Source organism: Accipiter gentilis, chromosome 3 (genome assembly GCF_929443795.1).
Source record: "Accipiter gentilis chromosome 3, bAccGen1.1, whole genome shotgun sequence".
NCBI lineage: Eukaryota > Metazoa > Chordata > Aves > Accipitriformes > Accipitridae > Astur > Astur gentilis.
Window position 1 is genome coordinate 39336097 of NC_064882.1, and position 129821 is coordinate 39465917.

The window sequence follows — 129821 nt, forward strand, 5'->3', positions numbered from 1 at the left end:
TAATGTTTGTGTATCATGATAGTAATACTTGTTTCTTTCATCTTGTGTTGGCACTATTTTGGTAGTTACTTGAAAGGGTTTTTTCTTGATAAAATCTGAGCACCAATAACAGTAAATGTATGCATATACTAGATATAGCCTAGTTTAAAGATGTTGAGGGAGGAGGTCTTTCAGACATAAAGGATAATTCTTGTTTTATTTGTCCATTTTTTTATTAGAAGTCAGCTTTACTTAGGACTGCTTGATTTTTTATTAGTGTATTAAAACACTATTTCAAAGAAGTTTCACTTAGTGGTTTTTGTAAATTACTACAGTTCGCTAATTTTTATTTACAATACTTTGATAGGCATGTCAGGAAGGAAATGTAATTTTCTGTCCAGAATGAATGGCTCAACATGTTCACTATATTTTGTCTTTAATTTCAACAGAATCTAAGTGCCAATTGTTCTGTGGCTCTGATATGCACAATTTGTGTGTGTTCTTTGTTTAGATTTAATCTTAAAAATGGAACAGTACACATCACACATAGGATGTGAGGCTTCTAAAGTACCTTTATCTGATATCGCTCAGAGGATTATGACAGCTTTGCAGTCTATTCCTGTAGAAGTTCAGACTAGCAGAAAGAATTACCAGAGTGAGTAAATCTTAGCATATTTAAGTGTTTCTATTTTCAGTTGAAAAACTGAAACCCAAACAAACAAAACAATATCAAACCTCTAGTCCCTCTTTAAAAAGAAAAAAAAGATGAGAGTTTAGGTTTCCAGGTTTAGAAAAGGAATTAAGCTTAACTCTGACATTTGCTGGGACTTTTCAGATTAAATAATGCTATGTGAGTGCAAGGAACTAGGATATTACCAGTACCCTCGATTTCATTGTGTTTTGTTGTTTTTTTTAATTTCTTGTTCCTGCTATGTAGTATAGAAGTAGATGAGAATTTCAAACTAATTAAGCAATACTGTAAATTAAATGTATATGTTAACTTGACTCTGGACTGGTTATTTAAAGATCACTAGAGATACTGGGAATTTGCCAGAAGGCCTGTGAACTCTCCAGACTCAAGCATGTCCTTTAAACACATGTTCATTAGCAACTCACTCCTTGTGATATTCTAGGGGGAAAAGTGAAAAGTCCCAGTGGCAGAGCAAATTATGTAATGTTAAAAGTGCCTCAGCAGATCTTGACTGTTGAGCAAATCTTAACTCAGAATGTTGTGGATACCAGGGAGGTTTTGCAAGATGGACTTTTTATTATTAATTCTGTGCATTTCATAGTTTGCCAGTCTTGTAGCTCTGTAAAGAAGCAGATAACTGAGTTTTGTTCAATTTCAGTTGTCTGTTTTTTTCCCTGAGAACTAGATCCTGGAACATTATCTGGTTGATGGGATTGAAATCTAGCATTTGTTCTTGTGTGTGTGGTGTTTGTTGCAGCTTCAGTATTGTGTAAATAACAGTTCAGGCTCTTCTTTCAGTAGTAATGTATTGGATCAGTGGAGCCTTATGGTGTAGCTGTGAAAAGGATAGTAGTTCATTGCTGTGTAAATCAGTGATTCACGTTTGAAGAAATATGGGATGGGTTCATTCTAAAATGGTACATTTGGACCAAAACCCGGATTATTTTAAAGAAAATCATATCTCTTTTCTGCCTCAGTTTAATTGCCATTCTACTTCTCTTGCTACCTTGTCATTTTCCTTTTCTTAATTTTCCTGTGTAATGTCTTTTGTCTTAGACTGGGGAACTCTGTACTGTGCAGTATATGTATTGCTGTCCACTCTTGATCCATTCACTCTGTCAAGCTGTAAAATTACAGATTCTCTTTTTTTAAAAAACACCATGAAGTTACCTGGTATCTTTAGCCAAATGACCTTGCTGTCGTCTTTGTAGTGCTGCTAAATCCTTATTCACTGGGGAGTGAAAGAGCAGTATAAGCATTAGTGGTGGCAGGTCACATGAGTCGCTTTTCTTGCTATTGTTTTCCATGTAGTAATTACTCACAATTGTTTCTAATGTACAGGCTTAAGAACAAATTTATTTGAATTGCTTTTAGGAAATTGCTGGTATGTATAGCCTTAGCTGGTTAGGGTGGATCTGCAGAGAAGAAAAAGTTTGCCTCCCTTAAAAAAACCAAACCCCAAACCTGTCATGTTAGTTGATCAGTTTCAAACTGTATTGAACTGTACTTTAGTGATAGAACTCTAAAGATTAAATTGTACTTAATGGAAAAACTGGTTGTCTTTAGAAGGTAAATACTGGGTTCAAATAGGACGAATATCTGCAATGTTGAATTAGTAGGTGAAATTCTGTGGTTATCCTGGCAGCAGAAATTGTAATGGTTCTTTCTAGCCTTAAGGAGCTTGAAGGCAAGGATGGTTTTCTACTGCCATCTGGTGATACTTTTTCATAAACCAGCAATTTGAGGTTGCATAGCTCTTTACATAGCTGTCATACTGAATACTGTGTGTTGAAGGAGAGAAATGTAATCCTCATCATCATCTCTGAAGGGTGAATTTGTCAAGAAAAAGTATCTAGCTGTGAAACAATTAAAAGCACTAAATGTAAACTCAGAAACTCGTTCTTAAATTATAATTCTACTGTTGTAGGAACGGTCAAGCAAATAAAACCTAAAATGTTTGAAGCTACGAATACAGCTATGTCCTATTTGCTATTGTAACAGCTCGGGTTAGAAGTCTGAGCTGGAGATAAGTAACTGATTATAGACATACATCAACATGAATCTGCATGTGATACTGTGAAGTAATAAGCTTAGTTTCTTCTGGAGACTAAGCTAGTTAGTCTTTGAAAATGCATTTTTAGTATTTTAAGTACAGGGTCCTGGTTTGCCTAGACAAAACTTTTTTAAAACAGTTTCAGTAAATAGAAATAGATCATCTTATGCTTTGTTTGACATTGGTCATCAGCACATTAGATTCAGAAAGTGTCCTGCTGCTGGTAATGCAAATTTCATAGTTAAATAACAGCAACGTAGTGTTGTACTTGGTATAGACCAGGAGTTAGAAGGGGACAAAATACATATTTGGCTCATGAGGTGTCTTTTGGCTGGTCAGTAAAAGAATCTAGAGATAAAGGAATACTAACTAATTGCAAACTCTGGAGAGACCTGTGCTTCAGTGGAGTTCTCTTTTTCCCTGTTCCTCTTCCTGTTTCCCTGCAAACCTACTGAGTTTTTAATTATTGCTAGCCTGTTGCCCCTTGTTCTTTTATTCCAGTCTTCTCTTACTTCTCCTGTTGGGGCTACTGGGCAGTATAGAGGGCAGAAAAGAGAAGGTATGTATGTCCTAACTGTTTCATTTAGCATGGTGCAGAGTCTTGAGGTGCATTTACAAAACCTTCCTTAAACTGCAGCATCTGTTTGCTTTCAGAGCTGTAGGCAAATACCACTGGTAGGTAAGTGGTGGGCCCCAGCTAATGGCTCTGGGCCTGGCTAGTGGTACAGAGCTCTGTCTTAGACCCAGCACTGACAGCCATCCTGCTTCTTGTGGTGCTTCTCATTATCTTACCTTTCTGTCAGTTTGATAGGTCTGACTTCTTGCTATCTCTTCTTGTCTGGTCTTACAATACCTGTTCTATCATGAGGATGAACAATGTGAAAAAACCTCTGCAGATCAAGCATGGTCAGTTCTCTTTAGGGCATGATATGCTAAAGCTGTATATGCAAATAGTGTTTTACTGAAGAAAATGATTGTGGAATAATACTGCCTAATTCCAAAGAAACAGTTAAACTGTGTGAAGTGTGTAGAGTTTGAGGGTTTCTTTGTTTTTTTTTTTTTTTTTTTAATTCTCGCCCATGCCCCCAGCTTTATTTTGACCAAGATGGGATGTGTTTTCATGAAAGAAGGAAATATGCATATTTATGGTATTATAGTAATGCCTCTTCTGAATACCATGCAAAATGTTTGTCTGCTTTTTAGCAAATTTAAATTAATTTTTTCTTAATGCGGATAGAGCATGCTTTTGCATATGCGTATTTAGGAATCTGCAGGGGCCTTTTAAGCATGAATGATATTAATTTGAGAAAAATGGTTGTCATGGAAAATTTTATTGCAGTTGTTTTAGGTTTGGTAAAAGTGTCAGTATTGTAACACTGTATGTAACCTAAGTTATGTGTACTGTTCTCAGAGTCATTTTTATTGTAAAATGTTTCCCATTCTTTTTTTAAAGGTATAGAGAAGACAAAGGAAAATAAACTAGGTGATAAGGATGCACATCTGAAAAATGAAAAGGCAAGCATATTGTAAGATTGAAGATCACTAAAAGCAGTCTTTTTATAGCAGGTTTGAAGTTGTTATAGACTGGCTATTTCATAACAAGCTTTATCACAATATATTGCATACACTTATAGTTCAGATAACTTTCCTTTGTCTTATTTTGCACTTGGCATCTATTCACCTATGAGAGTCTTGGCTCCACTTTTATAGAAAGTTAGACTTTTGTGACAGATTGATCAGAAATAAATGAGGTTGCCACGTTTAGATAGTTACTAGGTTTAAAAATGTTCTCAAACTTCTGTCACTGAACAATCACTAGCACATAATCAGAAAGTGAGCTGATTCCTATGAAAAATTACTTTGTATTAGGAATTTTAATTTTTGATTTAATCATCTCTCTGAATTTGGTGTAATGTGCATGTGAGTGAGTGCCAGTGCAAGGCTGGGAATGGATAACTGCAGCAGCCCCAACTCAGTCTGTGGTTATAAGATCCATTAAGTTGGTCAATGAGTTGTGGATACTGCAAGTGTACTCCTGTCCTAGCTGCATATTTTACAGCCTTCCTTACTCTGACTCTGGTGCATGTTGCAGACTTCAGCAAGTCCATTCAGGTTGCTCAGGATTCAGTAAACTGGTTTCTTTTGTGGGGTGGGATAGTTTCCTACAAATTAAATTGGCTCATAGGCATGCAGCTGTGGGTGCACATGGATAGTAATGGAACCCCTTTTTGTGATGATGAAGTGCTAATTTTGACTCTCTGCATCTGGTGAAATTTTCCTATGTCCATGTAAATTATGAAACTACATCCTGGGAGTTGTTTTCTCTACTTCCAGCCATGTCATGACTTCTAGTAGAAGATCAGTTCTTCCTGGAAGCTGCTGCTACTCTCTGTGGTTAGTTGTAGTTCTAGCTGTATTATTCTGAGTTGATAATTAAATTGCTTTGTTCTTATATTTGAACCTTTAAAAGAGAATTGCTTATTCCTGATTCTATAATTACTTGACTGTCCTAATTCAAATTCCACTGTATTAAACAAATTATTTGCAGTTTGACTGGAGAATACACTTGAGTGAATTAGTTGTCTTCCTATGGCTCTTAAACATTTGGGCCTTCTGTGATACTATTTTTCCACTTATGGTAACTTTTTATAGTGTTCATTTTTTGATTAGCATTGCCTAAGTACAATTATTTTGTCTTCGTTCAGAACAACCATCATTCATTTTGGTAGTAGCAAAAGCTTAATTAGCTCCCTTTTTCTATTTACTTAGAAACCTGTTAATTGTACTTTTGCTGTAGAGTTGATTCTGTGAAGTATGATCTCAAGCAGTCTAAGCCTTTTTCATCTTTTGACTCCATAGATCTGAGGTTTGGGAATACAGGAACTGCACTGAGGAATATTGCAAAACCAGGGAGAAAAAAAAATTCATTAGCTTTGTCATTCTGGCTTGCTCAATCAATACAGATTGAGAAGAGATGGATAATATCCTTTGATCAATGAAAATTGTTGTCTTGGGGAATGGATGGGAGCCCTGCACAGCAGTAACTTGTGGTTCTTTTGAAGTGCGAAGGCCTTAGTTTTTGGAATGGTAGTGACTGCAGAGGTATTGAAGGAGCCTGGCTGTGTTACAAGAGCAGAAAATGTAGTAATTATGAGACTTCAGTTACTTTATCAATGGAGTGGGTGAATATTACACTTATGCATGATGCTAAGACTAAAAATTAGGAGACAGCTGCGTTGTGGAATAGTTAGAGAACTCGCAAGAGAAACTGGTTTTTATTTGATTCTGTGTGAGATCAGATTCAAAATCTTTCTGCTGGAAGATGCTCTGACAGGGACTGTAATCTTTCCAAGGCGTTAAAAGATAGATTAGTCACTACAGGAATGCTTTATTTCAAAAATGGAAATTACATAAAAAGGAAGGAGTTCTTAAAAGAAAATATATGGAATTTCCCCTCCAAAACTGAAACTTTTGTAGGTAGTGTAGGGATTTATTCAAATCAGAATATTGGAGACTTAAAATGAATACTAAAATCTGCCTCGGAAAAAGAAATATGGCTAAACAACAGTATGAAGGAGACTACTAAAAACTGTCATCATGCAAAAAGCTGAACTTACCAGAGTGTATTCTTTTATAGTTGCCTCATTTGAGTAAGTTAAATGTAAATATACACTAGCATAGTCCAAATAAACTTTGAGAAACAGCTTGCAAATGCATCGCTAATAATACATAATTTTTTTTAAGTGCCTCAGGATTCAAAAGCTTGCCAGCTCCTGTAAGACCTGTTGCTGATCAAGGCATAAGAGGAGTATTGAGGGAAGATACAACTCTGTATATCTGTAAATAGTTAAACACACATTTGCCTTGGGGAATCTTGGAAAGGTTGCTGGTTGCCATTACAGAGTCCTTGTTTATGAAATCAAGACAGAGGATCTATCTTGGCTGAAGAGGTTGTAGAAGAAACTAGCAAAATAAACAGTAAGGAAATACTAGGGCCAGTAGCATACCAAGGAAATTTCTGAAGGAAATCAAGGATGAAGGAGTAGAATCATAACATTACCATGCAACTTCTTGTTTGATCCTGGGACTATCTGAAGTAGGAAAGCTGTTCTGGGATTAGTGGATTAAACAGAATAGAATATAATACATATTAATACACCTGATAATACTTCTTCAGTGCAACTTTCATATATATTTTTGTTATGTCTTACAATCTTGTAGGTTGTTTGAAGAAAATGGAGAGATCCAGTTAACTTGGTGTACTTTTTTTTTCCAAAGCAGTCATGGTCCCTTGCCAGAAGTTCTTTAATAAACTAAGCTGTCATAAAAAAGCTCTGAATATTGAAGCTAAAGAGGGAAATGAATGGTCTTTTCTCTCTTCAGACAAAGGTCACTAATAACCTAGTCACTATGGAAGACAGGCTATTGGACTAGATGCATCTTACAGTTGTTAACGTGCCATTTTTAGTGTTGGACAAAGACTAAAAAAACCGGTGGTTTTGTATGTAAGCAATATAAACCAACATAATAATGTTTATTGATAAATACTTGAATTTTGCGTTATGTAATATTGTTCCCCTAAACTGACTCTTTGTTTTGTTAGCATCAACATTTTTTTCATAGAATATCACTTCCTTCAAAGCTTATCTAAATTAACTCATGTAATTTTTTTTTATTTCTCCTAATAAGTTGAACAATTGGTTCACTAAAAAATTTCGAATTTTTCCAGGAGATCCATGATTCCACAATTGCCTTATTAAAAACATCTGCCAGCCCTGAAAAAGGTACTGCTGGTGAGATAGTCAGGACAGTACATACCGATGAAATACTTTGCTGTCAAGATGCCAAAATAGCGAGCGATTACCAGGATTTAGGCTTGCCAACATGGGGATATAGAGAAAGAAATCTTTCAGTAGAGGCAAAAAATCTGAAGGATGGTGAAAAGAATATAGCTACTCCCCTTAAAAGAAAGCAAGATGTGCCTACATGTTGTTCAAAGAAAACAAGATTACCTGTAAAGACCTATGCTTCTTCACATGAAAGAAGATACAACTGTGCTTCTGGACAAACAGAGTCTTCTAAAAATTATCCTTGTGATATCAGGAGTCTGGGATGTGAAGAAAAAAGAGGATTGCTTGCAACTATAGAACAGGCAAAGGCTTTTGTAACTACTATGATATTTCAAGATGGTTCTTCACAGCTCAACTCGGAGCAGGTTAGTGAATGATGGGTTTTGCTTAGAGTCAGTTTTGTAGAACCATTTGAACTGTGCATATGACTGATAAACACAAAACCATGTTCATTGGGAGCCTAGAACCTGGACCAGTTTTGTGGTAAACCTTAATGCTTCTGACTACATTTTATTTTTAGTTGCCAAGTAAAACTTAAAAAAATGAAACCACTTGGGCTAAACAGGCATTTGTATACTTAAAGTGAGACTGTTTGAATTAGAATATCTTTTCCTGTGTCTGTCACTGTGGATTTTTGTTTCAAGGCTGAAACACTTGCATGCTCCTCTACTTTGTTAATGGTGTATGCAATAACTCTAGCGTACATAATAGGTTTCATATTGTAAAATATTTGGGACATTTTCTTTATGAGATTGCATAAAATCTGTCAGAAGAAACACTTGTAATTAATACTTAACAGGTCTTAACCTCATTAGTAAAAGGAGTTGTTGTGTTAGTGAAGAATGGGACTGATCACCCTTGCCCTCCCAGTTACTCTTCAACTGACTATACTTGGAATGCTGCTAATGAAGATGATAGATTAATTTATGTAAAAACTGAATGGTCATCTCTTTGGGAACAAGAACAACAGGACCACAAGAAATTTGCTTGGTGAGAGCATGTAGGAAAAAATACAGTTTTGCTTTACGTATGCTTTTAGCAACAGTGACGGTTATGTGCCATAGCCTTAATCTCCTTACACATCAAGCTCATTGAATTTCGTATTAGCTGTATTAGTTCTGTGTCAAGCCTGGGCTGGTATAAACCAAATAAGTATAGTCTATTCCTTTGGGCTCAGCAGATCACTAACTGCAGCCCTGCAGAACTAGGTTGGGATTCTGGTATGAGCTGTTTACATTTACCTAGAAATCCTTTATGAATAGCTTACAGCTATATGGCACCAAAAAATATGATTCATCCAGGCTTATCTTTTTTTATATCTTAACTTCCATTTCCTGAACTGCATTTCTTATCTAGTACGTTTTTGATGGATGTTATTACGGTGAACATCCTTTTTTTGAGCTCTGCTAATATTTTTTGAGCACAATAGGCTTTTTTTAGTGGCTTTTGAGATCCTGAATGAAGTTTTCCTAATATTCAGTAATAATGTTACATCAAAATTACAAGATAATTTTTTAAGTAAATGCTTTATGTATCTGTCTAATAGTTGGACTAAATCTAAGAAAAAGTTGGATTATGTTTTAAACTTCCAGTTAATATAACCAAGATCCTTTTTATTCCTTACTATTAACTTTGAAATAGTATCCCATTCAGGGAGAAATGAGAACTGAATCTGATTCTTAGATATTAATAGTCGCATGTTAAAACTTCATAAGGATGTAATAACTGCTTTATTGTAAACTGCTGAGTTTGGGTTATTACATCACAAAGAATTCATTTTAAAGTTGTTGGACTTGGTTGTTAGTTGTATCTCTGCCACTGCTCCACTGTGACCTGAAACAAATCACTTCACTTACCTGTACTTCTCCAGCTGTAATATCAGTTATATGACAGCTAGCTTAATAACTAGCTGTTGGTTTGAATACAGGTTGTTCTGAATTGAGAATAGCACATCAATAAAGCATGTACATATTAACAGTAAAAATTAAATAATAAACAAGTTGAATAAGTCTATTAGCATTTAGATGAAACCTATAGGTAATTATTTGTTGTAAGAGCGGTGCACTTGTTTAGTAGTGGATCTATGCTGTATACTATGATACCTTATGATCTGCACAACTTCTAGTATGTCCAAAAACTTGGTACTGTGGTTTCACACTACCAGAGATAAATATGAAAGCTCTATAAAAAATTACTATTTTTCTATATTGCCCAAAATAGAGCTTATAAATAAAAGGTCACAAATAATTAGTAAAATCTATATACTAATATATATAATTGGTAAAATCTATTTAAAATAGTATGGATGTGGGAAGTATAGACATTTTCAAAAAGCATGGAAAAATGTGTCAAAGATAAAGCATTCTAGATTTAAATAGCATATTAACACTAGGCGATTATGGCAATTTAGATTGTCTAGTAACTTTTAAATCATGATTTTTACAATACTATATTAACTCAGAAGCCTCTGTGATCTTACTTGGGTATATTAAGGTATTACAAGGATGCCAGTTGCTGTTTTGGATTAAGATTGCATTTAATTTTGAGTGTCACCTAAGAATTTTTCTTTATGAATGCATGATAAGGTATATCTGCTAGGATGTTCAGTTTGTTACAGAATGAAGCTTCAGGTATTACTGAATTGAGAATTTAATATTCAAATACGGTATTCTGTTCTTACAGGAATAAAGAAATGTTAACTGTTTAGTATTAGGTGCTAATTAAATGTGTAAAGTAAATAGATTTACTAAATCTAGTAGCAATATATTGTGTGTTAACGAACTACTTTTGTGCAGGCGAGTGTTGTTTCAAATGCTACATTGCAAAGTTCCGATTATTTGCTTCAACGCAAAAGATTTCCTGAGGACTTTACTTCAAGTTTATGGTAATGAAATAAGCTGGAAACAAGGTGACTATCTAATCTAATCTGTGATCTAATCCTAAAATATCTGTGCTCGTGATGTTTCTGTTAAAATCACTAGGTGTAGAAGTAACTAGATTGGTGGTTAAATAACATATTGGAAAACAGAGTTTTAGTACCATGCAAAAGAACACCATTCATGGGGAAGGTTGTGACCAGAGGCTTGGCCTGTCAAGATGATGTATTTCTTCTCAGAATAGAAACCAAATCATTGAATAATTTAAGGAAAGCTTTCAGTGGGAACAAAAGCTTTCAACACAGTCCTGACTATAGCTGGAAAGGTCAAACTACTTCATGTTTCATGTTCCCTAGAAAAACTTTCTCTGCTCAAGAGAAAAGGCTAAAATAAATTCCAGTGGTGCTCATAGTTGTCAGAATTAGGAATCACTTGAATGGGTCCTTGTTTTTTTTGACAGGAACAAATAAGACTTTTGTATGGATTTAAAAGCAACTACAAATGGAAGATATAAGATGTAAATATAATGTTGGGTTTTTTCTTGGTTTTGGATTATTGCTGAGTGAATTACAAAAATAAGTGTTGACCTTTCAGAAAGGACCTCATCTATGGAGAGTCGTCAGCTTGTGTTCAGCATCTGAAAAGTTTCATGAGTAAATCACAGTAAACTGATTTAGAACCTGGTGGGAAGATCTACACAAAAGACACTTAGCCCTGGGAATGGGAAGGGGGGGGCAGGGAGAAACATCATGATGGTACTGGCACTAGTGACAGTTTTATAACCTGTACACACAGGAAATACTAGATCTAGGTTAGATCCTATCTGATGCATAGGACTTGAATCTGAAGTTGCTAGTATCCAAAAGCATTCTTGTCTAGGTTTTTTTAAACTTTGGAAGTTGAAGCTTCCTCACCCATTATTTCTGCTATGGTAAAAACCAAAACAAAACCCCTGCCTTTTTTAATGTAAAAAAATCACATCATGGTAAATCAAGCAAACACTGAAATTTCTGTCTAAGTCATATTGACTGCAATCTCTTGAATGATAGCACTTGTTCTCAAAATAGTGTACTAACCAATAGAATACATACAGATAAAATAGCCCTGACTAGTAAAATATGGCATGCTTTGCCATTGGGATCCAGTAATGTTTCAGAGTAGAAGGACAGGACTTGAGTACAATTTCACAATCTTGAGGAAAGTATGCTTTTATCAGCACAGATTCTTCACTTCATCCCAGCTTGACCCTGGATTTGCTTTACTCCTTTCAGCTTCGTTCTGTCTTGGTTCTGTATGTACCGCCTCCTCGGCTTGAAGGTGCCATCCTTGTTCCAAGACTGAATTGGTGGCTATAACTCATTACTGCTACCCTCACCTTTGGTGAAGATTGTAGTTGGGAAGGAAGGGAGGGATGGATGGATGGGGATTTGATTCTTTATCCTTTTTCAGCTAGAGACTGTCTCATGCTCATTGTAAATACAGATAGGAGAAAAGGATCTTTGAGGCATCTCAGAGACTATTTGGTAACAGGATTCTCTTCCGTGTATCCTTGGTAAGATGTAGTTGTTATTACTAGAAAAATGATTGCTCATTTCATGCAGTCTTCACATGAGCTTGTGAATGTCCAGCATCTCACTAGGCAGAGCCTTCCTGTAGCCTCTGAGCATTTTCCAACAGCCATCGGCTGCCAAGTGTTACTGCCCATCATTGAGGCTGAGTTGCTTAGTCTGCCTCTTCACAATGCATCATTTGAGTTCATGGCAAATATGTCCATTACAGTTGTCAAAATTTCATTTAATTCCTGTAGGGATTACTTCCTGCTGCAAGAGCAGTGGAAATCCCATGGACGCATCCAAAGTGTAGTTTTGGAGTGGATGCCATTTGACATACTTAAGCTGCACAATTCCAAAGCTAAGACTGTCCTTCCAGTCACAGAAAGACTCTCTTAGTAGTACTATCAGGAGGGTATACTTGAGACAATTTCCGAGGCTGCTCCTTAGCATCTGTTAATTTTTGAGGTGAATAGCTGTTTGCATTCAGAGAAAAGGATGGCAAGCTACGTAAAATCCTGGTATGAGACAATGCAGAGGAAGTATCCTTCAGTTATCTGGCCACTCCAGCGGAGCTCAAGCTGATTCAGGGACAAGATGTGTCCTTCCCTAACATCTGTTGAGCAGACACATGAAGCTCTTTTCAGCAACAGTTACATCAGTGGAAGTTAACAAGCCTGGTTCTCTTTAGAATAGTCCTGCAGCTGTAATTTGCGTTAGGGACATTAAAGTTTGCTTGCAGGTAACTGAGCCTGTAAGGTTGCATAGCATGGAGTTCTCTATAAATGTACCTGTGGGTTGTCATTTGAACTTACTTGGGGGTTACTGAAGAGGATACTTAGATCTATCTTTGAATATATCACAAAGCATTCTAGTTACTAGTTTCTCTCTCCTATTCTTTGTAGTGCTACAGTACATATGTTAAGACTGTAGAAAGGGAAAAAAAACCAGCACTACGCTTGCTCCATCCTATGTATCTATGTGAACGTGAGAGAAAGTGCAGTATAAGCACATATGATCCCATAGGACAAAAGGTTCTGATTTTGGGGAACAGTGCATTGTGTACCCATATGTGAATTCATATATACATTAAAGATCTCAGAAGTCTGATTGTGAGGAAGTAAATCTTCTCTCCCCTGACCCCCAATAGCAATCTTGTGGATATCAATCAAGTTAACAGCAACAACAAAACTGTACCAGAGGGAGACACTCACAAGAAAAACTTCAGTTTGAAATTTTCCAGTGATGAGAGAGAGGCCTTTACAGTCGATCTTAAGAATCAAAGGTTTACTTACATTTTGAAACTTGGGGAAAAAAACCCCACAAACAAACCCAAAAAACCAAACCCACAAAAAAAACCCTGTTCAAAAATATTCAGTATTGCATTTACTCCTATGTAGTCATGATACTGACCATTTGTTATAGCTGTGTATTCAATGTTTAACATTTTCATAGGGTAAATGCTTGCCTATTTATGATGTGCATCTACAGGAAAGATGGGCAAAACTTTAGAGGTTTTCTCAGCATGGGAGAATTTAAATATTTTGATTGTCAGAAATACCTTATTTTTGTAGTTGCTGATAGTGTTGTGTTAGATCCAAGGATTGCAGCGTGGCTGATAAACCCCAGCGACACAGTTCCCTCTTTTGAATGTTTAATACAGAAGTATTTTGAAAAGCCTTTTTCTGTGGGAAAAATAAATACAGATACAGACACTTCGAGAAATGCATCAGTAAGTAGTTTGTTTTAAATTGTTTCTGGTTGGGTTAAAAGGGGAAGGAAATGATGAAGGAATTGCTTTTGCTTACAAAATATTGCAAAAAAAAAAGACAGATAATGCTTTTCTGATGGAAGAAAATTATTATATTAATACTACTTGTTGGAAATTGAATTTTAAAGAAAGGGGAGAAGGGAAGGGTTCACTGCATTCTACCAAGATGGGATCATATTCTCCAGGAACAGTTGAAAAATTGTGCTTCAAAACTGTAAAGTTCAGTAACAATATTAATTAATGTATAATCTTTGTGTAGAATCTAATGTATGATGTGATCTTTTTTCTTTCCACCTCCCTGCAAACTGATTTCCAGCTTTCCTTTCCAAAATATTTAGTGCCTTGTTCTCTAATTGCTGTGAACTTGTAGCCTGTATTTAGTTAGTTATTATAAACAATTTTCCTGAATTTCACAGCTGGTAAGGATACCACGTCATAGGCTGAGGAACATTAGGGAGTCAAATGTGAATCTTCAAGCATGTGTATTTAAAAAAAATGTGAATTTGTATTCTAAGTAAGAGAGAATGTCTGATGAACTTCTTGAGATGGTATTCCCAGCACTATAGAAATGTCTTACTGTCTGTTGAAACTTATTTACTGAATGATACAAAATTTTGATATTTGTATTTTGGGGCATGGTGATCTACTCTGGACACAGCCTTCAGAAGTTGTTTGAATGGTAAAAATAGCTGTGCAGCAACCTAAATGATGGCTTTTTTGGAAACCTTTAACTTTTCAGAGGCCTTGCTTGTTCAGACAGAAATATTGTAGCGTGATTGTAATAGGGCTTCTAGGATACAAATCCACAGATGTCAAGTGGGCTTAGAGCATGGGCAGAGGTCAGTAGTATCAGCACATACCTGTCAGCGTAGACATTTCTGAGAAAACCAGAGTCGGTTTCCTTTAAAACACTAGCTGTAAACTGCAGTTGTTCAGAAGCTACTTCATGAATTAAGCTGTTAGTGTAGGGAATGGACAGGCAAACAGGCAGAAGCTATAAACTTGTTGGTTATTTCTATATGCGATATCCCCTCCAGTAAGACAGCATCCTTAATCTTCTCTCTTTCCTTAGCTTGACTCTCTTTTGTTCTTCATATATCCTATTTATTCTTAGTTACCATTTCTCAATTTTGTCATCCTGATTCCCAGCTCAGAGTTAAACATTGAAGTCTTACTTCCTTCCTGCCCTACTTCAGATCTAGTTTGCTTCCTTGCCCAAACCATCTCCAGTGCCTTTATGCTGACTTGTTCACCCAAGTCCTGGTTAATGGCTCCCTCTAAGATCCTGTGATTATTCCCCTCCATTCCTTATGCAATTAATTTGTTCCCTGGACTCCTCTACTTTCCTTTTGGCTTCTATGTTTGCTCAGTGAGTCCCAGTTCTTCCTAAGAGTCCTAGCTCTTTGCCAGATTTCTCTCTTCAGCCTTCTTTCTCTGACTTTACTGGTAGGTTTCTAACAGTTGTCTGTACTCCCAGAGGGATCCATGCCAGGTGATCTATCATGTCTTGTGCCCCACTACTTCAGCTCCCTCTGTATCATACTAGTCTTGTCCACCTGGCCTAGTACTTAGAAGAATGATTACTATTTTATTCTGTAGCCGTCCTCTCACCCACACACCTCTCTAGCACAGAATATACACTACTTGCTGCTTGTCTGCATATTTGATGCTGTGCCAAAAGGCTCAGTAAAAGGGGTCATAGTCCATATACCTTGAAACCTTTGCTGAAAGAAACAGGTGCTAAACATCGTACTGCCTTGTCATTGCTGCATTTGCTGATGAGAAATCTTGGTGTCGTTGGGCTTACTTCCACCTCCAGAGTGGGATCAAGTAAGCTGTCTGTTGCTGAAAGTGTAGTATTTCACAGACAGCTCATTTGTTCCAGAACCAGTGGCTATGGACGAGGTTTCTTGGAGACAGGTTGATGGATTTTCACTGAAGTATGGGCCTGCTTAAATTAATTTGTCTGGGGTAGAGGGAAGTCCTCACTGATAGGACTAGACTGTTATAAAAGAAGGATGACTACCAGTGGATCTACAGCTTTGAATAGAGCCCTCTGCATCCTACCTTCAAGGGCCTACTGTTTCTCAGTCTTGCAGTCTTCAGGTCTGCTGTAGGGCAAGGGGAAGCCTGTACAGTAGGTGTCCATATTGTCTACTCACAAATGACCAACACAAACAACACTGAAGTTGTATAGGCTAATAGCCCTTAAGCAGATGGGGAATCTACATGGGCTGTCAGTGGAATTGATTACCCCTTTTAACTCTTCTCTGATGCTGGGGCTTTGCCAGGACATGCTTCTCACTAACAGACATCTGATTACCTAGAATCTGTTCAGTTTTATCTGCTGTTATCTTGAGTCATATGGTCATTTCAAGATTAAAAGAACTATGATACAGGCTTAAGCATGTTCTGAATGACTGCAACACTAGTGCCCCTTTGTTTTATGATATGTGGTAGGAAAATATGTCTGCAGCAAAGATTATTGCAAAACTTGGGTAATTCTGTTTTTAGCATGAAACATAACTTCTTGTAACTAATAGGTGTCTCCCACGCTTCTGTTATGCTCAGCAATTCTCTTATCTTAAAATTAGTTGGACCAATATGATAAAGTTCCCATGATGGTTCTTTCCCAGCTGTGTACCAGAATGCATGCCTCTGTAGCAATAATGTGTTACAATTTGTCCTAATATAAACTAATTTTCAGTCAGTTCTGGTTCTGTTGTGTTTGTACAGCAACAAGTAATTTGGATTCCTTCTGCATTCTGTTTGGATCAAATAATGGATGAAGCATTGCTTTTGTCAGTCTGCATCTGCTGTAATGCTTTGGTTCCAGACTTCCGTTTTTCTTCAAATAATGGGGCTGTTTGCAAACAGTAGGCCAAAATTATGAGTTTTGTGTACAAGGCAGATTTTTATACACTGTTTGGAGGATGGGTTATGTTTACCTGTTGATTTACAGCTGACTTTCACTGTCAGGACATGGGATCAAGAGTTTGGATGTATTGGTGTCTCACTCTGTGCCTACCCTCACTCCCTAGAAACACAGGTAGGTGGTTCTGAGAGTCATCATGAAGACAAGGAGGAGATAATGGCATCTAGCTCAGGGAGCAATTCCTGCAAAAGACCCTGTTCAGCTGGAAAAAGGTGTCCAGAGATACCTTTTCACAAACTCAGAAGGGTCCTTACCTCCCTGAAGAGAGAGGAAGATCCTCCTCTGTCTATTAATTTTAATATGAATTTATTCTTTTTTCTTTGAGAAGAATCCTTAATTTGGAGATCTATTTAGACTATATAGACCCTTCTTTAGGAAGGATTTTGAAGATTTCCCAACCACTTTGATTATTCTTACCTGCTTTTTCTTCAAAAGAGCTACCGTTCTGGCTGGACATATTAAAAGCCCCAGAGGAATATATTTCTTTTGGAGCAGATTTTTTCTCCCAACTGTAGGTATTCTGTGAGAGCAGTAAGGTAAGAAACCTGTAGAATAGCGGCAGGTCTGTAGCAGAAAGAGGGACTTCTGCAGCTCATAACATGAGAGTCCCTCTTGGTGTTCCATCAGCTCCAAGATAGGAATGCAAATAATAAAGTGAGTGTAGAATAATTAGGATTCCTTTAAAATACACATAGGGTGTATGATAAACCTGAAGATAGATTGCCTACAAGATGCCTAAGAAACCTTCTCAGTGCTTTTTCAATTGAGAAGCTTTCCATGTGATTTCACGGCCATTTGGTTTCCTGTCAATATATTCTCTTTTAAAAAAACTTTTCTACTGTTCTTGACAGAAAGATGTAATTCACTTGGGAAGCAGATTTTAAATTTCTTTCAGCACTGCCTATGCGTATTAACTTAGTAGAAATTATCTCAGAATACCCTGTTCACCAAGAGTTTAGACAAATGTAGGTCAGTCTCCAGCAAGGTGGCTATTGAGAAAAAATGAGTGTTAACAGATTATCTTTTAAAGTGGTTAGGGTTCTGTTGCCTCAAAACTGATCTCTGCTGTGATGAGTCCTCCATGTAAAGTACATTACAGTCACGTTGTCAAACATAAAATAGTAAGCTTAGGCATCCTGCAGTTCTTGCTATTGTTGTTTTGGGTTTTTTTTGTAGTTTTTTTTGTTTGGTTCCCCCCCCTCAATTGCAGGAATCTGCAATCTGTACTGCACTCTGTCTGGGATATTTATCTTCCATTCTGGGTTTCTGTGCTTGCTCAAAATTCCATAGTCTTCTGGAGTTTAATGAAGGTTTTCCCTGTCAGACTTCTTTCATCAGTCTTTCCTGTCAGGGTTTTTTTTTCTTCTTTTTTCCTTCCCATTTATTATATAAAACCAGAACTATACTAGAATCTTTCTTCGAAATCTTAATTACCCTTTAAAATAATGCCTTATGTCAAATGAATCTCATCTACCTTTTTGGATAGTCAGATGCTGAGCTCAGGGTATGGAACTCTAGAGGATCTCACTAAATTGAGCGAGCATAAATTGAAAGTAATGCATGCAGAGTATTTCAATTTAAGAAGAGATCTTGGAATCATTGTTGCCAGTTTTATGTTGAATCAATGTGTAGTAGCTGCCAAAAAGCCAACAAAATATAGGCACATAAGGAAAGGTATTGATAACAAGAAAAGGAACATGCTTTTTTGCCATAAAAAAACCTTGGTGCACCCACTTCTTGAAGACTGTTCAGTTTTGGTCTCTGCATTTCAAGAAAGGCACAGTGGGCTTCTAAAAGGTCAGAGGATGGAACAGCTACTTTATAAAGAGGTTGTGGAAATATTTGTTGTTATTTAAGATGTCGACGGAAAGACTGAAGGGCACTGTACTAGCAGTTATCTAAATTATTATGAAGACAGTGGATAAAGTGAATGCAGTGGTACTATTTGGCAAATCCTGCAGTACTAGAACTGTGAGTCATTTGATGAAACTAGGAGGAGATGGGGAGATGGTGTTAAAAATTGATAATTTTTTTTATGTGGTTAGCTATGAAATCTGCAATCTAGAGATAAACAAGAAAATGTTAAACATATTTTTAAAGCAGTCAAAACCTGGACTGTCCCTTAGAGATGCTAGTCTTAACTTCATGAAAAAATTTTGTAGTGTGCAGATTAAGCAGGTTCCATTAAGCTAATTGTTCTACAACTAGTGCACATGAAAATAATTGATATAAGATTCTCTTTATAGAAACTTTTATGTTCTCCTCCTGCAACTTATTCTTCTAAACTAAATAAACCTGATTAATCTCTTTCTCTGTAGGTCACGTTTTCTAAACTTACTATTATTTTTGGTTCTCCTCTTTAGCCTATCTGACATTTCTTAATGTCTGTCTTGAAGTATTGTGGCCAAGTTCAGAAGTATTTATCAACACAGAGTAAATGCCTCTTTTTACACAAATAACCCTTAGTTTAATTTCACTGGTTTATGTAAAAAAACTAAAAACAATCATAACATGTCATACTTAATTCCATGTAACCTGATTCCCTACCTTCAACACAGACTAGTATGTGATTATCAGGGAAGAGTACATGGACAGGCAAGCGCATAACTTTAGTCCTCTGGAATGCCGTCCAAGGTTCTATAGTTTGTGGTCCAGGAATTTTATGGGACAGTGCTAGTGTTTTTGCGCTTAATGGCTTGGATGTAAATTTCTTTCATAATTTTTATTTTTCAGCCATCATTGAAGATACAGGGTGCAAGAAAAAAATCTACGTCTGCAGCATTTTTCACATTCCCATCTTTCCTCACAGGAATTTAATAATGAAAACCAGCATTTTATTGTTTACATTTTGTGTATTAGCCTGATAAACAAATTTAATAATAGGTTGACATTCAGTTTATTTTTAGTGACCATGTTCTTTGAGCTAAGGATTATATTCTCAGTGTCTGTATGCATTTCAAAATGGTCTTCTAGCCAACTGAATGAGGTGGCATGGCTCTGTGCAGAACACCGCTGGAACAGAAGGGAAGGAACTGAATAGTTCAGGCACAGAAGAATGGCAGTACTGATAGGAGAAAAAAAATCCTTCCAATTTTCTCCTCATTTTACAAGTAGTAGTAGAATTCTGACTTCAAGTCAAAGACAGTGTAGTGATACTATTTCTCCATACTCGGTCTGTGGAAAATGTAAATAAAGGAACAGATAAAATCTTGAATATTCATGACCTGTACTGCTCTGTTCATGAATCTGCTTGTCAGAGGTCTAAGAACATTACTCAAATGTTAAATATAATAGGAGACATACAGAAAAATATCATGATATAGCTTAATCCCTTTTAAAATAGATAGTATTCTGACTATTTTTATGTTAGCATTAAAACTTGTTTGGTTTTTTTTAAATTTATTTATATCAGTATCAAAATGTAGGTGTGAGCTTGGAGAAGCTTTATAATGTAATGATGGACCTTGCTCGTGACTTACAGGTAAGATATAAAAAACAGTTACTCAGATGTAACTTTGGAAGTATTGTCATGAATTTAAGTGAATGATGTGCTTCTCATTCAAATCAGAATCTCTACTTGAGTTAAATACAAGGCTTCAATCCTTACTGATTTACAGTGCTGGTCAACATTTAAAATAAAGTTGCCTACCACATATGCCATTTTTTCCAGAAGGAGGAAATGGTTAGTCTCAAGGTTAATCTTTAGAAGAAGCTTTTCCTCTGCAACAGTTAACCAAATATTTAAATGAAGATTCTTAGAACAGGAAATGTTCAGAATATTATGACTTTTCTTTTGGTATTTTAAAGTTATATGAAACAGTCTAAAAAGTGTTAACAGAGTTAAAACAGAGTGTCACTGGGTTTTTTCAATGTATTCCTTGGGTACAAAAACTCTCAGCATGTCTTTTGCTCAAACCTTGGAACAGGCTTCCTAGAGAGGTGGTTGATGCCGCAAGCCTGTCAGTGTTTAAGAGGCATTTGGACAATGCCCTTAATAACATGCTTTAACTTTTGGTCAGCCTTGAAGTAGTCGGGCAGTTGGACTAGATGATTGTTGTAGGTCCCTTCCAAGTGATCTAATTTATTCTATTTTAGCCCTTATTGCAGTTCAGAATGCATCTTAAGAAGTCTTTTAGTGGTTTTTTTGTGTGTGTTTGTTTTCTCCCTGTAATCATATACCTGGAAAAGTGTCAAATTTAGGGGTATGCTCAGGTTCTGGTGAAAGGTACGTCATAGAATCCTAGGGGTTTTCCTTGAAATTGATGGTAGGAAGTGTAGGGCTTAGACCATTAGTTGATGGAGCTGTATTGATCTGGATATCTAAGTGGCCCAGCAGTATGATGAAACAATCTGTGAAGGAAGGCAACAGTGAAACACCAAAGGCACAGAAATACCAAATGCACGGAAGCACTGAGAGCCAGCCTACTAGAGGAGTTTTAAGACAAGTGTTGCTGACCAGTTGCTTCAGTGGTTAGAGAAAAAACAGGCTTCCTGTTTGTTGTAACTAAATTGGGTACATACCTGTATCATCTTTTATTTTCTTCCTAATGAAAACAAAGTTTTGAATTCTGAATGGTTGCGTAATTGTTCAAGTGAATAAAGAAAAAGGGATAACTGTACATTCTGTTATAACGGATATTGCTCTAAAAAGAAACCATTTAGAAAAGTGAGGTATGTATATTTCTTTATTACTATTCCTGTACAAAATGATTACTGTTACAAAATGTGTTACTATTCCCCACAAAATGGAGTGATAATGGGCTACAGTATTTAGATACTGTAATTCACACTAAGTAGTATTTCATTCCACAAACAGTGTTGCCATATGAAAAGGGATTATACAGAAAGTGAAATACTGCTTACTGGAAAATAGATCCACATAGTGACACTACTATATGTTTTAAGATTAAAATTGGCTGATACTGAAGAATTTATTTATATCTTGCTTTACAGGTTCAAGGTTTGTGGAAATTATTTTGCACATTAGAGCTTCCACTTATCAAAGTTCTGGCAGGTATGAAAGTTCAGTTCAAAATAAGAATCTTCACTATTTTCACACAGCTGCTGACTATGCTCAAGTAGAATGTTATACCTCAGAATAATAAATGTTATCTTAGCCTTGTAACAGCTGTGTGAGTCTAAGTTTCCATTTTACAGTCTATGAAGCATGTAAGATTGAAATTGTTAACTGTGAGTGTTCTCAGTACATAACTGTATTTACAGTGATGGAAACACACAAAATACATGTGAACAAAGAAGAACTGAAAAAAACATCAGAGATTCTGGGGGTAAATTTTCTTTATTTTTTATTTTGGAAATTTTATAGCATCATCTTTCTGCTTTTACTGAGGATAAGTGATTAAATAGAGGAGGAATCTTTTTGTTTTGTCACGTTTTACATAACAATTTGGTGTTTCTAGTATTTTTATTATAAATATAACTAGTGATATTTACATATTAGGATACTTCCATGTTTATTTAGGCAAGCAAAAAAAGAGATATTTGCTTCATTAGCCTTGCCACAGAAATGAGATTGCTTTGCAAAATGCACAGGTCCTTTTGGGTTATGTGTTGTAGAGTAAAAATTGTAATGACTCTTTCTGAATGTACAGTTATCGGTAACTATCCTCCTGAGAAGTGATAGATATTTCTATCTCTCTTTAAAAATAAAACAGTCTTTAAGACTTACGTGTTCTGAGAGTTCTAAGTTTGCCATTTCCCCATTGATAAAAATAGCTACAAGAGAATCCTATTTTGCAGCATAAAATGTGACTAGATAATCATAGTGGTCTGACAAATTATTAATTTACCAGAATAATTTGCACAGCTGTCTTTCTCACAGATCTCTAGTCTTCAGTAACCTAAATTATTTTCCCACAAATTTTGGTACTTTTTAGTATAGTAAATCCCCTTCCCACATCATGAAGAGATATAGATTAAAGAGTATATAAGCAGTCTGCTAAGCCAGATGTTGATAGCCAGCAATGATTGCACATTATCAAGTACCATATTTTTAAATAGAAGTCCAATATACTCATTAACCTAGGAAGTAGCAGATACTTAAGAAAACGATGATGTAAACAGAATAATTCTGATGTACTAATTTATAGTTGCGACTCAAAGAGCTTGAACAGGAAGCTCATCAAGTTGCTGGGGAACGATTCCTTTTGACCAGCAGTAGTCAGCTCAGAGAGGTAGTATTTATACTAGTATTATTATGTAAGTTCTGTAAATTGTTATTGATACAGAAGTATTATGAATCATAAAATTGTCCTTACAACTTCAGAATTCTTTTTCTTTGATATTAATTATCTTATTTTCTGATTTTAATGGAGGACATCTGGCAATGTTGGATAATCTGTATTTGAATGTATTTATATAAATTATGCATTTGATTTTAGTAAAAATACTACTTAATAGCTCAAAAATAAAGATTTGATCTTTTCAATTCTGTGTTAGTTCTCTTTACTACGGTATGCTCTATTTTCCTTGAAATCTATTTCTTGACTTAAGTTCAGGCACCAAATAACTTTCTTTTCTGTTTTCAGCACTTGAAATACTGAAACATTTCTCTCTTGTGTTTTTTCTTACTGTAGGTACTATTTGAAAAGTTAAAACTGCATGCACTGTGTGAGAAAGTTCACAGAACTGAAATACAACAACTTGTGTCCACCTCAGAAGTTGTGGTGAGATGGGGAGGGGTTTAAAAACATCTGCATGATTTAGCAAAACTTCTAAAATATATTCCAGTGAAATTGTCATTTATTTTTGTGTTGTACTAATCACACTTCATTTTCTTATGGCAGAAATGAAAGTTGCACTCTATGATGGGGAGAAACTAACTAGCTACTGAAGCTAAACTTTAGCTATAAACCAGGATTAAAAACTTTAATACCAGCACACATGTATGGCCATCTTCCTCAAAGGAGGGAGACTTTCTTACTGGTCAGATTTTGATAGCTCAGTATGACTGACTGGTTGGGTGAAAGAGACCACTGGTGAAAGAAAAGAACATTAATGCAAAATCTGCTGGTGAAGGAAATAGCAACCCAGACTTTCTCTTTGCCATCAGGAGATTTGGGGTAAAACCATGTTGTCATCTTTTTATGGACCATTAACTCATTCATTCATGCTAGTTAAACGGGTCTGAAAGAAATTATTTGATACCTGTGGTTTGAATTGGGAGTTGTCACTTTCTTTGTATGGTCCAGTGTTTTACTTGTGTGTGCATGAATTTTCCTCAGGCTCCTTATTTTTCCCTCTGTGGAGATGCTTTTTTCAGTAAGAGCAGTTGCATTTGGAGTCAGATCTGCAAGATCTTGATAGAATCTTGTTCCCTTAGAGCCATAATGACCAAAGAGTTTCAATACTTTGATACATCTGTACAAGAGATGAAACGTATCTTCAGATTCAGTGTAATAAATACTGCACATATGAAGCTTCTCCAGTTCTTCTGTTAGTGTTGGAGCAGATAATTTTCAGCAATGCAAACGTTCATGTGTGATCCCACACAAGTGCAGAAACCTGCCACAAACATTTTCCACATTTTCCACAAACATTTGTCTAAAAATGACGAAGTCGAGACCAAACAGCAGGCTTCTTGGTAACTTGAGGCAGATACGGATGCCCCTTCCTTTTCATAGAATAATAGAATAATTTAGGTTAGAAAAGTCATTTAAGGTCATCAAGTCCAACTGTTAACACTGCCAAGCCCACCACTAAACCATGTCCCTAAGCACCACATCTACACGTCTTTTAAATACCTCCAGGGATGGTGACTCAACTACTTGCCTGAGCAGCCTGTTCCAATGCTTGACAATAATTTTGGTGACGATTTTTTTCCTAATATCCAATCTAAACCTCCCCTGGCACAACCTGAGGCCGTTTTCTCTCATCCTGTCACTTGTTACTTGGGAAAAGAGACCAGCACCCACCTCCCTACAACCTCCTTTCAGGTAGTTGTAGAGAACCATCAGGTCTCCCCTCAGCCTCCTTTTTCTCCAGAATAAACAACCCCAGTTCCCTCAGCCGCTCCTCATAGGACTTGTGCTCCAGACCCTTCACCAGCTCTGTTACTCTTCTTTGGACACGCTCCAGCACCTCAGTGTCTTTCTTGTTGTGAGGGGCCCAAAACTGAACATGGTATTCAAGGTGCGGCCTCACCAGTGCCGAGTACAAAGGGACAATCACTCCCCTAGTCCTGCTGGCCACGTGATTTCTGATGCAGGTGAGGATGCTGTTGGCCTTCTTGGCCACCTGGGTGTGCTGCTGGCTGTTGACCAACACTCCCAGGTCATTTTCTGCTGGGCAGCTTTCCAGCCACTCTTCCCCAAGCCTGTGGTGTGGCATGGGGTTGCTGTGACCCAAGTGCAGGACCTGGTGCTTGGCCTTGTTGACTCTCATATGACTGGCCTTGGCCCATTGATCCAGCCACCCAGATCCCTCTGTAGATCCTTTCTGCCCTCAAGCAGATCAACACTCCCACCCAACTTGGTGTCTTCTACAAGCTTACAGGGGGTGCACTTGATCCCCTTGTCCAGATCATCAGTAGATCATTTTAAGATAATAATAGTAATGGAATTCCCTCTTAGAAGAGAAAGCCTCTGTGTAGCTGCACCAGTTTCTGATTTGGTTCCACGATGGTACTGCTCTAGTTTACATGGGAGTCAAATTAAAGTACACAACTCATTGCTGAGAATGAACACCTCTTGGGAAGACAGAAAGGTAGTATTTGTTTCTCATGTGTGGAAGAGGAAATTCAACTTTTGGGCCAAGTGCCTGAACTACCAGATACAGTCTCTGAGGTAATGTCAACAGTATAACCATAAAAAATCACACACTACTCAAGGAGAAGGGGGGTTCATAGATCAAATATGTAATCTTGGAGAGTGACAGAGAGCCTTGGGAGATTGAAGGGATCAGTGAAATAAGAGTGCATGTCATCTTTTTGTGGGAACATAAGATTTATTGCAAGTAATCAAAGCAATGCTTTTATCTAGTCCAATATTCTCTTTCCAACAACTGCTGAGACTTGGTTATTTAGAGAAAGGTAGGCTGAAACCTTCCAACAGATAATACTAGATCATTAATATATTGTCTCTCCCTGGTAGCAAGAAAATAAATTATGCTTTTAAATCTCCATTCTGGTACAGTTGTACCTGTTTTTTACCCTGAACTGTGGTAGTTCCAGATATTTTTGTTGTACTTATAAATATCCAATCTCTATTTTAATAATGTCATTCTTTTTTCTTAACAAAATATTATGGCAATTTACAATCAAAGTAATCAGAAACATGCTTTATTTTATTGCCTTTGGATTTGACAATTTCAATTTTTCTTAAAGGTGTCCTGGAACTTGTATTAGGGGATGAACAGGATAAATTTACCTGTTGGATTTTGTGTGTGTGTGTATAAATATGTATATATGTATTATTTTGTATGCTTTTTTCATGTTTTCTCTTGCATTGATGCTGTCTAGCACAAAAAAGTAAAAAGGACCATAAGTAAGCACCCCTCCCCCCCACCCCCATGCCCATGTTTTCAAAATTGTTGTGGAAAAGTTTTTATGTCTGCATGTCTTTTTGTCCCTGTCTGGGACAGGAAGGGAAATGAAACAGGAAGGGGTAATCTCCAGCCCTCCTGCTGAAAGCAGGAAAGAATGAAGGCTTCATTGGGCCCAGGGTGAGATTGCTTGAAAGACTTTATTCTTTAGCCAGTATTTTGTCCATTTAGCTTGGCAAGAAAATTTTTTCCTCCAAAACTTATTCTGATAAGATTGTTAAATAATATTACTTAACAGAAAAGGATACCAGTAATTCACATTCTTTATTTTGCAGCTAAATAAGTTGCAAGATCTTCATCCTTTGCCTAAGATAATTTTAGAATACCGTCAGGTGAGCTGATATTATTCACATAATGTAGTTGCACTGAAGCAAAGTTAGCAAGAAAGATAACCTATTCACAGCTAAATACATTTAAAAAAGTTGGCTCTAATGTAAGTTCATTCAAGTATTCATTTAAATTTTGAAGTTGTAGGTATTCTTAAGAGTTTTTAGATTTAATGTTCTTCTGTTTTGCAGTATGTTAGGTTATAGCTAGCAAACAACTCTTGCAAAAACAATGAAAAACTTCACTGTTAAATTTGTCTAGTGCTATAAAGCACAGTCTTAGGGCAAAACATTGTTTTTTTGAGTTCTGAAGAAATACTCTGCAGAAAGTGAAGGATATAACTAGTTATGGGGTTTTTTAGGTGACAAGGCTCCTGAAAATCCAAAATGACCTAGTTAGTCTGCTTTCACACTTAATGTTTGGGTTTTCAGTGGATGAGTTTCCAAGATTTAAAAAAAAAAAAAAAACCAAAAAAACCCAATTGTTGGGGGTTTTGTGTGTGTGGCTTTTTTGTGTAGTTTATTGACCTGGGGATAAGATGTAAAAGAATAAATTCCAGTAGTTCATTTACTAGTATCTGCAAAGACCTGGCTTTAGGGTATAACTGAACTCTTACCTAATTTATGCTAATAGGTCAAGCTATTTGTGAGTATACATCCATTATTTACTAAGATAAAAATGTCTTTTAAAAAAAGTCTACAAAACAAGTTAATATGCATTTGGAAATTAAGGTCTTTAATTTGAAAAGTCTCTTATGTTTATAAATAAGCATTTATTTAAACTTTTATGTAACTTAGGTTCGTAAGATGAAATCAACTTACGTGGATGGACTACAAATGTGCATGAGAAAGGTAGAAGTATAAAAAGCAGCCTGTTAAATGTGGTATGTCAAATAAATCATAAAAGAATTTTTACTTTACTTGACTACAGGGATTTATTTCCTCTACATGGAATCAGACAGGAACTGTGACTGGTAGACTTTCAGCCAAACATCCAGTAAGTGAGCCCATTAGAAGAATTATGTTTTAATTAGAATTAAAAATTAATATTGTTTATATAATATATGTAATATTTTTAACACACAAAATTTTGTTTTCATCTAAGTCTAGCAGTTGCTATATTGTATGTAAATGGTGGACACAAAAAGCTTATTAAATGGGTGGTTTACTCTAGAAGATTTAGTCTTATTAATATTTTCTGTTATCTGTGGATCAGAATTTAATATTATTACCTGAAGTTTACCTGAAGTAGAGGGGTAGAATTGTGAGCCATGCATGAACCCTCTAGACTTCCTGGTGTTCATGAATCACTCCTTGTAAAAGATTGGTGAGCCCTGGAAGGTACCCTGGGGATTATGGGGAAAAAAGGAAGCTCTTTTCTTCTAGAATTTGGCTTCAGGTCTCATAGCAGCGAAGGGCTAAGCTGGCTATGCTGTTGCTTGGAAGTCTTGCCAGATGCTTATATGGCTGTGACACTTGGGCAATTTGTGCTGCTTCTCTTTTCTTTGACTATAATGATCTCTGTGTACATCCTTGTGGCTGGAACGTGTTTTATTTTACTTTCTGGACTGCTAAAGACTTGGGGTTTTTTTGGCCAAAGTGGCATTTTTAAGGGCATATTTGAATGTATTTTATTATAACATTTTACTTGGGGTTTAGGAAACATACTGACCTTTGACTGTAGGGACTGGTGAGACCTTTTGCGTTCCACTTCTGTCACAGCCTGTAGCTGTGTGGATAAGTGTGCAGGACCTGGTATGGGAGGAGGCAGGGTTGCAGTCTGCTTCAGGGGCTCAAGTCAAGGCATAGGTGGGGGAATAGCAGTAGAAAAGTAGTGACTGCCTACCTGTGGAAATGTTCTGTTTGGTTTAATCATGGCCTTTCTTAGCAAAGACCTGACCTCTGGCCCTGTGGGAGAGGGGGGATAGATGCAGAAGTGAGACTTGGCTTATGAAGGCTAGAAGGAATCCATGAGGCTGTTGTCCTTTTAACTTGTGCCCAAAAGTATTGTCAGTTCTTATCCATGCAAACTTGAGTGCTGTTTATCTCTCCATGCCTCATACTAGCCTTAAGCTTCATGGGTACCAATGTCATTAGAAGCTTTCTGAAGTTTTGGGAGAAAGGCCATGGTCTTCTACAGCTCTATGTAGGAGTAGAGAGGTTAGACAACAGTTATGTTGTGACCACTTAGCATGGGTGGGCTCATGTGACACCTTGCAAGTCCTGACCAGTATGGTGACTTTTAGAGTTCTGGCAGAAACCTGTCCTGGGAGGTTTTCATCCTCACAATACTGGTGACTTCCTTAGCTCTTCTTTTACCAGTCTTCACAGTTCAGATTTCATTTATATCTTCCTACCCTCATGGTACATATTTCCATGCAATTTGTCATCAAACAATTTATAGGAAGTGTATGTGCTTTTTGCTGAGTGAAAAACAAGTATCTAGGATTCTGAATTAACAATGGGATGGAGGAGTGTTACTGCTGCTCCTGCTTCTCATGCACTCAGATGGGGGAAATTGATGGGAGAGAATGGAAAAGATGATCATGAAGGTCACAGTTTGCTAAATATTCTGATGGGATGCACAGGCCTTTACAAGTCAGAGCTGAACAGACAGCTGTCTTGAACAACCGCATACAACACAAGGTGACCTTTGGCCCATCATGCTAAAAATGACACATGAAATCTACTTTTCTTAAAGCTTGTTTTTCTCCAAAATAATGCTGCTAAAGTTAGCATCCAGGGTTGCCTAAGGCTGGCTTTTCCTCATAAGGAAAAACATTGACATTGCTTTTTTTGTGTGAAATGTTTATGGAACTTATACCATCTGTTTCTGAATCATTTATTGATATGGAATATATGCTGCAGTGCCCAATCACTTTACTAAATGTTAAAGGATTGGGAAGGTTCTTGCCAGAAATCACAAATATTGTAGATATTTTTGCAGTTATGTCCTGGTTTTGGCAGGGATAGAGTTAATTGTCTTCCTAGTAGGTGGTATAGTGCTATGTTTTGAGTTCAGTGTGAGAAGAATGTTGATAACACTGATGTTTTCAGTTGTTGCTAAGTAATGTTTAGTCTAAAGTCAAGGATTTTTCAGCTTCTCATGCCCAGCTACCCAGAAGGCTGGAGGGGCACAAGAAGTTGGGAGGGGACACAGCCAGGGCAGCTGACCTCGACTGGCCAAAGGGGTATTCCATACCATGGGATGTCATGCCCAGTATATAAACTGGGGGGAGTGGGGGGGACGGATTGCTGCTCAGGAACTAACTGGGCGTTGGTTGGTGGATGGTGAGCAATTGCACTGTGCATCACCTGCATATTCCAATCCTTTTATTATTATTGTCATTTTATTAGTGTTATTATTAGCATTGTTAGTTTCTTCCTTTCTGTTCTATTAAACTGTTCTTATCTCAACCTGCAAGTTTTACTTTATTTTTTTTCTCTGATTCTCTCCCCCATCCCACTGGGTGGAGGGGGAAGTGAGTGAGCAGCTGCATGGTGCTTAGTTGCTGGCTGATGTTTAAACCATGACAAGTTACTATGATGTTATATCAAATTTTAGCTGAATATTTGTTGAGGTAGTTTATTTTTAACTTTGTTTTAAAATGCTTCAAGGAGTGATTAAAGCAAAAGATAAGTGTAAACCAGATAAAGTGAGAATTCAAATAGGAGGGATTTACTCAGTTTTAAGGGGAAATGACATTAGGTCAAGAGCAGGATTTCTTTTTCAGATAAACTCTTCTGTGATCTTTCAGACAAATCCACATCTGATGTAATGATGATGTATTTTTTTGGCTTTATGTGGGTTTCTCTCAATAGATAAGCTTATTCACATGAATTTTTATGACTTCTGTGTTGCAGCAACTTAAAGGGGGTTTCTTGGTAGAACTTTATTTCAGTGTCTCTCCATGTATACATCTGTTTTAGTTTAACTGTGCACTCCCTTTCTTCTCATTTGGTTTCTTCTACAATATGTGTGCTGCATAATTAATGCATTTTTCCCAAAGTGTTATATAATAACATAATACATTGTTAAATAGGGACACATTTGATATTGTAGTCTCCTGCTATAGCATTGTAACTGTCTATTTGCTACTCCATGAGAATCTGCATGTCTGAAACCTAGAAGTAAATGTATAAACCCTAAAATTCTTCAAACTATTTTGTCATATATCCATAGGCTAGTTATTTTTTCCACTCTATGATGGATTGCTTCTGACTATTAGGGGAAGTTAATCAGGTTTATTATTTGAATATGTTATTTTTAATTAATTTTTGTAGAAATATATTCCTCTTGTCTAAGGATACTTTATTATATTGCATATAGATAACTTTCTTATTAAATATATTTATTACATTCATAAAGACTTGTTTATGTTCTCCAAACCTACCTTGAAATACCACTTTCAGCCTCTCACCTTGTAAAGCAAAAATAAGTCATGACAGAGGTAGAAAGGCATAAAGCCAATTAAGATCAAGCCTCTTTCAGAATGAGCAGAGAGAAATCCTAACTCGACATATAACGATTGCATATAATTGGATGTTATAATTTGGTTTAAGGTGCAAACTTCAGTGCTAGAATCAGATATTCTGTATTAAGGTCTCTTTCCTCCAGCCTTCTGCAGCAGAGGCAACTGAAATGCTACTAATGAGTATACACTTCTATACTTCAGAAGGTATTTGTATCATTAAACTAAAAGGCATAAAGTGGTGGGCTTCAGGGGGCATTTCCTTCCTTTTAGTAACAAAAAGTTATGCTGAAGTTAAGTGAAATTTTTTACCTTCTTAGACCAAGTGAAAAAAAAAAAAAGAAAGCATTCCTATTTCTCCCCAGGAAAAATGCTTTTACCAGCTTGTCCAAAAAGGCAAAGAAATAAAATAATTCAACCTGTCAGTCGAAGAAGCATGTTAGCCTTTAATTTAGAAAGCAAGAGTGTAATTTGAAAGAGAAGCTAATTAGGGTGTGTGGAATGTTAATGTGCTCAAAGAAGGACTATAAAAAAACCTGAAATATTGAATATACCTCAGTCTCTCCAACAGATGTAAGTAATATTTTCTGATAGTGAATGCATAATAGAGAATTGTATGCTTGTTTATTAGAAAATGTGTGTTACTAATAGTGTTTGGAGTATGAATAATAAATGACCCATCTGGTTTTCATTCTAATGGGAGAGACAATCTCTTGAAGCAGAGACCTCTCTGAACAATTGCCATCAAAAATGAGTCTTTTCTGTCAATTAACTTAGCAAACCACTTTTTCTGATTATCCACAGTGTATTACTTCCCTTCTGGGCTGTCTTCTGGAGTGAATGAACTAATTCTCTCTGAGATAAAACTCAAATGTACTTTTGGAATAGTTTTGGGATCATTTATGAACAGTATGGATGAGATGCTGCCTGTTTGTCTCCCTTTTGTAACACTATCCCAATAGGTTTTACATCCTCAACATACCCGCATGTGCACACCAAGCAGGGTGGACTGTCAGAATCATGCCATCAACACTATTGTGGCAGTTCTCCAATTTCAGGCATTTTTGTCCCTGGCCTCATTAAGGCTATGGGCTCATCTGTGATACTACCAATACTCTTTCTGAAAGTTTATAGTCACAATTGGATTCTAGCACAAACAGGATGTTCCACAAGGTATTGCAACAGTGGTGAACTGCTGTACAAATTTGAAGTGTACTGGTTTTCCCCTGTCCCTTTCCTTCACAGCTTTTAGAAGGCTTTGGCAGAGCTGATGCAATGTAAGGAACCAGACACCAAGTCTGGGAGCAGGGATGTGATCACATTGTCCCCCCCCCCTTTTTTTTTTCCCCTCCAGAAATGAACCAATGCCTTGGCTGCTTTTGAAACTGCACTATTAGGAATATAACTTTTGGAAACTAGTTTTCATACACTGTCCTACTGAAATGAATGTTGACTTAAAATGGACAGACAGTATGGATCTTACATTTGCATCGATCTTACTTGAGTGTGTTTTCTTTTTTTTTTTCTTTTTTTTTTTTTAAAGTATGTTTATTGGAAAGCACTGGGGATAGAGACAAGTCAGACATATCACAGGTTCATATAAAACATCTTGTCAAAAGTCTTCTATAACATCATCTAGGGTAACAAAATCATTTATAGGTAAGTATGCTCTGATGTGGGCTTTGCTAAAATAATGGTAGGTTGTCTTAACAGGGGTGAGAATGCCTATGCATTTTCTTGGACCTTTGCATCAAAGGAATTTAGTGTCATATTTTCTAGTCAGGGCAAACAACTATCACTCAGATGAGCTGATATGCTATTAGAGAAAGTCAGAGCATGCATGCCGTTTGTTATGGTTGTTCTGTGTTCTGAGACAAACTCTTGCATTCAGAATGTATTTTTGTGCCATGTTTCTTTTCAGTGTATTTATTCCAATACTCGAGTCATATGCTGATTATGACTGCACTAATAGCACTAAAATAGTATCTCATTTTATGAGTATTTAGAGTTTTGATGTTTTTACAATCTCTTTTGTTCTTGCTTTTTTAGAAGAATATTTCAGTGAAGGCTTTGGCATTTAAAGAAACTGTATTTACAACGTTGGAGACAGAAATTGTCTATGTCCTCTCTTTCTTCCTCACTCATCACAGTTCTTGTTTTATGATTTTTTACTTACAAATGAGTGAATGAGCATGTTGACAAGACTAGTACAGTTGCATCCATGATGAAAATTTATACTACGTTAACATTACAATAGGATTTTCTTAGTTATTGGTGTGACAACTACAGTATGAAGAGTCACTGTTAGTCAGTTGTATGAGTGTTAACTCATGCCTAATGCCTCAGAACATCACGTTGATTTAATATCCAAATGCATAAATAAGGTTTCTGCATCATGGAACTTTGTTCTCCTAGCATCTTGAGTACACATAGTGTCCTTTTCTCTGATATATGCATGTCTTTAGCATTCTCTGTAGTAATGCTCCTTATTTGTATAAATTCGTTATTCTCTTGGTGAGTGTGGTGTATCCAATACATGGACTACGTTTTATAGGATAGTGTTTTCCATTCGGCTCAGTAAAGCTTGAAGCATCATCTGAGCTGTAATTCTTTAGTAATAAGAGCAGTTCAATCACATATACGACTTCTATTTGGGATTATCTTTATATGTATAATTGTTCTGTGTGTTATTTAAAGAAAGATAATGTGTAGCCAGTATAAATCTGCTCCTATGCAGTAATCAACATACAAAATGCTTGCATTTTATTTATGCAAGATTATATAGGGAGTCTGTCATTATTTCTTCTACAAACTAAACATAAGCACAGAAATATAGAAAGCAATTAAAATTACAGCTCAAAAATGAAAGATTCTGTACAACTCAGAATAATATCGGCTAAAGTATTTTTAGCACATTATGAAATATTGACTGTGGAGGCTGAATTCCTCCTTCACGCTCCTTTAGTTTCTGGCAAAAAGCTCCTCAGAGAAGCTTAGACTTGTAGAAATGGGAGGGAAAAAGTTCCTGTAAAATTTTCCTTTGCTAGAAAGATGATGGCACTGCATACTTCCACTTGTTTCATTAAAATTCATAGATACTATGTATAAATTAAATTGTCAGCACTTGAGTGCCTACTGCTGTTGAGTGGGCTTTGTTAAGGTAGTTGGTTATATGCTGATGCATTTTATGCTTTGAATGGCCTTTGCTAGTTGCGTTTTGGGAATGATGCAGGTAGAAGCCAAAACTACGCACTGATCATGTTTTAGAAATCCATGTTGGAATATAGCTAGTGCTACTGCCAGGTTATTTTTCTCTAATATGAATGTGACTGGAACACATAACTAACAAGAAACAAAATTAGTGTCATCTTTGATCAAAACAAGTGGGGTTTTAGCTATGTAGCTTTCACTACCATAGAAATTAAATGGTGTTTTAAAATGAATTATAGTAATGTCTATTACTTAGAGTATTTTGTTACAGAAGTTAATCTATACAATATGTTGTGTCTCTTGGAATTGCATTAAGTCTGATTCCATGTAATTTTAGAATAGTTTAAGAGCAATGTTAGCATGGTATTTTGGTTACAAGAAACAAGTAGTGCTATTCACTTGTAGTCTGTCACCATCTTTGTTTTCCCCTGTTTATCCATATAAATTTCAACTCCTGGCTGAGCACTTTTCTTATACTTGAGATTGGCATATGCTAGCATCCCCTGAAGTCTCAATGTGGTCACAGTCATTGTACCTCTGTGCTGAGGCGTTTAACAGATCCCATGTCCTACTGAGTTCATTTTTACTGTTCTCATCTGTAAGACAGTTGCTCAGATTGAATCTTCAGCAATGTGCAGAAATGCATGATCTTTATATTAGTTTAAATATTTGTGTGCCTATTTGTTATGAAGTTATCTGTTCGTACCTCTTGTGAGTTAAGATTTTAGAAATTCTGCTTGAAGATTTTTTTTTTATTATTATTATTATTCATAATGAAGTATTCCATTAGTGGCATTTTTAGATATACAGTTTTAGAAAATACTCAAAGCTTGGAGACTTATGTTCTGAGAGGACAATTAAAAAATAAAATTACAGGCATACAAATTATGTCTTGTCTTTTATAAGCTCTCAAAAGTGAGAGGTGTTAGCATATTCCTCTAATGTCTGAATTCCTTTTTGCAAGGACAAAATATAGTTTAATTCTTATCTCAGCATGGGCTTCACTATGTTTTAACGTAACAAAAGTATTTAAATAGTTTAGTTTGCTATACAGCGTTCTTCTAGTGTACATAGTTCTTCTCCCATTCTGTATCTCAGCAAAAATTACTTCAAAAAATCTGGAGGAGATGGAAATGAAGAATGATAAAAAGAAAATGGATTATAGGGCAAGATCAAAACTTAGGTACAGCAAAAGAGACGTCTTGTATGGTCCAGTTTTCAGACAGTACTGATTTTCAAAAGCTTTTTCATTGGCATCCCAAAGAATTTCAGGAAAATTATCTCTGTAGTTCTACATCCCTGTTACATTTAGCTTTCTCTGCTGACAGTTGTTTTTTTCTGTGTCAATGAGTGGAAAATTTGCCCATTCTTTATTTCCGCAGAATCCTTTCATAAAACCTCAGGAAATTTCACCCAGGGTTTTGAAGATGGAAGCACCCTCTCAGGTTTGGAACAACAACAACAAAAATGAGTGGTTTGTATAAGGGGCACTGAAGATAGACAGAATAGGACAGAAGTCATCTTGCTGACTCCCACATGGCCTCATTGTCATTAGTTCTCCTGTACTAGCATGATCATCTGCTCGCTGTGTCTCTTAGGAACTTAAAATTAAGGACCACTTCTATCAAATCAAGAATTGTCCTTTCCTCACTGTGAGCAAAGAAAGAGACGTTGGTTATTTAGGTTTCCTTTAACTCCTTCAATGAGCCTCCTGTTCACAGTCTTTTGTAGCCTTTTAAGAGGAATTCCCTGCTAACATATGCTCAGTAAATTCCTCAGTATGTGAAACAATCTTGTTTGAGATGCTAAATTTTACCCTTAACTGTTACATCTTTTCTATAGAAAGTACATTCGTCAAGTCTGGAGAGCTTGTAATTTCTCATGTGTTTAAAGGTCTAGTATTTGTACCTTTGGGCAATATTCCCTTGACACTGTTTACTTGAAAGCTATAATATACAGCTAATATTCAATTAGTGCAATATTTACTAGCTCCAACGAAGTGTTGTTCTCTCTATGCCTTAGCACTGTTTTTTTACCAAAACTAAATCATATCTTCTTGGAGTTCATCCCAGACTTTAGTAGCCTCCTGTGTTAATGAACATTAGTTTAACAGAGCTTATGTTCTGAATGTAATTTTCTTTCAGGAAAATGAAATTAAATAAGTAATTGAATTTAGTCAGTTTATATATGGGAAACAAAAGCAGTCTTTGTCTCTTTGAAAGATGCGTACTCGCTTGCTGTGCAAAGTTTAGTAATCTGTCAGTATGTAACGAAGCATATGGGCTGAACACATGATTTGACAAAATAATTTGTCACAGAATATGTCAAATCAATAAGTTAGTAAAATTAAATATTTTTTTGTTATTTTAAAAATCACTTATCAAGTCCTTTCTCATGTGCTGCTACAACATTACTACTTGAGGTCATCGCCAGGTCTGAATTTCAAAGAATATGGCAGAAAAAGGATTGGTCGTGGGAAATCAAATACATGATTCCCATTTCCTTCTTATGGCCAACTCTCTAAAGTAAGAAGTCAGTGGTTTTGGTTGCCCTTTTCTTATCGTAGAATGGTTTGGGGTGGAAGGGACCTTAAAGATCATCTAGTTCCAACCCCCCACCATGGGCAGGGACACCTTCCACTATACCAGGTCGCTCAAAGCCCCATCCAACCTGGCCTTGAACACTGCCGGGGATGGGGCATCCACAGCCTCTCTGGGCTACCATTGCCAGTGTCTCGCCACCCTCCCAGTAAAGAATTTCTTCTTTATATCTAATCTAAATCCTCCCTCTTTCAGTGTAAAACAGTTACCCCTTGTCCTGTCACTACATGCCCTTGTAAAAAGTCCCTCTCCAGCTTTCCTGTAGGCCCCCTCTAGGTACTGCAAGGCTGCTGTAAGATCTTCCCAGAGCCTTCTCTTCTGCAGGCTGAACAACCCCAACTCTCTCAGCCTTTCCTCATAGGGGAGGTGCTCCGTCCCTCTGATCATCTTTGTGTCCCTCCTCTGGACCCGCTCCAACAGGTCCATATCTCTCCTGTGCTAAGGACTCCAGAGCTGGACACAGTACTGCAGGTGGGGTCTCATGAGAGCAGAGTAGAGGGGCAGAATCCCCTCCCTTTACCTACTGGTCATGCTTCTTTTGATGCAGCCCAGGATATGGTTGGCTTTCTGGGCTGTGAACGCACATTGCCAGGTCGTGTTGAGCTTCTTCTCAACCAATACCCCCATGTCCTTCTCCTCAGGGCTGCTCACAATCCATTCTTCTTCCCTTGTAATCACTTTGAAAGCTGCTTAAGCTTGTGGGAAGGTGATGAATTACTTCTAAGTCTCCCACTTGACTGACATCTAAAACCTTGATAATTCTGTGCTGCTGGGTAAGGCACGAGGGGAGTACATTACCTTTGAATGATTGTTCACTGCTGAAAAACAGTAACTTATACCAAAAATGAAGAAATCCTTTACCAGAAGTCTGTAATACCGTGATTTTTGACAAGGAAAATAAATGTGTCTAATTTTTAACCAGCCACTAGGTGGCAATTGCAGACAAGTCAAGATTTGCTTAGGAATGCATGTGCACACACATACCAGGCTGATATTGCTATGGTGACATTGTTCATTTTCTTACTTTCGTTATTTATGGAGCTACATGCTGTATTTTAAAAATTAGATCTTCAGACTGTCCTGAAATTGTGTCTCATATAGAAGCCACAGAAAATAACTGTTTATTCTTTTATAATAATAAATAGATGCTGCTATGGAGAATAATTAAATATGGCAATTTTCCAAAAGAGAAATCAGGAAGGGGTTGTTTTGTTGGGTTTTTTTTCCGCTGTGTAATTTCTCATGAGTTAGTTGCCACCAACTTTAGAGGTGCCAGACAAATTGAGTCAATCTGCTGATGTGAGTGCCCTCAGGACTGCATTGACTACTTTAGGCAGTGTGCAGTTTTCCTTGCTCTTTCTCCAGCAACTTTGGCCTTTAACAAAGGAGCAAGCAGAGTATTGATGGTTAAGGAAGTAGCTCACTGAACCTGTTCTTCCATTTCTTCTCAAATTGATTAACTGAGGTATGAGTGCACAATTTACCAATAGGTGCAGTCCCAAGTAAACCAAGAAAAGAAAACTGAAAAAGAAGGAAAAGGAGTGAGACAATTTTGAAGCAACAAATAAGCGGGGGGAAAAATCCACTACAAGAATAAAAAGAAAAAAGTAATTAGAGATATAGAATATAAAACTTAAAGGAGTTGTCATATACCTATCTGTTACCATTGTGATGAAGTCTGGTCTTACAGACCAAAGTATTAGTTCGGCTCCGGAAGTAATACAATGCTAGTCATCAAACAGATGCCATGAATTTAAAAGCTAACTTTGTGTTTCATTGTGTATAGCTGAGTTCTTGTTCAAGGACAACACTTGTGGCCTAATTACTTTCATAAACTTTCTGGAGCAGATACTAAGAGAAACTCCAGAACCTTTTGGACTTCTAATGCTTCAGTTTTTGCTGGAGTGCGACATTTCATGAGATAATCTAGAATTTCATTGCTCTGAACTTTTTTCGAACAGAACAGAAAAATCTGTGTTTTTCTCAAGTATTAGGAAAGAATTGATTTCGTGAAGCAACAGCTATTAACGTAATTAAATGTGACAGGATCACAGTCCCAGTAAATATTCTTGCTTATAAGAAATGCAACTGGTTTTTGCTATTTGCTGGTATTGGTAGTCGCTGTAAAACAATATTTAATTCCTCTATTGTCTTTATTTTGCTCTAGTGTTTGGCACTTTGCCTTGCTGTAACAGCAGGTGGATTAGTCGCCAAATCAAAGGAGATATAGATATATAGATATATATATATATAAAAAAAATAACTTTACCTGGTCTAACTGCTTCCTTATATCTGTTCAGTCTAACTCCTTGGCTGTTTTTGATCTTCCTTTGTGACACATCCATACTGTATATATTTATGAATGGATACTCTTATCTCAGTAGTAAGTTTTGTCTCTGTTCTATTTTTAAATAAGTCCTTAGATCAGTGTAGGAATTAATCAGAATCAAATGTCCAAAGACTAGTCTGCAGCCACCTCTGCACATTCCCATTTATTTCAGTAACTTACTCTTGGGTTTTTTTGGTTTTTTTTCTGTTCCCCTCCCTGCAGTTTGTAGGTCTTCAGACAGACATGTTCCATAGATATTTAAAAATGCACATTTGAGCAGTTAGTAGATTAATGAGCCATTTTCTAGTAAAAAAGAATATACATATGGCTGTAGATGCCTTTGTGTATGTGTGTGTGTGTATATATATATATACACACACATCTATTTCTAGGGAGTTACCAGGGTTGACTGAGGTTATTTGCTCAAAAAATAGCAATTTGTGCTACTGAAAATGTATATGAAGAGGAAGAGAAAGGTATGGGTTAGCTGAATCAATATAGATAACTGAAAGGGGAATTTAACATAGGAAATGTGATCAACAACCCTACTTGACATAGAGTAGGAAATAATTGAAATGCACCACCAGCCTCTGTGATTAGGTGAAGTCTAACTAGACTGACTTCAAAGGTAATCTATCTAATATATATCTGTATACTGTAATCCTTCGAAAGAACCAAAATAACGTACTGGTTTTTATCCTAGGAAGGAATAAAAAAATCAATTGTAAATGTAGATGTAGAATTTTGGATACCAAAAATGGAAAGCTCAACAGAAAGTGTAGCTGATTGAGAATAAGCTCATCAAACTGGGAACTGTATACTATTTGTTGGATTTTGTTTTCATTGGTAATTCTAGTCTTGTTTGATACAATGACTTTCCTTATGGATTAGAGCATCCTTTTTGCAAGGCTTGAATGCTTTATGAGAAAGCTGTGTTTGTGGGGCTCGAACAGAGATGTCAAGAGTCAATCAATTCCGAGTCTCCTTGCCAAAGTGAAGTCTGACATTGTTTCTGAATGGCTCTGTATACAGCAGTTAACAGCATAGGTGATAATCTACACTGTCTTCACCTGAAACAACAGACAAAAGTAGAACAACTTTTAATAGAGGTATTCAGAACCAAGAAAACAGATTTCTAACCTGTGCTAAAACACCACAGTAAGGAATGCATCAGGATCATCAGTCAGGATGCATTATAGTGGCAAAAAAATCAGATTATGGAGGTAAGAGGAAAGAAATCAGCAGTCTGTTTTTCAACATGTACAGTTTTAATCTAGTGTTCCTAGTGAGAATTTTTTTTTTCTGCCATGCCTATGCTCGCTTACCCAGCATGATGTTTTCTGACGAGTTTAACTAAAAAACAGTGATCCAAGAACCATCTCGATGCTGGGAAAATGTGTCAAGCAACTGAAATTGTAAAAGAGGTGATGAATTGATGGAGTGCTAGTTCTCTGTGTGGCAGGTCCATTGCCAAAGAAAGGTGTCAGCTTTGGACACCCAGGAAAAAGACGGTCAGTCTGTGCTTTTCATACCCAAAGTGACTTTAGTGCAGATAAGATTCAGTGCTTTTTTCTTTTAAGTGTGGTAACTATATTACAAAATTTAATCTTTAATGATTTAATGCATGTAGGGGGAGGGGTGGGTAGGAAAAGGGGTTTCACTGACAACAAAAAGGTGAAAAAGAAAAGGGTACAGCTGTAAGGTTGTACGTTTTTTTGGCTTTCTACCAGTCATGACCTGAGGTTCAACAAGGCCAAGCACCAGGTCCTGCACTTGGGTCACAGCAACCCCATGCCACACCACAGGCTTGGGGAAGAGTGGCTGGAAAGCTGCCCAGCAGAAAATGACCTGGGAGTGTTGGTCAACAGCCAGCAGCACACCCAGGTGGCCAAGAAGGCCAACAGCATCCTCACCTGCATCAGAAATCACGTGGCCAGCAGGACTAGGGGAGTGATTGTCCCTTTGTACTCGGCACTGGTGAGGCCGCACCTTGAATACCATGTTCAGTTTTGGGCCCCTCACAACAAGAAAGACACTGAGGTGCTGGAGCGTGTCCAAAGAAGAGTAACAGAGCTGGTGAAGGGTCTGGAGCACAAGTCCTATGAGGAGCGGCTGAGGGAACTGGGGTTGTTTATTCTGGAGAAAAAGGAGGCTGAGGGGAGACCTGATGGTTCTCTACAACTACCTGAAAGGAGGTTGTAGGGAGGTGGGTGCTGGTCTCTTTTCCCAAGTAACAAGTGACAGGACAAGAGCAAAGGGCCTCAGGTTGTGCCAGGGGAGGTTTAGATTGGATATTAGGAAAAAAACCTTCACCAAAAGGGTTGTCAAGCATTGGAACAGGCTGCTCAGGCAAGTAGTTGAGTCACCATCCCTGGAGGTATTTAAAAGACGTGTAGATGTGGTGCTTAGGGACATGGTTTAGCGGTGGGCTTGGCAGTGTTAGGTTAACAGTTGGACTTGATCTTAAATGTCTTTTCTAACCTTAATGATTCTATGAAACCATAAAAAATGGAAGTTTCCATTTATACAATCAAGTAGTTCTTATTAATTGTGTTGCAGGTTTACCAAAATTATTTATGAAGCTTGGCTCTACATTTTTGCATGCATTTTTCATAATCAAGACAATACAATTCTTTTTCTCAGCTTGCATTCTAAGACATGATACACCATCTGACTACAATTTCTGCAAAATATTTGTTTCTGTCTTTAATCTTTGAATTTTAATGTTATGCTACAAGTGTATTTTATATATTATTTATATTATATATATATATTTTAAAAAAAATGCTTGGGAATGAAACCAGAGTCTTTTCTATGGTTTTCCACTGCGTCATACCACTGAAGGCTTCAGTTCTAAGTCAGAAATCATGTGAAATAGAGAGAAGGCAATGGGTTGGCACTGGGATACATAGATTAATCGGTTACAGTAATGTTATAAAGACAGAATCATAGAATCAGAAGATAGTTGAGTTTGGACAGGACTGCTAGAGATTGTCTAGTCTAACCTCCCCTGCTCAAAGCAGGGTCCACTAGAGCAGGTTTTTTGGGACCATGTCTAGTCGGGGTTTGAATATCTGTGAGGATGGAGGCTTCACAACCTCTCTGTGTAACCTGTTCCAGTGTTTGACCACTGTCACAGTAGAAAAGTTTTTTCTTATGTTTAAATGGAATTTTCTGTAATTGTTTGTGACCACTGCCTCTCCTGTCCTGTCATCGGGCACCAGTGAGAAGAATCTGGCTCCCTCTTCTTTACACTCTCTCATCAGGCATTCTGAGCAGAGGGGAAGGATCACCTCTCTTGACCTGCTGGTGACACTCTTCATTTTGTAGCCCAGGATGCTGTTGGCCTTCCTTGGTACAAAAGCTCATTGCTGGTTCATGTTCAACTTGTTTTTCACCAGGATCCACAGGTCTTTTTTTTTTTTTTTTGCAAAAAAGCTGCTGTGAACTCTGACTCTTGAGGTGCCTCTGAATCGCAGAGCAGCCAACTCCTCCCGGTTTTGGATTGTCTGCCATCTTGCTGAGGTTACACTCAGTCCTGTTATCCAGGTCATTAATGGAGGTGTTGAGCAGTATTGGCCACTGGGGTACTTCACTCAGCGCCTGGCCTCCGGCTGCTCTTTGTGCCACTCATCAAAACCCTTTGAACCTGGCAGTTCAGCCACTTTTCAGTCCACCTCACTGTCCACTTATCTAGTGTGTACTTCGTCAACTTGTCTATGAGGCTTTTATGAGAGATTGTTTTGAAAGCCTTGCTAAAGTCAAGGTAAACAACATCTGCTGCTCTCCATACATCCACCGAGCTAGTCACTTCATCGCAGAAGGCTATCATTGGTTAAGCACGATTTCCCCTTTGTAAATCCATGCTGACTACCCCAGATCATCATCTTGACTTTAATATGTTTGCAAATGTTTTCCAGGATTATTTGCTCCATCACCTTCCCAGGAATTGAGAGGCTGATGGCCTGTGGTTTTCTGTATCTTCCTTGCCCTCCTGGAAGAAGGGAGTGACACTTGCTGTCTTGCAGCACTCAGGAACCTCCCCTGATCATCACAGCCTTTCAAACATAATTGAAATCGGGCCCTGGGCTTCATCTATCCCTCTATCCATTGGAACCTCTGGAAATGAATTTTGGATTATGGTGGTTTGTTATAAGTTTATTATTTTTTTTTTTATCCAATGCTAGGGTTTTCTTGTTAATTGTCCACTAGAATAGCTTGATTCCCTGACCCTGCCCCCTGCCCCAACCAATGAAGAGAAGTCCTAATAGTTAACTTTCACAACCAGCTTTTCCATCACACTATTTCAAGTATATTCCTTCTTGTCTGTTGGAGTGTAACTGTTCAGAGAGAGCAATTTTGTTTTTCTGTAACTTCTGACAAGATGTGGATGCCTTTTTCTAACAATAAGGGATAATAGTCATGTCTCAGATTGGATCTGTGAAGGTTTTGCAGAAATATACCTGGAATTAATACATAAAAGCAAAAATAGAGGCTGTATTATGTAGTCCAAGGTGGTAATAGTCATTTACCAAAACCACATCAATCTACTTTTGATACAATAAAGCTGTCACCTAATTTTCAACTCAAGCAGAGGAAAGCTTTCCATTTGGAAGACTTTTCTGAGATTGTCTCCTTATTTCTCCATCCTTTAAAATATCTAAAGTAAATTTATCTCATCAAATTTCATAATCTAAATCTTAGAAAACATCACCACCAGGGGAATCTTAGGTCAACTTGTTGTAAGTATGTTACATACAGATAGATTGAACTACCCACTGGAGATTCCTGTCTTCATCTACTGACTACAGAGGGATTCTAGTCAGCTAGTTTAGACCAGTGACTAGCCTAAAGATGTCTAAAATTAGATGAGAGGAATCTATTAAACTACTGCAATAGCTTAAAGATAAGCATTACCACTTTGATGTTTCTTGACTTCTTTTCTGAAGGTTTATTCAAATTATGAGTTGTTAACTAATTTACAAGTGAAAGTACATTTTGCATTTGCAATTATTTATTAGTTTTTCTCAGAATTATTAGTAACACTTCTAAAATTGCATTAAAAGCAGACTTTCTCCATATGCTGTCAGTGAAAACAAGATAGCAATATAGTGATTTATTTTTACCATTGTAGATAGATTTTGAAATAAATTCTTATTTATTTCACTTTGTTCAGGATTTTGAAGCTAATGAGTTAAGGAACAATAATCAGTTGTAATAACTATAAACAACTCTTTAACTTGTGCTGGAGGTTATCTTATTTACGTGTCAATACCAGTGTAGAGCCCATAAGAAGTCCATACAATGATCTCTACCATTAAAATTATTCAAGCCAGAATTAAAATGTTGTGATTTTGTTCTTTAAATGTGTAAAATTAGGCTCTCACATTCACGTCCAGGTGCATAATAAAGGACTTAATTTTCTAAATTTCTGAGGATCTACTAGCTTCCATGGCCACTTAAACTGCATATTATTCATACGAACAAGCATTGATCTTCCCCAACTTGTTATTGATAGAAATCAATACTTATTGATAGAAATCAATATTTATCAATAGAAATGTTAGTTTTGTGCACAGATTAAATAACCACTTATTTCAAAATATTGTTAGTAGCATTACAAATAAGCATTTCCATAACTGTTTTTTCAAATGTTTCTGGAAACTGAAGAATAAAATACTAAAGATGGCAAGTGTTTCTTCTAGCTCAATCTTTGTATTGATGGATTGAGAGGAGTGTTCCTAGTTTATCCATGCTGTGAAAATATTATGTATATTATGTATTAGTTTCCTATCTCTCTGTATGGTGCTGTGGTGGATGTTCAACTTCAATACATTTAATTGTAGATCTTTAAGGGTGATACTAAGACTAGAAATGATGCTGTTGTGTTTTGGGAGTTTTGTTCTTTTACTTCTGCTTTAAATTTCCATAGCTTTTGCAGTCTGATCACATCCCTCTTAAGTTTAAAATAACAAATTTGAGTTCAAAATTAAATAGAAAATGGTCATTCTGATTTGGAAATTATATAGCACTATTCCCATCTCCTGAATTCACAGTATTACATAATGTTAGTGTGTTCATCTAATTCCTGAACCAATTGCAAATTAATTGTGTGGAATTAGGAAAATTGAGTTTGATGCACATTATCTCATCATGTGTTACCTTTCTAGATGAAGAGGCATAATGACATAAAATAACAGCAGAAAGCTATCATGTGTCATCTTTCATGCTTTACTAGAGGTGTATGAACGCAGATCTTTAAAGAAAAATCTTCTATTGTTCCTAGTCCTGCATGTTTGTTGATAAACTTAGTTCTCACTTTTAACCTTGACTGATATGCTGTAGTTAATTAAGAGATCCTTCTTTATTTTATTATGCATTTCAAAAAAGTGGGAATAGACATTAGAAAAATTTCTAGAGGCTGAAGAAGAATCTGTTCTCTTAGCTTAAGGCAGGGTTCATATGTATTCTTTTCTTGAAAGTGATGCACCATATCTAAAAAATACAGGCTAAAATAAGAAGAAAATTATTTTTAATGGGTTATTAATCATGTTCTATGGTGCATCCAGAGCTCAGGATTTGGAAAGGCTGCCAGTGAGAAATTGTTCTTAAAAGCTTCCAAATTTCAAGGAAGAAGAAATACTCAAAAGTACCAATAGTTACTCTGAAGACTCCTTTGAAAGGCAAAGTGGTTAATCTTATTTTTATATGGGAAAAACTTGTTGGCTTTATTATCACTCATGATCTTATGCTGCTTATAAATTGTTCATAAACATGTTTTCATAAACTTTAACTTACTAAGCATTTTTATTCTCATTTGTAGAACATTCAAGGTGTCTCTAAACATCCAGTTAGAATTACAATGAAACAGTACATAAAAGGTAAACTATGTTTTTATTAACATGAAAAGGCAATTTTATCTAATTATTTTATTGAGTTATATTTTAAAGCAGACCAATAGCTCCAGCATTGAAGAACAGAATATACTATAGGGCTTAGTTATACATTATAATTTAAACCAATTACTTCTTGCTGGTTGTTCCTGCAAAAAAATTTGCTATTTCAGCACTAATCTAAATAGTCACAAACTTTTAGATTTGTTTGTTTCTCTCAGCTATCTTACTGTTCCGTTTCCCAGATGAAATTATGCTTCTTAACGCCATTAAATATCCTGGGCATGATTTTGTGTGCATTCAGCTCATAAGGCTTTTCCTGACGGAATGTTAAAGCTGGGTCATTTTGATCAAACTCACAACTAAACACCAATAGTCAGATGTGTTGTTTTTGATAACAGAAGCAGATTTAAGGCAGATGATTCGGAGAGAATCAAAGTAAAGTCTAGAAAAGCCTGACCCAAGTGATAAAGAGAGAAACCCACAATAGTAGACCCAAATATAAGAGAGAAATTTACCAACATAAACTCTCCTTCTTGAACGCCTACAGCTGTAGCTGGGAAATGCTGCTCATTTGTTGCACTTGGTTCTCAGATAAGGGCAGGCTTGCCTTTTCACAGCTGTTCACTCCCTGCATTTGAAATAATACAGATCATAAAACAGGAGTCTGTTGAAGACAATGTAAAACTTTGACAGCAGTTTTGTTTTATCTACCTGTTTCATTTTTATAAGTATTTTTTAAAGGTTATTATAAAAAAAATGTGTGAGCAGTGGCTGTGTAAACCTGAGCTACCATGCATAACTGTGGCACATAGGCCTTTCTGGAAACAGTCCAATCAATTTTGTTAATGATCTTATAATATGTGCTTCCCAAAAACATATTTCTAAGTTTTTCATTCCTGTATCAAGACACTTATTTTTTCCACTTTTATGCTGATCAGATTAATTCTGTTGTATTTCAAACCACCATCCCTTTGTATACCAAGACAAGTGGTATTCCCAGGATGCGCTGAGTTTCTAATACCTTGTTGATGTGTATTATTGCTTTGTGATATTATAGGGGATTTCTGTCATTAGAATTTGGATGCCTATATCAGCTGTATGTTCTCAATATTATATTCCCCTACCACCTGTAACTCAGAATTTGGTTATTAACACATTGCTGTGGTATGTTCGAAGATAAAAAAATACTTTTTTTTAGTTTATCTCTGTGGACCCTTCCTTATCTGAATGCCTCCTTTATTAAGTGATCTGTGAATAATGTTAGTTATTGTAGATATTTGTTAGCTAGTGTTTTGGGAAGGGTTTGGTTTTGATAAAGGAGAAGTACGCAGTACTGCAAAGATGGAAGAGATAAAGACGTTGTCCATGACTGATAGAGTAAAATAATGGTGGCACTGGCAGTTAGTGCTCTGCTAGGTTGCTTACATTGCCATTTGTGTGGTTTTGTGTGTTTGGTATGTCATTTACAACCTCCTATGGTTTGCAACATAATATTTTTGGACTGGGGTTTGGGACTTAAATGTCTAACTCCTCTCTAGGAAAAGAAGAGGAAATAGTAGCTATTTCCCCAAGAACATTGTTTGTTTCAAAAAAAGGATATACATTTTTAGCAGCAGGTAAGATACTATTTATTATTATTCTCATACATATTAATGTTCGCAGTTCTGTTATCTCTTTTTCCCCTCTCCTTTGGATGACATTATATTTTAGAAGGCTGTCAAAATCCCTTAGTATCAATTAATATTGTTATATGATGTATACTCCTTAGTGTGCTTTGGAAGTGGATGATATGTAAGCCTTGACAGTAGAAACAAAGAGCTAATAAGATTAATTGACACCTGAAGATAATGAAGGAATCGGACACCTTGTGATCTGTATCTGGAATATAACTTCTTTGGATGAGCTTTTTACAGGCATCTGGGTTTTTTTGCGTGCAAGGAAGTGACTGAACAGTCCAGGCTTACATTTCAATTTGTGATAGTTTGGCTAAAATGCAGGTATATTTTTATTTTAGAGCGATAGATTTATTTTAACACTGTTTACTAGATTTTTCCCATATTGAGTTAAGGATCCTTGCTGACTTATCATCTGAACCAGAACTTTTGAAACTATTCCAAGAACCTGAAGCCACCGATATCTTTTCCACACTGGCTTCTCAGTGGTAAGAGTAAATGTTGCATTTTTTTGATAGTAATTAGACAAAATAGTAAGACTAACTTAAACTATTGTACTACTGTGTAGTGATAACAAAAGACAGTATTTTGCTACAGTATCTATTGTTAATATTGTTTTAACACCGTGAATTATAATTCCTTTCTGTCTGTCTGAGGCTTTTCTTCTCCACTGTGGTAATTACTATATGTCAAAATGTTGCAATCCAACTGACCTGTATGAATGAGCCTTGTGACTAAAGCTGGTGCAATAATATATTGTGAACAGTGCATGCTGCTGTCTTACTGTATTACTGTTCACCAATTCTATTTAAAAATCCAGAGCAGCAGTTAAGTAGGTTATCCATCTGAAAAATTGCAGAACAACTTTCTGCAGTAAAAGTACAAGCATTTTTGAAACCTGCTTGGTTATCCAGTAGAAGTATTGGAATCAAATTATGTATGACAAGAAACAGATTGACTAGAGCTCATGGGATTCTTTTGAACTCATAGGGTTTAGTGCTTCCATCTTGTGATGGATGATTTGATACTCGAACAAAGTGGTGCTTCAGTAATAAAAAAACATATTTCTTATCTCTATTCCCAAATTATTATTTAATGATCTCTTCAGCATGCAGATAAAAATATTAACTATCAAAAAGAAGGAATATTAGTTACTTAGCTGTTTGAAGGCATTTCTTATTACTGTTTGTATCATCGTGATGCCTAAAAATCTTCCTTGAGACTGGGACTCCCCTCATACTCAGTGCATGAGCATTCGATAAGTGACAGGATAGATGTCAAGAAGCTTAGAGTTTGAACAGATAGGTCAGGAAAAGATTGAATAAAATGGTATAACATATAAGTAGATTGAACAGAATGATGTAATGTAAATGTCATGCAATTTTCATATTTTCTTCTTGTTCCTCTCTCTCTTTTTAAATTTTTTATCTCCATTTTTTGTTGGAAGATTGTTAGCTGAAAATGAAAGCAAAACCAAATATGATGAACTCATCAGTCCTGATCTAGCTCAATTCCTATCCTACAGTTTCTAAATTTTTGCAGGCATAGCGTTCCCAACCACAGTATTTCCTACTCACTGCAATATTTGCTAATATACTCTGAAGCAGTACAAAGAAACAAAATGGAGTTCAAATTATAATTATCCTGCTGCCAACAACTGAATCAGTGCTTGAGGCATGTGCATTCTAGGAGAACACAACTCAAGGTCACAAACATCCCAATGAATGTAGCTATGGAAAGATCGCCTTTCTCTTTAGAGTCACTTAGAAGCTTCTATTGATATTATAATCAACTCTTAGCTCTAACGTGATATCACTAGAACCTCGTGATGGAGTTAAATCCTTATTTTAGTTTGGAGGTATATTGCAAATGTATGCATGAAGATGAGTCAAATTTTGTCTCAACTCTGGGCAAGGCTCCAGAAATACCATTCTATTCAGCAACCTCACAGCTCTTGGCAGCCGTCAACCTCTTATAGTTGCTACACAGTAACTTTAAATTTAATGAAATATTACAGGCAAATATTTTTATCAGACAGAAGTGTCATGATGTGTCTACAAAATCATTACATAATGATTCTGCTGACTCTTCTTTTAAGCTTCAGGAAAGCTAATGCTTGGAATTAACTTTCTATTGAATCTATTATATGACTAATTACAGAAACATGAAAAGTATGTTTTAATCTCATCTAACCTTGGACATCTGTTATATACCTGGAGAGATGCATTTGACCTATTGTTGACATCCCCTGTGTAATAAGATCAATCACATTAAAAGTGTTGACTTCGCACTGTTGAGAACAAAGTAGGTCTGGGGTGACCAGCTCACATGTAGACATCTGTATTTGTTCTGACAAGTTCAGTTCCTCCTGTTGGATCAGTTCCTAGTGAACTCACCTTGGGTTTTGGAATTTTGTCCTTGATTTAATTAGTGCCAAAGAGAAGACATAAAATCACAAACTTCACAGATCCTTTCCTGTTCCAGATACTTATTTGTGTCTTGTAGTCCACTACTAATAAAAAAAAATCTTTAGGGCAAACAATTATTCATTCACTTTATTGTAGTTGATTCCACCGAATTGCTATTAAAAACGAGTTATGAGAAGGAAGAGCAAAATAAACAACAAACCTTTTATCTCCTCTTGGTCTCCTGATTTTCTCTGGGTCTTAATCCTTTAAAATCTGTGCAAGTTATATACGAAGTGACATACCAAATGTTTTATGCTGTTTGAAGGAATTGCACATTGTTGCTATTTGTAAATATTTTCTAATGCATTTTTGACAATTGGAAAACCTTGGCAAAAAAAGTTTTTTTTCTCTAAGGAATGAATTAGTTTCTGAAGCTCTGTCTCAGAAGAAAAAAATTAAGTTAGTGTCAGTGTCTGATAGCATTCCAGCTTCTGAATGTATGTCAGTTGGTATCTTTTAGCAGGTTTTCTGCATCTAAACATCCTCAGACTAATGAATATTAAATCATAAAGAGTAAAAAATATATTATTGGACAAAAATCTGACCCACACCCTAGAGTCCAGCCAATTTTTATACCAGTTTATTAACTTTTTTTTCTTTCCTAAGCTTCATGGCTTCTCCACTGAAATGTGGACCTTCGGGCTAAAGCCTGAATGTTTAGCCTTAAGGCTAAAGCCTTCTATCTGAAATCCAACCTTTTGAAAAATCTTTACAGGCTTCTTATAGCATTTGGCAACAAATACATGTGGTGGGTAGTTTCTGCAAAGAGGTTAGCTGTATGACTTTCTGATTGAATTAAGATCTCTTACGTATAAAAGCTTTCCTTTCATAATTTGGTTAGGCATGCTCTACAGTGATGCAGTCTATCTCTGGGACCTTAGAGATGCATCTCTCTTGGAAACCTGTTGGATCCATGTTTCTATTAAACATCATTTGTATGGAATCTTTATACTGGTCAACAGTGCAGTGTAGAGATGCATAAGTATGTGTCAACCCAAACTGTCTTATACATTACAGCAAAAGGCTTAATGGAGGTACTAACTTTCATGCTAAAATTCAGTGTCAGGTGCAACACCATATCCAACTCAATAAACATAGCTGAGAGGCAATCCTCTCTGCAAGACGAGTCTGTAATCTTGTACTCATGGCTAGCTTACAGAGATAGCTCATTTCAGAAGTAACACAGCTTCCACCAGGCTGGGCTTCCCTGCACTATGCTCAACTGTTTGCTGTAGATGCTGTAGATACTGCTTGCTGTAGGTAGTTTTTTAAGTATTGTGTGTTCTGTTTGACAAAACTGTCTTGAAATTGCTATTCAGAGAAAACTCTCAGAAGCTGGTGTTAACTAGTCACTTAATGTGAGTTTCTGGGTAATGTCATGCCTTGGTCTCATGTGTTTTATCCTTGAAGTTCTTTTTTCACACAGGAATAACGTTTGTGGAATTTTATTCCATGGAATTCATGGAATAAAATAAAAATGGCATCTGTTGGCCACTTTGCAATAGCTTTGCTTCTCTTGGCTGTTTTTGTCAGTGAAAAGTCCAGGCTCTTCTCTGCTTTATACATCCAGTATATTTTCTGGTCATCTAACATAGTTACCCCAGCTAAAACTGAGATGATATAAATGGATTTTAATCTTCGCTTGTATATGCTTAGTACTATTCCTACTCTTATCCTATCCTGTCTGTAATGATGTTCATATGCTATTACCAACATTATCTTACACCAAGTACTGTGTTATGGCCTATGAAGAGTAGGCCTTAAATGACAGGTCAACACCTGCTGTTACAAGAACACCAAGAATGCATTACATTAATGACCTACTTGCTACTGAACTCATAGTAAAGTTTCAAGGCTTGCCTAAACTTTTGAAAATTCATGATATAATGGATTCCAGCTACCTGCAAGTTCACCTTGTGTGATGATGTCCTATAACAGTTACAGTCCTTTGAAGGCCAAATCATCATTCCAGTGCTGAAGATGATGAGAGCTGTCTTGGCAGCTGTCTGATCAACCAAGTGACCTAACTGCCATAAGACATCCAAATGACAACAAATCTTAGAATGAAATTGCTCTCACTTCTTTAATCTAGCTTTTACACAATGAATGAAAAATAAGTAATTGTATTTAAAATGCTGTTGATGGGCATATCTTAAAATCACGTTCAAAGATAGAGGATGAAAAATAAGTTTAGTCTTTTAGGTTGTCTGCAATTTCTTTCTTAATTAGAGGCACAGTGATTACCAGTCTCTTTCAAACTGTTCACTTGTCACCCTTCTCGGTAGGCTGTTGTTCCTCTGTCACAGTTTATGCTCATATTGACCATATTGAGTCAAAATCCAGGAAAAGTATCTTGATTTAGCAAAGCACTTAAGCACACCGTAAACACGTGATTTTGTCCTACCTGACTGATGCCTACTGTCCTGCCTGAGTGCTTTTCTGAACTGGGGTAGTACTGCTTCAGAGTTCCTATGACTAAAGCATTAAGCTATACTTAAAATAATTGGATAAGTCCTTTCTCCTGCTTCTTTAGAATCTTCCTTAGAGAACTGGAGATCCCTAGTAGTGATGAGTTCAGCTGCATCCAGCAAAGCATAGTGGTATCCTCCATCAACGGTCCTGAGCGCAGCCTAGCCATACAAATGCAACTGTATTATTTATGGCTCTGGAACTAGCTTAGTCATTTTAATCTTGAAGATGTTATCACTGTGTTCCAATGTTTAATCCAGACATCTCTGATACCTGCAAATTGCATTTACTTCCTATGTTTTAGATTCCTGAACCTGAAATAGAATACACACCCCAACGTTGGGTTGCCAAGCTCCATGTACAGTGCCAAAGTGTGCACCTCAAAGGGTGAAAAAGGGCTATATGCTGACTGCAGAGCCATCTAGGAGAAGTTAATGAGAAAGTCTAATCACAGAAGTTTGCATTTGAACTCCTCTTAGAAAGCTGGAACAGAATCACAAGGACAGCCAGTGATCCAAAGGCTATACCTGAAGATATCTGCTAGATAGGTAGTGTTCTTTGGAAAAAAGTGGGCAGGATTCACTCTTTTCAAGTGGCTGTGGTGCCCAGCTTTTATATAAGAGCTAGCTGCTTGGAGACCTCAGTTCAACATTTTAAATCTTAGAGTGTTCAACCCTACATCTCTTTCCTCCCAGGAAAATACAAATCAAGGTTAGACTTTGTATGTTACAGCTGATTCTGTTCAGCAAATATTGTAACATTGAAATAATCGGATTTTTTCAGTTGAGAGACGATATGATTTAGGAAAAACGTGCTAAAAGTCTTCAAACATATAAAAGGTTATTGCAGAGAGTTGGGCAGAGAGTGAACTAAGCACAATGAATGGGCTTACACTGTTGTAAGAGATGTTTCAGTTAAAGAAATCTTTTGAATACTAAAGGTGTATAAATATGGAGATGGGTTGCCTATGAAGGCTGTGGGATTCCCATCACTAGAAGGAATGAGACAATTAGACAAATATTTCCAAAGATAGCTGAGGTGACTTCTTAGTCACCTATGACACTATGATTTTATTGCAGATTGCTTAGAGCATTCAGTTGGAAGAGGGATTTCTTTATTTCAGTCCCATTTGGGGGATTATTTGGTTTTTTACTTAGTGATGGTCTAATTCTGTTTATTACTAGTAGCTACAGGGACAAAAGTCAAAGATTTATGACTCTCACCTGAGTATTCTATATAGAATAGTGTGTACTTTCATGTTTGCTTTCCTTCTGAACTCATGAATTATGCTTTTTGTTGTTGTTGTTTTGGGGTGGCTTGGGGTTTTGGTTGGGGTTTTTTGTGGTTTGGTGTTGTTGGTTTTTTTTTTTTGCACAGTAGTCCCATTTCCATGTGATCTTGGAGGATGCCAAACCTAGCTTGAGGCCTTGCAATTACAGCATGCTTTAATTGCATGTCACCAGGAGGCAGAGTTGTGGATGTGAATCCCACCAGGTGAAGAGACAGCTTAGTTGCTGTCCCTTAGTAGCCAGGCAACTGTTCCAGGGTGGTACCTCCTCCACCTTATACTAAGAAAAAGCCAACAAATCCAAACCTGATAGCGAGAAGCTATAAGTGTGAATAATGACATAATCAGATTACATTTCCTAGATTGGGTCCTACAGGAATCACAGAGGAGGTCAGGTGGGCTCAGAGTGGGTCTATGATGAACATGTGCATAATGTAGCATTTTGGGAGCCTGTTGAACTGTCAGGAGGGAAGAGTTCCCTGAGGTATGCAGAGAATTCAAGGACATCCAGGATTAAGGAGCCACTTAGTGGAGTGAAAGGGGTCGGTCACAGTTTTGGATATAGGCATCCGCATTAATTTCCTGAATTTTCTCTAGGTCTCACAGTTCCTTATGGAATTGCCAGTATAGATTTGCGAGAGGTGGATTTCCACTGACACTGTGTAATAGAAAACAGGCCAAAAAATAAATGTAAGGTTACTGCTCTGAGGTGAGCATCATCCCAGTGGCCAATTCACTTAAACTAAGTGCGTAGATTGAGCTACAGGTGTCTGCTTTATATTTTAATGTGCAGAAAATTATTACTGGGTTATGCTTTTATCTAGTGAGTTGTTTCTAAGGCACACACTGGCAAGCACCAACAAGATATTGCAGGTATGTTTGCAGCCTCTAATCTTCTTAGTTTCTGTTTAGATATGTTTGTGTTATAAATGTCCTAGCAGATTTATGGAAACATTTTGCCCTTTCTAAATTATAACTATGAACTAGAGATGTTAAAACATATAGACTATATAACCTCATAAACCAAGAGGTTCAGAGGAAAAGACCCTGTAAGTAGATTACTTGCAAATGGATTGAAGTGAAAATCCAGTACTTCTATATTCAGAAATTTAGGTATGGGAATATCCAGGTGATTTACAGTCTCTAGGAACAATACTAGCATATGAAACAAAGAACATTCTCTTGACCACATTATCTCTATGAGATTAAATCAATGCAAACTTAATCTAGAAACGTTATTAAATGTTGTCTTTTCAAGGTAAATATACCTTTTCTGTAGATGATATTTACTATTTGAGAAGGGGAGAGATTCAGAAGGGTCTTCAGTAAATTGTTTACAGTATGGTCTAATTGCAAGCATAAATCTATTACTACTGTAAACTGTATTTTCATTTCTGTGAGAGCAGAAGGTAATTGTCCCTGTGCACAAACTTTTTCATGCAGTGATAAATTATCTAGGCATTTTCTGTCATACATTCTGTATCATAGGTTGTCTGTTGAGCCAGTGTAGATCCAGTGTAATGAAATCCATGTTGGTCTGTGCCTCAGAAAATTCCCTTTGTAGATAAGACTGTCGGACAGTTGTGACTTAGTATTTTAGCTTTTGTACACTGTAACTCCTTTCAGTTTGGAAATCATAATATGTGAATGAGAGAACACACAAAAGGTTTGCCCATATGCAATCAATTTTCCTTACATTCTGCAGCTAAAGAATAACAAAGTAGAGAAATTTTAATAATCTCTATTAAAAATATTTATGTAATATTTTGTAGTACTATGTAGTGGAGGAATAACTCTAATACTGATAGTACTATCTAGTAGAGGAATATCTGTAATACTGTTCAGTATGCAGATGTATTGTATATTAAAAGATAATTACCTGAATAATCTGATAACTGCTGCCATTCCAGTATGAAAACAGGCATTCTTTTTAAACTATTGATTTCTACCTCTGAACTATAATTTAACCTGTACACATTAACTGCTGATGGTGAATTAAAGTAACAAGATAATTAGTGGATACTGTTAAGGGTGATATTTACTCTGATTATACCAATGAAAGGAAAATTTGTGACAGTTGTGAACAATGCTTACACTCAAGGCTATGCTTGAAAGAAGGCTGGAGAATTTGATAGTGGTCTAGTTGTTCCTGTTTCACTTTGAGATCTGAGTTTTGTAAAATCCAAACCACAAAATATTCCCTTCTCTTTCATCTATCATCTACTTACTCATATTCATGCTGTTAGTGCCTTCTTTTGTGTGATGATGGAGAACAGCATAAATACATGTCCTGCTTCCAGGTACTGAATTTACCTTCAAGTAAGTACTGGACATAATAATTGTTCACCTGAGTCTATGTGGCTTTCAGAGTTAAAAAAAATGGCTGAAGAATAAGAGGACATATCTCGTTATCCTTTGTAGCAATGGCAGTTAATATCAAAAATAAGGAAGTGTGTAGCTATCATGAAATTCCAAGGGATTTATAAATTATTTACCACTCATCATTTTAAAAAACATTCCTTTCCATTTTTATAGAGTAGACTTGGTTGGCTGACGGTTTTAAGACATGGAAGTGTCTTTAGCTTACACTATCCTTGCCAGAATCAGAGGAACTTGAGCACTTGATTTCCAATAACCTTGGGAACTGCAGGCTGTTTATAAAATGTGCTGAACATAAAAGTCTGTGTTTTCTCAGCTGTTGTGTATGTGGGATCATGGTAATATCTGTTTTGGTAAGAGACAGACATGCTAATTTTGGAAATTACTTGAGCAAAAGCCTAGAAACGAAACACAGAACTGCTTGGGATTACCATATTGGAAGGACAAAAGTCTTTTTTCTTTTTTTTTTTCTTTTTTAAAGATAACATCAGCCATATTTGAATAAAAAGACCACAGTGCAGAAAGGTTTGTTTTGTTCTTTGCACACTGTCTTCCTCCAGGAAGTGGGGAAATTTTCTTTCTTTACCACCTGCCAAGCAGGGGACTCAAGGAACTGATTATATCTAATAATGGCAAGGTGAGCCAAACTGCAGCACACTAGCAGTTGGTACAGCAGGAACTATGGCAAAATAGGGACTCTTGTTTTTCCAGCCACTTGGCAATTCAGGATACTTCCTGACAATAGCTCTATCTGTTGATATCCTGCTGACTTCTGAAGAACACAGGAAATAAGCAGAAGTATTTTGGATATTCCTGAAATAAATCAAAATAAGTCCTCATGGGCTGAATTATACAAAAAGATAGCGTACTGGGTCTGTTTGAAAAAGATAAGGTCAAGTATGCACAAATGCTTTGTGGTAGCCTGACTAAATATATATACACTTGCCCATATCGGTTTTATACAACCTTGTTTCAAATACATTCTCTGTATCAAATAGATTAAAGATTCATCCTCAGCAAAATGCTGTCTTTTCTTAGGTTACTTCATATAAATGTATGGTATAGCAGACATTGAATTCAGTTAAGCTGCCTACTCCCTTAAATAGCAAGAGCAAAGGCCAGTAAATCAGGAATGAGATAAATACATTTTTGAGAAGTGAAAACTGCATCCATAGCTAAATGTTTTTTGAAGAGATATGAATATTTGTGCTTCTGTGTTAATTTTATGAAAATATCAACAAGCTCTTGAAAGAGTCATTATTAATCAAGGGATATCACCTGGGTGTTTGTTAGGTCATTAAGTAATAATGAAATAATCATGCTTATCCAGGTGGACTTCTTCTGAGGAGACAGGAAGAGCGTTTGCTCTCTTTCTGTCACTGTTAGCAGACATGTGGTTACACGATACAGCTACAGGGTTGCACAACTCCCTTTCCCCCGGTTAGAGTTCTCTCAGTTTTGTTCACTGTCTAAATAATGAGATATACTAGCTTAGGACTCTTAGAACTCCATCTAAAGAGTTTTTTAGGTAGCCCAGGCTATTTCATACACTTCTAATTAGATATTAGAACTTGTAGTCTCTTGGATTTATTTCTCCACTTTTTATGAGCTTAATGTCAAGTCTAAAATGCATTTGGGTTAATTCATTTCGCTTCATACATTGCAAAATAATGAAATCTCTTTTTTTGGAGTTGCAATGAAATAAGAGACATTCCGCGCCATTGAGCACATACAAGAATGTGAAAAACTGTGTTTTGCAGTATTAAGACAGATTACAAGCATACCTGCTTTTCACCATGGAGTACTTAAGGTTACTTCTAGAACCCTGCCTTTGAAGAGAGCGGAGAAAAGTTTTCATGTGTATTATATAGCACTCCCTTTAAATAACTGTAACTGAATATCCCTGCTGAAGTCTCCTTTTAGAAATATATGACTGTGTTGTCATCTTTCAGCTCTGAGGTTTGGCTGTGTAACTCAGCCAGTATTGATTCGCTGTAAATCTGGAGGTTCTAAACTCAGTGCTACTTGCTAGGAGTCTCACTAAGGGTTAATGTAACATTTCTTTCATTATCATTGGTTTACCTGGTTTTGTACTACTGTTACCATTTTTTATTAGTTTAAAGGCTTCTGATTATTTTTCTTTTGTGAAATAGATTCTAAGGAAACAATTTTTGCAGTATTTTTAGCTAAATATTTTTTAGTACTTATCCATTGTCTCATTGTTTATGTATCATTTCTATTCTGATCAATATCTAAAATATCTCTCATTTTGTATCTTGTATTTTTTTTTATTCAGAGTATTACTGATAAAAAGTGAGGAATCAAGTATTTGTTTAATATCTGCAGTTCAGAGAGAGAGACAATTTCAATTTGAATGAGAAGGCATGCTCTTCCAAATCAAGACCCATTCAGGGGCAGGTGTTCTGTGGCAGAACATCTAATTGTGGAGATACTACTTGTTATGAATCTGGTGTTTAATAATAACTTATTTGGTAAAGTACTTGTGAGTGAGGCTGTACCACTTGCAGCTCCTGCATCTGCACCACTGCAGATTTCTTAGGGTTGTTCTTGAGAAATTTTTTAAACCTATGAGGTACTATAGTATAAGGTTGAATTCCTGTGAGAATAAATGTGGTCCCTTATAGTAGGAAAAGGTGCTGACAAGGTGACAGCACTTATTAAGAAACAGAGAAACATTCAAAGGAGAAGCTTTCAGAAAAAATAAGGCAGAACCTCTCACACTGCTGGTTAGTGCTTTACGCTTGGTTAAGAGTATGCCTAGTCTTACACAGGAATATAAGACTAGGAGGACCTTTTTGGTCATAAAACTGTTGCAGGTGACAATGTCATAAACTCCCTTTCATACATTGATAGGGTCTCAACTTAGAACTAGTTTTAACCTACATAATGTTATTGAAGAGCTGTTGAATTCCCCATTCCTCTTCTGGCTAGAAAACTCCTTTTACTTTCTACCTTATATTTATTCCTAGAGTTCATATACCCAAATTATTCTTGCCAATGTTGTCCATTAGCTTCGTTGACTCTCCTGGCCCCCCAGTGTTTGCTTTGTGTAAATGCTTCAGGAAGGCAATCAACTGTGTTTTCAACCCTCATTCTTTAAGGAACAGGACAAGCTTTCTTAGGGTATTTGTCATAAAAATACCTTAATAAACTAGTGTTAGGAGCAGCTAGTTATGACTCCATGGAATTCCATATTTGTTAATCTGTATTTCTTCTTGGCAAGGAAAATAAGCCTCTGTGGCACTGACTGACTGTTTCGCTAAACTGCTTTAGTTACCAAAGCTAGCTTTTTTAGCTAGCTCCAAAAACTCTGCACCAGAGCACAGTCTCAGGAATACTTGTATCATGGTCCAGAAATATAACTTTATTTTTAAACAGCCATGAAACTGGGCTAGCAGAATGATGAATGAAACAAAGAAATAATGACTTGAGAGGCTACCTTTATTCTAATAAATTTAGCGGCAGGGATGTTCCTAGTTGCCGGCACTCAAAATCTGGGTTGGTAAATTGGTCCCTGTTGTGGTTGTGGCTCTGGACCAAACAGTTCCTGGGCATAGTTCCTGAATTATCATGGGCCAGGGATTACTTCCACTTGGCTGCTGGATGCAGCACCATGTTTGGATGGTAAGAGAGTTTTGAAGTATGGATTATGTGGTGTTGTTTTCCAGTTAGCCCTGAATATGTATGGGCAGGTTTAATTTCTTAATACTGACTTACTGTCTCTTTTCACATGGTTGTTTTATCTTTTTCTCTATTCAGTATTTATGGGCAGGTTTAATTTCTTAATACTGACTTAATGTCTCTTTTCACATGGTTAGGGTTGTTGGTTTTTTTTTTCCTATTCAATATTCTGGTAGCCTACCACTACCAAATTCATATTTCCTGAACATGATAACCAAATTATGTTAACTACCCCAGATAAAATCTCACCAGCATATTGTACAGCAGTACTAATATTGTCCTGTAATTGGAAATAGCTCACTTGACGCATCCTGAAATTGCATTTGTTTTTCCACAGCTAAACCACACTGTTTCCTAGTTGTTCCATGATAAATTATTAACATCTTTTCTGTTTCTAATTCCTCATCCCCTACTTTATACACAAATTCTATACTTTAATAATTCTTATTTGCAAAAAAAAAATAGCTTGCAGAAAAGCAATAGTCTCTATTATTCTTTAGACTCTGTGAAAGGGTTTCTTTCTCAAGCTGTGCAGCATGTGGGGATAGGTTCACAATTACTACAGTCTGGAGTGGGGAAATGGTGTCAGGGTGCTATCTGATTTTGTTGTTCTTTGCTGTTTCGGAGAAGAGTTTGTTACGAAATAGCTTGGAAGACAAGCTCTAAGATCTCTCTATATTGCCTTTCTGTTTCTCTTTTCTGTCCTGTCATTATACTCACTTTGGGATTAGGCAGTCTCTTATATCTGCTTGAAAACATTGTGGTATCAGTTGTAATTGCATCCTCAGGTTATGTCTCTAGTTTTGGCCTGGGAGTATTTAGCCTGGTATGTCATTAATGGTAAAGCTCATTACTATTACATTTCTGTAGGGCTAACAGATTAAATCATTGTTCTGAAAAAGCATCATTATTTAAATCAGGCTTGTTTACATTGAGCAAAAAGCACTGATTCTAGATTGAGATTTTCATCCCTCTCAATAAACATCACTTGTGAAATATGTCTGTTTCTTAATGAATGATTGTAGTAACTGTTATATTTTTGCATAATGAAAGGAACTGTACTAAAGGGTACTCAAAAGATTCTGACAGGAAACACTTGAAAATTGTGGCATTTACAAATATAATGTGCATGATAGCTGTAATAATTTTTGTTTTGCCTTTGGAATACTTTTGTTAGGTAGCTCTGCTTCCACAAATGAAGGTTTAAATATATATATATATGTATGTATGTATATATATTAGAACTTTTATGTTGAGCTATAGGAGACAGATGTAGGTTTTGGCTTGTGATGTTTAATTATTGCAGTATGTTTTTTCAAAGGGCATTCATGGAGTGGTTTAATTAGTTATTGCTTTCTCCGCTTACTCCCTTCTACCGCCTTGTCCCATTCCTCCTCCCAAAAAATAACTCTGTACATGCTGAAATTTAGCAAAAGGGAGGATGTTCACTTTGCCTTCTCAGAATCAGAGTTTTAAAACATTTTAAGCTCCGAGTTCAACACCTCATGGGTGTTGGTGTGGAATATTTTAACAGTTTTACTTTTGCAGCAAAGCAGTTGCTATCTGTTTTGCAGGCTCACTTGCAATAGTTGATATTAATGAAATTTAACACTTGTCTTGCTTTGCACTGTGACAGACTGTCTGTATGGTAGCTTATGGAAATTTCACCTTGTGGTTTACAGTCTCTTGGAGAAGTGCAGCTGTGACATTTGTTTAGACTAGCAGATAATAAGGCAGAGAGAATAAAGTCTTCAGGAAGCATAATGGCTTTTGTTTTTAGAAGAGCTAAACAATAACTTTAAATAAACCAGGTTGTTAACTACAAGTTTAACCAGACAGCTTAATTTTATGTCACGTTAGAAGCTTATTATTATTGCACATTAAATGCTTTCTTACCATTCTAGAATAAATGAAAAATAAAGTTTTGGAATTGTCACCACCACAACTAACACACAAACTAGTGAAAAAGCAAGCTCTGAGGAGGTTGGGCAGTCCTCAGTTGCTTCGTGGTGTCTGATAACATTTGGCTTTGCTAATTTCATGGAGAGGCTTTCTTGTGTATGAAAAGCTCTTTCTAAGTAGTCATCTCCTTCTAGAGTGACTTTGATAAAATGCAGCATTTTATGAGCACACTCCAGAGCCTCATAAAATGTTTCCGTTGATTTCATTTAACTCAACTTTAACTTCAGTGTCAAGCTAAATCTTGATGAAATCAAGAATGCAAAAGCAATTCATTCTTCACTTTTACTTTTGCTTTTAATTCAGTGTGATCGTGGGCATAATAGAAATTTAAGCTGCAAGAGGTGCTTTAAGTGAAGATTGAAAGAGATGGGATATGAAGTATCTCATCTGTCTCTGCAGAGCCCATTTGTTCAAGACTCTCATATATAGCATGACTGATTTCTTCCTATTTTGATTGTCCTGTCAAGATATTTAAAAGTTGGCTTATTTTTTTCTGAACTATGTAGGTGCAGTTTGATATAGTGTGACATCTCTCTTCTTCCCTGCTTGTTTTTCCTGAGCAAACCGTACATTGTTGTAACAATATTGTAGCTCCATGTTTTGTTCCACATAATATCTGAGATGGCAGTTGCATCATCTTTTGATTATATGTTAAGAATCTGTTTCCTTCTGTTTCACTTTTCTGTTATTTGTCTAAAGTCTGCTCTGAAGATCCATCTATTTTTTTTTTTTTACAAAGTTATGAGACTTCTAACAGGTCCAAGATGGGTAATTATTTGATACTCTGCTACAGCTACCTGTATCATCTCCCAAAATGGCTTTTGTTCCTTCTTAACTGTTTGAAGCCTCTTACAGAAAAGCTTGAATAATACATGTGATAAATGAAGAACTCTAAGAACGTTAATTTACATTTGATCCCTGACATTACTGTTTTATACAAATGGCCTCTGAACAAATATTATGTCATCCCAATTTGTATAGATCCCTTAATCTGTTTGTATAAACCCCTTAAACTGTTGATGTTCACATTGGCACCTGAAGCTGGGAGTTAGTTACCCTGACTTCCTTTTATTCTGTGCTCGCAGACCCAAAGACCCTTCAGTAATCACATGACTCAGAAATAAATATCATGTGTCTGTGTCATTCACTATGTAAGAGAGACTATGGCTGTGAGAAGAAAGCCCTTTTTTTTGTTCCTGCAGGAGTGAAGGAGAAAAAAGGTGAAGGTTGCAGGGTAGGATGTGCTCTTTCAAGCATCTTCATCAATGTCAGGGACTTTCTGTTCTAACTGACAGATGTCCAGAATTGTGCATTTTTAAAGAAAAATCTCTAAGTGACCTTTTTTGTCAAGAGCACTGAAAATAACTGCTATCTAATTTATCTCTTCAGTATCCAATATCTGGGACATCAACATGCAGGTAAATATCTTAATAAAGATAATGGATCACTTTACTCCCAAATGAATCTTTCAACAAATTGTTACTGATGATAGCTATAATTTATAACATGACCTTGTGCAATTCCTTTATCTGGTTTCCTGCTACTTTAAAATGTAGCAACAGAAGACTTCTGGACCACAGAGCAAGCTGCAAAGATATGTTTTTATCTTTTGTAAAATACATGAAAGATAGATATCGTGCTCTTTAAAAGAAGGTTGAGGACTAATGAAATAAATCTTCATGCAATGAACTGTAGAGGCTACTCAGACAAAATATTTTATGATTAACCATTGGAAGGACTTTTAAAATCCTGAAGTGCTTCTGGAGTCTTGCAAAAGAGTTTTACAGGGGTTATAAAGCTTTTCCTGGTGCTAAATAGGTATAAAACAAATTAAAATGCAGTTTGGTAGGGTGGCATACAAAAAGAGGAAAAGAGAGACAATGACAAAAATGTTCCAGAGCTGCCTGTAGTATAGGAAGGATGACATCAAGCTGACAGTGCTGCATTTTTTTCATTCAAAGTTGAACACAACTAAAAGCTTTTATAAAAACCTCTAAACTAAATAAAACATAAATTTAAACTCCGTGAGGGGGAGGTTGTGACCCCTCTGTGTTTAAGTAAGTGACCCCTATATTTACATGGGAGATCCATGCCAGACATTCTCCGTCATGTTGCAGTGGCCACTGGAAGACAGCTCTGCCTCTCCCAGTGCCAGGTGGGAATAAATATACATGAAATGGGGACCCTGTGTGGTATAACCCTTTAGATAAGGAGGAGATGTGAGGAATCTGATGTACTACTAACGATATCCCAATGCCCTAGTTTATTGATTAATTTATTGGTGCATATCCTTGGGTGAAGAGTTTCTTTGAGTTATTCTGTAACCTTATGTCTCACTTATGCAAACTGGGTTACAATAAAAATGGGAATACAAGCGTTTGAAGTGCTTAGAAGTGACATAGATAAAGAAATAAAATAAAAAACTTAATATATACTTAGGTTACATCAGAAAGGTCTATCTTTCTATCTTTGTTACCTATTTCACCTGCTGTTTCCCTTCTGACAAGTTGTTAGTCTGCTTTTCAGTCTTTGTAGGCGCTTCTTTCATTTTTTTAGAAAAGTATCTTAACTTTATTTCCACTATTCTGGGCAGTCTAGACAAATTTCATTTTTCGTCCTGATGTCTTTATGCTCTTCTTATGAGAAAGACAATCTAGCTACTTTTTGTTTAGAACATAGTTGTATAGATGCCTCATAGTTATAGAAGGCATATATATGTGGTTATAGATGTGGTTTTCACTGGACATTCTGTATCAAACTATACATTAAAACCGTGTATGATAAAAATATCTAGATGGACTAATTGTGTGTACCTTATGCCTGACTCTTGATTGACATGTGAGGCAAAAGTAGTGATCTATTTTGATATGACAGTGGCTTCAGAGAAACCATTTCCCAACGTCTTCATTTTCTATATTTTGTAACAGAGATTAACCAGGCAAAAGTTGTTCCAAGATTGCTTCCATGTGTTACTGTAAAAATGCCTGAGACAACGTATGCCTGAGCCTAGTCAGCATTTTCCATTAGTCATGGAATAGCAGCTTTCAAAAACATTGCTTATTCTTGTGAATTGCATTAACAGTGAGTAGACCAGGTTATGTGTAGCCAATCTTTTCCGTATGTTTAGGATGCTCACATACATTGTGGTATATATTCTGCTTGCCTTTAGGTATAATAAGGCCAGTGTAATTGGAAAAGTAAGCTTTCAGAATTTACCTCCTACGTGATCTATCCAGTGGCAATACCACTGTAAAACTGAGCTTTTCTAAAGCTTGCAGTTGTCACTAATTACATAAATTGTCTGTACCAGTTTCATATGCCAACACAAAGTTCCAGGCAGAAACTTACAAAATATACAGCCCTCATCTGCTATTAAATAGCAACAGGTGATTAAAAATGAGAGATATATATAGTTCACCGATGAAATGAAAAAAAGCTGTAAAAGCAGTCAGATGAACGAATGTGTATTCACTCATATATTCACTCATTTATTGGACATTAATGACCATGTATAAAATGAATTTAATGGCACTCCATCTCGTTTCCCACATCAACAACTCACAGCTAGCACTTGGATTAATTGGCAGATGCAGGAGAGTGGCCAAGAGCTTTGTGGCTATTATGACTGAGCTTAGCTTGGCTGGAATGTAGTGCAGATCAAGGCAATGCATGTCTGCCAGATATTGTGTTTGAGAAGTTTGTTCTGCCTTTTCCTGTACATAAACAGACGACTTCCGTCACCATAGAACATTTCCCAGAAATGCTGAAATGTCTTATCGCATTCTTTTAAGACTGATTTCCTTCTATTTCTACCTGTTCTCAAAGTTTTATTTTGGCATTGCTCAAACTTTATGCACTGTAGCCTCTCTGATTTTTTTAGTGTTCATATACTTCATGCTGTGTGTGCTCATTTCTGTATACTAAAATTTGCGTTACTTCTTTCCTTTTAATATTCAGTACAGGCTAAAACCAAATCCATCCAGATCTCTACTCTGTATTAAATGTGTTATTCTAGTTTATAGTTAAGGTTTTTTTTAAATTACAGATGATTGCTATATTTTTCTGGGGTTATAAAGAAACTTGGTATTAATATGTTTTAAAGACTTAAGACTTCATTAGCAGAAACTCCTTGAGATGTCCGTTAGACCCTATTCATATATGAAAACATATAGTGAATTTTGGAGAAATTATAGAAAATATTCAAAATATTATCTCTGAAAAGGTAATAAATTACCTATGCCCGTTTTTCAAGTTTCGTATCTGCACTGTTTGTTTCTTAAAATAATTTGATGTTATCCTTCTTCACTGTATTGCTGGAAAATTTTTCTCCTTTTTTTCACTCTAAGAATTAGGCAGCTATTCGCTTTTAGGCATACAGCCCAGTTCTTAGTAGAATCACCTTTTTAAAGAGTTTTTATATCTCTACTCTCACAATGTTTGTCAACTTTTCTACAGTTTTCAGCTGTAAGTTGTTTTGCTGTCCTCACAGACCTTTCCAGATTGTTTAGCTCTGCTAACTCCTTCCAAGAATTATAAGATTTGTTAACCTGAACATATCTTCCAGCACTGAAGTCCATTCTTTATTCTACCTAATATACATGTATCAAGTAAGGTACTATAAAGCACAGTACTTGCAAAACAATACTAAATGAAGAAAGGTAGAGGACAAACAAATCGGACATGTGGAAATAGACTGAGACAAGTATGCAGGCAAGGACAGGAATGTAGGACGTGAAATATTGCATATTTGGAGATGGCAAGTCAGGAGGAATTTGAAGATGATGGTAATATTGATTATGAACTTGAACAAATAGTGTATTTGAGAGAGAGAAATGAGAAGTATGTCATAAGATGGAAAAATATGTTTCATGCTAGAACTAATAACTGCATTTGTATTTCCTGTAGGGCTTCAGAAATTGTGCTATTTCCACAACAAAACCTGCAGCAAAGTCTTTCTTTTGAGCTTTTTTTCTGCATCAATTTCTATTACACTGCATTAACGTTCTTCCTGTTCTTCCTGATGTACATACAGCACTGGGTGAGCTGAAGTCTGCCTCCATGTCACTGTCTGGGCCTAGCTGCTACATCATACCACAATTCAGCGCCGAGTATTTTCATGCATTAGATAGCTTGCTTAGTGATAGTAGCTTAAAAATGTCTTACACAAGTAAGCAGATAACAATGTCTCTTTTTCAATATCATGGTATTCCATGATAAGTCCAAAGCCAAAATAAAAGTTTTACCTTTAAATAGGTTCTCACAATACCCATTAAAACAAATTAATTATCACAAATATAAAGTTGTTTGTAGAGGAAACAGGTTGAAAAAGGGGGCCCACTGGGGATTTCTAACATGGCTGCTGTGCTTCTGAGAAATTGCACCTCTACCTCACCCCAATTTTGTTATTCAATGGAATAATCTTCACCTCAAACTGCAGGAATGCCACTCTGTATTACAGAAGGAATCAAGCATCCTAGGTAGAAACCAACCATTGTCAATACAAACAGAAAAAAATGTTTTCATTATTAGAAAAAAAAGGAATAGTTTTGATTAATGACTTGTGTTTGCTCAAGCACTTGTGATTTATATGGCAATTTCATACTTTATTATTCCAGTGTCTTGAATGCGGTACATAAATTTACAGATATAGAGTGCTAGATGTAATGCCTCTCTGCCAAGTGCTCGCATTTCCCACTGTGACACACTAGGTGTTGACTGACCATTTTGGTTTTACCATTATATTAAAAGAAATATTTGACATAAAGCTCTGAAATTTTAATTGCTTCTCATGTATTTCATGGCTAACCAAAGATCAGGAAATGCTAAGTGACTGTTGTGATTGCCATGATCACATGGTGCATGTACAGCTGCACCAATAACTGTGTTAGGCAAGGTTTTATTGTGATCGCTTACAGTGGAAACACAGGATCTTCCTCCTGACACTGCCTATCATGATTACAGCAATAAGTCTATTTCTGTTTTTCTCAGTCAGCCCTGTCAAGTTGAAGCTTGGATAATGCAAAATCATCCTTGAAAAACTAGCAGTGGGTCTTGCTGTGCACATAATCAAGTTCTAGTGTCTTCTTTCACTGTTAAAGCTTCTCTAGAACCACCAGTCACCCCCAGCAAGACTCTTGCCTTGTGTCTTCCTCGGTACCATGATCTGATAAGTATGTGTGTTCCTCTACAGATCCCCATGACTTCTTACCCACTGTGTTTATTTCCATTATAGCCATTCTTTTTTAGAGTAGTCAGCAGCTAACATACCCCCTACTGGGAGCCCTTGGCTCTCAGTTGCCTCGAGCCCCAGACTTAAGTAAATCTGCAAGTCAACTCTGTTGCTCTACTCCTATGTCTTGCCTTCTTCAGGCCTCTAGTTCAAATTATGCAGTATTAGGAAAGCAGTATTACGTTTTGTATTGTTTCCCTAGTTTCAGCATTCTTCAGTCTTGGTTCTTCATCTCAGAAAAGTCCTCAGGTAAGATATACTCTCTTATCAGATTCTATTTTCCCTCCTGGTTCTGGATAGATGCTTTCTCAAGTGTATATGTAGCTTTATGCCAGGTTCTTCAGGAAATTCCTGCAGACTTTCTGCCAGAGGTTGCTTCAGGAAATCCTTAATGATGTCTGGTTTCCTAATTCTGCACTTATAAGCTCCAATTGCCACTTTGTCCTCTTATGCAGGTACATTTGGGAATCTCAACCTACTTCATTCGAAAGAGTCATGAACTTTTGACCTGGTATAACTAAGGTAGCAAACTATAAGTGTCTCCAACTACTGGAACGATTGACTTAAATGGGAATAGTCTTCATTACAGATGGAAGACACTATGTAATAGATTATCCAGTTCTTCGTGTTTCTCAGCCTTAAAACGAGCAGTGAAAAGTCTGTTTTATCTTTGAGCAATTAGTAGCATTCAAAGGAATAATGTGAGCTTCTACAAAACCAAAGGCTATTTGCCCAATGAAGGTTTGAAATCATATTCAATTTTATTTTTCCTCTTCAAAAAAATCTGTACTGCCGTAAGGACTTACTTAAATTTGATTGCACTCAAGGTCTACCTGTTTATCATTCAGAGACCCTAATTATACCAGCACTGTGCATAGGCTTGGCTAAAATCAGTGTATCAGCCAAGCAAGCAAAAATCTGTGGCTCTGCTGATTTTTCTAGGTGTTTGAATACCATAATAATGGTGAAAGACTCTTCTTCAAGAAGATACATAGAAATATATGCCATTTTCTCAAAGCTCGTCTGCCAAAACTTTCATGACAAAGCATCTTTCATGGCAAAAAACCTTCATAACAAAGCATAGCAAACTTAGCTTTTAAAAAATGCAACCAAATCATTATGAACAGACTCATGAGGAGACTTACTCACAAATTGTGCATATGTCATCAAGTATCTCTTATAGGAATTCACCTCTGTGTTCCAAATACAATTTGTGTAGGTATTTGTTTTCAGGGTGTGAGTAGGTGATCAAGATTTTCCCCAATGCACTTCCATTTAAACCAAATGATCAATATTCTTTGGTGTTTTCAATTGTCAATAATGTCAACATTCTTTCTGAAGCTACATTTCGATAAGGAAAAGTATAGGTGGCACATACTTGTCAGTTGCAGAGTCCTAGCTTTTTATTTGCAAATTGCTAAATCTATTAGCCTTTCTGTAGGGCTGTTGGTGAGTGAATGGGAACCAGGAAGGACCATACTGCTGGGAGTAAACTAGTTACACTCTCTAGTTAAGAAACAGCCAGTGCTTCTATTTTGTGAAGCATCTCTATTGTGGAGCCCTGTAAGATATATGGAGAGATTCAGTGCATGCTGTTATCAGTCATTATTCTTGATAAAAGGTTGGATATTCCTATTAGTGAACCTCTAATATAGCCTTTGTTTAAATAAGCTTTAGATCAGACTTAGGCTTTGAGTCTCTCTATTTAGCATGTCTTGAAGTAATGCTGTTGCTGGAAAGATTTAATTTTTCTCATGGTTCAATATTGAATCCTCTTCAACCTAAAGAACTACTAATATAGTAGTAGGACTTTTCCTAGCCAAGAATTTGATTAAAAATAAAAGGAAAGGAGAAGACGAAGATTAAAATTAAGGGTTTCTTTTACTATGGATTATCACCACTATAAAAAAGTTGTGCATTCCTGGCTGAAGACAAAAGCCCTTACGTGCTTCTGTTCATATCTTACAAGTATGTAGTTATTAAATGGTTATTGACTTTAATACACTTTCTGTGGGGACAACAACTTAAATTAGTTCTAACTGAAATTGTATGATTTGTTTGTTTGTTTAGGAAGGGGATTCCAAGTGAACAAGTGAAACACGCCGATAGAGAGCAAGCAAAGCGTGTAGTTTACTCAGTGGTTTATGGAGCAGGTAGGCATTTTTAGAAAAAAACCCAGCTACAGTAGATTCATACTTTATACATAATTTATACAAGTAGACTGAATTTCTAAAGGTGAATAAAAGTTTGTCAGAGTATTAAATTTTTATTTTTATCAAGGATTTTTAAATGATCTACCCAGTATCAAAATTACCAAATTAATACAGCCACACTGACGTGTACAAAGATTACTCTGATTTTGTATTTATTTGCTGCTGATGTAACTGAAGCATTTGTCTTTATCTAAAATGAGTTTACTTTTGAGTGGATTTTGCATTCTGTCAGTATATAGACAGAGATGAGAATAAACACAATGAAATTAAAAGATCTTCAATATTGTCTCAAAACACATTCATAGAACCACAGAATGGCTGAGGTTGGAAGGGACCTCTGGAGGTCACCAGATCCAGCCCCCCTGCTCAAGCAGAGACATCTAGAGCCCATTGAAGGGGAGAAAAGCACTTCAATTTTAGCTCTCCAGAATATCTATTTTATGCATAGGGGTGTAGATTATATACATATACATATAAGAATATATATAGACACACATGTATTTTTACATTCAGCTGTATTGCATTTTAAACATCTGTGTTTAAATTCTATATTAAAAAAGCCCAGGACTAGCTCCCTGCAATGTAAATTCAGACCTTCCCATGCTGAGACTGGAATCAAATCTCCTGTTTGCAGCCTGAATGTTTTCATCACTAGATTATTTTACAAAATGCAAGCATTAACACCCCTGCCCCTTGGTCCATGCAGGTGCTACACGTTTCCTATCTCTTCCCTTCGCTCTGGGTGGAACAGGCAGATACCTGACTTAATCAGACTGAATCACTACCAGCTGAATGGTCTGTAGTTCTGTACGTAGTCAGTGGGGAAAAGGAAATGCCTCAGTTACTGGGGCTAGAGTCTCCTTCAGTAGAGCCTATGTCTGTGCATGCTATAGAGAACTTAGGTGATTAGATTAGGCAGAGTATTGGCATTCCCTCACTTGCTTTGTACCAGGCACTACACGTTTCAGTGCAGCAGTGCTTGATTTAAGTATCTCCATTTACTTGTTTGTGCTTTGTCTCCCTCTCTCTCAAATGAGGGCAGCTGAAGCACCTGAAAGATAATAAGATGCTTCAGTTCATTGGTAGCGTGATCAGATCCTAATGAAGACATAACATGGAGTGATATCATTAAACTATTTAGATGGAAACTGGGCCGACAAAAAATAATTGTTAGCTACCTGAAATTGATGGACTGAATTCCACCCACAGTTTGTCTCCCTTCAAAAGATGGCTAACTTGTCATTAAGGAGACATTTTGATACAACTGAAGAGTGTGAATAATATTTATTTCACTTCTTTTGGGGCTGAAAAATACAGAGACATTCCCTGAGGAGCTTGCCTATATTATGCTTACAGGAGTTAATGAAAATCTTTCATGTAGTAAATAGTAATCTTTTTTTTCTTTTTGTTTTCTTAGCTTTAGGTTACATTTGGTTCATATTTTCAAGGTCTTTTCTATAATCCTGGAGGATAGAAAATAGTATAATAAAGAAAGAAGAGTCTCATTATGTCTAGGAGTTGGTACTTCAATAAATACACCAAATATTGAGAGGGATGACAGTATTATTGTCTTTTGCTTGGTTTGGAGCAATTCAATTCACCTGCTTCTGCCTCAGTCATCTTGTAAAACTAAAGTACAGACAACTTAAACATCTCTAAAATAAGGAGTAATTCCATTCAATGGCAGTATATTCAAGCCCTGAATTGGCACAGAGGGATGTCAAGGTATTTAAATGAAAAGCAGAGAAACTAATGATATTTTCAGTTTTGAAAGATGATATTACAGAATGGAAACACTAAAACTCGTAGGCTGCTGCTAACAATTCCCCTGGCACAGATAACTCAAGGAGAGCGCTCAGGGAAGCTTTAGTCCGCTCCCGAGCGCTGCTTCGCATGGCCTGTGCTCCAGCATTGTCGAACATGATCTGACACAATTATGAGGCTCTACATTCCTCTCTTTTTGCTTCCCAGGAACTGCATTTCCCTGGAACCTTTCAGACTTCCTTTCTGATGTTGTGGCTTATTTTTCCTACTATTTTATGCAATACTTTGTTCTGTATATCAGTAGTTCTTTTAAATGGATAACATGGACAAACGTAGACGTTACAGTTCTCTAAGGAAGCCACAGCAGTCTCCTAGCTGTTAACAGTATGTGCTTTAGCAGATAGATTTGTCATTTGCTGACTCAGGAAGAAAATGCAAATTAATTAGATGTCAAATAAAAGTACAGACCTATAGTAGCTAAGCAAGAGTCATCCTGGATGTCTTGTGAATTTCTTCTTCTAGCACCTTGTCCAGACTGGTATTCCTGCAGCTCAGTGCAGATCCTGGCATGACTGAGAACAAAATGCTACAGAATTGTTCTGAAATGCACATCAGACTGACAGTGATGGCATTTAGGTGGCTGAAATCTTCTCTCTTTCAAAAATGCTAGATAATTTTTCTTGACAGTATTACTGTGACAATAACTATTCTATGCCTTTGGTGCCTTGAGACATCGCCTCTCAGCTTATGTTATTTGCAGACACAGTGCTGGGTTTGTGTTGCTCTGCAGCTGACATAAATATATCTGTCTTTCAAACCTCATATGACTAATGTTGATGCATGTTTTATTTTTACTGGAACTGTTTGGTTTATAAATGTGTTTAAACTGTAGCTGTTAATTTATATTTTCACACTCTAGAAAACTGTCTTCAGCTTTTTTCCACCTTCTCTATAAATGCTCTTAGATCCAACGTTATATATATTGTGCACCTATATCCTATCCAAAAGCTATTATTCCTTCCTCTCTCTGTTGAAACACTTTTTCTGTTTTTTCTTTTTCCAACCCTTTTATCTCACAACTTGGACCCAGATTTTTACAGGCATTGAGGAGCCGAAGACTGACTGAAATCCATGGGACTCAGACTCCTAATGGCCTTTCTAAAATAAGGCTTTGTCTGATTGCTTCAGCAGTTAAGTTTTTCTGTGACTTCTACACCAAATCTAAAGAAACTCAAGCAGCCACATCGCCATCCTTTTTTAGATCTTCATTCACATTTGTGTGTGTTTGAAATTGATTTCAAAATCTTTATCTGCTCCTCAAAGTTTGCAGATTTCAAGACTGAGCTAGTAAAACGATACTTAAAGTAACAAAGTTATTCTGTGAACAAAAGAGATTTCAACCACATTATAGGTATAAATTATAACTAGGAATTTCTTGATTACATACTTCTTATATACGTCTTATTAAATATATTCTTAGTCCAGTAACTTCAGTAAAACATTCAAGCTCGAAGTTAAACATTTGCTTTGTTGAAATATGTTTGTAGTATTTCGTATTGTAGTATCCTCCACTAATTATGAATGTAACAGTGCTATTGTATGTAGTGGATTTATGTTCTGCTTTATTGCATAATAACGATAATTTCTTTACCACCAGGTAAAGAACGACTTGCTGGCTGCCTGGGAATTACTCCTCTTCAAGCCAGCCAATTTATAGAGAGTTTTATGCAAAAATACAAGAAAGTACATGAATTTACAAAGAAAACGATTGAACAATGCCGAAATAAAGGTAATCCAAAGTCTGTAAGCATATTTTTGTATACTGATCAGCACTGTGTGACAGTGGTGAAGACAAAGATTCAGCTTGACCCAAATTCAGATAGTTACAGGACAAGAAAAAAGACAGAATAGAATTTCTTGATGAATCAGGTTTTTTTCTTTTTTAAACCTAAGAGGAGCTGGTTAAACGTGTCTGCCTTTTCTCAGAAAGATGCTAACAGAATAAGACATCTGTTCTCAGAGTGAACCCTACTTAATGTCAAGTTACACTGCATCATTTTGACATATAATGTACTCCAACACAAAAAAGCCCAAGGAATCTTTTACTTAATAAATATGCTACATGGCTGCTGGACTGTGGAAGCTCAGCCATTTAGCCAAAGGACCAATTTACAGAGCCAATTTTTTTTAATGTATTTTTTTCTTTGCATCAGTCAGACTTTATGTTCCTGAAGTTCAGGTGGTATCTGTGATGACAGATGTGTGCAGAGTGCTTCCTGGAGCCAGCAGCTGCAAACTGTTCTTGCATCAAATTTGTTGCTAGCCTACATATTCATTTATATTTAGTGAATCCTAGGAGTGCAGTAATTTGAGGAGAGAAAATATAGCTGCTTGAAATATTGCCTTTTAAAAGCTAATTAGCAGAACTGTCAAAATTGATTTATTTTGTTTCTTAATAGGGTGTACAGTACTAAGACATTTTGTAGAAATAAATAGTAAATTTGCAATATAATATTACCCATCACTGTATGGGTGAGTGTCATGATAGAAACATGTAACTGACTTCCAGTCATGAAAATGGGTAGTATTCCTTTTTTGTACTTTGTAGGGCTTAAAAATCTACTTGAAGCATGAACTGTCATTGTGTCATGCAGTTGCATTCCTTTGTTCATTAATATTACTACAGAAAAGTGAAGTTACTGAAAATCTATTTTTAGCTATAATTAAGCCCAACATAACATATCTAGCAAAATATTACACATTTATTATATATTTTTGATCTATTTAAAATAACATAGCATGCTTTTCTTAAAGGTAAATTAATTTCAATAACCAGACTTCTGCGGTAAACAATCTGGTTTATGAGTTTAGTAGACAAGCGTGTCATAACTAATGTCCTTGATTGTTGTCGAAACATGCTTGTCTAATTAGTCCTTAGTCCTGCTCTCACTCCCATTTATCAACCATTTTTTTAACCATTAATAGTAGAAGAACAATCTGATTTGGTTGTACAAGCTCAAAAAGTCTGCAGCAGGTCAACATAATTTAATATTTTTCTTGTTAATCCACCTCAGATTCCAACTTTCCAACAAAAACATTCCAACCTAGTGAGCTCATTATAAGGTAACTTGTCCTTACTTATCTGCAGTTCAAAGGTGAACAGCACCCACCTGACTAATATTATTTAGGTCTTATGAACGTCTGATACTCTGTGTAGACATGATAAGCATATAAATAATACTAATTTGTGATGAAGATATATTTGTTAGTGTATTAGTATATGTATTATTATATTGCTGGTTTTTCATGAAATTATCAACATATTAAAAAGACTACATTAAGACCTCATTCAAATATGTATTTGCAGATTAATCTTTGACCACAAAAACATACTCTGCCACTATTATATGAAAGATGGTATTTGTTTGGGGATGCTAATCAGCTATGAGTACTGCAAGGGTGATTCTGTTGTGGAGACACACCACACAGGAATAAGGATATTACAGTAAATCTATTTTTCCCTGAGGATCCTATGTTTCAAGAATTCCATCTTGAGATACTGTTCTTCATGGAAAATCTTAGTTAAATTGAGAAGACTGATTTGCCAAAGAATATCCTAACCTCCAGATAATTCAGCTCCTTATTCCAAAACTAGTGCTTTTAGTATCAGCACTCCTGGAAATACACTAATTCACAGAAGGCTGTATTAACTCAGCAGAACCATCTTCATCCTCTGCACATAAGTCTGGGTATGCGTTGACCATGGTAAGGTCATAACTTTGTGTTTGAAGAGGTCTCCTTACCACATGGTTGCCAAAGAGGAGACAAAACTCTGGCAGTCTGAACTTCCATGGTATCTAATGACAATTCATGGCTAGTCAAGATGATCAGAAGTATAATGAAAGATTTTATAAAGTTATATTTTTTAACATGGATGCTTTTTCATTTTTCTTAAAATATGAAGTTTAGTTTTGAGGATAAGCTGAGGTAAGGTTTTGTGTGTGTTATTTTGACAAGAGGATCCTTACATTTCTTCCTCTTTCAACTCCTCTCACTTGCCCTCCAGAATAGTTGTTTTGGCAAAATACATCGTTAGGCGTAACATAAAGTATTAACTGTGTTTTCATGTGTTTCTTTTAAACCGACTCCCCAAACACACACACTAGAGTTAAGGAAGTTTGGCTGTGAAAGGGACACAAAAATACCACATAAAGAAAATGGGGAAAAAATATAACTTTGGGGTTTTTTTCCCCCAAAACTATTTGATAATTTTGAGAGATATTCATTAATCATTTAATTACTCTACAAATTGATTTTTCTTTGCTATTCCCAAGTAAACTATTCATTGCATGGAAAGCTCTAATTACGGCTGCTAATAGATAGCTAATTCTGCTAGGTATTTATAGTTTCATCTCCCACAGAGAGAGTTTGCTGGTATATCAGTAGACATTCCTAATAAAAGTACAGCTTTAATGAACAGAAGTTTTCCTTGTGTAACATGTACCAGTTCTCTGAATGAAATAATTCTTGGTCCAAAAATACAATAAGCATTTACGGTTTAAATGAGAGAAGCTCTGGCTATTTTCAGAGGGCAAAATATTAAATTGACTCAGGCAGCACATAATTGCAAAAATCTATATTATCTTCAGAAAGAATTTTTGACATTTAATTTTAATCACTCTAAGAATACTGCTTTGTATTTAAATCCTACAAGGTTATGTGGTTTCCATAATGGGACGTAAAAGACCACTGGCTAATATCAATGCACAGGATTACAAACTACGCACTCAAGCGGAGAGGCAGGCTGTCAATTTTGTTGTTCAAGGTAAAATACTGCATGCCTACCTTCCTACTTACCTACCTATCTCTTTATGTCTGTTTGGCTTTAGTGGACACAACTCTGATAATCTCAAAATGAATGAATATTCTAGTAGTCTACTAGAGTAGACTCCTGAGGCATGAGTTTTACTATAAAAGAGAAGTTTAAATGATGTATTCTATCTATCTTGGAAATTGCCAGTGAACAGTATCATACTAATACTAATAACAGTATCAATGTTCTTATACACTATAGTGCTCTGTGTAGTATAGATACAAACTATGTGTAGAGAGAATACCTAGAATTCAGTGCTTCAGATGTATTGTCTTAAAACATTTTCCTTTCTGTTTTCTGATACTTTCTTACTCCAAAAGTGTTTCTGTGATTATGCTGCTTACAGATTCTAGGTTTTATTTTTCCAGATAGCTTTAGTTTAAGAAATATACAACATTAAAAGAACCATGCATTGTTATTATTTGTTTTGAAACCCAACTCATTCTTTGTAAGGAAGATTCAAACTAAATTCTCTGGAGGGCAAAAAAAAGTGTTTTTTCACAGAAAAACATTGCAATTTGCCATATAGGCTGGAAATGTAAAAATCAGCATGAAGTACTCAAATGTTAATCTGATGCATTAACATAGTCTGTTTAAATCACGTGGGGCTCAGTCGTGTACAGAATTTAGCCACCTAAAGAAAAAAATAAAAACTGAGCTAGCAGTCCAAGACTGAGATCTCTCCTACCAAGCCACTCCTTCGAAGAATTATTTTTTTAATTGGATGATGCTGACAGGGTTTTTACTAAATTATATTGGAAGTGTACAATTTATAGGCAAGTAAAAAGTGCTTTCTAGACGTGGTGATGGCGTGCTTTTAATGAAGTGATTTTCCTTTTGAAAGGACCATGTGTTTTTTCTTTTTTTTTTTTCTCTCCAAATATTATTCATTTTAATGTTTCAATTTCAAAGTGACTTAAGTATTTATGTCATGTTTGACACTCCTTATAATCAGTAACTGAATTTAAGTATTGTCTCTACAAGGATATGTACAGAGCTAGAATTCTAATACCTACCCTGTTGCTTGAATAATAGTTGTGCTCAAGTGATGGCTGCCTTGCTTTAGTAGGCACTCAACTGTAGAATTTTAAAATATCCTTATAAAATCTCCAGCAAAGCCTGCACTTTCGTAACACTGGGCATGCCTGCACAACCTTCTCCAGATACTTGTGTTCGGTTTACCTGGGTTTCCATCCAGCTGGCCAGCAGCCCTCTCCAGTTGAAGGCACAATGCTTGAGCTAATACAGCGAGTCCTGCTGAGTGTACAGTGTAGCATTAATAAAGCTACACAGCCTTCTGATCAGCACTTGCTTATGTCCATCTGTCCAAAGAGCTTGGAGGTGAGGCAAAGCTATCAGAGGACTGTCTATGAAACCCTTACTTCTATGTAGCTACAATAAAAAGATTAGCATATTTCATTGTCTGTCCAAATAATACTGGAGGCCAAATCTGATGAAAAATAGTGTAACTGTTATTCAAAACATGTAAAATTAGAAGGTGTGATGAAGCATAGGTTAAAATGTCTAAAATACTCAGTATTCCCAAATTTTAAAAAAAATTTCATTCTAGACTACAACGATCTAGCTTCAGGATTTCAGCTATGAGATAATATTTTAAGACTGTAAAAACTTCCTAAATTATGCTAAAACAGTTTATCATAGTTAGCGTACTAAACTGCATTTAATGTATGTGTTTTATAATTATATCTAACAGTCTAATTAGACTATCAATAGCCATCTCAATAATCAGCTGTGGATCTGCACTTGGTATAGTTAATGAGTAAAACAGCCTCAGTATGGGATTCAAAGGAGGCAGTTTGTCATAGAAACCATGAAGGAGGAAGAGGTGTTAAGTCTAGCTTCTCGATCTCTTAGATATTCTCTCTTAGCCAAAAGGATCAACCATGTCCCAGGGTGCATCTGCTGGTCAAAGAGAGGTGACTGTCCCACCCGACACTGCAGTGGTGCAGCCCCACCTCGAGCACTGGGTGCAGTTTTGGGCGCCTCAGTATAAGATGGACATCAAACTATTAGACTGTGTCCGGAGGAGAGCGACCAAGATGGTGAAGGGTCTCAAGGGCAAGACTTGGGAGGAGCGGCTGAGGTCACTTGGTTTGTTCAGCTTGGAGAAGAGAAGGTTGAGGGGTGACTTCATCGCAGTCTACAGCTTCCTCAAGGGGGGCGGCAGAGGGGGAGGTGCTGATCTCCTCTCTGGTGACCAGCGATAGGATAGGAGGAGGTGGAATGAAGCTGCATCAGGGGAAGTTCAGATTGGACATTAGGAAAAGGTTCTCCACTGAGAAGGGTAGTCGGTCACGGGAAGAGGCTCCCCAGGGAAGCGGTCACAGCACCAAGCCTGTCAGAGTTCAAGGAGCGTCTGGATGAGGCTCTTAGTCATATGGTTTAGTTTTAGGTAGTGCTGCGAGGAGCAGGGAGTTGGACTTGAGGATCCTTATGGGTCCCTTCCAACTTGAGATATTCTGTGATTCTGTGATTCCATGATTCTGTGGTTTTGTCCCAGCAGAGTACCCTTACCATTTGCCTACCTGGCTGTTCTTTATCCCTCCTGTGGAAGTTGAGCCATTTGGAAGAAAGAATGGAAGTGCGAAAAGGAAGATGTCTACCCTCTAGTACATTTAGGATATCTGATGGGACAAGGAGAATTATGGCTTCCAATCCATACTTAAAGGATTGTTTCTGTATTTTATCTGATAAATCTTTATGTAAAATGTATTAAACCCCTGTTGCGTGGTTCAGAACAGACCCCTTCACCAAACTGCAGGCCTGGAGAATCATTCTGCCTCTTGATCAGCAGAAACACGTAATCTATTATGTAACATGACACTGTTTTATGCACCACTGCTCTTAACGCTGTAATGTAATGAATATACATTACAAACACATGGAAATATGAAAAAGCATAAAATTAAGTTTCCAGATGAAAATGTAGTGCTGAAACAATGTTCTAACCTTTTGTGACATTAAATTTTAATTGATTTATAGGTAAATTTTAATTTCAATTTAGAGTTAGATAATTTCAGACATTTTTTATAAAAAGCAATTTTTCAACTCATGGCCATGACTGACAAATTCACCTTTAATTAACACATAATTTCATATTAATATTTTCTGGTTTTAATTAACATGTAATTATTTAGTTTGTTATTTATTAGTCTTATGATCTGTTTCACATATTACGTGAATTGAATCTGTCAGTTTTGCAAATTCTTATAATTCAGAATCTTCAGATGTTTTCCATTCCTATGCTATAGTTCCAAGAAGAACATTTTCCTTTTGCATGCTTTAAATTAAAAGCAGATCACTTTCTTTCATAGGATCTGCAGCTGATCTTTGTAAAATGGCTATGGTGGAGATTTTTACCTCTGTTGTCGTTTCTCCGACTTTAACAGCCAGGTTAGTAATGAATGACTGCAAAACTGTTTGATTTTAAAACAAAAGTAGTTGAAATGGATGTGTTTCTGGCATTTTAAGCAGCTGTAGAAATATCATGTATGCCTCTGCATCTTTTAACAAGCAAGGACTTGTGGGATGGTTTTATACATTCAAAGTTATATCTTTGTGCTTAAATGGTTGGATCTGTAAATCCATCCCAAGGCGATGAAGTGCCCTGGGGCCATTTAAACTCAGTCAGATCTAGTTCAGTGGTAGTTCCGCATCTTTGAAATCAAGCCCACTGATCATATCCTTCCTGTATTTTGAGTGTATTGTACAATGGGAATTGAACATTCAATGGGCTGGGAAAAAAACAGGAATCAGGAAACCAGTGGTCAAGCAAAATAAATGAACATTTTTTATTCTTGTATAGATGGCTTTCCTTTACTAAAGAAAAGCTAGGTCATCATGATTCTCTTCTGTTGTGACTGCTCATAGTTGGTTAGGAGATCACAGAATGTCCTCAATATTTTTACACCACTAGCAGAAATAATGAAGTCTACTTCTCCCGTAATAAAGGATGGAGAGAATGGTGCAGAGAGTCAGTGAGCATTATTATTTGCTGCAACAGAAAGATACTTTGAAGGCAAACATGCAGAAAAAAACCCCAAACAAATGGAATCTCATCTTTTGTAATGCTGTAGTAAACAATCCAGTAGAACATGAGTTTTTGCAGTAGAAGTTCAGATAAAAGCAGAGATAGCAGGTAGTGCAGAACATCAGTGTTTCTGTTGTCATCCAGAAGGGGAAATCATAAAAACTTAGCTGTAGCAATCATGTATTAAGAACTTCAGTGGGAGTTTAGGTCAGTAAAAAGTAACAGGGTTTGGCCTTCCAAACATATTTTGCAATTATGTGTAATATCTAACTCTATAAATACTCTGTGTGTTTGTGTGTGTATCATTTACACACAGCAGTGTTATTTGATCAATGTTTCAAAATGTAATTTCTAATTACAAATATAAATTGCATGTGTTGAATTCAAAGGTAAAGTCACTCCTATGCCAAAAATAAAACTTGTTCTGAGTAACACTCTCAAGTGTTCTCGCAACTTTTTGAGCAAAGCACCATTGAACTATTACCAAAAAAGAAACAAGTAAGTGGCCTTCTAGTGTAAATCTGAAATGGGATATGGTTCTTTGGTGGAGATACTGCATGTGTCCAGACAATGATACATTTATGTATTAAATGTTGGATAATGGACTATAACATATTGCATTGTACATTTTGGGGCAGATTCTCTGTGCTGATTATAATTCTTTCTGCTGCCTGAGTTGTACAAAGGTACTAGAATCTGGCAGCTGTGGCCTGGTTGAAAATTTCTGTAGCAGGCGTAATTTTGAGTTAGATTTAGCAATAGATCAGCTGCCTTCTGGGACAAGCAGCCAACAGTCTTTAATGGAGGAGGCAAGTGGAGGTGGTGAGAGGGCAAAGGACATACTCCCTTCTGCAGTTCCTATGTAGCATGCAGATTTTTAGGTTCAATAACTACCTGTTTGTTGTAATTCTGAGTAAACCAAAGCTTCTTGTGACTAATGCTGTGTCTGATAAAACTTGTGAATATTTTCTTCTCTCAACAGAAAATTTTATTTGGGTTGTCCTTTCTCAAAACTATTTGTTTTAAAGAAGTAGTGTCACCAAATGGCTAAGAAGGTAACAGACGTGGGGAAATATTGATTTACATGTTGAATTCCCTTGTGCTGTGGAAGCATAGGGAAATGGCTACACCAGACAACAGAAAAGTATCACTGCCTATCCTTCTTATTCCTGTCATAAATGTCACAGCTGGGAGAGACCAAGACTGCAAGGGCATCTAAAAGAGACAGACTGTTTTAAATTGGAATTTTGAACTCCTGCCAGGCATTAACAACTGGATGGCTTTGCTAAAGGAGAGCCTTTTAATAGTCACTAATGGCTCCTTGCTGTAATATTTAGTAGGTACTTACAAGCCAGGCTTGTCCGAAAAGCACAATCAATGCCTTTATAAATTCTGTGAACGCTCACCTGGTCAGATGGTGGCATTTGAAAGCATCACTGTCGTCTCACCAAAAGAGTACAGGACTGAAACTTGAAAATTTGGGTTTCCGCTTGTCTGTCAGGTGACATTCAGTTAGTTGTTTTTTCAGTGGTCTGTTTCTTGATTTTCTTAGCAGTCAAATCAGGATAATGATCCTAACATCCTTTGTAAAGTGCTTCGAAAATATTGTTAAAAGGAAGTGTATACATAATTGGTGCTGTTGTAACAGTAGGAATGCACAGTAGCTCTTCCAAAATGAGAAATATAATCAATCTCCTGTTATCATCACATCAGATCATATTCATTCCAAACATAGCACACTACTATCTTTTCCTCTATCTCCACCCACTTGTAAGTATTTTTTTTTCTCTATTAGAACTTCTAACTTTGGAAATGAGGTTTTCACTTTGAACAGCATATCAAACAGAAGTATCTTTTATATATGCTTTAGAAGTGAATATGAACTCACATTTACATTGGGAAACAGTATCCTATTAGGCATAGCCAAGTAGTGGCTAACACTTAACATTTTGTCTTCCTTATCTTGGAAATTAAAAAAAAAAAAAAAAAGTTCTACATAAGGTCTTATATTTTTTAGTGTTAGTTTGCAGGTATGTTTGCAGACTTCTCCACTGACAGCACTGTATTCATTTTTCGCACGTTGTAAGCTGTTCAGCTGTAAGCAAACTCTGACCCAACAGTATGAAACTTCATTTTTGTAGGACTAGTAGTCAGTAGATTCTCAGTTATTGTTTGCACACATGATACTTCATTTGGAAGTCAGGGAAAGGTAATCAAGTTACATTTCATGATGCTTCATCAGAGAGGCCCTCTTGATGAAACAGTATATTCCACTGTGAATGATCAATGGCTGTTCTGTCAAGTAGCAGTCTCGTTTTTCTCTTTGTGTTTCTTCATCTTTTAATTCAAATGCCAGCCTAGCAAATTATGCTGTTGACAATAATAAGTCAATCAGTTACTGGGAAATAATTTTACAGAAATGGGGAAAAGTAGCATTAATTGCAATACATATGATAAAGAACTAATATTAGTATGGGTTAACTACTGGCATCAGTGTTAACATCTCTGCATTTTGTGTGGCACTGAGGGGTAATCAAAATGGTTTCTTCAGACTTCTTCCATATTACCTAGGTCTTTTTTAAGATGCTGTGCTGCTGCTGATGGCCAAGTTGCTTACTGAAAATGTGCTGCTGACATAAATTATTCAAGTGCCAGCTTTTACCTGTCTCATACAATTCACAGAACCTCCACACAATGCTTCCTGCAGGCAGATGATAGCAAAGAAACCTCTGAAGTGAGATCAAGGCATACAGTAGCAGCTGAAAGAAAGATTTATGGAATTCATGAGAGTAGAAAGGTACTCGGTGAACTCAGATGGACAGTTGTAGTTATTTTCAGTGTTTCAAATATCATTGCAGTGGCAAGACACATGGAAACTTGATAAGAAAGAAGGATGCTGGCAAATGGTGGAAGAATTGCTGCCTGTAGCAATTCTTGTGAAAATTATCACTTCTTAACCTGAAGATGCACTGATGTTACCCAAAGTCTACCTGGTGCTACATGGACTTCTCGGAAAGTCTTTAAAGATGATAATATCCCATCAACATGCAAATTAAATTTAACAAGTCTACAGAACTATTGAGTAATTTGGTGTGAGTCCAGCAATTCTGCTTTCTCACCAATTTATTGTTCCTTCAGCACTGGACCAGTGCCACAAACACACAGCTTTATTTCTCAGCATGTCCGGAACCCAGTTAAAGAGACAGGTTCAGCAACAGGCCAGATATAAATGAATGATCCGAAAAGGAGGAGCCACCAGCAAATAAAAGGAAAAGGCATGATCTTATTTTCTTGATCCCAGCTCCTTTTCATTAGCAGTGGATGTTCGAGGTTTTGTATGTCCTCCTCAAGGAACAAACATTTCAATCAACCTAATGATCTTCTGAGTTGTTGAACTGTAAATGCAGCTCGCTTCTACACAGATAGCTAAATTAGTTAGAAACAGCCCTAATCATCCCAGGAACAAGCATTGTGTTATGTGACCTGGATTTTTTTCAGATACAAATCATATGATAAATCACAAATGATTCATTTGTTGGAAGTGGTTTCAGTTTTAGTTAGACGCAAGAACCTAGAGGCATTTTCATAAGGTGTGTAGGGATTCAAGCATTAGTACTTTATTGACTGCTTATTGTTTCTCAGATTCATAAAAAAGGACATAGTAATAAAACCAATTTCTTGATTATGTCATAGCTTCAACCAAATACATTCAGTAAACTGCTTAGTGCTGCTGCCATGTGTGATGATTTTCTTTATTTCTGGACATAGAACTTAGGTCCCTTTATCTGTTTCCTGAGGAACTGAAGAACTGTTTTTAGTCATGTGTCTTCTGTAGCAGTTATCCAGAATTTTCATTCTGCATAAGCAATAAGTAAATGCTTATTGCTCCGGTACCCTGCCCACACTTTCCCAGTATATGGTCGCATATCTCCTCTAGAGGATTAACTCTAGCAAGTTTGTCAACTTTATCCTCAGCCTAATACTGGAGAAATAGAATCACAAGGAAAAGATAAAAGCTTTGGATTCTGCTTGGGAGGAAAATAAGATTTTTGTTTCGCAGACATATGCTTTTGTTTCAGTAGAAGGAAACATCCTAGATTATATTGCTATGTCAGAAATGACTGTGACCTCTCCATAGCTGCTGTCCCAATCCAGTATGTAGCAATTTGCTTCCCACAGTGGCCAAATAATTTTGTATTTCTAGGCATGCTGACTTAGAAAAATCATTACTTTCATCAAGTATTGAAAGCAGTATTTTGCATGTATCCACAAGATGGTGAACTATTACCTGAAAACTTCATGCATAGCGAGCCAGATCAAGTCAGAATGATAAATTCTGTATAGAAAGACCTAAATATATTTAATATGCTTAAATATCACAGCCAAAGAGGACATTCATGATGTAGCAGGTTTTTCAGGGTTCCTTTGTGTCAGTCGTTCAACACAAATAAATACTTTTCATTTATAAAAACCTTTGTAGGTCACCTTTTAGATTGGTATGTTTTAAAACACTTTGAGTACATGCAAAAATTCTACTCTCTTTAATTAACCATCTGTTGAGTTTCCTGCTCTTCATGATGTAGCTGCTGAGAAAACAAATTTCATAAGTTAGCTGAATTTTTATAGTTAAAATTTTAAAATGTCAAAATATCTTGGTCTTTATTATGGAAACACTGAAAGAGGTAACTTAAAGTTAATGCAGGTAACATCTATGCAGGCATGCTATATCTTAAGCTATAGCTTTTATACTACCACATTAGAAATTCTTATAGATGCAGCTTCAAAAGAAACTTGAAAAATCTACAAAATGTTACAAAATTATCATAGCCTTCTTCCTTAGTTATATGACAACTTAATAGGCATTCTTTCCACTGGAATCTGTGTACTTTTATGGGGAAACTGTGACGCAATTAAATAACAGGTAGTATTAGTAGTATCAGAAAAAAAAATAGAATACAGCTTTAGTGTAAGGAACATAATGATTTCTAAGAGGAATTGGATCCAACATCCATCTGGTCCATTATCACGGAGTGTGGCCAGTAGCAGATGCTTCGGGAAGAAGGTGTAAGATTTGTAGCAGGATAGCCTGTCTGTCTGCAGATTTTCATCTTGCTGTGATTGTGGGGATGAGTCTAAGTTCTGAAACAGAAGATTTAAGATTCTTCCCCCAAAATCATTGTATGTCATCATTTCTAAATGTTCTTGAAATCAAGTGTTTGTTACATGAGCAACCGTTCTGGCTTTTTCTGGCAATGTGTTCCATTACATGCCTTTTAAACCACTATTTTATTTTATTAACTATGAATTTATTAAGTATGAAAATTTATCAAATTTTCAAGTCATTAAGTTCTTGGTTTTTAGTTACAGAACATAAACCATCTTTCCTTTTTTTTTTTTTTTTCTCATATTTCCCCATTTATCTGATTTCAAAATACCTTATTCTTTTTACAATTTTTTTCTAACCACTTAACAGCTTTTATGCTCTTTTGGGAATTTTTTTAAACTTATCATTATATACAAAGCTTTTAACCATGTACTCTCCTATCTGCAATTTTGAAGTCTCCCATTATGCATTTAGAGGATTCAAATTCAAAATGAATAAATGTGATGTTACTAGTTGGAAGATTATTTTATTCATCAAAAAAGGGGATAACATAGGATGACAGACAAGGATATTAATATATTTGGGATACAAAATCTGATAGTGTTGTATCAGAAAATGGTATTAATTTCAATGATCAGGGAGATAGCGCTTTTTTAAATAAGAAGAAAACCATATGTGAATAGAAAATGATGGATTTTTTAAAGTATTTCTAGAGTGTTTATTGTGCTACCATGTGATCATTAATACCCTTTTAAAGTAGTGTGCTTTTAGTAACTTTTTTAATGTTTATATATTTTTTACTGTACCTGTATAAAAGGTAACTATTAACATTGTCTTTTGTTCTTAAGTAATGAATTATAGGGGTTTTTTTTAAGTTTAACTAGAACTTTTACTCAAACAAATAAGCTATGATGGATTTTAAATAACTTTTTTGCTCCTTCTCCAAAGAGAATCCTTTGGCTTTAGGAAATCTCTTGTTTAGTTATGATTTAATTCTCAGTGTGTCTTCAAATTAGAAATAAAACGTGTAATTTTCATGGAGGTTTTACATTTGAGTACTCTAGCTCAGAATCAGACAACCCGATGGTGCCACACCATTTTTTTTTCCTGAGATGTGGAGCTAACCAACAGGAAGTATCTTAAACTGTTTTAGTCTGGGCTCTCAGCCTGGTTCTTAGTCAGAATAAGGTGCCCTGAATTCCTTATAGAATCACAGAATCAATTAGGTTGGAAAAGACCCTTAAGATCATAGATCTGTATTATGCATGACAGTCGTACCCTCTTATTTAAAGTTCTCCCAGTTACCCAGTTTTAAACCTTACTTTAATTTATTTTCTGTTCAAACTCCTGAACCAGCTAGCTCGATGTAGTATGTGAGCTCCTCTCAGATATTCTTTGAGCAATACACTTAGCACCTTACAGGTATGGCTTCGCCTGTCTCGTTCCCTTCCTTTGCGCTGCCTGTGCTTAGTTAGACCTCCCGTGGGAGTGTCAGGGGCTGTGGCGAGGGAAGCGAGCAGAGACAGCAGTTGAGATTGAGGTGAGTTTTGAGGGGTCTGGAACAGGCATGTGGTGGGTCCAGATTGCTTGCTACTAAACGATGGAGTAAATTAACCGACAGTTAGTCTGTAAGAACTCATTGCTGGTTTATATTTTGCATTATCTTCATGCAGACCGATCTGGAAAACTAGACCATGTTATGCTTTGGGTGTGTCATTAACAGCAGTAAAAACTTCCCCGGTGATACAAAAATGTACAGAAGGCTGTTCTCTGTCTAACTTCAGGTACCCAATGTAGGTAGCTGTTATAGGAGGTGGTACCCCCACAAAGTCAATGCATAGAGTTGGGGTTTTCCAGATGTCAGTTCGGAACATCTAAGTCAGAGCCTACATTTGTCCCTTGACTACAGAAGGAGCATGAATTTAATTAGATTGAGCATCTCATGGCACATTGTAACAGCCTGAAACACTGCACATGGCTGTTAAAAAACAGCTTCCAAGAAAGTATACTATGACGATCTTGTCTTTTTTTCCCCTATCCTACACTCGCCTCTTCTACGGGATATTCCTACAATAGAGTCTGCAGCACGTCATGCCACAGCGCTCTCATTTGCAGTTTAGACAAAATGTTGTTTTCCTTTAATGGTAAAAAAATACAGTTGCTCACCAATAAGGTAATAGCTGTTTTGTTGAAGTCAGTTCAATAGCGTACTTATTTCTAGGCAACACATTTGAAGCAGTCATAGAAAAACTTGCAATTCTGTACTTCAGAACAGAGAGGTCCAGATCTGGAATATATTGCTTTACAGTAACAAACAAATTCCTCATTTGTTCTTATATTAGACAAACTGGCTTAGTACTAGGAAAAAATATACTATAAGGAGGCAATATGGCCTCATAAATAGAATACCATGAAAGAAAATCTTGATGATAGTTTAATTTGTTTTAGCATATATAAGTCAATAATATGATTATGATATAGTAATGATAACTGGGTGGAACCATTGAAGGCCTGAGAAGTTTAGTCTCTGTGTTGTTTCATAGGAAACTGGTTGAATAATGAATGTAGTGTTGAAGAGAATAAAAAAGATTTTCTTTTTAAAATTCTATAGTGCAGCATAATAGTTTAAGAAGGATACTGTGTGCTGGGCACACTAAACTGATGTCAAAAGCCACGTTCAGACTGGCAATCACAGTAATACTTCTGCATTTGAAGGTGCAGGTTGTAGCAGTATCTCCATTCCACACCACAGACATACTCAGATACAGGTCATGTTTCTCAGTAAAAAGAAACCGTGTGTGTACTCATCAAAAATGGTGCCTAATCTGCAGGCAATCAAGAAAATAGTTAATAAAATATTAGCTTGTAAATCAAAGGCATTCTTATAATCTGTAGAACAACAAAAATAACTAGTCTCTGCCTGGTTGGCAGTTTCTAATCTAGTTTACCACACCTTTTAGCAAGACAGAATGAGAGAAGCTTGCTATTTCAATATTCCTTCCAAGTGAAGATGATTCAATTAAGCTATTAAGCAAAAGTATAGGGTTTTTTCCAAACTTCTTTCACTCAAGGTATGCAACGGGTGGGTGGGTGCGTGCACTGGAACAGTGAAAGCTATGAATTTTGAATGTATAAATTGCTTTGATTTTTTTCTTTCATTGGTATTGATGTCAAATTGAACGCTTCCTTCTGTGGAACAGCATATTGCATGCAAGTATTATTACTTTAACAACCCTGAAAAAATTAAGGTGGCCTTGTACTGTAAACCTGCAAGAGTAGAACCCATTAAGTTGGTGTGAGATTGATAAGAAAAAGAGGTAAGAGATCATAACAAAAAATTTAACTTGTTTGATGAACATTAAGGAGGAAATAGTGTATACTATTCCATTTCTTGGAATCAAGCTAGGAAATCACGTTTAGCATTAATTAAAACTTATGTAATGTCTTTCATTTGAAAAGAGAAGTGTATTAGAAATACTTATTTCTTAGATCTCACATCTCCGAGATAAATATTATCCCCATTTTCTAATTGAACGTGTATTGCTTAGCAGGAGAGTAGCAGAGCTAGACAAGAGAACCAGCAATGCTCACTTCTAGTTCTGTATTTTAGCAGACAGAATATTGTCCTGAACTTCAAATTAATCACTAGATGTTTAAGATGGGGTAGATGTAATTCTGCAACTCTGTGCAGTTCCTCAGTTAACTGGCAATATAACGGAGCCGATAGGCTGTGCTACTCAGGATGATAAGCATTGAGAAACAGGGTCATTTAGCCCAGATGGAGACCCAAGCTAAAATAGCTATGCTGCTTTCAGTGGATGACCTGGAGCATGTAGAGTTGTGTCAAGTCTGTAGTGTGCTGTCCAGACAGAAATTTTGAGTTCAGTTCACATTGCTTCCACAGGTTTTCTGACTCACATAAGGTAGCACTGATCTCTGGTCCAACCCTGCTCCTTCTGAACTCAGTTTTACTTTTAGCATGGAGATGAGGTGATCAGCTGATCCAATGCTGAGTGGTTTTGAAAATCCAATTCTTTTTCCTCCATTCTTAAATCCTGATAAATTTATGATAAAATTTTTAATGTATGTTGTAAGTTCTTCTAAGAAAGGACGTTTCCTTACCTTCAAATATTCAGATTATATGGTGCTCTAATCCTGACTAAAGGCATGAGATACTACTCTGGTACAAATAATAACCAGTCTATCACATTTTTATTGCACTGATTTAATCAATACAATTATTTTCACTTATTCCATTGATTCACTGTATATTCATATTTAATGTTCACAGTTCTTTCTGACTGATATCTTTTTCCATGTCATTTCAATGATTACAAGGAATCTCTTGCTTTAATTAATTTACTTGCATTGGAAATTACAACTTTTCATGTAACTGTATTCTCTTGCTACAGATGATCCTGGTCTTTTCATCTATTTCTTTTTGTATCCTGTGTCCCAATTTCCTATTAGAAATATGTTAATCTGTTTCACTCTGCTTCTGACTGTGTTGTAAGTGACTAATAATTTAAGATCTATTATTAGAGCTCACCACACTGTTAGTCAATGTCACATTGTAATTTAAGGCAGTGTGAAACTATCTTAGGATATTTTCCTGAAAGCTGTGAGAAGTTATAAGTAGTAACCATATTGATGTTTCAGCCATTTGTAAGGAATTATTTACTTGAATAACTCCTAGGTATTAAGAAAAGTCTAAAATGGACATTTAATTTAAATGTTATGTACAAATTGCAAAGCAATTTGGAAATAGGTGGTACAGTTTCATGACTTAGACTCCCAGCTACAATAATTAAAGAGGTAATAAAATAAACCTAGTAGGAATACAGTCTAATCAGATATGCAGTATTTTTTCTTCCTGAGTGAGAACTACACTCAGGGATTATATGTGCTAGATTATTCTGCTGTGGACTTGATTCATTCAAATATACTTATTATTTCCTTTGTGAAAGTACTTTTGCACCCAAACCATCAATTTAGGGTCCTATTCTGTAAGCACCGAACAGTTAAGTCACAGTCCATATGCAAGAGACCTATCAATACAGAACTAATATAGACAAAGAGAAAAACAAAGCAGCAGTATAAACTCATTACAAAACAGCTCTAACTGAAGAACTCGGGTACATGTAGTTGCATGGCTTTCAAGATGTTACTGCTTTCAGCTGTACACTCTGTCCCTGTGAAGGCAACTGTCCTGATAGCGGAGGCAACAGATCAGGTTGTGTGTCTGTGCCTGCATTTTCATTCTTCAAACCACTTGCTTGTCAGCAAGAGGACACCTACTTTGCACTTAAGTGAAAAGATTATTTTCTGGAAAGGGCTCAAGTCACTGGCCAACTAAGAGTGAATATTGGTACACCGGTGAGCCAAGTCTCTTACTAGGTCTTACTATTGACCTAAATTGCATTAGTAAAACTGCCCATTTGCAACCAGATTTATTCTGGCTCAACTTGAAAAAAACAAGCTATATTAACAAAACATAGCCTGTCTCTATAATTTCTTGCAATTTTCTGCAAATTACGTTGGTTTTAAGTAATACCTTGTCACGTCATCAAATCTTGAATGACATTTATAAGCTAGCAAGCACAGTTTGGGTTTACAACCATGGCTTTTATGTTTTCAGAATATGTGGAGTGGCAATCCTTTTAAATCCATTAATGATTTTTTCATTTTCTTAGGATGTTTATTTTCACTTTAACATATCTATTGTATATGTGACCCTTAGCTGATGATATGAATGGAAAGCACTGTTAGAAATTTCTTGCATTTGTTATCTAGTCTCTGAAATTTTTCAGGTTAATTGCCCAGATTCATGACGAGTTGTTGTTTGAAGTACAAGATTCTCAAATCCAGGAATTTTCAGGTAAATACAATCTCTCTTGCTCTTTCTCCCCTATTCCCTTTTTTTTCCCTGTAACGTGTCATTTCTCAGAGGATAAAGAATTAATGTAACAGGAAGAAGCACATTGATTCTCATGATTAAGAAAATGTATACTAAGCAGATTTTTCTGAATGTTTTCCACCACTGGCTCTTATGTAGATAAAATGTGATATACTCCTCATCTGGAGTTCATCAACATGCTTATTTGTATTTAGTTTTCTCATCAAGATTCCCTCATCCCATGTGTGAATCCTGTAAAGCTAAATAGTAGTACTTTCTCCAAGGTTTCAAAGGGTTTTAGAAGGAAATCAGCTTAAAAAGAATGGCTTGGAATGTAACTTCATAAATACTTATGACTGGGGCCTGTTACATAAAGTATGAAATTCTTAATGTAAGAATATAATGTACTGTAATTAGTTTACTGCTTTTTTTTTATATTAAGAAAACTTTATGATGGGACTTTCAAGGTTAAGGGTTAGTAGAAGTTTCTGCCTATGTCTTTATCCTCTCCTCTGGCTTACTTCCAGACATTATTTCCTAAGCCAGAGTTTGTCTCAGCATCTGGTACAAATTTAGCTAGCAAACGAGGGCACATAGGAGGCTGTTGGGTCTCTTCTCCAGTAAGTAGTGGATTTATTCCTGTAGGCACCAAACATTTATTCACAAACTTTGGTCTAGTTTGAAGGTCAACAATACCTTTGGCTAAAACAATTAGAATAATGTCGCAAATATTTTAAATGAACCAATACAAGAAATGTCTTCCATTATAACCTAAGCATCTAAGAAAAAATTAATTTCACCTCCCTGTGTTGCATTCATTTAAACAGTATAATTTGCCATATTAGTCTCATTTCATCACTGATCCCTCTTGTGAGTATTAGTTCATAATGAGAACGTTAAACCTCCATCTAATCAAAACAAAGAACCTGGGAAATATTTAAGTTCAATGTATTAGGGGCATTGTAATGAATTAGGTTAATGTATTAACATTTGACCTCTAAATACAGGAGTTCAAATCTGGTTTAAATTTAAAAAGCGCCATGCAATTTATCAGAGATTGCAGCATCTACTCAGAAGAGGCCAATGTCTAAGAGTGCCATAGTTCCAGAGTTAGAAAGTGTAGTATATTGAATGAAATCTGTTAAGACAGCATAGAAGGATTTTTATTATCTTATTTTACATCAATGCATTAAGTATAGAGCTAATATTCTACCCAAAAGACAAAAATTATTCATGGTTGTTTATACATATAGAAAATCACAGATTCTACCCTCATCAGGTCAAATTCTGATCTCTGTCACTAGTATGAATTTGTAGTAAATTCAGCAAAATCAATATTTTTCCAGTATAACAGAAGAAACCTCTAGCCATCATATGAATAATAGTAATAAATTATCCCACTAGAGAAACATGATGACTAGAGGCTTTTTTTCTGAAAACGCAAAGAGTCCAGTTCAAATACTCAAGATGTGTCTGCTCTACACACCACAGTGTAACTAGTTCGTGTATCTCCATGTCTAGCTGCAGTGTGCAGAACAAACATACCTGTAAATTCCTTGTTCTGCTTCAAAGCTATCACCGTGTAATTGAAGTTGCTAAGATGACCTTTAGGAAATGGACCTGGGCAGTCTAGAGGTCTGAGGTACCTTGGAAATTGTCATTGCACTTAACATAGGCTGCCAAGCTTCAGTGTTCAAGATGGAAGTTTGTTTCATTCTGCTGATTGAAGATTGATTTTTAGGTTTGACTCTACTTTGCCCTAAGAGGCAAAGAAAAGAAGAAAATTCTGCTTTACAGTAACTTCCAGATATACTGGCTTACCACAAAACAGAAGAGTGATAAAACGTATTTTCCTTAACACTAAAGATCAACCTAAGACATCTGTTTCCTTCTTCGTTTCTTCATTCATTCATTTTCTTCCCCTTTATTCATTACTGGTGAGGCCACACCTGGAGTGCTGCATCCAGTTCTGAGCTCCCCAGTACAAGACAGACATGGACAGACTGGAGAAAGTCCAACAAAGTACCACAAAGATGATGAAAGGAATGGAGCATTTCCTCTGTGAGGAAAGGCTGAGAGAGCTGGGACTGTTCAGCCTGGAGGAGAGAAGGCTCAGGGGGATTGTCTTAATGTATATACATACCTGAAGGAAGGGGGCATAGAGGATGGAGCCAGGATATTTCCAGTGGTGCCCAGTGACAGGCCCAGAGGCATAGGCACAAAATGAAACACAGGAGGTTCCCTCTGAACATTGGGAAACACTTTTTTTACTGTGAGGGTGACTGAGCACTGGCACAGGCTGCCCAGAGAGGTTGTGGAGTCTCCATCCCTGGAGACATTCAAAAGCCGTCTGGACACGGTCCTGGGCAACTGGCTCTGGATGTGCCTGCTTGAGCTGGGGGGCTGGACCAGATGACCTCCAGAGGTCCCTTCCAACCTCAGCCATTCTGTGATTCTGTGTTTTGCAAATAGTTCTACTGCTGGTAAAAGAACTAATCCAAGTTGTCTTAAAAGTGACCGAAGCTGGCTCTTCCTTCAGTGTCATTAGCGAGGATTTTGCTTGACCTGAATAGGCAGAGAAAGGGTGCATGTGCACTAGTATCTAACTTCCAGTCAGAAGTATGATGATGAAGCACGTCTCCCTATTGTCCCCAGTCCGTGGTGTGAGCAGTTTTGGTTCACATCACAGAGCAGTCTGAGAGCGGTTGACCTAGATTCCTTTCAGATGAAACTAAATAGGAAGACTGTTTTCTCCTAATCTTTTCCAATTATTTCAGGAGCTGCTAACTAAGATAACAAATTAGGTATGTGAGTTTTAAACAAAAGAAGGAGTCTCAGTAGGATGTGTGCTCCTAATTCACTCTAGTGCTTTGAAAGTCCAAATATCGTTTTCATCCCTTTATGCAAAGTTCTTTCTCCCTTTTTTAAGTCCTTACTCTTCTTACTTTTATTTGCCGATATTCTTTAGCTGTCAGCTTTGTCTTTACTTACCTAATAAGCTTTTGTCCATTCAGAAACTTTAAATTACAGAATCTGCTGACTTGCAGTTTCCAGTCTGCAGCTTAATGATCCAGAGAGAAATCTCAGTTGTACAGTCACAAAGCTCAGTAAAGGGAAAGACGTGGACTTAAAGCTAAAGAGTAGTGTTTGATGGTTTTAATGGACTACAGTTCAGTGCTGTGTTAGTTTCTTGCATTTAGTGTGATCCAAGCAGCACTGGCCTACTATTCAGCGTGTTTGCATTCTGATTCCAGTCATGCTTCTGATCTACTTTTTCACAAAAGCAACAACAAATATATGTGTCTCAGTTTTCTTGTTTGCAGAATGGATATGAAATCTTAAAATACTTTTAAGATTTATAAATGAAGAACATAAAGGTAAATAGTATTATTTCAATTAGATTGTACCACAGAACATAAGCCTTCTCAGCAGCATTTCCCTTATGGAAGTGTCTCTTTTGTATTGCTTTACAACATTAAAATGTGTATTTGCTTCTAAGACTCTCCTGATGGAGGCTGAGAATTGCCACAAGGCAATCATAATGCTGATATTTTCTCTATTCCTGCTTAGGACTTCATAGGACACCATAAGAATTTTCAGTACTTTGCAGTATACAGAAATCCAATTTATAGTGCATCTAATAATCTATGCCCAACAGATGATTTTGAATCTCTTGAATTTAATAAACAAGGAGCAAGCAATAAGGTGTTCTTTTTTTCTAATATCTACTTTTGCTCAAAATACTGCATGTAACTTAAGTTAGGTGTTATCTGTATTTTGGAAGAATACCTTCTTCAAACAGAATCCATCACCCACGGTTTTACAGTGTGCATATGGTTCACTCTGAATGGACAAGGCAAAACATCATTTATTTATAACAAGGCTTTGAGTGTCCAAGCTTTGACATACTTTGAAATACAACAAAGCATGTACTACTCTGAATTGTATGATTTTCAACAAAGATATGGCATATTATATACCTCAATTCTCTGTTTAGGGCAAGAACAAGAAAGCAAGAGAGCTTTTTAAAACTCCTCATTTTCTATTAAAGGGTGACTGGAAAGATTAAATCAAAACATTTGGCAGAAATTGGTTTGGTTTTGGCAGAAGACTGTCAGCTTTGCCATCAATAATCTGCCTGGTTTCTAGCCAGCTTGCCTGTCTGGCTTCCTCACATCCTGAGCTCTCCAGCAGCCCAGGAAGCAGAAAGGCATATGATATTTTGGGAATGCTAAAAACTGGGCTCTTGGAGCTGAGAGAGCTCAGCATCTCTGAATTCGGAAGTCTGTGTAATCAGGTAGATACACTGTCCCCACATCAAACTGTGAGTCTGGCTGGGGACTCTGGAAGGGTATTCAGGAATTGCAGAACCCAGTCTTTCATTTTGTGGAGGCTATTTCTGAGACTACCTCTCCATGCTCTGTTTCAAATGCCTCTTTGCCCTTGGATTATTCTGAATACATTACTGCTAAAAGGAGGAATACACTTTGGGGTGAAGAAATGCAGAATAATTATTTATTTTTTTACAGTACAGGGTTACCCGTAGTTACAATTGTAAGATCTGGCTTCTGATGTGTATTCCATATATACCCGGTGGATTTGAAAGGTGAACTTTGCCAATGATGATTACTGTGGATTGTTCCCTGTCACTATGCTTGCTTAACTGCATCCATTAGTGAGAAGCATAATTAAATGAAAGACACTTAGTACTTGAAATTACATATTTTTGTAGAAATGTGTGTATTCCAGTACTTTGTGTTCAATATCACAGTGCATTAGGGCAATTTTTAAAGGTGGGTTTTTTTAGAACTCATTTATAATCATACATCACTGATAGAATTAAAGAAGTTAATTTCTGCATCCGTTCTTGTGTTTTTTACATGTACCAAATACAGTTTTAGACAATTTTTCTGATATTTTACCAGGTATAAAATATTTCAGCTGAAATACTTTAAATGTAAGAACACCAAAAGGACCAGTCAAAGTAAAAAAATCAGAATAAACTAAACCTATTTATTTTGATATTAAGATCAATTAAGATTATTATTACCTAAAGAACAGTATCTTAGATTTTTTTAAAATTTGCCACTACAAATTTTTGGCTTATGTACAAATTCCATGAATTTTCATTTTATTCTGCTACAGTTTCCCACTTAATGGGTACTGAGGCAGCTGCACAAAAAAGTGCACATGTTCAAAAGCGGACTCAAGTAACAGAAGGACAAAAGAATGAACTGTCATCACAAGTTAGTGACATTTTTTGTCCTCTGAGCTGCCTTTTTCGAACTTGAAAAACACTGGTGCATAAACTAAAGATGCCTCCAGATAGCTTTCAATTTGCAAAAATCCGTATTCCATAGATCATATGTCTCGCCAGCTTTGACATGTTTCTGGAGTCATAATTTCATAGGTGAGTGAGCTTGAAAAATGTCTTTGGTTCGATAAGGACAAATAAGCTTTTGTTCCACAGTAGACGTGTGTCTTTGCTTCTATTCACAACACTTTCAATAAGCTTATTTATTCTGGCCAGTATCAATAAAATCTAATATATGTTAAAACATATGTTAAAATTTCAGTTCGTCTGTGATCTCTTCACTTTGCTGTCACCATTTTTTTTTATACATAATATTTTAACATGACAAACTTAGCACTTACAAAGCATTCCAGGATGAGTATAATCAACAAATCTCATAATTGCTAGCTATGGGTTTTGAAAGATAAGTTGCAAACATTGGGAGAACAGCATTTTACAGACGCCATTGCAGTATATGGCTGGCTGCATAGGAACATTTTAAAATTAATAATTTATGTGCCCTACATATACTAGATTCTTGACTGAACAGAAATAATCATTATCCCGAAAGCCTCCAATCTAAATCTTAGAAAAGAAACAAAAAATTAAGAGTGGTGGAGACAGATCTATTTAAACATTGTGGTCACTTTTGTTAGTGACCATACTCTGTAATGTATATGAGATAAAGAAGATAGTTGTGTATGTCTGTATTGTTTATTTTGAGCCTTGAGAAAGAGGAGAGTTTTCAAGGAGATTTGAGAGAGTAGTGGGAGAATCAGATATTATATATATAGGACTAAAGGGGACCTCTCCTGCAATTACATACCACCATGCCATATGGTCTCTTTTATAAATGATCATCTCCATATGAAAAATTACTCCCACTGGGAGACTGTTCCAGAATTTCATCTCCGGAAAATCTAGAACTTTAAATTTCCAGCCTAGGTGTATTCAGCCAGTTTACCTATTTATTTGTGTGTAAAGGCTGTCATTTAGTTTAAATGCTTCCTTCTTCACTGTTGACTGTCTTAACCAGCTACTCAACAGGAATGGTAATCCAGCTGCTTTTTCTTGATATTTCTGTTATCATTATATATTTATAAAATCTGTTGTAAAGTAGATGTAGGCAAATCTTTTGGATACTTGCAAAGGTATGATTTCAGAAGGCTGAAATGCAGGCAAACCAACTTCAGATTGCTTGAAATGAATGGTTTTACTATGCCACCCACCAAACTGGGAAGAGATGGAGAAGTCATTGTGACATGGGAAAGAGAACGGGGAGTCAAACTCACACAGAAAAAAATAATGAAGAAAATGGAGCAGACCCATGGAGAGTTTTTTAATGGGTTGTCAAAGTGAATGAGGAACCATTAGGTTTGTTCACTGATGTGGCCACTTTAATCTGTGCTTTTTAAAATTAAGAGCAGTTAAGAATGCAGCAGAATTCTGATCGTGCCAAATGCCTTAATGTGAAAACTGCGTGAACCAACAGCGAAAGGTGTTGCAATCATCGCTGCCATCATGAATCCCCTTTTGGGGATAACAGTTGTATGGGAGAGAACTAGTCAAATTCAGAGGTCTAGAGAACTAGGGGAAAACTGGTCTAACTCAGCACATATGCAGACAGCACCCTTTATCATACTGCTCACATCTTTCAACCCATGAGTCGATGCTGCTGACTTGTGCTCCATCTTTTGTTGTCCGTTGGAGCTCTTTTTGTCAAAAAGACCTATTCCTTCTGTTGCCCTGATACTCTATTGCTGTATATTTGTCTAACAGCTTGTCCCGATCCAGTGTCGTTGAAGGTTTCGATATGATCCCAAGAGCGAGATTAAGACACAAACGAGGTCAAATGCTGTATAGTCAAAATAGGTTTCATTATCAAAAGTATCAAAATGGTAGCGATAGGATAGAATGGAAGAAAAGGTAGGAATTAAGCAAGCAGTCGGGATAGGATTGCTAGTATAGTCACCACCACGGATCCAGCGGCGTCCCGTTGGTCCTCAGGCAAGCAGTCGGTGGTGGGGCTTGCAAGGATGGTCACGACCATGGATCCAGCGGTGTCCCGTTGGTCCTCAGTCTTCAATTCTTTGGTGGTGAAGAAGGCCCCCTCACAGCTTGTCTCTATGAGTTTTTTATAGGGCATATTTCAATGATGTCGTGCGCTGCAGTTTTCGTCCATCACAGGACCTTCCTCCTCTGGATGCCTCAAATGGCCTGGTAATCGTCCTTATCGACAGAGGAGTGTCCTGCTTAAACAGGCCATCTTAGAGACAAAGGGCTCAAGATAAGCAGTTTACAGTTCCTTGAGATGATGGTCCAGTCCCTCACACCTAACGATCTTTGAGGCAAGTGGTTCAGGATAAGAATTCAGTGTCTTACACAGCTCAAAAAATGTTAAGTTGCACAGAGTTGAGTGTGCCCTTCATAAGTGCTTTATTGGAACATACAGAGCTGAGTAATTCTGCATGAGAAGTGCGGAATCCAGATGTTAGGCTCTCACAAAAGCTTTGTGCAGTCGTAGCCTAGTGGGGAGCTTACCGATGGAAAAAATGTTTACCCAGGGACTGACTGGCAATCCACTTAGCCTTCTGAAGGCATGCCACCTGGTTGAAGTGCCCCGACGTCTGCTACATTGCTGACCTCCTGGAGCTGGCAGCTTGTTTAAATTCAGAGTGGGCTTCTCAAGATGGAGGCAGTCCAACACTCCTCTATTAATAGCCATGTTGACTTGGACTGGATTTTAAATGGATAATTATTTAGGCCAGCACTTCCCCTTTCACAATGTGTGGTTGCAATGTTTGTTTGTTCTCTCCAAAAACAATGCTATATCCTACACCGGGCCACGAACTACCTCAAATCTAACATAAAGCAAATATATAGGTGTAGCTGTACATAGATGTGTCAACAAATGTCTCGTTTTCCTCAGCCTTGGCACTTCAGCCGTTGATCTTTTGAGTTATTGCATAATTTGGACTTCATGGAAAATCTTCTGACAGCTCATTAGCACGCAAGTCTGAGTGAGCCAGCACGGTCTGAGCACTCCACTTCTGTTGGCAGAAGCTAGTTATCCTCATCGTGATTATCAAGCCAGCCTCAGTGTCACAGATGTGACAGAAAACATTGCATCCTCTTCTTCATTGCTGACATCATTAGAAAAGGTTTCAGCAGCAGCCACAGCAACAACCATACGCAGGTTCCTAGAGTTCTTGTTGCTCCTTTGCATCTAAACCTCAGCTGCAAAAGAACTGTGATGCGCATCGAGGGATAACTTCAAAGAAAGCTTCTAAGTAATCATGTGGTTTCCAGTCTAGCAGTTATCACCACATATTGCATACCCTGGTATTTCTCAAGTCTGAGGCACATGACAACATGTATTACTTAGTCAGCCATCCTGTCAGAGCAATGGAGGTTGCTCAATAACTTTTATTCTGGGGCTGCCTGGAATTCCTATTTCACTTTCACTAGCCAAAAGTTACTTCTTTTTTAAAAGCGACTTATCCATTGAATCTCTCTTTGTTTTTTATTAGAACAATATTGTGTTGCAGCAGCTTTTTTGTCAAGCGAAACACTAATTGGCAGGACCATGGATGACATCTCTGATTCCAAATGATTGATTAGGAATAATGATAGATGCATCTTTACAGTAACAGTGAGCATAGTGTTATGACATGATGAGTTGTTAAGTTACATAAATCATACTGAAGTTTAATTGTTTAGATTCTTGATAGCTCCAGTATAACACAGGGAAGATTTTATTTTTTTTAAATTGACTCTGATCTCTTTACTTTGAAGAATAAGATATTTTAGAGAGTTCAGACTTCTAGTATATTTTTTCCTAGCTTATTTTTTATAGATTGAGTTTTATGGCTGCACAAGAAAATTAAAATATATAAAATGTCACCAAACATATAGTTAAGAGTACTGAACTTGAAAGCTCAGAAATACAGCACTCAGACATGGTGTACCTCTATATAAAATACATTAGTGCTGTACTTCTGTATTTATAGGATATAGAAGTTAAATAATTCTCCAAATTTCACCCTAAAATTCAATCTAAAATAAGGAATTGAACCTTCCACAAGAGATAAAATTTAACTTAAAAAAAAAATCTGCAGAAATGGTAAATGGTTAAATATTATTTTTTTTAATGTAGAAATGCCAGTATTATGTAACAGAATATAAAGCCTGTGATTTTTTTTTTCCTATATAACAATTCTAACATGGAAAATAAAGCTGTAGGGTTTCAAATTTACCTTACAGCACTGGTAAAAAGAACAATGGAGTCCCTTCAGCAAACGACAGCCTTCGAAGTGCCACTAAAGGTAGGGACAATTCTAGATTTCCATTACCATCTCAGGCATGCTGAGTTTTGTATGTTATTGTCATCATATTAAGAATCTAGAGACAACTATTTTGCCTTTCACTTCAACAGTTTCACTTTCATATTTCGTGTAATTGCTTTTTTAAATTACTATAAAAAAAGGAAAATAACTGAAAGAAACTCAACCTCCATTTTGGAAAGTGTGATTGTCATCTACTCTTTGTCTTAGCAATGTAGTATGGTAATTTCAAAATCTATTTCATTCATTGCCATGGAATTTCTCTTGGGTGTGGTAGAGTGAGAAATATGTGCCTTTAATAGGCTTTCTAAATGTGCCAGGCATTCATTACTGCTGAAAAATTATTGCAAAAGATCTTTCTTCAGTAATTTTCACTTAGAAAATTGGTCTTTTTAACATTTTCATGTGGATGTCTAACACATAAAGCAGACAAAATCATTGGTCACTGTTTAAAGTATAGGACATCATCTAATGGAACAACATCTGTAAAAACTGAATAGCTAGATAGCTACACAGCTGTTGTATCTACCTATGTATTGGACCTAATTGTAATTATTTTATAAAATAATTATATTTTTCTCTCTACAAGATGGGTACCCTTCATCCTAGCCTACCGCTCAGCTTTTGTTGCTTAATAAAGGACTACAGTTCCTGGGAATCCCTAAACTTACTAAGTCAGCAACAGTCCAAGGGTTTCCTGTTTTCTAAGGAATGGAGTACTTGGTGTTTCTAGATCACTCATTCAGCAGTATTACTGAACAAGATTTGGGGACAGAAAAAGTTTATTCTATTTATTTCAGAGATGGTTACAACATACAGACTTGCACTAATGGAAATGGTTGGACAAGAAAACTACTGGATAAGTTCTAGCTTATATTTCTTCCTCCAGATCTTCTCTATTTCATCATCTCAGCCACTTTGTGAGGCTTTCTCTGGAGGTCTTGCAGTTACATATTTCTGGGTCCTTACAAAGCCCATCTTTCCCACAAAAGCTGAGAGAGGATGAGGAGGTGTGTCTGAGATCTAAATTACTCTTTCTCCTTCCCACACTGGAATCCCCCCCTCTCTGTTCACTTAACCCTTGTAAAAACTTGCACTCCTGTTTCCCAGATTTGGTCAAGTGAGACCTTTTGGCCATACTGGGATTATACATTTCTTGCACTGACACTCCCAAGCTTTATAAACTGCATTTCTATAGGTTGCTTACATTGTAAGCAATGTTACTTTGCATTGTACACCTGTGCTTGCCTAGCTTCTTCTGTTACAAATTCCTTGAAAAATGAACCAAGACTGTTTTTCAAGGTATACTACATCTAAATATTTTTAATGACAGTATTAGACACCTGGCACTTATGCTGCTGTAAGGTTATTAAAATAATCAAATGTGGTGTTACAGATGGTATATAAAGAGAATAGCAACACCATAGTCCTTCCTTGATAGTTTTAGGAGACTGTTTTTGGTCACTTTGTCGAGACAACATCGTTCATACTTTGCCTGAGGAAGTCATTGCCATGAAAATTTAATAGGTTTCTTAGAAAGAAAAATGTTTACATGGTTAATGAGAGTGTTCATAGTTACATGGGCAGAATATCGTTTTAGTGTTATATATTTCACACTAACCGTTAACTGGCAGAAGGTTTTAATGTCCTTTGGACAAAATGGGACACACCATCTTAGAACACAGTTTCTTTCACCTTAGCCTAAGGTGTCTAGTATCACACACTGACAAATTCATCTCGATGCATTAGCAAATGGATTCAATATGTCATTCCTATGAGAATAGTAATTCTCTGTTAAACGACAACTACATTTTAATAGCTGAAAAGAAACACATTCTTGGCCTATAGGTAGTTGTCTGGGGTTTTCAAAGATTAGGGCGTTTTAATAGGCAGTAGAAGTATTGGGAGACACATGTTTTATTACCCTTGTTTTGGTCTCCTTTTTCTGAGCAAATTACTGTAGAAGTCATGACATACTTTTACTCCTGCTGCACATTCGACTACATGCGTCATGAAGATACTTCATCTTCCTCTGAAGAATCACGAATGGATCACTGGCAGGGGCCAGATAGAAAACATAAAGTATCAACAGCTTGATCTCAGCAAAGAAATTGAGAGTGATCTCTTAAAAAAAACCTATTTTTGTTCATGTTGTTTACCCTTCTATACAGTAAGAATATGTCTTTTAGGATTAGGGATGTTGAAGATAAAAAGATTTTTGTGAAATGCTCCTGCTCTCCTTCAGTACACGTACTTCAACAAAATATGTATTATGTGGTCTGTTAATATGAATATTATTTTTTAATACGGAGGAAAAATGTCACTAAAGTAGAGCACACATACAGTCTTAATAGGGAGAGACTTCTTTTTCTTCTTTGAGGAAAAGGATGCTTTATCTTTGAAGTAGCTTCTTTTCCAAAATATAGTCCTTGCAAATGAGGCAGCTTTCATGTCAGAAAATCTACTGTGTAATAGAGCACCAGTAACTGCAAAATAAACTGAAATAAAACCAAAGCAACAACAAAAATACCCTAGAATTGGAAAAGTGGATGGTAAAAACCACCTAGTATCTTTATGCATTGCTGACAAATTGCTGATTATAAACACTCTGATTTTGTAGCTCTTTTGAAAAGCGTAATAAGATGAATTTTCCTTTAGCATATTCTTTGCAATTCAGTAACGTGTATTTGCAATTTCAAAACTGAAAGTTAGTCTTAAGGTATTTTAATCAAAATTGTAGTGATAATTAAGTATTAATAGACATAAAGAACATTTCATATTGGATAGGCATTTAATCTAGAGCAGTGTCAACATCCAAGGGGAAAAGCAAAAATAGTAATCTTGCTATGTGTGATGTGTTTGTTTGTTTAATTTTTTATATTTTTTTTTTCTGACAGGTTCCCTTGAAAGTGATTCTTACCACTGGGAAATCATGGGGGTGTATGACAGAATTGCAGGAGATGTAAAGCAGTCATCGGGGATGTTATTCAGTACCCATACACCTCATTGGCCTATGCTGATTCCTCACTGAATCACTAGGCAACAGCGCTGCTGGATCTTTCATAAGCACCTAATACTCTGCATGTGAATTTTTTTACTTCATTTTGTCTGTAGCCCTAGGCAACAGCAGTGAGATAAAACTGGTTTTTACCAGTTCATTGTGTTTCCTTTAGCCAAGGTAACCAGCAGGGAGCTGCTTTTGTTCAGAGCTAAATTACTACATGTAAGAAATGAAGCAAGACAATATTAACCCTTTGGGAACATGACAAATAAGTTTAAGTTAGATGGATGTTTAAACTTTAATGTTAAATATTTTGTGAAGTGTCTATGTAAAAATACTTCTAATCTGGCACTATTTGAACTGTATCAGCAAGGGCCAAACTGTTGTGTTCAGCTTATTTTATATTTTGTGAGTAGAAGGCAGCTGCTTGGTTTGCATCACGCATTAAATGTCATGTTCCACAGACTTAGAAAAAGAGTTCTTTGGAAATGAAGAATCTCCACCTTAATTTATATTTAGGATTTTGGAGCAAAATAGGTAAACAAAACTGGATGCCTAAATGCATTAAAAATAACCAGATTGTTTTCAATTCAATTAGTTTCAAACTCAGTTTGTACACTGTAGCGTTAGCATACTTTAAAGGAAGTATTATAGTCTTGCCTGATCTATTATTTTTATTACTGATGTAATGCTAAATATTGTTTAGATAAATTTTAGGATTCAGCCTTATACTTTTTAGGATTCAGGCTTCTACTTTAATATTTGGATTTGTTATTGATATTTTGGTTTTCTGTAGAGTTTATTGTTTCATAACATTACTGGTTGCTGAATTCTGCCTCCGTGCTTGTGGAATATGAAACTGTCCTCAAAGTCTACTAATTATTTAGAAGTCAAGCACAAAACTTTCAAGAGGCATTCAGTATCTTTCAGCATTAGACCTCAATTGATAGAAGTAATATAATTTGAGTTTTAAAAGTGTATAGTTACAAATTTTGCAGCAGTTTTAATTTGTATCATTAAACAGTTCTGCATTGTGCTTGAAGGCATTAAACATTGTTTTCTTATGTTGCATATTAATCATATGTAACCTGTCAGCTGAAGTGAGTCAGTCGTTTCTAAAAATTGATTCTTGTAGTTATAAAATTAGCAGTGGTCATGTAAGCAAAGTCAGAACCTTCTACATATCAATTGGGGGTCGGCTCTTTGGTTGGAGGAGAGTCCAGCCTGCACCAGGTCATGCAAGCAGAGGATCTGATTCAACCTTTCCGGCAGAGAAGAGGTTACATTAATTTTCTTCTGCTTTTTGCCATTTTCAAGCCTTCTGTGTTTGCAATGGCACTGAATAAGTGTGAAATGTTCTACTTTCTCATCTGTTTCTCTCCTCTTGAAGACCTACTGTTTTCACAAGGCCTGTACTAATTAATCCTTGCTTCTCTAAGGCTACATTGCTAACCTTACTACTATAGGAAAGAAGTCAACATTTTTTGTATGTTTCCCAACTGATTTCCACCTCGTGTACATTTCTTAGGATGCATGCTTTTAAACTAGATAGATAGCGTATTTTTTCAAGTCCTGAGCAATACTAGGCATACTTTTCAGCCTAACAAAAAACAAGTACACACTTAACATAAAGAATCTCGATCCTGTTCTGAGTTGACATCTGTTCAAATATGAAGCTGCAGAAGAGCAGAAGTCACCATACAGAACAAATTTTCAAACACAGCCCTTCACAAAAGACTGTCAGTCACAGTTCCCCAGACACATGCACTTTGTATAGGTTGTCGTACAGTGGGCAAAGTCAGTATTTTGTTCTGCTTGTGTCACAGAGAAGGACTGTGAGCTCCTCTGGGCCCCAGGTTTGCCCCTTCTGGTTTTACAACTTTTCTTCCTGGTTTTAAATTTCCAAAGAGTCAGCTAACAAAAGGAAGAGATCCAAGCAGTAAGAGCACCACTTTATCACACATGTCTGAGGGCTCATTCTGCATACACTGGTGTGACGGCAAAAGGCAAACTGGCATAATTTTGGAGGATTGTTGATGACCAAGACCTCAAGACTTGGCGCAGTTTGTGTCCCCACAATTTGCAGGATGCATACCATGAACTCACGATATCTTTCTAGTGCTCCAGATTCTCCAGTAAAGAAACTGTTTTCTTCTAATTGGAGCCTGTGAGTGAATTAACATATATAGATTTATGGCATAGCTAGGTGGAGACCAGAGCTCTTTGATGTACGTGCAACCAGTGTCTGCTGTACTGTGAACTGCAAATACTGGGATGTGTTCTCCAATCGTTTGGCTCTGTTCTCTTTGGATAGCCAGGTATCTAGTCTTCACTATCTGCCCTGTGCTACTGCTTTAAGATATAGATTTTGTGGATTATTAGATTTCTCAGACCTCACTGAAGTGCTTTGGCTTCAAAGTTCCTCAGTTTTTAACTCATAAGATCACAGATATTGAGAAGAGTGCTGAGTGTTTGGGACAATTTCTTTTACTTTGCAATCCATTCCCACTGCCTTCCATCCTATAGGGCAACCCAGATTTTGGAAACAGTTGTATTTTTCAAATTGTGGAATTGCAGAACTATGTATCTCTTTAGCATGGCAGTAATCTCCTTGAACAAGCTGCTTGGGATGATAGGGTAGCGTTTGCAATTCATTTCCCAATAAGGTCCTCTGGACAAGGCGTCAGTTTTAGCACACTTGTCTGCTGATCTGTGTATAACTATAAAATCACGGCAGTGCAGTTTTTCCAAACCCTAGGCAAGCTACCCCACAGCATGCCTGAATGTAAAGAGCCATTATAGGGAAGCAAGGCCAGTCCTGACCACAAACTTCCTCCCAAATAAATACAGGTGAAAATATTCTGTATTTGATGACTGCCAGGAATTACTTTTGGGTGGCACAATAATTTCACACCAGAGAACTCAAGACCCTTACTATAATAAATGACCACCTTTTCAGGTTATTTTGGTTCTGTGTGAAAGGGACTGTAAAACATGGGTAGGCTGGAGCAGGAGCAATCATAGGAGCCCTTTTCAATCCTTAAAACTCTCAATTTGATCTCTGAAATTATTCCCTTTTTCTCACAATCTATGAAGAGGTACGGGAGAGCAAGAAACAACACTTATGTTTGAAGTGCAGAACCCTACAAAAGTACTGATCAATGAGTGTGGGAGATCACAGAATAGATGGGGAGAGGGGAATAGCTGGCTCTGCTTAGCTTCAGTTATCTTTTGTGGGCAGAAATTTCATTAATTGATTCCCTGAACACAGTAATAACCCCTTTTGAACCAATTTGTGTCTTTGGGTTTAACTTCAGTTGTGTCTTGTAAATCTTTTTGTTTGCCGTGTGGAGTGGTGGGGAAGGAACGCTATTTGAAAACAGTTTAACTCAAAATGTCTGTGAGAAATGGAACAGCACAGCTATTTGCTGGCATTAGCATGGGCATAGCATGGCCAATACATATCTGCTCAGGACTTGAATCTTCTAATGTCCACATAACACTGGGGAATGGCAGGACTATGATCTTGAATGTTGGTCCAACTTGATAATAACCATAGTTCAAAAACTGGTCTCAGATTTTATGTAAGCAAGACATTTTGAATGGGGGGGGGGGGGGGAAACCCTCTCAGTTTTTGAAAACTGAGAGTAGATTAAGAGAATGAATCTGCTAGAGCATCCAGGACATCATTTGGTTTTGGTAATGGTTAAGAAAAAGCTCTTAAAAGTAAACTCATTTCATTTTCGGGAGTCAACAGAACCTGTTCATCTTATTTTCTCATTTAATCCGATTTGAAAAGGAGGCCAAAGAATGGGTGGGAGGTTGTATTATGCCTTTCTGATATACTTCCTCAATGGCCTAAAACACCTCTTCTTGCTTCGCCATTAGAAGATCAGACTGGATTAATCTGTGAGTAACCTGGTCTTGACCTCATAGCTCACCCTACTTTGAGCAGGAGGTTGGACTAGAGACCTCCTGAGGTCCCATCCAACCTGAATTTTCCTATGATCCTATGTCATTCTTCAGGTGGACAACAGCAGTCATCTGGTTGAAAGACAAAACCAGAAATTCCCTTCAAATATTCTGCTGTACCTCATTAAAGTATACAGTGCTGTACCAGAAGAAGCCCCAGAAATGTTTTGGGATTTCATTCCTCCTTCCCACCTGTGTTGCCTCATTCTGTGCCAGCATTTACTATATTCCCTGGCTCATGGGCTCTCTTTTGGCTGGCATACTTCCTTTTGGTATTAGCAGGTTGTCAGAAACATTCAGGGAGTGGAAAGGAATCGGTTCTTATTTCTGCCATTCTGCAATAGTTTTAGTAGGCAGGGTGTCTCTGGGATTTAAAATAAGTTCAATCATGTCCTATCTTTGCCTTCCTGGGAAACTTCCCCAGCCCGATCAGTTCATCTCTACTTAAAACGGTGGCCTACAATCAGCTGGTTCTCTTGAGACATCTTTGAAGGGCACTTCTACCACCCATTTTTGTAAGACCCTCTCCTGTTATCAAGTGTGTCTTTATTATCCACTGTAAGTCCAGGCAGTTTGTTATCCTCTCTGCTTGGATTTTGAATTCTGGAGGTCCAACTTCCAGCCAACGTGTACACATTTTTGGTGCATTTTTACAAGTCACCTTCTCCATTCAAGGCTAATTATTTGGATAATTTTTAGATTCTTTCTTCCTCAGCTTTTGCTACCTACGCTGATAATTTAATCCATTGCCAACCTTTCCCCTGCATTTCATAGATACCGTTATTATGGGCAGTAAAACTCTCACTATTAATTGTTCACAAGGTAAAATGGCATTTAGCATGGCATTTATGGCATTTTGGAGACTATTTTCTGGCTAAATCTATTTTCACTGTAGTTGTTCATTTCATGATCCATTTTTTCATGGTATCAAAAATTGACTGTAGAAATTCTCCCTTCCCCCCCCCCCCCCCCCCTTCATTTTTTGGCAGATTCATCTGCTGTGTGTGCACTGAATTTCTCTCACTTCTAATTATTCAAGAGTGTCATGCATCAGATTACAATCCCATTTTCCAATTTGTGTGTTAAGTGGAGAACTATACTTGTAGGCTCCTGAGAATCAACCTCCATCCTCCCCACAAGTGGCTGCTGCCTGTTACACTGCATTTCTGTACAGAATTGGCTGAGGCAAAATTAAATATTTCCCTGGATTACCTTGGCCTTTTTGCACTGATCCATTAGTCCACATGCAGCCGAGTCCAGAAATTAGTTAATTGCTAATTTATCCTAAATAGCTGGTTGGTATCTGGTTAGGTGAAGAAGACAAGTCTCCTCAGGACTTCTGCCGGAAATTTTTTTTTGTTCTCATTTAAACTCTAAGCTGTGCCCCAAAGCTGGCTCAGACTGATGATTGACTCCCAACTGCATGTGAAGGACACCTATAAGAACTTCATTTCTTCACAGTGAATAAATTCTGCAGCAGTTTGAAAGCTGGGCCACCCTCCTCGCCTGCCAGCAATCCCCATCTCTGTTTATCTTCCCATCCATTCAGCTGAACTGTGATGTTAAATTAAATAAGCTTCCCAGGGAGGTTTTCCTTTAAATATAATGAGCTTTTGTAACACATGAGCTGGGAGAAGTCAACATCTTCCCTCAGAGCCTCTGTGGGTCACAGATGAGGTTAAAAAAGTGTTGTAAATGTTGGGGTCTAGTCAAATTCTCTGGCCATGTTGTGCTGCTTCTGATACTACGGCTTGTGATACAATTGATTTTTCTTTTGGACCTGAATTTTTTTTACTCCTTTCATTTCTTCTCATATGTGACTTAAACCTTAACCTTCTCCTGGCATTCTGCATATCCCTTAACACCTTCCATTCCCCAGTAATCAGGTTGGTTGTCCCCTCTTTAATTCATCTTACCCCTCCAGTCTGGGCCATTCATTGTTCAGACATTTATAATTGAGCAATAAACCAAAATATTTTTCTGATAATGAGTCATCTCTTTCTTTTCTGGGAAGCTTCTGAGTCTTGTTTATATTGCTTTTATAGAATTTAAATCTTCTTTTAAATCCTTCTGGCCAGCAGGCTTATAATTCAAAAGGATTTTAACACAGTGGAATAATAGTATAAAATGAATAAAAAGAAGCGATTCAGTGAGGATGAGTGCAAAACATCACACATAAGCGAAACCAGTTAGCTACCCAAATGTAGGCAACGTATTTCCCAAAATGTAGGGAACAGATAGTTAGGTATCAATTTCAGGAAAAGGTCTGGAGATTTGCAGGTGTTTGCACAGTGATCAAGAATAGTATAATCAATCCTTCCACTCGCTTCAGCCCCAACAAGGGCTCAGTTGAATGCTCTGCCCAATTTTCAGAACTGCATTTCAGAAAAGATGTGGAGCAACAGGAATCCTTAGGAGAGCAACAAGAACGAGCAGATCTATAGACAATATCACCTGTGAGGAAAGACTGAAAGAATTTAAGTCATTTAACCTTGAGAAGACTGAGAAGAGATCTAAAAGCAATCATCCAGTATGAAATGGGCTGTCATAAAGATGGTAATAAACTGCTCTATAGGTCCCCTGGAGATAGAATGAGAAGATAGGGGCTTAAATTTCAGCAAGGTATAACAAGGGAAGATGTTAAGCAAGCCTTTCTAAAGAATGCTGGTGATAATTAAGCATTTGAATGGACTCGAACAGAACTTTTGGATCTTTATTACTATACACTGCTAGAACAGGATAGACAAACATGTGTCACAATATACTTCTTTTTAGTTGATCCTGCTTCAGGACAGAGAGAGTAGCTGAGCAGCTGTCGTGGTTTAACCCCAGCCAGCAGCTCAGCCCCACACAGCCGATCCCTCGCTCCTCCCCGGTGGGATGGGGGAGAGAGTTGGAAGGGTAGAAATGAGGAAACTCATGGGCTGAGATGAAGGCAGTTTCATAGGTAAAGCAAAAGCCACACACGCAAGCAAAGCAAACCAAGGAATTCATTCACCACTTCCCATGGCAGGCAGGTGTTCAGCCATCTCCAGGAAAGCAGGGCTCCATCACGCCTAACGGTGACTTGGGAAGACAAACGCCATCACTCCAAATGTCCCCCCTTTCCTTCTTCTTCCTGCCCAGCTGTATACGCTGATCATGACGTCTTATGGTCTGGAATATCCTTTTGGTCAGCTGGGGTCAGCTGTCCCAGCTGTGTCCCCTCCTAACTTCTTGTGCACCCCCAGCCTACTCACTGGTGGGGTGGGGTGAGGAGCAGAAAAGGCCTTGACTCTGCGTAAGGACTGCTCAGCAGTAACGAAAACATCTCTAGATTGTCAACACTGTTTTCAGCACAAATCCAAAACACAGCCCCATAACAGCTGCTATACAGAAAATTAACTCTATTCCAGCCAAAACCAGCACAGCAACCCATTAGGATCCTTTCCAACTCTAGTTCTGGCTTCTGGAGTTAAGGCCTTGAGAACAGCACATGTAGGATCAGAAAAGGTGTCATTGACTCTTCAATGACATCAGCAAATCAGACCCTCAGTTGACATTAATGCAAAATGATGGTGCTTCCAGCACCACGTACGTTACTAGATCTGGACAGGCTCTGTACTAAGTAAAAAGAAGGAAAGCTCCCTGCCATACCCATCTTTCAAGTTGGCCTTGCTTTCAGCTGGGAATTGGAGATGGTGACCATCAGAGACCCTTACCAACCTCAATTATTCTGTGAGTCTAAGTAGCTGCCAGTAGCAGATCAGAAGCACCCTGCTTTCCTGCTGAGTTATTTCCAGCTAGAAACCCACCCGGTCCAGCTCTGCAGTCTACTTGGACGGCAGTGTCACGTTCTAATTTGCATCAGGGAAAGAGTCTATAATGATATTTTTTAATCACTGGGGTTTTACTGGGGTGGAGGATCTGGAATTTTCTGATGGAGTCTGTCTCAACTAGTGCAGATGGATTTTTCTTCATACTGAAAAAAAATGGATAAAGGTTTTCTTCTGACCCACCATTGATCTTTAGAGTATCTTATTTTTTGATCAAGCAAAAAATAGTAGTGTTCAAGCTCTCCAGGCCTCTCTTTGTTGTTTCCCTTTCTTCCTGCACATCTCCTTAGATGCCAGTGACTGTTCATTACCAGTTCCTTATGGATAGCATGTTATAGGAATGACTGCGGCAACGTGTTGCTGAGCAAGCTTTATTGGAAACTTGGAAATGGGGCACATCTCGATCAAAAAGCTCTTGGACAGGATGGGTGGTCACTGGCTGAGGGCTGGTGACAGCAGTCCCCTCCACAAGTGTCAGGGAGGCATCTTCAGCCAGGTAAGGTGAAACTCCCAGGGACACCGGCACTGAAAACTCCTATCTCTGACTTTGTATGTGACTTGCTGTTCAGCGGGTCGAGGTTTTGACACGTTCCCTTACCCAGTGTCACCCCCTTCATATGTAACATGGTAAACCATATGATTGTTTAAACATGGCAAAGTACAAATTAGGGTCTTTTCCCTAGAAACAAATTACAAGGTCAGTAAGTCATAAAGACAGAAAACACTATTCCCAGGTTGGTTTGCAGACAGCTTCTTAAGACTGGGCAGGATATTTGTGATCATCAGTCTTCCATTAGAAATTTCTGGGTTTCTTTCAAGTTGGGCAACACCTAAAGTTCTTAAAATATTATTTCCATGTATCCTAATATGTTTAAGGTACATGATTATGACTTTAGAGATTGCCCCCCCCCCCCCCCCCCCCCGCTTCAATTTTGAGAAAAAAACATGCCTCTGCAACCTGCAAGCTCAAATCACAAAATGGGCATAAAGGCTCATAGTACCAAATACAACGCGTGGTGCAGCTAGTAGAACTCATAACATCACTGTGAGGCATCCACATGTCGATTTTTTTTCTCTCGCTTCTCACTGAACTTTTTCTGCCTGAAGACTCTATTCAGAACCATTGCTGTCACTTCATTTGGGAGCGTGGAAATAGCAAAACTACACTCCTGTGACTTATTCAAAGGGGAGCATGAGGATGGGTCCTTTGAAAGCCATCAGGACCTGACAGGCACAATCTGAAATGTATTAGCTTTTGCTTCCTCTGTATGCAATACAGTGCACCTTACGCTTCTAGTTGGCCATAAACTGCATTTGTGTATCCCACCCCAGACGCAGCACTCCATTTCCCGCTCATGCATTTGGTGCGTCCATCCTTGCCAGGCAGGGAGCTATTCCAGTTTGTAAATGACCTACTGAACTGGGCAATTTATCTTTGCTTATCTTAAGTCCAGCTTGGGTCAAATGAACTACTGACCCCTCTTTTTATCAGCTGTTAATATCAGGATTACTGAGCATTACTCAGCCTGGCAGGAATAGCAAGAACTGGCAGGCTGTTAGTGTCACGTAACATTTTTAGGATCAGATGTATACTTAACACTCCATAAAATGCCTAAGACCTATCCTGTGTTTGCCAGCCCTCTGAATACCTAAGTAGCCTGCACAAAAAACCTGTGCACAGGGAAGTGTGATTGATTCTGCCCCTCTGGAATTTAAGTGCCGCCTTCTGGGATTCACCTACTTACAACTGATATTCATGGCTTTTCGTTCTAACACTGAGGAGGCAGTTCCTTCATTCAAAAGGCAGCCAGAGCAATGGATGTTACTGCTTCTGTCCTTTTATCTACAAAGTGTAGGAAACATTTCTCCCTGAAAGGCTTTCAACATCCATCATCCACGGGAATGCATGAACCACCAGATTACAAAATGTTCTGCCGAGGAGCTTTCTGTGCACCCTCTTGGGGCTGGCCACTGTGTATGAACTAATCAGTATTCGCTCTGCCAGAGAGAGAGCTCAAAAAAAAAAAAAAAAAAGAAAAAAGAAAAAAGCAAGACTGTCCAGCCTCCAAGTTACCATACCCCACAGAGGAGACTCTCTCTCCAGTTCCCAATCTGGGGAATGCTTCATGGTTTTAAACATGTCATTGTATGTAAATCAGAATTAACTCTCCGTTGTGTAATTGCCCATAAGTACAAACCAGTGAAATGCATGTCTTTCTTTTGCCCTTGAGCTAGAAGGCTTTTTCCTTTTAACATCACTCCTGCATTATGCATCCTCCATGTCCTCCTTCTTCGTGCTCCACACTAATGGTACAGAGACAGGGCTGCACTTTCTTGTCCCTGCTTTCCCTCCATCATCTTCTGACTCAAGAGTGAGCGTTTAAGCTATTTTTGTGTGATCTCTTGGCCTTACAACTCATTTCTAGTTTCCTTATATTTCAGTTCTTTCAATAAATTATCTTAGCCGTAGGTGTTATTCACTCCCCATCCCACTCTAACTCCTGCTCTTTTTTGCTCATTGATACTTCTGTACCTAACAGTTGCCAATGATGTTTTTTTATTTCTTAGCCCAAGGACATTCTTTCCCCAGCAACAGCAAAGTCTCTTTTTACACTTGGGTTTTTTTCCAAATCTGCCAGCTTAAAGTATTGTCCTGTTTGTGATGCAGTTAAACACATTAGTAATAGTGAGGAAACTGTGGAATTGAAATCCTTTTACTGCCTACATGAACCTCACATTGTAGACTGTTTAATCTCCAGATACTTCCTTTCCCTGCCTTGAAGAAATGGGGAAGCCATGTTGCCTGGTTCATAAAGCTGTTGGACTAAAAGTCAGTTTTGAAAACCCTTCTTGATACGCAACTGAAAAATGTGGGTTCCCTTCCCCAAAGACTAGTGATATGAGAGAATTCAGCCGGTAAAACAGAGGCTAAAGGAAACCTGCATGGAAAAGACTCAACTCAGAAAGCATGAAGATGCTTAAATTTTTGCTTCCCACAATTAAGCAACAGAAAGGTTTTGCACCCTTTGGTACTGATAACTTTGAACTTGGACATCAGCGCAGGGATCCAACGTCTCAAGCCTGCTTTGTAGCTTTAGCATCTGGAAGAGGTTTAGAGACGAGCCAGAATACACCATTTACAGCAGTCCTCTCAGCGTGTATCTTGAAGCGCATCACAATTTCTTGCCTGAAGTTGTTTGAAATTTCATCTCAGCCATCAGGTCTGTAGACCACTACTTTTCCAGACTTCTTACCGCTTACAGGCCAAGGCATTCCTCCTCACAGTGTACATTGGGATAGATCTTGGGTTTTGCTTACAGAGAACTGACATTTTCAGATCAGTTCCTTGTGGAAAGATTGAGTGGTCCTCTTGCTCCATCGGTGTATGGCACAGGAATGTGAAAATGCAGCCCCTGGCAGTGATGGTAGTCAGGACACAAGCATGAAGCTATTACCAAGGCAGGCTGTATCATATAGATTTTATGGGAAATGATCTTAAATTTCTTGTTTTCCTTAGACTCTGACATGCCTCATGTCTGTAGTCTGTTTTGGAGGCACTTGCACTGACTGTGACCTTTGACGGTCCACCCCAAAAGACTCCAGTGCCAGAGCCAAACAGATTCTTCATCTGTTTGTAAACTAAAAGTGAGGGCTGGAAATTGAACCAACCCATCTGGAGACCTGGACTTGTAATAATGTAGGTAGAAGTCATAAATAGGTTTTATTAGACTGAGCAGGATAGACAAAATGCTTGGCATTTACAAGTTAAATGTCTAACCCTGGTAGCACTCCCAGAAATAATAATTAAGTAGGAACTAAATGCCTTTATTTAATTAAAGCATTTTACCAGGAAAATAACACTGATAGGTATCTCACTTCCAAGAACTTCATGTCCCAGTTAAACTAACCAAAAAGTTACTATATTGAATTTCAGCAAGTGCTTCCATGCTCGTAACAAGAATTCATTCTCCGTGCAGTGTCGGTAGCTCAGAGGTGTTGCAACAGCAGCGAGCCCAGCGTGGGCTGCAAAAGCCATTCGTGAAGGTAAGTACTCCAGTAAAGGTCCTGTAGGCAGCTCTGCACCATGTTACTTCCCTGCTGTAACACCTCCTTTGGATTCCTAGACCCCGAGGAATCCTTGAAAGCCTCACTCCATGGGTATTCCTGAAGGGAATTCCTGGAGGGAAGGGCGGCAAAGATACTCTGGCCCATCTCTTACAATGGATGCCGTTGGCAGAGTTAACCTCACCATGTGTCAGGGAACTGCACGCTGAAGACTGCACTGCAGCTACAATCCCACTGGTTTACAGCATCTTGTTCAGAGCTAGATGCACTAGAGTGAAAGTGGCTTGAACTTGCCTTCATCAGCTCTACAACATGTAAATCATGCGACCTTTATTAAACTCATTAGCGGTAAAGTGAATGTAAACAGATGTGTGTAACATTCTCTAATTTAGTGGAAGGGGAAAAAAGAAACAATCATCTTGAACATTGTTCCTTACCTTGACCTCATTCTTCACCTAACCCAAATTTTATACAATAATATACAACACTACAAGCAATAGCTCTGCGGCCTCTGGCCAGTCACCCGACCGCTTGCAGAATGAGCTTTATAGCCTGCAAATAAACACGTAGTTGTTTACATACGAGGAGTGTTAGGCTATAGCACATTGATGAAAAAATATTTCTTCAGTTTAATCATACAGCTTTCACAAATAGTTTCTAAGAATGAGTTTTAGCGTACAGGAAGGAAAATAAGACAGACTTAGATATATTATTCTATATTAACACGCTCAATGTATGTTAAATTCACAGCTCTTACAGATCTGACATGGCCTTTTGTAGGGCCTGAGCTTCTGTGCTGTTTTCCCTTAAGACTTCTTTACAAATGCAAAAAATACTGAAAATCTTTGTGGAAGCTCTGGTGACAAATCCTTTGACACTGTGACAGGATGAAGGAACAAACCATCTCAATGAATAATTTTGCAGTTTTTTAGCATATTGAAGTGTTTTGATTAATTTTGCTTAAGTGAATGACAAAGGAACTGTTTTATCATGTACCCTGCTCATTTCACTATTATTTGTCCTATTGAAATCTATCTTTATTTTTAATTATGCATCGGCAGGGCACATTCCTAGGGCCAGAGATGTCATGACACTAATATTAATTAAAAGGCTACTGTAGATAATCATGTGATTGAACTGTGCTTCTCAGATGTTCAGAGTCTAGGAAGACAAACAATCCCTTAGGGGGAAAAGATATTTATTTTTTAGACTACATGACTTGCAAGTGCTCAAGCTATCTGTTTGACTTCCTCATATTTGCTATGCAAACACAACATATAATAAACCTAAATGACTCAGCATGAGAGTAAAGAAGACAACAATATTGCTTGCCTCTTCAGCTTATTAGCTCTCCCAAAGCAATGCACACAATCTGGTTGGGCTCACTTCAAGTCATCTAAACATAGGGTGTCTCAAATGATACTAGATCCTTATGTTTAGCCAGCTGAATCATGTCCTTTGTATTTCTGCATTACTATTCATATCAAAATCTATTGTGTTTCTGTTAGAATGCGACTGAAAAACTAGCATCTGCCTTCACTAAATGCAGTATTTCTGCAAGTCACAGTGAGGGAATCTTGCCAGCATGCCCAAAATCTCAAATACTGGTTTTAAACACTGCATAGACCTGAAGCAGGAAGGGGAATTGCAGTCCTCCTCCCGATGGCCAGGCTGAAGGCGTTTGTATGTGATAATCATAGGTATGATCTGACATTTAGGAGGCTAATATTGCAAAGATAAGAAGTTCAGATCTAGCATCAGTGAAAAACACCTCAGCCTTGTGGAAATTTAATAGCATATCAAGGACATTTTTGCTGCAGTTTAATGTGCCTAAGTGCCAGCCATGCAAGTTTTTGCTGCCTGGGAACCAAAGTAGCACAACACCTACTGGAAATTGCTCACATTATTGCATTTGTAGAAATTAGTTTTCGGGGTGGGGGGCGGGGGGTGGTCCCTCTTTTTCTTTTTTTTTTGCAAGGCTTTTCATTTTTTCATTTGTTCACCCTTTTTTCAGCTCCCCACCCTTCCCAGGACACTGATGTCCCACTTAACATTATCTGAAATAGAATCTGATGAACAGAGCTAATTTTTTTCTTGTACGTATAACAAACACCTACATAACTTAATGGGAATGGAGGTAGTGGTAGGTTAGTATAATTTTCCCTGTCACTTGAACCCTATTCACCACCCTTCTCAACGCAAAAGGACTATCTCCGGTTGGGTTCTTTCTTACAGTGGACTCAGTGGAAGAGGTGGGTGTATAATATACATCTGTACATTCATACGAGAAAAAAATGGTAGCTTCGTTGTAGAAATACACATATTTTTATGAGTTGTTAGATTAACTGACATACATACACAGGCTAATAATAATGAAAAGCCTGTTTTAGGTCTTGTTCTTGCATTAGAGAATATTTTGAACAGAAAGCTAATATTTGCAATGTGAAGCAGAATCACATAAAATGTAATGTGGTGGGTTTTTTTTCTCTGTGGTTAACCTCAAAGTTATTTTAGGTGATATTTTGCTGGACATACTGCACTAAAATGAAAGGAAGAACTGCTTCTCTGTCATGCATTTGTTTCTGTGTATATTCATGATGGAATTTACTTACAGTATTAGCTGGAGAACGTTTGCCTTAGGGCCTTCACAGTGGCAGACATAATCCTGCTCCCCGAGCAAATGCCATGCATTCAGCTTTAAGAGGCTTGGCACAAAGTGTCCTGGTTTTGGTTCCTCTCACCCATCTTCTGAGCTGAAGCTGGAGCAAATTTAGCTATTTGTGCAGTTTTTACATGCAGCATGAGGTCATTTTTCAAGGCAGGGGGCTTTTGTCACACCAAAGCAGTCCAAACAGGACTAACTACAAGAACCTCTTGGATTGCTCAGCTCCTCTATATCCATGAAAAAAAAAAAAGAAAAAAAAAAGAAAATCCGTATTTGAGGAGAACATCCAATCCTAAATTCATTCTCTGCTGTGATCTCCTTGGGTTTGAAGGCTTGACCTTCCCCTTCTAATGACTGCAGTAGCTCTGACACCTCCCAGTCTTTAAGAGGAGGAGGAGGAGCTCATCACTGATGGGACATCAGAATGGATAGTTCTTCACCTTACATGCTAGGCAAAGGCCGAGAACAAGCATTTGTAAATGTTTGCTCATCCCTCCCTCAAACACTTTGATGCTGCTAGCGAGAACAGCCTTCCCTGGGACCCACCTGGTAGGTCCGGGTTCAGCACTGAACCTTCTTCCTCTTCCCCTTGGTGCTCTACCAAAATGTCTTCCTACTGTACAACTACTTAAAGGTTTTTTTAATGGTCCACTGGCTTCTGGCTTTTTCTTCTGTTCCTTGAAATGTTCCTAAAGATGACACAATCTGTAAGACTAAGTATCTACTTTTTAATTTGTTTTCTTAACCTTTTCACAAAGAGAGCACAAAAGATTAATCTTGGAAGCCCATCTCATCACACGACCATTCTCTCTTGTATTTGAGAAACAAGGTCTTTTCAGCTTAGAAGGCTGTAGGAGCTTCTTTTTTTTTTTACAGAAAAGCCCACCAGATGTAAACCAAAGTTGTCCCTAACCAACTGAATTGGAAGAATGATCCTGATATTTTAACGGCTATTATTCAGGGTTGGTGCAAGATAAAATATGAGTGACAACATATAACAAATAAAGAGGAGTCAAAGGTAATTCAGTTTGCTGTAGTCTTCCTTTCTTTCATCCTACTACCTCTCCACAGAGACACACAAAGCAGCTGTTTGTTCTTCTTTTCCTACTCTATCAGTTCTTTCCTGTTTAGGAAAAAAAAAATCTAAAAGTAATTTGTTTGTAATATATATATTAGTGGTGAGCAATTGATTTTCACACTCTCTCTAGTAGATGAAGCCACAATGCAGCTAACCAACACAGCAGGAGCTGGACCAGACTAATGACCGACTGAGTTTTTGCAAGTAATTTGTCTTTACCACAGCACCAAACCTTTGATTCTTTAACAACCAGAAGCATAGTTCACTGTTAAGGCTTTAAGCTTTGGTGACTGAATACAGTTACCTTTAAAGCCCCAACGAATATTTGCCAAAAAAACCCGATACGGTTTGTCCTTCAGCTTCCCTGAGTTCTCAGGTACAATTAAGCTTTTCTACAGAGACATCATGTTAGGATTTATCTCACCTTAGGTGTTTCTAGGACAGATATCTACTGCTGGGCTGGTCTAGATTCACCTTAGCCTGGTCACAATGGAGAGAAATGAGCAATTCTAGAGCCTGATTCATCTGACCCTGCCTTTGAGATCCATATGGAAGATTCACCTCACTACAATGCTCGTTCCTCTTCTGTTAAACTGACCTCAGGTGTTGAATTTACTTTATTGACTTTGCAAATGCAGCCAAGCACAGAAAAAAATTAATAGGTTAATTTCTTGACAAATTTGACATCTTTTATAAGAAACTGTATTAGCACAAATGATTAAGATGGACCATGGTCCATCTTCCTCCCATACCCATAGTTGATATTCCAACATTTTATTCGTAATTGCTGTTGACAGGGCTGATATAGCTCTACAGATTTCACCTTGTAGGAAGATCAACCTGGAGAACTTTGCTGAGAAGAACTGCCAGGGCCTGAATGCATCCTGGCAATAACACATAAGTGCTACGCCAAACCGTGGGCTGTGGGGACTTCAGGGAGCCAAGCAAACATCCTGCGGTGCCTTAGACTGCTTGATGAGGAGGCCACTTCGGAAGGAAGCTTTCTCCAAGGTCTTTGCTTCCCAGAGGAGTGTGGCCATACCTTGAGATCATGGGGCAGTAAAAAGAAGCTGGTTTGCTTTGCTTCTTTGGCCAGTAGTGTTGTAAATAACTGCAATAAAAAATAATCTTGGGGATGGGACACCTTCACCCTCACAGGAATACACAAGTTTTTCCTATTTACTAAAACGGAAGAGCTGGTAATTGTGGTGCTTACATTTGTTTAATAGGGTGGGTGGGTGTGAACCAGGGAAATGCTTAAGGGAGTAGAGATAGAAATGTAACAGCAAGCTCGGTGAAAGCCTCCAAACAAGTGATGGAAACTTCAGGTTGACTCCTGCATGCCCTCAGGAGCACTCCAAGCAGACTCAGGCTGTCGCTAGATTTAGCAGCGGTTCCTTTGGCTGAAGCCAAGTGGACATGTGAGAGCTTTCTGTGAGATTGGCAGGTGGTGGTGGGATGGCTTGTAAAGGGGACCTGCTGATGGAGTGGAAACGCAGCCTGGAGCAGCGAGGCTCGATGTCCTGCTACGTGACCAGACCACGCATCCCACCGTGGTGGGCACACTCACCACGTTCACTGCCACAAGTGTGTCGCATCCCAAATATACCCTACTTGACATACTCAGAATACACCTAAGCCTGTACTAAAAGAAACACAACCATAAGGCATAGGGTCACGTAATCTTCCTTCCTGCTGATCAGCCCTTGCTGCTGAGATAACCATAAGGAGGTTCAGTTTATGGCTCCTGGTGAAACCTAGATATGAAATGACCCCAAGCCCTGCGGCTGTGGGGACACAGAGAAGGCTGGAGGAAAGTTGTGTTGCTGGTTTGCTTTGGCTTTTTTGGAGGCATTGAGGTGTATATAGGTGGTGGGTGTGCTGGGGAGCTTGCAACAGGGAAAGGGATCGTGAGGTCTGGTCGCTTCTAGCGCATGAGGCACGTACCTGGGAAAACAGGGCATGGGGACAAAGTCCTTGTCCCCACGAATTTTAATTTTTTTTTATCTGAAGCAAGCCACTGTGAAGGGGAAGAAAAGGAGACCAGGGCAGGGATGTGTGGCCTGTTAGTGGAGAGTTAGAGCCCAAATAGCGGTTAACTGAGGTGTTTTAAGACACGCAGCACACTCGTAATACAGCTTCTAAAACTAACACAGCTTTTGTTGCCACCTTCCTTTTATTTCGCTAAGGCAGTTTTAGCGGGAGGGGGGTTGTAGCTTTGGTATAAAATAAAGCTTGTGCACATGCATGAACTTGCAGCTGTTTCCCCCCAGAACCCCCCCAAATCCCACCACATATCACTGTCAGTCCCAGAGGTGTATTATATACCCCTCCTCTGAGTGAGATACTGCTATCGGGTGTCTGCACATCTGGATAAAGCAGACAAGCAATAGGGGCTGGATCCATACGGCAAAGGCATTAACCTTATGCTCCACGTTGCTGGCTGACTGCTCAGCCAGATAACCCTGCACGTCCCAAAGCCTCAACCTGCACCGCTGGGAAGGTGATAGCACCCAGTGCCCTCGCTGGGGGTGCTGCCTGGGTCATCTCCAGAGCCGCTTTGCCGGGGGGTCTTGCTGTTGGCTGGCAGGGCTCTCCCGGCAGCATTTATAACCGCCACCAAAAACTGCTTTTCAGGAGTAAACGTCCCTAGAGGCCATTTCAGCAGCAATCGGCTTGTTCCAACCATATCTAATTGGACCGAAGGCTGGAGCCCCCGTTTCCCCTCCCCAAATCGGAGGCCAGCGCTTCCCTGCCTCACAGAGATGCTCAAGAGTTGGTCAGAAACAGCCTCGTGGAGGTCCAACACACAAACAGTGGGGAACGGCCCATTTGTGCTCGTTTTTACTTAAGGAGATGCGCAGGCATAGAGAAGAGAAAAGGGCTTGCGTGGCTCGGGGGACACCCACGGATGCATCTCCGCCACAAAAGCATCCTCACGAATAACGTTCACTCTATGGCTTCATGCCCTCGGTGGCAGAAAAAAAAAGACACCGCACGGTTTTGTTTTGTCCTCTGCTCCAATGGGACATTTCTCAGGTGGGCTTTTGGTGTCAGCGCTCAACTGGCAAATGGAGGGACGGGGCATCAGGCAGACCCGCGGCTGGTGGCCAGGGCTGGGCACGGGCCCATCGCAGGGCAGCGCCGGCCATGCAATGCCCAGGGATGGCTCCACATATACTATATGCAGCTCCGAGAACATTTATGCTTCTGAATGTGTTGGCATTAGCCAGTGAGCTGGAACAGCGTGGAAATATAATCCAAGGACACGCATGACACAAAGATATCCCTATTTATCAATGAAAACAGGAACGAGTGGTGTTTGCCCGTGCTGGAGCAGGAGCTGGAAAAGACGCAGGCACCGTCTGCACTGCGGTGTCAGTAACTCGACAGCAATACAGTTTAGGAAAAAACTGACATAAGTTTTAGATTTTATTCATTCGTACATTATTTACAGCAGTTGCTTTCATATTACAATTCTCTTTCATCTTTTCAGTTTTCACTTATAAAAAATTAACCAAATAAACCTTATATAACCAAATTTATCACAGCAGGTCTGGTTAATTTTCACAGTTACAGCGGCCATCAGGAACAGAACTTAAGTACCTACAAGTCATTCGTCCAGAGCACCTCGCCTGACCCTGCCCGAGGACACCCTGCTGTCCCTCGAGAGCTGGCCGGCTCCCGGGGCTCTGCCGACGGAAGATGGAGAGACCACGCCGCGTCGGGTTAACGCGTTGTAGGCTGGAGCTCAAATGCCTAAAGCACTCCAAGGGCTAACTCGCACGCACGTTACCATGTCCTGTCACGCTAGAGGAACTGGTTTGTATCGATATGCCTTGACGGTAGGCGAAGAGCTTTCCAACAGAGCTGACTCCTGCTTCCCTCCATAAGAAAATGATATTCATTCATTCTATTTTCTGCTGTTGTTGAGCCCCAGTAGTGCAGTAGCAGAGTACACTGGGGTACGAGGCTGCGGCAATGAGCATTTACCTTCCTCTGTGTGACTCTGACAGCTCTTCCTCGTGGTTGTCTCTCCCACCAGGAACGGTATTTGCAATAATTCACCCTTAAAACTACGGTGAAAAACTTGCGCTGCGTAAGGACTTACAAAGCCAAAGAACGATTCAGGCGGAGGGATCCCACATGGGCAAATTCTCTGCCAAGGTGAAGCCCAGTCCCAGAGACCGATGGCCTTTCCTAGTACTTAATCCTGCTCCCCAGGTGCAATAGCAGCACTGACGCCAGTGTGTTCCTAACGGTATCGTCTTCATTAACTATCTCCCTGTGCTCTCCCCCACGTGCTCATTTGCTTTACAGTGGTAATTATTGCTGTTTTAAAATATGTTCATTTTTCTTTGAGGACTTGTAGCCACTTCCCGTTACAAAGTACAGTACATACTATGCTGAACATAGAAAACACAAGACTAATTTCACATTGGTCTTGTACAACGGTGAAGAGATGCAGAGTAAGAGGCTGTTCGGGGGAATCCGAGTTTCTATTTAGGCATGAGTTTAGCCTGTAAGCCATGAACTAAAAAGCCACTGCCTTAAACACGAGCAGTTCTGGTAAGCAATTTAGCTCCAGTTTGGTTTTTTTTTTTCAACCGACATTGGACATTTTCCAAATGCATACCACACATCTGCTTAACACTACCAAAAAAAATTTTTTTTTCCTTTACCGCATTTGTCTCAAGAAGACTTTTCCTTTAATAAAATAACACAAGCACACAAACTGCTTAAAGCTAACAGCCCAGCACAATCATAAGTACAACTCACAAAGCAAGAGATGCTTTGTTAAACCTAATTATATTTTTTTAAAAAGCAAATATACATACTACAAGTCAAAAGGACTAAGCTTTGGAGGAAAAGAAATTGAAAACGACGTTAGCTATATGTTTATTACGCTTACACAGCAGTAGCTGCTTCTGCATTCAAACGTGTTACTCGTAAATAAATTTACAGTTGCATTACGTATTTGTTATGCTCTTGGTCTTAATAAGTCCATCTTCTACTATTTAGATGTTAAAAACATATTCTCTCCCGCAGCTGACCATCATGTAATACAAAGACAGCACTGAACAGCAATTTTGAACAGTCATTAAACTCCAAATGCTGACTTAAGAGTTTGTTGTTTTAAATGATACTGTGTTTTAACTAAATTCTGTTATTCAAACTATTCTCTTATTTTCAGTGGAAGGTACCCCAAATGACCATTCAGGTAGCAGTTTTGGTGGAAGTTAAGCATAATCTCTGTGCATAGTCTCTATTACTGAGGCATGCAAGAGCACACCATTTTTTTGCTCAAGATTCTGTGTGGATCTATTTTGAGGGAGAAAAAAAGAGAGAAAATTATCCTTTTGCATTTTAAAGCTTATTTAACAGTTTGCATCCCTTCGTTTTCTTTATGCGGTACAGTATATTCCACCGCAAGACTCCAGTTAGTGTGGAATTAAAATGCCTTTATTAAGCTTTAAATAGAGTGCATACCAACAGCATCACACTAGCGCTAATGAAACACAGGCTCCCAGCACATCGAGAATGAGATTGTTAATTCAGAGGTAACCGAAGCTGGTTCCTGCCTTTGTGTGTTTGGCAATTCGGAAATCCCTGCAGTCAGTCTCTATCCATTTGCACCTCAGCCAGCAAATCTGGCAAATTAAAAGGCAGCAGACCTGCATCACGGGTAGATATGGTTCAGTGAGCAACGGGCAGCAGCAAGAATTGTGACAAGGTTTTGTAAAACCACAGTTCCCTTGGGAATTCTGACCACAGGACTTTCTGTCCTCGCAGTTGGCTACAGCAAGAAAGGGGCCTGATCCCACCCCCCCCACCCCCCCCCCCCCCCCTCCCCGGCACCCAGCACTTTCTGCTCCCAGGGCAGGCGTGCGGCACCGGGTCCCCAACAAGCACATCCGAACCCCAACAGCCACCTGCCGACCCTTAGTCCCGCTTCTCCTGCACAGCGACTCTTAAATTCAGACGTCGTGACCTAAAGCATCATCCTCATTTCCCATGAGGACGAACACAGGGGGGAGGTGACTGTCCAGGTCCCAACCCTCGAGACAGATGTCCCCACGGTCATTTACCCCCTGCATTCGCTGAAGGGCCATGCTGAAACGAGTCAAGATGCAGAGCTGGCCCTTGGGATTTTAAGAATTCAGGTGCATCCACCCTGCATATAGCAAAAAAAAAAAAAAAAAAAGCGACTTGTGCCCTGCGAGCTGTGCCGCTGGCTTTGGGGGTGCACCTGCCTCTGCAGCACGGCCAGCGCTGGTCCTGCTTCTGCGCCCCATGCCACCCCCTTCGCACGCTGCCAACCAGCTCAACCCTGCAGTGCTAAGAGCATCCTTACAGTTTCCAAATAACACTGTTAAATTCATCTTGCTTCCAACAAACATCTTTTAAAACAAGCCTGCTTCTCCCTGACAGGGTTGACTACACCACCAGCTACCTCCTTCCACGGTGGCCAGCCTGAAAAGCCCCACAGCCAAGGTACCCCGTGGTCGTGCATCTCTCCTCCCCGAGCGGGCAGTGCCCCGCAGCAGCCCCGAATTCCCCAGCTGCTCCCTGAGCCATACGTGCCACAGAGACGGGAGGGGATGGACCGTGCAGGTGAGAGCCCAGCTCCCAGTGCTCAGTCCTGTGCGTAGGTACAGCCTGCATGCAGCACGCTCGGGGAGAGGTAAAGGCTTGCTCAGAAATACCGTCCCACATACTGCACAGTAACAGCGAGGTAAGGGAAGAGAACAGCTTTTGGCTGATGGCAGTGCCCCAAACTTTACTGCTTCTCCCAGCAGAAATGAATTACAGCTGCCCTTTCTAAGCATCTTGCAGGTGCTGTCTGCTTCACGGAGGGAAAACACAGCATGGATTTACGACAAATACCAGTTCAAGGGTTTCAAGTAAGATTAGAAACCACTTACTTTGTTTGTTGGATTGCTCAGCATTATTGGCCTGGATCCATTCGGGGCCAAGCTTCCTACAGAGCTTATTGCCAAATATTGCATGTGCTTGAGATGCCAGTTTGCTCAGGGTGTGCAGGGCATTCCCACTCACTCCAGAGGGAATGGCCCAAGCTGGGCCAGAGGGCTGGGGCAGCCCCCAGGCTGTGGACCTCAACCACGGCAATAAGTTCCCCCCATCCCCCCCATTTTTTTTAATTATTTTTTTTTAGATTTTTGGACATCACACCTGGTGCCTTCCCCATTGAGCAAGGGCTCTGCCCCAGTCCCCTCTGAGCAGAGCCACTCCAGCAGTGCCCACTACTGCAACAGGGATTAGCAGAAAAAGCCACAACACTAAGGAGAAAGCTGCCAGGTGAGGAAACTGCATCCTCAGTGCCACTGCACGGCATGCAGTGCAAGGCCAGTGGGCTGTGACAACCCACGTGCACAGCAAAGTAAAAGAAGCAGGCACCTGCCACAGCTGGGGGAAGTTCCTTCGCATCTCCAGCGCATCCTCCACCCAAATCTGAAGTGGCCTTACTAGCCATGACATTTGCCAGCTAAAGGTAAAACCCAAGAGATGCTCCAACTCTTCCCCACGCTCCAGCTAGAAGAGTCCTTGGAAGGAAAAACCAACTCCCAACTCGCACTGATGTGAGTCTCTGTTGGAATTAAGACTCGACAACTGGCAATAGGATCTCAAGGACTTTCTGGCAGTAGGTCCAGATCACAAGCTCTTTCGCTCAGGACCAAACCCACAACCATCTTGTGCTGCTCTGCACCCACCCAGCCGCTGAACTGGGATGGGGAGAGTCAGGAGGTGAGGGTCAAGCCCGGAGAAAGGTGGATGGGGAAGGTCCCGATGCAGGGTTATGCTGATCACGGCTATCTGGTGCCAGAGAAGCAGGAAGGTCCCCAAGGGGGGCTGCAAAGCCAGTACCGGGGGGCACAAGCGATGAGCTGTGGGGTCTTTTCCATGCAGTGCTGTTTAAACCAGTGCACCCTGAAAGAGGCAGAGCAGACAAACGGATCCGCTAAAAGCGGTTCACCCTCAACACGTCACCCCGTGAGCTGTACCATGGTCTACCGGCACGCTGGCCCAGACAGCGGCGGGGGGAGCAAGGCGTCCGGACCCTGGGGAGGGCAGCGGGTGAGCCCGGCATGGTCCAGAGCCCAGGGGCCATGCAGAGCAGCGACTTTTTGGCTCCAGAGCTGAGCCTGAGCTATCACATTTAGGGAAACTTCCCGTGAATGCAGATGAAACGACAGTATCACTCCATGCTTTTAAGCCCAACCTTGTCTAATCCTATTCAGAGCCGCTCTGGGTGGGAAAGCAGCAACAACGCCGGAGGTCCCGTACCCCCGTCCCACTGCTGCTACCAGGGATGCGGCTCTGGCAGCCACGTGGGCTTCCCAATAAAAACCAGGGCTGGGATCAGTGCTGTTTCACCCACCAGCCCTCTCCATCTTCCAAGGAAAGCAAAACCCAGCCTACTTGGCAGCCAGCCCTTTCCTTCGGAAACGAGCTGTCCCGGCTGGAGAGCTGGGAGCAACCAGCTGGATTTTTTCCAAAGAGCCCTGTCACAAAGCAACTGGCAGGAGCGTTAAGGGAAGAAATTTTCTCAGCAGCTACCGACCAAGTGGCAACGACTCAACCCTTATCGGTGCATCTCTGGCATCCGGCGTGCCCGGGGAGGAACGCAGACAGCACCCCGAAAGCTGCACCTTTCCAAAGCACCTCTTTCCCAAGCAACTCAACAGGTATTACGATCAGATACTGTAATATCATCAGTTAAGGTTTACACGTTTTAAAAGAAAATACTGGTAACCTGATGGTACTTCTGCGTCTGTGGGATCTGGTGGGATTTATTCCAGGTTTGGCTTTTCTGACAGGATGTGGAGTTTTATTACAAAGGCACAGGTATCAAATAAAACCAGCAACATTCTTTTAATTAAATATCCCAATAAAAAAATTAACGCTCAATTTAGGCTTTACATATTCCTCCCTTATTAAGAGACTAGTTTTTGTTTTTTTCCCCTCTGGAAAGGTTTTAGTGCAGTGATTATATAGCAACAGAAAAATAAACTAAAAAAGGCACAAACTGTTTTGTGGTTTTTTTTTTTTTTTTTCTTTCAACTTTTGCTAACACTTTATATTTGTCTATTTTACTTCGGTTAATAAATCACTGAATGCAGCAAGAAAATATTCTGCCAATTTCTGTACACTATACAAAAACCCCTACCAACAGTACATTATTTCAGCTTCAGGAGAAATGTACAGCATAGAAAGACTTTTAAAAATATAGTGCCCCATACAGAAATTTTGTTAATTAAACTCACGGTCTCTTGCTACAGTGCCCTTCACCGTCCTCATTTCCCCCCTTATTGCTGGGACACACACCGGGACCCTGCCCCTCCGGCTCCTTACGGGCTGGACCAAGCCCGAGCCCAGCACCGAGCGCGCTGCCGGGG

The 129821-nt window shown here is 37.9% G+C and overlaps 1 protein-coding gene across 1 annotated transcript; it reads left to right on the forward strand.

Moving 5' to 3' along the window:
• The first annotated feature begins 502 nt into the window (after positions 1-502).
• Positions 503-104869, forward strand: POLN (DNA polymerase nu). Its single transcript, XM_049835306.1, has 24 exons — positions 503-634; positions 4177-4238; positions 7453-7938; positions 8373-8563; positions 10369-10481; positions 13574-13731; positions 20118-20186; positions 21659-21719; positions 21929-21993; positions 22816-22899; positions 23302-23391; positions 26542-26598; positions 27391-27444; positions 27524-27589; positions 46027-46084; positions 47638-47715; positions 48146-48260; positions 70340-70422; positions 73904-74035; positions 76961-77071; positions 80455-80533; positions 92085-92152; positions 101727-101788; positions 104704-104869. Exons 1-24 carry the CDS (start codon positions 505-507, stop codon positions 104770-104772), a joined length of 2541 nt encoding a protein of 846 aa, XP_049691263.1. The 5' UTR covers positions 503-504; the 3' UTR covers positions 104773-104869.
• The last annotated feature ends 24952 nt before the right edge of the window (positions 104870-129821 follow it).

Bases quoted from the DNA above. Each gene is read 5' to 3' on its own strand.
- POLN (XM_049835306.1), top strand. From the start codon at position 505: ATGGAACAGTACACATCACACATAGGATGTGAGGCTTCTAAAGTACCT. The intron at 7,939-8,372 runs GTTAGTGAATGA...AATACTTAACAG, and splicing joins CACAGCTCAACTCGGAGCAG to GTCTTAACCTCATTAGTAAA. The intron at 20,187-21,658 runs GTAAGATATAAA...CTTGCTTTACAG, and splicing joins ACCTTGCTCGTGACTTACAG to GTTCAAGGTTTGTGGAAATT.